At 41.4% G+C, this 121,896-nt stretch overlaps 1 protein-coding gene across 3 annotated transcripts; it reads left to right on the top strand.

Annotated features, from left to right (window-relative positions):
• Positions 1 to 23,966: 23,966 nt before the first annotated feature.
• LOC126175493 (ribosomal RNA processing protein 36 homolog) lies at positions 23,967 to 110,624 on the top strand. Of its 3 annotated transcripts, none has more exons than XM_049922318.1 (7): positions 23,967 to 24,123; positions 56,640 to 56,785; positions 57,082 to 57,190; positions 61,227 to 61,355; positions 88,042 to 88,159; positions 88,480 to 88,651; positions 108,423 to 110,623. In XM_049922318.1, exons 1-6 carry the CDS (start codon positions 24,094 to 24,096, stop codon positions 88,623 to 88,625), a joined length of 678 nt encoding a protein of 225 aa, XP_049778275.1. In that variant the 5' UTR covers positions 23,967 to 24,093; the 3' UTR covers positions 88,626 to 88,651; positions 108,423 to 110,623. The 3 variants fall into 3 exon arrangements, with proteins under 3 accessions (XP_049778275.1, XP_049778283.1, XP_049778291.1); XM_049922326.1 differs by having other exon boundaries at positions 24,009 to 24,123; positions 56,623 to 56,785; positions 108,423 to 110,624; XM_049922334.1 differs by lacking the exon at positions 23,967 to 24,123 and adding an exon at positions 45,853 to 46,070 and having other exon boundaries at positions 108,423 to 110,624.
• The last annotated feature ends 11,272 nt before the right edge of the window (positions 110,625 to 121,896 follow it).

The following is a 121,896-nucleotide window of genomic DNA, read 5'->3' as shown; positions in this document are numbered from 1 at the left end:
GAACAATGTAAAGAGCACATTTTCACATGTTGTTTCCCTGGTTCCCTTATTTTACACTTTCCTGCATTTTATGCCTTTTGTGTTAGTCCACTGAAAAGTATAAAATGGGGATTGTATAGTGTATTTCAACATCAATGTGTTCCAGGTACCTCAGTTTCATTAATTCAGTCATGTCCTGTCATTACAATGTGTGCTCATGTGAGTGTGAGTTGCATTTCCGCACGGGCACATTGTGTTGTATTAATAAAAAATAAAATATTATTTCTAAATATTATTAGATATGCATATAAAGACACATTTCTGTAGGATGTAATACGACTGCGTTATTAGAAATGTTCTGTGCTTATTTGAATTTTTCTTGGCTATCGGACTTTGCTTACATTTCAATTGAAGTTGCAGGCAGCAGACTCTGAGGACACTGGTGCTTGTCCTAATCAAGAAAGTCCTCCTTATATGGTTTTCACTTCACTTCAATAAATAAAAAGTACTTCACACTGTTGTCCAATATACTATTATTCATGTACACATATGATACATAGAACTTGTAATACTTCATATTTAAAACCACACATCTTCATTGCCCTCTACATATGAGAGAGAATGTAAAAACAAAAAACTGAACACACAATTTAATGAATGCTTTTTCGTTTGTATGCACCTTACTGCACATTCATAATTAACATCTTTGCCACCTCTTCTGGTCGATCGGTGTTTCATTTTTTGTTTTTAATTAAATATTAATTTTCTGATATCCTGGGGTCTTTCGTCATGTACCTACGCAATTCCCCCCACACTGTACATTGACACAGTATGGAGACATACAGTGTTTTTCTTTTTTTTTAGATAGGGGTTGATGCCCTTTATTGACGGCTTCTTTTTTATTTAATGGAATGGATTATCTCATGTATGTTAGAATTCTACAAGAAACTAAAAGATTATATACATAATATGATAGTCTATTACATATTTGAATTTAGTGCACTAACAGTAATGTTCAGTTTGCTTCATTCTCATTGCCGGATTTTGCGCTGGTGCCCTGGCCGATTTTGGCAACTAAGAGCTAGATGCTAACAGTCAATGTGCTAGATGCTATCGTCACACATGCATGCACTTGCTTTCTTAGTGTTGATTTCACACTGAGTATCACAGTTTCATCTGAGAGTCACATATCGAACGATTGCCGTGTCATTTGTCTTCATTCTGGGTGCAGTGGGAGTGTGGTTATTGTTCAAAATCCAAAGCTGTGGCAGAAGATCTCAATTTTTATTTCCCAGGTGTCATTATACCCATCATCCTCGCATTTTCAGTGGAGAAAACCCTGACCAACAACATCCATTGATGAGTTAAGTACCGGCTTGAACAACTATAGTTCACTTGTCGATGTGTCGAGCATCATGAGCCACAATACTCAGAAGTTATTTCATTGCACATGCATGTTCATGTCACCACACCTGACCATCCACTTGTTAAAGGACTCATATAGCCGTCCAAAACATTGTATAAATTGCTTGTCTTTAAAATTCATTTCTTCATATAGAGGTTTGTTTCCAATGAAAATTCATACAAGTATTGAGTTACAACACTATACATAACATGATAGCTTACATCTATAGCTGACATTCCATCTATTGCTTATACTATGAACATAAATTTCTTAAGTTTTAAAACATCATAAATTCTCATTAACTGGGCTCTGTTACTACAGTTTGTTTGTTAGCTTTAACTTATCTTCATTCACATCACATTTACAAATTAATTACATATACATTATCATAATACATTGCAATCATATGATACATTTATGTTCCATTTTATAGATAGGCTTTTATCAGTTGACAGTAGCCTGTTCAGTCATCTTCAGTGACTGACATAAGGGAATCATCTGCAAGTTTAAGGAGATTTTCTGCAGACATGTCTCCAAACACATTTTGTTCCTTAAATACTCCCTTTACTTTCGCCCACACAAGTTCGAATCCATTTAGATCACAGTTATAGGATGGCAAGTGTATCACTCTGTGACTTTTGCTTGTGTCCAACATGTCGACAGCACAGCATTTATCCACAGGCTTATGTAGCTGAATTAACGAGCAGAGAGCCTCCCTTCTCATGCTCGTGTTGGACTCCATGTTTTTTTTCCTCAGCCATTCAAGCATTTCCACCTTGGAATCGTAGTATGTGGGAGGTTTTTCCAGCTGCCTACTGTGATAGGGCACACTGTCTAGCACAATAACTGAGTTAGGGGGAAGATTGGGTAAAATCATTTCTTCAAACACTTTTCAAAGTTATTAGAGTTGATCTGCCCATGGTAATCTTCTTAGCTGTTTCTGGCAATGAACTTGAGCTCAGCTGCCCTTACAAAACCATTCTTAGAACCAACAGATGCTACTATTAGTCTGTTAGAAGCTCTTCTCCAAGCTGTCACACCAACCACATCTTTGCTTTGTCAACATTTGCTGCAAGTAAGATTGTTATCGAGCCAAATTTGTCTAGGTAGAAAATTTGGCTTCCTGCCTCCCTAACAGCTTTCATCTCTACAAGAAAATGAGATCTCCACTCCACAATGTCCTCATGTTTGAGTAACAATGTCCTCTTGTTTTGAGACATTTTCCACATGAAACCCATTGAATTCAAAATTGTTCTAAGCAAAATACCACACCAGTTCCACCCTGTCTTGGATCTCAGAACTGGCAACAGTTTCGTTACGCTGGGAACAACTTTCTGCATTGTATAAAAGTCTCTTATCGTGTCACGAATGACATGCTTGTCAAATTCATCCAGTTCCTCTTGAATGTTACTACGTCTCATATTAAGGAAAGAAAGGAACACCTCTTCAAAACTTTGATCACATTGTACAGTTACTATATCGAAATACAATACAGTACTTATACACAAAGTCATTGAAGTGTAATCAACGACACATGAAAAGAAAAATTAGTATCCAATAGAAGGTTCTACCAAAGGACAGTGGAACAGCAGACTACTAAATTAAACTAACCTTTTCTTTTTTGGTGCTCCTGGAGACTCGCCAGGATTAGTTTCCGTAAATTTTACCATTCTCTTCATACTAGACACACTTTGTCCTGTGTACTTAACAGCTCTCTTCCCTGCCTGTGAAAGGGGGTAGAACAATTTCTTCTGCTTTTTTCCTTCTTTTCAGCACTTTACGACATTAAGCACTATTTTACATGCTTGGCTACACAACATTTTATTCCCTTTCCAATTAGGAGTGGAAGGAGTTAATAACTCCTCAGAAGGACCAGCATCACGCATTATGAATCAATTTTATAAACAGTATTTACCCACAACATAAAACTCAACACACTGAAGGCAACACAGATTGACAACAACAATACCAGTAGGCAGTATTGCACAGCACCTATATTAGAACAAAGGTTGGCAGTCATCCAAAACAAGTGAATATCAGATCAGAGTCATACACTGTCTTTTGACTTGGGTTGATTCTGCTCCCCCTCCCCCCCACCTACAGCACCATTGCTCAACATTGTTTGTACAACTAATACCTGCTACTCTCATCGTAATTCTCTTTTTCTGCGCCGTGACATTGTACTGGTCACTGAAAGAAAAGAACTTAAAACTAACTGCATGATGTAGCTCAGTGGCCATTGGCTATTGCATCTGTCGGCAGATATTTCCATACTCAATTGAAATTCATAGACATTCGTTTATTCTGTTACCCATTATGATCATTTACCCTGCAAAGAAAATTATTTGACATTCCTCATGGTATTTAGACATAAATCCTTAGCTTACACGTCTCTTATAGTTTTTTGTAATGCTTCCTTTTGGTTGTAAATATTTTGTATACAGCTTAGTATTTAATTAAATTTATGTGTGCATATATCAGCAGGTTCCTTAGTTCTTAGACAGTAGATGTATTTGTGTAGTATTTCCCTTTACTTTGTATTTAGGTTAGGTACATATTGCATTCCTATTTTGGTTGTGTGCTTATTGTTGAGTGCGCTACAACTGAGCCATACGCTAATTTTGTTTATACTTTCACTTCACATGAAGCTGTGTATTACTTCTCATTACTGTTAATTTTTATGCCATGTGTGCAAATCAAAAGACTTACATATGGCCGGGGTGGCCGAGCGGTTCTAGGCGCTACAGTCTGGAACCGCACGACCGCTACAGTTGCAGGTTCGAATCCTGCCTCAGGCATGGGTGTGTGTGATGTCCTTAGGTTAGTTAGGTTTAACTAGTTCTAAGTTCTAGGGGACTGATGATCTCAGAAGTTAAGTCCCATAGTGCTCAGAACGATTTGAACTTACATACACCTATACACATTAATTTATCTTAAAATACACTCCAGAAGAAAAATTACACTTAGAATTATGTTCACTATGTACAATTATCTTGTGATAAAAAGAAAAGTTACCACTCTTCATCATTCTATAAAGGCTTTTATATCTTTGTGAGGGTGGAGAATCTTGTCTCTCCCTGTTATCTCATAGGCTAATATGTACATCCCAGGGTATGGCATTTTGGAAATTACATATGGCCCTGAGTAGAGTAATTGCCACTTCTTAATCAGTTCTGGATTATTCAGATAGTGAAGGGTGACGAAAATGTAATATTCATGGGTGACTGGAATTCGGTAGTAGGAAAAGGGAGCGAAGGAAACGTAGTAGGTGAATATGGATTGGGGCTAAGAAATGAAAGAGGAAGCCGCCTGGTAGAATTTTGCACAGAGCACAACTTAATCATAGCTAACACTTGGTTTAAGAATCATGAAAGAAGGTTGTATACATGGAAGAACCCTGGAGATACTAAAAGGTATCAGATAGATTATATAATGGTAAGACAGAGATTTAGGAACCAGGTTTTAAATTGTAAGACATTTCCAGGGGCAGATGTGGACTCTGACCACAAACTATGGTTATGAACTGTAGATTAAAACTGAAGAAACTGCAAAAAGGTGGGAATTTAAGGCGATGGGACCTGGATAAACTGACTAAACCAGAGGTTGTACAGAGTTTCAGGAAGATCATAACGGAACAATTGACAGGAATTGGAGAAAGAAGTACAGTAGAAGAAGAATGGGTAGCTTTGAGGGATGAAGTAGGGAAGGAGGATCAAGTAGATAAAAAGACGAGGGCTAGTAAAAATCCTTGGGTAACAGAAGAGATACTGAATTTAATTGATGAAAGGATAAAATACAAAAATGCAGTAAGTGAAGCAGGCAAAAAGGAATACAAACATCTCAAAAATGAGATTGACAGGAAATGCAAAATGGCTAAGCAGGGATGGCTAGAGGACAAATGTAAGGATGTAGAGGCTTATCTCACTGGGGGTAAGATAGATACTGCCTACAGGAAAATTATAGGGACCTTTGGAGATAAGAGAACCACTTGTATGAACATCAAGAGCTCAGATGGAAACCCAGTTCTAAGCAAAGAAGGGAAAGCAGAAAGGTGGAAGGAGTATATAGAGGGTCTGTACAAGGGCGATGTACTTGAGGACAATATTATGGAAATGGAAGAGGATGTAGATGAAGATGAAATGGGAGATACAATACTACGTGAAGAGTTTGACAGAGCACTGAAAGACCTGAGTCAAAACAAGGCCCCCGGAGTAGACAACATTCATTGGAACTACTGACGGCCTTAGGAGAGCCAGTCCTGACAAAACTGTACCATCTGGTGAGCAAGATGTATGAAACAGGCGAAATACCCTCGGAATTAAAGAAGAATATAATAATTCCAATCCCAAAGAAGGCAGGTGTTGACAGATGTGAAAATTACCGGACAATCAGTTTAATAAGCAACAGCTGCAAAATACTAACACGAGTTCTTTACAGACGAATGGAAAAACTAGTAGAAGCCGACCTCGGGGAAGATCAGTTTGGATTCTGTAGAAATACTGGAACACATGAGGCAATACTGACCTTACAACTTATCTTAGAAGAAAGATTAAGGAAAGGCAAACGTACGTTTCTAGCATTTGTAGATTTAGAGAAAGCTTTTGACAATGTTGACTGGAATACTCTCTTTTAAATTCTAAAGGTGGCAGGGGTAAAATACAGGGAGTGAAAGGCTATTTACAATTTGTACAGCAACCAGAAGGCAGTTATAAGAGTCGAGGGACATGAAAGGGAAGCAGTGGTTGGGAAAGGAGTAAGACAGGGTTGTAGCCTCTCCCCAATGTTATTCAATCTGTATATTGAGCAAGCAGTAAAGGAAACAAAAGAAAAGTTCGGAGTAGGTATTAAAATCCATGGAGAAGAAATAAAAACTTTGAGGTTCGCCGATGACATTGTAATTCTGTCAGAGACAGCAAAGGACTTGGAAGAGCAGTTGAACGGAATGGACAATGTCTTGAAAGGAGGATATAAGATGAACATCAACAAAAGCAAAATGAGGATAATGGAATGTAGTCGAATTAAGTCTGGTGATGCTGAGGGAATTAGATTAGGAAATGAGACACTTAAAGTAGTAAAGGAGTTTTGCTATTTGGGGAGCAAAATAACTGATGATGGTTGAAGTAGAGAGGATATAAAATGTAGACTGGCAATGGCAAGGAAAGCGTTTCTGAAGAAGAGAAATTTGTTAACATCGAGTATAGATTTAAGTGTCAGGAAGTCGTTTCTGAAAGTATTTGTATGGAGTGTAGCCATGTATGGAAGTGAAACATGGACGATAAATAGTTTGGACAAGAAGAGAATAGAAGCTTTCGAAATGTGGTGCTACAGAAGAATGCTGAAGATTAGATGGGTAGATCAAATAACTAATGAGTAGGTGTTGAATAGGATTGGGGAGAAGAGACGTTTGTGGCACAACTTGACCAGAAGAAGTGATCGGTTGGTAGGACATGTTCTGAGGCATCAAGGGATCACCAATTTAGTATTGGAGGGCAGCGTGGAGGGTAAAAATCGTAGAGGGAGACCAAGAGATGAATACACTAAGCAGATTCAGAAGGATGTAGGTTGCAGTAGGTACTGGGAGATGAAGAAGCTTGCACAGGATAAAATAGCATGGAGAGCTGCATCAAACTAGTCGCAGGACTGAAGACCAAAACAACAACAACAACAACAACAACAATCAGTTTGCGAAATTTTGTCGATTTAGGGTGTGTGCTTAAGAGGACCTGCTGCCCTTCAAAAAACTGCATTAACACATTTCGGTTTCTTCTTATAAATTTTCCATCTATACTTTTTACAACCTCTTTTTTAGTCAAGTTTATCCAGGTCCCATCTCCTTAAATTCCCACCTTTCTGCAGTTTCTTCAGTTTAATCTGCAGGTCATAACCAATAGATTGTGGTCAGACTCCACACCTGCCCCTGGAAATGTCATACAATTTAAAACCTGGTTCATAAATCTCTGTCTTACCATTATTTAATCTGTCTGAAACCTGTCAGTATCTCCAGGGTTCTTCCATGTATACAACCTTCTTTTATGATTCTTGAACCAAGTGTTAGCTATGATTAAGTTATGCTCTGTACAAAATTCTACCAGGCGTCTTCCTCTTTCATTTCTTAACCACAATCCATATTCACCTACTACGTTTCCTTCTCTTCCTTTTCCTACTATCGAATTTCAGTCACCCATGGCTATTACATTTTCACCTCCCTTCACTATCTGAATAATTTCTTTTATCTCATCATACATTTCTTCAATTTCTTCGTCATCTGCAGAGCTAGTTGGCATATCAACTTGTACTACTGTAGTAGGCTTGGGCTTCCTGTCTATCTTGGCCACAATAATGCAATCACTATGCTGTTTGTAGTAGCTTACCCGCACTCCTATTTTTCTATTCATTATTAAACCTACTCCTGCAGTACCCCTATTTGATTTTGTATTTATAACCCTGTATTCGCCTGACCAAAAGTTTTGTTCCTCCTGCCACCAAATTTCACTAATTCCCACTATATCTAACTTTAACCTATCCATTTCCCTTTTTAAATTTTGTTTTTCTGACATGTTCCACATCCTGGAGGACCTCCTCACTACGGATCAATTGGAATGAAAGTAAATCTAATCTAATCTAATCTATGTACATTGATATCCATCATTTGTTTCATTTATGTAATATTATGAGTGATTTCCTATAATGTGTTTATCTGTTGTCTTGTAACTTTGCAATACAGGCCTGAAGATGCCATGATTGGAATATCAAAATTGGTACAGTATTATTACATTTCATTGACCAGTGGCTGCCCTGCACTCTTGCCCCAAGATGGAGTTACACTTATTCATGGTCAGGGTTCACTGTAGACTAGGCAAATGTCACTTTTAGTCTCTGACAGATGAGGTAGGTTTGTTGTGTGTGTTGTACCACTTGTTTAAAAATTCTCTTAAATATGGAATGGAGCAGAAAGATGAATTGTACAAAGCGTATCTTGAATGTAAGAGAATCTACAAAACTAAACTTAGAATGGCAAAAAGAACAGCATACAAAAGATACATTGAAGGGGCTCCTAATAAGTGAAAAGCTGCATGGAATGTTGCTGCACAAGAGCATTGCAGGAATGATGAACATAGCATATCTCTTGACCCCGATAAAGTTAATCGCTTTTTCATGGACTCTGTAAGTGATATTAGGAACAAAATTGAAACAACAACAACAACAATGCAAGTGATCTACTTAAGCAACAAAAACCTGCAAACAATACATGTAAATGGAGGACAATCACACCCACTGAGATAACAAAGGTAGTGGCAAAGTTCTCAAACTCCAAGAACATGGACTACTCTTGGTTGTCCAATTACATAATTAAAAAAACAGTGCATATAATTAGTGAACCATTGGCCTTTCTGTGTAATGGGTGTCTAGAGTTTGGAGTCTATCCTACAACTCTAAAAATATCAAAAGTTATCCCAGTGTATAAAAAAGTGGACAAACATGATCTCAAAAATTACCGACCAGTTTCAATAGTTCCCATTTTCTCGAAAATATTTGACTCTCTTACTTATAACCAACTAGACTACTACTTTGAGTCATATAACTTACTCTCTAATAGTCAATTTGGTCTCCGCAAGGTAAGGAATACCACCACTGCTGTTCTTCCAATTGTGAATGAAGTAATAACAACCTTCAAGAATAAAAATAAAGCCTCACTTCTTTTACGTGATTTAAGTAAGGCATTTGACTGCATTTCTCATGATATCTTACTTGCTAAATTCAAATTATATGGTGTACAAGACTCTGCAATGGCAGTAATTGAATCATACCTAAACAATAGGAAGCAGTTTGCCTCTGTCAGAGACAAAGACTCACAATTGCTAGAAGTTAAGACAGGAGTCCCACAAGGTTCTGTCCTTGGGCCCATCTTTTTTATAATTGCAGTCAATGATTTACCCCATTGTATCCCCAATACTGTTATTTGTTGTGCTGATGACACAACTTTGCCTGCTCAGCATAACATATCAGTTCTGCAAGATATGATGCAAGATGACCTGGAAGCAACAATAAATTGGTTCTCATAAAATACACTGCTTTGCAATCCTAAGAAAAACCAACAGATTATACTAAGATTGTGAAAAGAGGTAGAGGTGAAAGCAGTAAAAATTCTAGGAATTCATGTACACTCTAAGTTAATGTGGGAAACATACATCAACCATACCTGCACATAATTGTCTCGAGTTACGTAGTTAATGTGGAAACTGAGAAGCCTGGTGACAAAAGAATATTTAAGAGTTATTTATTTTGGACTCTTTCAGTCACATATAGAGTATGGACTGCTGATATGGGGACACTCTCTTCACGTCACTAAAGTTCTAAAATTTCAGAAGAAAGTGATACGGGAAATGAGCAATTCTGGTAGTTCAGAGCACTGCTGGCCACTGTTCATTCAGCTGAAAAAATTAACAGTTATTAATCTTTATGTATACGCCTCAGCATTGTATGCAAAAAACCAATATAGCAGATTTTGAAATGAAGGAAAACATACACCACCATAATACCAAAGGCAAAACAAAATTAGACATACCTAGGCACAGGCTGACAAGAACAGGGAATTCCCATCTAATCAATAGTCTAAAAATATTTAATAAACTTCCATTTTTTTCTCGGTCGGCTCCCATAAGTACCTTTGGGAGCAAGCTACTAAACTGGTTACTAATCAATCCTTTTTACAATATAACAGGATTTATGAATATAAAATCAACTGGCATTAATTTTTAAGGATTTCATTATGTGATGTCACTGAATGTATTTATCTTATGTTACGGTGTATGTTATCATCTATGGGCACTATTTGCAATGCTCATTTAGCTTTAAGGTACTATTCAAGGAAAATGCTATATGATATCCATGTAAATTGCCTATTCCACCTCAGGTGGTCAATGGTGAATAAAGAATCTGAAGTTTGCAACTTCTGCTGTCAGTTTCTCTGAGCAAGTTATTGGTTATGACACGCAATAGTATTGTTGCCCTGAGGTATCCATAGAAAGTGATACAGGCAATGTGAATATAATTCACATAATCCCCTTCATCCATCTCATCTCTAAATACTGCACCTTCATAAAATAATGTGCACCCCACAATACTACCCTACAACCTTCCTGTCTCACATGCTACACCTGATTCAACTTATCATCAAGATCTTGAATGTTGCTTCAAATCCTTATTTCTTCTGTCAATGTCCATCTCCTATTATTATTTTGGTAGATTACTCATCGGTTATGGCACACTGATTACTATGCAACATACCAGAAAACACATAACCAATATCAACAGCACTCAACACTGCATTACCAAGAAGAAACTTTTTCATAAGTTACATTAGTTCTTGAGCATTTCAGCATTACCACCTTCTTACCTTAGGTTGAACTTTTAACCTTCTGTCATGTCTTGGAGTGTTTCTTTCTTGGTCAATGTGCTTTTCAGGTTGGCATACATTATAAACATGATGCTCCCTTGTTGTGCCTAAAAGCTTTGAATTTCATGTATCATCCTCCTTTATTTCATTGCTGAATGGGGTTACTCTACCATGCAGGTACTCATCCCGTCAACAGCATGGTCAGACACATATCCAAATTCACATCATTTCACAATTGGGCTCATAGATCTCTTAGTTCTAAGTTCATATTGGTATAACAATATAAATACATCATTAAATCGCTGGTTGGCTTACAAATTAATTGTATTATTATTCATGTCCTGCGAATTTCATCATTTGAGGCACCTACAGAGACCATCCACAACTGCCGTCCCCCCACCCACCCTCACCAGGCAGATTAAGAAGTAAATAATCTCATTCTTAATTGTTATTTTCTGTTAATTTGTTGCACGTTCCTTTTTTTTTTTTTTTTTTTTTTTTTTTTTTTTTTTTTTTTTTTTTTTTTTTTAGGTATTGACATCTCTGTTCGAAGTACAATGTTAACCAATGATGAAGTGCTTCATTTAACAACAAACACACTCTTCTAGAGGCTTTAAATGTTAAACAAATATTACAGTGCAATATATAAGCAAATTGCCAATGGCATTGCTGTGGTGGTAACACTAGTTCCCATAGATCACCTTAGTTAAGCACTGGAGGTCTTGGCTAGCAGTTGGATAGGTGACCGCCCAGGTCTACTGTGCTGTGTTGGCAAGCGAGGCATATTCAGCGCTTGTAAGGCCAATTGAGGTTACTTGACTGAGAAGTAGCACATCCAATTACGAACACTGACAACTGCCGGGAAAGCGGTGTGCTGAACACACACCCCTCCATATATGCATCGAGCGATGCCTTTCAATTGAGGATGATATGGTGGTCAGTTGGTACGTTTGGGCCTTCTGAGGCCTATTTGGACAGAGAGAAGGAAGAGGAATATATAAACAAATTACTACAAGGCATAATACAACAACTACTACACTCTCACAAGTAATTTACATGTTATAGGCATACTATAGTGTGATAATCAGGGTAAGCCAGAAGTTATGCAAATGCAAAGTAAAAAAATTCACATCGTTATTGACATACTGATACTTATAATTATGCACTGACAATATATATTTTCTCAAAATAGGTGCTGGAAATGACCACAATGTGCTGCAACACATGCTTCAACACATTTCTTCATTTTAAATGATATTTTTTGGGCGGTGGCTACACTTTCGTGGGATACTCCTCATGCATGTGTAAAAAAATTAATGGGAAGAGTAAGCAAACAGACAGAGGAAGTATTCAAGGAATTTCTGTATGCGAACTTAATAAATCTGAACAAATTAGACAAATCCATACATACTAGCCATGGTCTTCATTTAAATTGCACTAGGAAAACAGGTTTTTGTTTAAGAAATCTGTCATTTAGTACACTTGAGTCACAAGAGGCATAATATAGAAGCAGTTCAAGTACTTTGGACAAATAAAGAAAGATGTGATGTCGTATAAAAAGTGTGATTGGCATTTTTCAGGAAGTAGACTGTGTAACAAAAAAATGTGATGCAGAACTAAACTGTAAATACACACTAAAGATTGTACAACAAGATGTATAGTCATTGATTAATAAAAAGCTGAAGAAATAAACATACTCCTCAACAATAAATGAAAGATGTTACTTTTTGTTGATTTTGTGAATATTGGCAACAAGACGAGTATTTTTATCACTTAAAAATAATAGATTTTAAGTTTGCAAACTGCTTTTGTAGAATGGGGTAAAATGGGGAGGAACTTGTATATATGCAAAAGAAAATGTAGATTATAAGACTATAGCGTCTGTATGCAAACTAGATTGTGAAAGGGACTTTGAAATTTCTACTGTTGAATTAGTGTTCGAAAAACTATTATTTATGTGTGTATAGATCTCCTGTTAACAATATAAGCGTTTTTTTTAATATTTTATTTATTTATCTATTTTTTCAAACAACAGGACCTTGCTTTAGGTGAACTCAAGATTACTGGAAAATAGAAATGCCACGTGGCTAGGGCCTCCCGGTGAGTAGACTGTTCGCCTGGTGAAAATCTTTCGAATTGACGCCACCTCAGCAACTTGCGTGTTGATGGGGATGAAATGACGATGATATGGACAACACAACACCCTGTCCTGTCTGTGATCGTAGGAAATCTCCGACCCAGCTACCAGAGGCAGACATTATTGGGAAAACAGTTGATATACTGATTGATTTTTGTTTAGCCCCATTTGATTACATATGCAATATAAGATAGGTCAACTTAAACCTATTTTCTTGCAATATTTAACTTATTTATTACAATTTAATACATTAAAGTGGAAAACCTTACAATAATGATGCATACATTTTTCACCCATATTTTAGCTCCTGAAAATTATTTACATACTACATTACACTCATATTTACATTTTTCTCTCAGTATTCATGTTTTCAAGTTATTTATATATAATAGGTTCAATTAGTTACAGTACCTCTATAACAGGAATAGCAACATTTTTCATTCATTGATACATATACTCTTCTGCACTACAAAATTCTTTTTCCATTAAATAATCCTTTAAAAGTTTTTTGGAATGTCATTTTGCTCACAGTCATGCGAGCTCTTTGGAAGGCACTTTATGAGTTTGACACCTGAGTATCGAGGATCTTTTTCAGTAACTCCGTGTCAGTGTTGTAAACTTCTCAGCTGACCTTTATTTCTTGTTTCATATGTATGAACGTCTGCATTTCTTTCTAGTACTGCATTTCCTTTTATTAATGATATTATTGCTTTGTAAATGTATGGAAATGGAAATGTCAGTATTTTTAGACTATGGAAAACAGTTCTGAATGAGTGTCTTTGTTTCTTGTTCAAGATGGCCGAAACAGCTTTTTTTTGCAATGTAAATATTCTTTTTGTATTTTTGTTGCTGGAATTTCCCCAAACAGTAATTCCATATTGTACGTATGTCTCAAATAGAGCATGGTACACTGTACATAGGAGCTCCTTGTTGACATAATGTGCTTAATTTACAGCAAACTTCATCTACATGTCATCTATATGTTGACTCCACTGGAGCTTATTGCCAACTGTAATCCGCAAAAAAATTAATAGTGTAACTTCTTCCAGTCTTCTTTTGTCTATGAATATATCTTTCTTTTCTCTATTTGTGAACACCAGGAACATAGCCTTTTTTAGATTTAAAATTAACTCATTTTGTATAAGTCACTGTGCTCAGTTATTTATTCACATAAACGCACTTCTTTCCAGTGTGTCCAGATTTCTTTCTGCATTCATTAGTGTCATGTCATCTGCACATAATATTTCTTTATCTTTCTCACTGACATCAATATTGTTTACAAATAGGTTGAACAGAAGTGGGCCAAGGACAGATCGTTGAGGCACTCCGTACTTAATATTTCCGATTTCAGATCTGCGTCCTGTTTATGTTTCCACATACTGCTTTCTGTTGCTGATGTATGATTTTATCCACTTGACTGCATGTCCACAAATAAACCTATATATTTATTATGTTTTAATCTACACAAAAAAGAACTTACCTAAAGTAAAATGCAGGGCAAATATTTTTTCATTTTTCCAATTTGTCTGCTTGTGTCTGTGTATGTGTGGATGGATATGTGTGTGTGTGCGCGAGTGTATACCTGTCCTTTTTTCCCCCTAAGGTAAGTCTTTCCGCTCCCGGGATTGGAATGACTCCTTACCCTCTCCCTTAAAACCCATATCCTTTTGTCTTTCCTTCTCCTTCCCTCTTTCCTGACGAGGCAACCGTTGTTTGCGAAAGCTAGAATTTTGTGTGTATGTTTGTGTTTGTGTGTCTATCGACCTGCCAGCGCTTTTGTTTGGTAAGTCTCATCATCTTTCTTTTTATATATATATATATATATATATATATATATATATATATATATATATATATATATATATATATATATATATATATATATATATATATATATATATATATATATGACTTACCAAATGAAAGTGCTGGCAGGTCGACAGACACACAAACGAACACAAACATACACACAAAATTCAAGCTTTCGCAACAAACTGTTGCCTCATCAGGAAAGAGGGAAGGAGAGGGAAAGACGAAAGGATGTGGGTTTTAAGGGAGAGGGTAAGGAGTCATTCCAGTCCCGGGAGCGGAAAGACTTACCTTAGGGGGAAAAAAGGACGGGTATACACTCGCGCACACACACACATATCCATCCACACATATACAGACACAAGCAGACATATTTAAAGACAAAGAGTTTTTCCTTCGTGGAATGTTTCCTTCTATTATAACTATATATATATATATATATATATATATATATATATATCTAAAAACAAAGTAGATGTGACTTACCAAATGAAAGTGCTGGCAGGTCGACAGACACACATACGAACACAAACATACACACAAAATTCAAGCTTTCGCAACAAACTGTTGCCTCATCAGGAAAGAGTATCTCCCTTAAAACCCACATCCTTTCGTCTTTCCCTCTCCTTCCCTCTTTCCTGATGAGGCAACAGTTTGTTGCGAAAGCTTGAATTTTGTGTGTATGTTTGTGTTCGTATGTGTGTCTGTCGACCTGCCAGCACTTTCATTTGGTAAGTCACATCTACTTTGTTTTTAGATATATTTTTCCTTCGTGGAATGTTTCCTTCTATTATAACTATATATATATATATATATATATATAGACCTGCCAGCACTTTCATTTGGTAAGTCACATCATCTTTGTTTTTAGGTATTATATTATATATTATTATAATTATAATAATTATAATAATAATAATAATTATTATTATTATTATAATTATAATTATTATTATTATTATTACCATAGCTTTCAAGTTTTTCAATAAGTGTAGTACTGGTAATTGCGTAAAACGCTTTAGACAAATCCAGAAACATAGCAGACACAGAGTTTCTTTTGTCTACTGCACCTGTAACAGATTCTGTAAGGACTGAGATGGCGCTTTCTGTATATTTCCCTTTTTGGAAACCATGTTGTGCTGGGATCACAATACTGTGTTTCTCCAGGAATGTGGTCAACCTACTATGCCTGAGTATCTCTAGTATTTTTGAGAAACCAAACATTAATTTTTCTGGAAATACTCCTCCTCTAAATCACCAGTTTGCAATGTCCAAAAGAGGTTTGGTTATTTCTTCATTGACATGTTTTATTAAGTAATTTGATACTTCATCATCTCCTGCACACTTTTTCGGTTTTAATTTCTGGATTATTTTTATGAGTTCTGTTTTTGTCACAGGTTCCTGGAACATTGAGAGGGATGTTTGGCAAGTGTTTTAGCATGCTTTGACCACTGATGATTTGTTTTCCCTTTTTAATATTGTAAAATATCTATAATGTTGTTCATTGCATATTAGTAGTTTTTGTCTCATCTGCAACTATGTTGTCATCAATTCTCATTGATTTAATAAAATCGTTTTTTTTTTTACACTTTTTTGGCTATATCTTTCACTGTTTATTATATCCCATGTTGTTTTACTTTTTTTGTTTGAATTTGCTATGCCTCTGTTTACTGAAATGGCTTTTGCTTCTCTTATTAATTGCCTATACTTCTTCTGATACTGTTTATATGTCTCCGTAGTCTGTGCTTGTCTGAGTTCCTTCACTCTAGTCCAGAGTTCAATTATTTCTTTTGTAATCCATTTCTTACTGTAACCCTGCTTTTCCTAATAGGTTACTTTGGGGAAGATTCCATTAGTGTGTCAAGAAATGTATCATACTTCTCATTTGTACCTTGTACTTGTATTGTTTCCATTCTTCTTCCCTCAGCATTGTTTTGAAAATGTTAATGTTTTGTGCATTGATAAACCTGGCCTCTTTCTTATCTTGCATTTCTTTGGTTTTCGAGCTTCTATTTATGTGGATGAGAATTATTAACCCATGATGGTGAAAGATTGCGGTCTGTAGAACTTCTGCTTCACATTTACTATTTTCAGTATTTGTGATTATGTTGTCAATGATGGTCTGACTGGTCAATCACTCCTGTACGTACATCTATTATTGTTTTCATCTGCATCTACATGGATACTCCTCAAATCACATTTAAGTGCCTGGCAGAGTGTTCATCGATCCACCTTCATAATTCTCTATCATTCCAATCCCATATAGCGCACAGAAAGAATGAACACCTATATCTTTCCGTATGAGCACTGATTTACCTTATTTTATCGTGGTGATCATTCCTCCCTATGTAGGTCGGTGTCAACAAAATATTTTCGCATTCGGAGGAGGAAGTTGGTGATCGGAATTTCGTGAGAAGATTCCGTCGCAACGAAAAATGCCTTTCTTTTAATGATGTCCAGCTCAAATCCTGTATCATTTCTGTGACACTCTCTCCCATATTTCGCGATAATACAAAACATGCTGCTTTTCTTTGAACTTTTTCGATATACTCCGTCAGTCCTGTCTGGTAAGTATTCCACACGGCGCAGCAATATTCTAAAAGAGGACAGACAAGCGTTGTGTAGGCAGTCTCCTTAGTAAGTCTGTTACACTCTCTCAGTGTCCTACAAGTAAAACAGTCTTTCGTTAGCCTTGGCTCAAATGGCTCTGAGCACTATGGGACGTTAGCCTTCCTCACAACATTTTCTGTGTTCCTTCCAATTTAAGTTGTTCGTAATTGTAATACCTAGGTATTTAGTTGAATTTACGGCTTTTAGATTAGACTGATTTATCGTGTAACCGAAGTTTAACGAGTTCCATTTAGGACTCATGTGGATGACCTCACACTTTTCGTTATTTAGGATTAGCTGCCACTTTTTGCACTATTCATAATCTTTTCTAAATCGTTTTGCAGTTTGTTTTGATTTTCTGATGACTTTATTAGTCGGTAAACGACAGCGTCATCTGCAAACAACCGAAGAGTGCTGCTCAGATTGTCTCCCAAATAGTTTATATAGATAAGGAACAGCAAAGGGCCTATAACACTACCTTGGGGAACGACAGAAATTACTTCTGTTTTACTCGATGACTTTCTGTCAATTACTACAACTGTGACCTCTCTGACAGGAAATCACAAATCCAGTCACATAACTGAGACGATATTCCATAAGCACGTAATTTCACTACAAGCTGCTTGTATGGTACCGTGTCAAAAGCCTTCTGGAAATCCAGAAGTACGGAATCAATCTGAAATCCCTTGTCAATAGCACTCAACACTTCATGTGAATAAAGAGCTAGTTGTGTTTCACAGGAACGATATTTTCTAAACCCATGTTGATTGCGTGTCAGGAGGTAATTCATAATGTTCGAACACAATATATGTTTGCAGAATCCTGATGCATATCGACGTTAGCGATCTGGGCCTGTAATTTAGCGGATTACTCCTACTACCTTTCTTGAATATTGGTGTGACCTGTGAAACTTTCCAGTCTTTGGGCACGGAGCTTTCGCCGAGCGAACGGTTATATATGATTGTTAAGTATGGAGCTAATGCATCAGCATACTAATTGGAATACAGTCTGGACCGGAAGACTTGGTTTCATTAAGTGATTTAAGTTGCTTCACTACTCCGAGGATATTTACTTCTACGTTACTCAAGTTGACAGCTGTTCTCGATTCTAATTCTGGAATATTTGGTTCAAATGGCTCTGAGCACTATGCGACTTAACTTCTGAGGTCATCAGTCGCGTAGAACCTAGAACTAATTAAACCTAGCTAAACTAAGGACATCACACACATCCATGCCCGAGGCAGGATTCGCACCTGCGACCGTTCGTAACGGTCGCTCGGTTCCAAACTGTAGCGCCTAGAACAGCACGGCCACTCCGGCCGACTCTGGAATATTTACTTCGTCTTTTTTTGTGAAGGCATTTTGGAAGGCTGTGTTTAGTAACTCTGCTTTGGCAGCACTGTCTTCGACAGTACCTCCATAGTCCATTTCAGAGAAGACATTATTGATTGTTTCTTGCCACTAACATACAACTTCACATACGACCAGAATCTCTTTGGATTTTCTTCCAGGTTTCGAGACGAAGTTTCGTTGTGGAAACTGTTATAAGCATCTCGCATTGAAGTCCACGCTAAATTTCGAGCTTCTGTAAAAGACTGCCAATCTCGGGGATTTTGCGTCTGTTTAAATTTTGCATGTTTGTTTCGTTGTTTCTGCAATAGTGTTTTAAACATCTTGCGTACCAAGGAGGAACAGTTCCGTCGTTTGTTAATTTATTCGGTATAAATCTCTCAATTGCTACCGATACTATTTCTTTGAATTTAAGCCACATCTGGTCTACACTTTGGAATGAGTGGAGATCGTCTCTCAGGAAGGCGTCAAGTGAATTTTTATCTGCTTTTTTGAATAGGTATATTTTTCGAGGATTTGAGGATTACAATATTCAATCTCGCTACGACAACCCTGTGTTCACTAATCCCTGAATCGGTTTTGATACTCGTTATTAACTTTAGGATTATTTGTTGCTAAGAGGTAAGTGTGTTTTCACAACCGTTTACTATTCGTGTGGGCTCATGAACTAACTGCTCGAAATAATTTTCAGAGAATGCGTTAGCACAATTTCAGATGATATTTTATGCATACTTCCGGAATTGAACATGTATTTTCGCCAACATATCGAGGGTAAATTAAAGTCACCACCAACTATTATCGAGTGGATCGGGTACGTATTTGAAAATCAAACTCAATTTTTCTTTGAACCTTTCAGCAACTGTTTCATCTGAATTGGAAGGTCGGTAAAAAGGTCCAATTATTATTTTATTCCAGTTTCCAACAACGTCGTCTGCCCATACTAACTCACTGGAAAATTCTACTTCAATTTCGCGACAAGTTAAACTACTTCTGACAGCAACAAACACGCCACCGTCGCCGGCCGAAGTGACCGTGCGGTTAAAGGCGCTGCAGTCTGGAACCGCAAGACCGCTACGGTTGCAGGTTCGAATCCTGCCTCGGGCATGGATGTTTGTGATGTCCTTAGGTTAGTTAGGTTTAAGTAATTCTAAGTTCTAGGGGACTAATGACCTCAGCAGTTGAGTCCCTTAGTGCTCAGAGCCATTTGAACCATTTGAACGCCACCGTCAACCATGTTTAGCCTATCCTTTCGGAACACCGTTAGGTTATTCGCAAAAATTTCGGCTGAGCTTATATCCGGCTTTAGCCAGCTTTCAGTGCCTATAACGATTTAAGCATCAGTGCTTTCTATTAGCGCTTGGAGCTCTGGTACTTTCCCAACACAGGTACGACAATTTACAACTGTTATACTGATGGGTCCTGTATCTACTTTCCTCCTGTGTTCAGCCTGCACCCTTTCTGACTGAAGCCCTTCTTGTGGTTTCCCGAGGCCCTCTAACCTACAAAACCGCCCATTCCATGCCACACAGCCCCTGCTACCCGTGTAGCCGCCTGCTGCGTATAGTGGACACCTGACCTATTCAGCGCAACCTGAAATCCAACCACCCTTTGGCGCAAGTCGAGGAATTTGCAGCCTACACGGTCGCAGAACCGTCTGAACCTCTGATTCAGACCCACCACTCGGCTCTGTACTAGAGGTCCATAGTCGATCCTGTCGACTACGCTGCAAATGGTTAGCTGTGCTTTCATCTTGCAAGCGAGACTGGCAGCCTTTACCACTTCTGTTAGCCGCTCGAAACCAGAGAGAATTTCTTCTGATCCAAAGTGACACGCATCATTGTTACTGACGTTAGCTGCACCCTCTGCTCTTCATGGCATCCGGGAAGACCCTTTCCACATCTTGAATGACTCCACCCGGTATGCGCACGGAGTGCACATTAGTTTTCTTATCCTTCTTGTCAACCAAGTCCATAAGGGGCCCCATAATGTGCATAACGTGGAGCTCCCAACTACCAATAATCCCAATCCCACCCTCTGCAATTGCCCGGATCATGTAGGCAGAGAGGTTTCCTCTGAAACAGGACAGGTGACAGCATCTGGCTCAGCGACAGTATAATAATAAGAATGTCGTGTGAAGAGGGCCTCCTGTCGGGTAGACCACTCGCCTGGTGCAAGTCTTTCGATTTGACGCCACTTCGGCGACTTGCGCGTCGATGGGGATGAAATGATGATGATTAGGACAACACAATACCCAGTCCCTGAGTCGAGAAAATCTCTGACCCAGCCAGGAATTGAGCCCGGTCCCTTAGGATTGACAGTCTGTTGCGCTGACCACTTTTTTTTTTTTTTTTTTTTTTTTAAATCTCATTTTGTTCGTTTTCGTTTGTTGTATCTGCTCTGGGCGGACGTCTAAAGACACCCGTTTCAGTTCGTTGTTGATCCATTAACTCAGTTTTTTTTATTACAGAGGGCAGTTAGCCCTCTGACCGATCACGCTGAGCTACCGTGCCGGTGCCACTCAGCTACCGGGGGTGGACTCAGTGACAGTGTCAGCCACAGACAGCACCTGGAACCTGTTTGTCAGACAAACCATCTGGGAAGTCTTTCGCCGCCTGCTTCGCCCTGGGGCGACATCCCACTCGACCACAGGTGAGGGATCAGCCTCAGTGCAGGCAGTAACTGAGTTGGCCACTGGTGAGGACCGACTGGAGGACTCGGAAGTGCTGGACGTCCGTTGGATCCCCATGGCTGGTCCACAACAGTGGTGCCGATCCACTGCAGCCTCAAGCTGTGTAACCGAAACCATCACAGCCTGAAGCTGAGAGCGAAGTGTCACCAACTCGGTTGGCATCCGCACCCAGCAATCGTAGTCCCTGTCCATACTGAAGACCATGGAAAGCTAAACTATGCAGATAAACGGATTATCGGCATGTGCTGAGCAACTCTACTTTAGACCCTGACGAAAACGCAGGAACTGTGTCTAATAGTACGCAGATATTCAAAAACCTAACTACTGAAGCACACTAAATAATTCGCCCCTGATTATGAACTTGTAATATGTCACAAAATCGGTTTACCTTCTGACGCCAATGAAAACGCCAGTGGCTATTAGATATTAAATTTACACGCAGAAACTCAAGAAACTAAACTATTAAAGCATACAGATAATAAAATAAAATTCGCTCCTGGATAGGACCTTGTAAATGTCACAAAAGCGGTTACTTCCCTGTTGCTGCGTCTGTCTAGGTTGGCTACTACTGCCTGTCTTACACTGTAATAATGTCTCTATCAATTTTTGTTTTGGTTTTGATGCTGTACCCATATCTGTGTTATAGTCTTCACACATTACATCTTTCATTTTAATCTCCAGTAATGATTTTTCCAGTTTTTTCAGAAATGTTGCAATATTACCACTTGGGGACCAGTATTCACAGATAATTCTGAGATCTTCATTCATTATGCCAGTAATTTCAAAATCTTTTTCAATGCAAGCTGGAAGGTTTACATATTTACAGTATTCAGTATCATGTAGACTTCCAATTTTCATCTTGTATATAGCAACACCTCCTCCTTTATGTTTTGACTTACAGGAATAGTCAATCAAATCATAGTCTTTTATAATGAGGCTGCTAAGTTCTGGTACTGTGTGGAGATTTTAATGTTGATTTTCTGAGCCATAGCCTTGACAGAGAAAAGTTCTTAAATACTGCAGCCTAATAATAACTGTCTAAATGCTATCTCTCCAACACATGCAACAAAAACTAGTGGCACTTTCCTGGCTCAAGTATGTGTAAACATGGACGTGCATACATTAGAAATCTTTGAGACCAGTTGCAGTGACCACCTTTTGTAATTACTAACAATACCTGTAAATCTCATTTCAAACAGTATGCAAAACATGATCCATAAAAGGGGTTATAGTTAGAGAAATACTGGACACTTCAAGTATCTAAAAACTGAACAATCTTGCAGAGAAGTATATGACACCTTTATTACCAGTGATGAGGATGATGATGATGATTTTTGGTTTGTGGGCGCTCAACTGTGCGCATCAGCACCTGTACATATTTCCAATCTGTACGCAGTCCAATCTGGCCACTTTTCGTAAATGGTGATGGAATGATGAGGGCAACACAAACACCCAATCCTGGGGCAGGTAAAACCCCAACCCAGCTGGGAATCGAACACGGGACCCCATGATCCAGAGGTTGCAACACTAGCTGCTAGACCATGAGGTGCAGACGTATTGCCAATGAGAAGATGGAAACATTTTTCGACGTTTCCAAGGATAATTTTGATATAGCTTTTCCAAAAAGGAAAGTGACTCCCAGAAAGACTGACAGCTTTAAAATGTGGATTACATCAGGCATTAGAGTGTCCTGTAATAGGAAGTGGGAACTTTTTCTGCTCTCAAAAACTGACAGCAATCCAGAATTTCTTAGTTATTTAAAAAAAATACAAGTTAGTTTTGAAACGTCTAATAAAAAGGCAGAATTACATTAAATGACAAGTGAAATCATCCATGAAAACTAAGTTGATTATTTTTAAATGCTGCTTCAATTCACAGCAGTTTACCACACAATATTGATCAACAACAAACGTTATGAATTCTACTTTAGCCACTAATACACTTTATCTGTGTTTGTTCCTCAGTTCCGATAGTACACTGAGATTTTTTGTGTCACGTTTGTTATAATCTCGCTTACACAGTTCAGTACCTGGGTGTAGACTACATGACTTGACGTAACGTCCAGTACGACGCTGACGGTGACGTTCCTTGACGGCTCGTTCACGGCTAGTGTCGTAGAAGGTGATTCCGGGTGACGTGTCTTGTTAATCGGTCTACTAAGAGGAGATTATTATTTTGGACATATTTTCAGTTCTTGTGAGAACACTTACCGCAAACAGATCGTCAGGTATCACACGGAAAGAAATTAACGGCCGTCTGGGTCCAAGAGGTCGGGGAAGAAAGGAATGTTTCTCAGAAGACTTTAACACAAGAAGAATGTACAATTCCACTCACTGGAGTAAGTGAAAAGACATAAATTTTATCGAAATCTGTCGGCCCTCGGGGGTAATGTGGCAACATCGGTGGAAGGAATGGGTCAACTCATAGACCATAACGATGGTCTATGGTAGAGATGGGCTAAACTGCGATTTTCCGATATCAGTGATTTCTGTGAATGCTACTTTTGAGTATCTGTTATTCTTAACTGTGATTTGTCGCAGTAATATAGAGAACACTATCTAGTATCTATGGGTCAAGTATTCGAACATCCTTGGAAGTGTATCAAAAATATCTCTGCTGTGTTTTGTATACAATACACTCTCAAAAGAGCATGTTGAACGTTAGACTGTTGGTGACTTGTCGTAAAGTGTGTTCTGATTGTAGTTCTGCTGGGGCGAGATGGAGGAAGCAGATGAGGAAAATACAAGGGCGAGTTGCTTTATTCGTATTTCCTACATTGTGTATATATGTATAAAATCCTATCGCTTACAATCTGAAAAAAAGGCAGAATGTAGTTCACAAACAGATGATATATTAGCTGAATAAAGTTTTAATTTACGCCCAAGCACCCATATAAAAGCAGTTGTATAAATGTAACGAAACGGTCATTTTAGTGTCTCATGTAAAGATACAGAATTTGAAAGTAATCGTGAGTTTGAATTTATTTGCTCTTTAAATTACACTTTGTGCAGTTGTGTATTGGTAACATACGACCAGTCATTATGCTTATACATTATAGGATTCAGACATATAATAGTCGGCACAGTATGCACGTATATTACATGGAATGTCCGTCAACACTTTTGATGATTTACTGTACATATGGAGGTTTTGTAAGCTCTGATGATATTGCTAACGCATGATGATATTTTTCGTAGTTTTGTCAAAATTATATAGTCATGAGTTGCATGCCAGACATTTAACATCAGCGCGTTGATTACACATATACTCTTAGTTGGAGCTTCAGTATATTCGTTTTACACGCTAAATTAGTTCAATTTTGCAGGGCAAATCCTTCCCAGTGTTGATGCTTCATAGATTTGTTGACCGTTGTTGTATTGGTTCCTAAGTACTGATTTTCATTTTCATAAATGTGCAATATATATGAAAGACACCACAATTATTTACTGTTTCTTGAGTTGTGTGTGTGAATGGTCGCATTGGTTTTAGTTTTGTGGGGTCTTTGAAGGCAGTCACAAAGATTTAAAATTGTAGTCATGGGAAATACTTTGTGACAGTGGCTAGAGTGGCTGTGAAAAAATTGGACTGTGTAACAATTAGGGCTTCGTACAGTATTATTTTTGTCCTTGTTACCGTAAAAATCTAAGTGCATTTTTTAAATAAAAATTAGAAAATTCTTTTTGTTCTTTGGTGGTGGAATTTCCTCCACACTGTGGCTCTGTGTTGCTTGTATACAGTGTGTTCCAGGAGGATGGTCACTATTCAGGAGGATAATATGAACGATCATTTGATCCAAAACATTCTAGTAAACATGGGCTCGAAAATGGATACCTAAAGAGCTATGAGGATGTCATCATCTTTGATACTGTGAAACAAATCTCTTCTGCTGCAAGATATTTACTTTCCATATTTTGACAGGTGGTAGTATAAACGAAACAAGAAGAAATGTGTCTAATTTATGCACTCTAAAGTGCATAGCTCAAGGGCTATAAGCACTTTTCTATCTTTGCTGCTGTGAAACGTTTCTTCACTGAACAACTGCTCATAGTTCTTAGGTAGGCATTTTTGAGCCTATGTTTACTAGAAAATTTCTTCTTGTTTTGGTTCATACTACATAATCCAAAAGCATTCCACCTCATAATGTTAGACACGTCTTCAATGCAATCATTACTTGATTTTAAAATCTTAAAAAATAACTCAGCAAGCTAAGCTGTTTGTAAAATATTAGAACATGGAAATTAAGCATGGAAAAGTGCCTTAGACCACTACCTGATGCCTGTATATCTCTCTTTATGTTGGATCCAAGAATTTTACAACTGGTGGGTACCATCTGTATTGGATGGTGGTTTTGTGGATAACTTCTGCTACTCTTCTTGTAGACAATGTTACACATGGGTCCTTCTAACCCATGGGCACAGTTTTTTGTTTGATGGATTGAAAAGTGCTAACACAGATACAAGTTTTTTATACAGTTTGATTGGAATTCCTTCAAGATCTGGAGCTTTGTCCAAATTTAGCTGTTTCACCATGTCCCTGAGTGTCTATGTCATTTCTCTTTTCAGTTGTATGAAGAATAAAGAGGGGCAGTATTCTCGAATTTTGCATTATAAAGGAACATTTTAAAGCGAAGATTATCATTTCTACTATTGTTTTTCCACTCTTGAGAGTAGACACTTGACACAACATTTGATCCCACTGACAGCTTTTATATATGAGCAGAATTTCTTTTTCTTCTGTGAGAGATCATTCCGATAAGATGCAGCTACAGTGCCCATTGAATGTTTCACGTATTGCCCTTTTGACAGCTAAATTTGTTTGATTTTGCATCTCTCTATTTACAGTCTCTTGCTTTGTTTTACACCTATTGTGCAGAATGAATGCAGCCTTGTGGCACTGCATGCTTATAACATGCTAAGAAAAGTCCACAACTGGAACAGAGATTAATGGAGAAACATTCTAGTGATGATGTGAGCTGCAAGGAAGGAAAATCCATTGATCTAAATGACTTTGACATATGGCAGATTTGTATGGCCCAGCACCTCGACCAACTAGGCATCTTGGAAACTGTAAGGCTACATGGCTATTTGCATGCTACTATTGTGAACGTTTGTGGAAAGTGGTTAAAGGATGGTGAAACCTCAAGTAGGAAGCAAGATGTTGGAGGTCTGTGCCTCATATAATAACGTGGAGGCTTAAAAACTCTATGTGCCAGATGTGACGAAAACGTATAATTACAGTTAGCTCAGGATCATCGAGATTAGACTCTGGGTCAATGGAAACATTTCACCAGGTTGTGCGAATCATCTTTCTTGCTACACCAGGTTGGTGATCATCCATGCAAATGGCTGCATGAAATGTGTGTCGTGTCAGAGTTGCACGTCAGTGGGGGAAGTATTATGCTATGGGGGACATTTGCCTGGGCTTCCATAGGACCTGTGGTAGTGACTGAAGGCACCATGAGAGATGTGGACTACATGAACAGCTGTCCTCCTTTACATGTACATCTTTACCAGTTCACTGAAACTGAAATTTTTATTTTTGTTTTTATTGCTCTTGATTGGCTAAAAATAACAAATGCATGTAACTTCATGGTGCTTGTGTTGTTGAAAAATGAGACTGTGAAGGTCATACTGCATCACTAAGTTTTATGTTGCATTTGTCTATGTGTAACTAGCGGGCGATTGAAATGGACAGAGTTAGTGCATCTCCCACCAATTGTGCGATGTGGTCCGTCATTCGGTCTGACAACGAATTACATGGGATACATGTGTGAGAATGGTGTGGTATCAAAAATTTGTTGTGAGGCTCGCATGAAACCCCAAAGGTCTCCAAAACAAACGGTGCAGAATTATTACTGAAGGACGCATCCTCCTTCATGACAATGACCAACCACATTTTGTGAATCAAACGAAAGAGAGTTTTCAGAGTTCTACCTATGGTCCAGATTTGGCACCAATCAACTTTCATCTGTTCCCAAACATGCAGGTATGGCTGGCTAATCAGCACTTCATGACCAACAATGAACTCAAGGAAAGTGTCTACAACTGTCTGAAGCACCAGGTGGCACTCTTCTGCAGGAAGGGAAGCTGACTTCATAGTAAGAGACGTTTTCCAATTGAGTAGTGAATATTTTGAGAAGTAGTATAAGTGTGGATTGTGTATAAAAAAGAAATTAATTAGCCCATTGGAGTTTAGTTTATGAATGGCCCTCATACTTAAGTAACCATTCATTGATAACATTGTTATAAGTAGTTTTCAGAGAAGACATTTCATATTGTTTTGATGGATGTCTACCCATGCCCACCACTTGCAAGTCTAATTATGCCAGTCAAGTGTTGGATGATCAAAGTCTCCTCCTGTGATGACAGTATGATTGGGAAACTTATGTATGAGTGAGCTGAGGTTTTCTCTAAAATAATTTGTGAGTGTTAGTGCTTGGCAATAGGCTGACCCAATTTTATGTTCACCATTGCCACTGAGTCTTGCCCAGAGAATCTCGCATTTAGCTTTACCTTCCATCTCAGTGAATTTGGTTCTTTTGTCTGCACTACCTCCATTTCCCATTAGCCTGCTTAATCAATATACTGTGCACATAAGTTTACCCAAAAAAAGTCACAGTAGTCAACCAAACAATGGAAAATCCAGAAAGGAATGTAACAATATTATGAGAAGGAAAGTTGCCACTCACCATATAGCAGAAATGTCTTTCTTCCCTCCCTTGGGGAACATGTCTGGGGTGTTATTGGGAATCTTCTGCATTCTGTCGCTGACGTAAGACCAATCACCTTTGTTTTTTGCTCCCATTCCCTTTCTTTGTTTCCCTTCTCATATTCCTCCGCTTTGGTTTTTGAGGTTTCTCCTTTTCTTCATACTCCGTGTGCGCTCCTGAAGTCTGGCTCACGCATCTGTCGCATAACAGGTGACTGGGTAACATGTAATTCCCAACCCCGGGTCAACAGTTAGGGTTCGCACATACCCTCCTGGTACAGGCCAGGCCCAGGGAGGGGTGATGGCCTGAGCTGCAACCTTCCCAAATTGCCAATTGGCCCCTCTGTTAGGTGTTCAGGAGGTGTGACCTGAGGTGTGAACAATCACCTAAGGCAGGTGCACCTCATTGTGAAGAGGGCCGCCGCAGCTGGAAGGAGCGAGCCGCCGGAGATGCTGGCAGTCGTGGGGGATTTCCTCATAAAGAGTCAATCAATGTCTACAAAACATAAATGTAATGGGGCTAATGATTCAAAGAGCCTTCCCGCTGCACCACGGTTCCTCGTGGTCGCACATACTGAAGACGGACAGTCCTTTGCCACGGTAAATCTGTTTATTATTCAGAAAAGTGTTAATGCAATTCCTGGCCTGTGAAATCCTGCTCTCATTTACGGAATGGCACTTTGCTTTTGGAGACTACTTCTGATTCTCAAGCACAACAATTGCTTGCTGCCTCACTTCTCCACAGCTACACTGTTTGTATCGAGGCCCATAGACCTTTGAGTTCTTCATGTAGTGTAATCTACACCAGGCTGCTTGATGCTCTAACCGAGGCCGAAATCCAGTCTTACCTCTCTGATCGGGGTGTCGTTGCCATCCATTGTGTAATGAAAAAAGTATATTCCTCCTTAGTGCCCGCCCGCACTCTTTTGCTCACTTTTGATGGAGTGGTGGGTGCTGCCGCCCAAGATCAAAGCTGGCTATGAAATTATCACAGTCCAGCTGTACATTCCGAACCTGATGTACTGCTACCAGTGTCATTGTTTCAACCACACTAGAACGTCATGTCAACACCCAGCCAAATTTGTAACCTGTTGTAGGGATGTACATGAGGGCGATTGTCCACCTCCTTCTCCCCTCTGTATCAACTGCAATGGTGGCCATGCCGCCTCCTTTCGGGATTGTCCCGTGTATATTGATGAGTGGACTGTCCAAGATCTGGATAAAGGAAAGTGTGCCTTACCCAGTTGCTCGCAAGTTACTGGCTAGTCGCAAACCCTGTGTTCTTCCATATGCACCTATAGTTCCGTTCTTGTTACATCTTGCTTCATGAAGGACCTGGTCACACAGATATGTGACCTCAAATTCAGCTCTAAGGTTGTGAAACCACCCAGTGTCAAGGTAGCATCGCCGTCCCCTGTCCAGCTGTGCAACAGACCATCAAATTCTCGCCTCAAGAAGTGAAGCCACCAGCTACACAACCGGTAGGCCGGAAAGGACAGAAAGAGTACTACTGTGTAGACTTTCTCTGTCTCTCCAGCCTAACAACACCCGAGTCTTCCTCTAACCTGATAGCCTCGAAGAAGTCCACCAAAGTCAAACGGTCTTCTCCTTCGCCTACTCGAAGATCCTCTTCGACGGTGTCGCCACGTCATATCCTTGCCCAGCTGGCCCCCGTGTCACCAGTGCATGCAACCAACCATTTTTCTGCATTGGACTCTGCACACCAACAGCAGAAGAAAGCCGATACTTCTGTGGATTTCATGGAGCAGGATCCTCCTGCCTTTGTGCCCTGCAGCAGCAAGTCTTTGCAGGCTGGCGCTCGTCAGCCACAGAGATTACTCCTCTTCATTTTTTCCCCATCATGACTCTCGACCAGTGGAATGTTTGCAGCCTTCTATCCAATAAGGAGTATTTACGGCTGGTTTTAGAATCACAGGGTCCACTTTTACTCTGCCTTCAGGAAACAAAATTGCGTCCTCATGACTGCCTTGAGCTCTTGCATTTCTTCCCGGTCTCTTTTGACCTTTCACTGTTCCCTCGCCGCCACCCCCCACCCTCCTCCACTCTACCCCCACCCTACCCCCACCCATCTCATGGGGGAGTCATGTTGCCCATACAGGATGACGTTCACAGTCAACCCATCTCCCTGACTACCCATCCTCAAGCTGTTGCAGTTTGCCTTTTCCCTCGCTTAATGTTTTCCCTTTGTACCATTTACACCCCTCAGTCATTCGATGTCACAAGGGTAAACTTTGTTCAGCTTATTGGGCAGCAACCTCCCCCATTTTTGCTACTCGGTGACTTTAATGCGCATCATCCCCTTTGGGGTTCTCCCAGGACCTTTCAGAGAGTTGTCCTCTTGGCTGACCTTCTTAACCAACTTAACCTGTTTTGCCTTAATTCTGGAGCACCCAATTTCCTTTCCGACTACTCGCATACCTATTCCCATTTGAACCTGTCCTTGTGCACTGCCCAGCTTGCCTATCATATTGAGTGTCCGTTCTTTCTGACACCTACTCATGGGACCATTTTCTGCGTGCTATCCATTTTCTGACTCGTACCACATCTGTGTGCACGCCCAATGGCAGCTTTACTCCTACCTGGCAACCTTCACAGAACACGATTTCTCCATTTGTGATGACCAGGTGGAAGATCTCACAAACATTATCCTTACTGCCGCAGAATGTTCTTCCATTCCTCACACTTCCTCTTTACCATGAAGTGTCCCATTCCTGTGGTGCAATAAGGCATGCCGTGACACAATTCACACACGGAGATGTGCTCTCTGCGTTTATAATGGCTATCCTGCAATGGCAAACTGCATTCATTATAAACAGATGCATGCAAAGCGTCCTTTGGCACACCAAAGAGCCAGCTGGATTTCATTCACTAGTTCATTTAACAGTTCCACCTCTTCCCATGCCATATGGGCCAACCTCCTATGACTCTCTGGGACCAAGATCCATTCCCAATTTCTGGCCTGACGATGTTATTGTGGACCCTATTGGTATCTCCAACACCTTGGGCCACCATTTTGCATAAGTTTTGAGCTCATCTCACTATCACCCTGCCTTCCTCCATCAGAAACGAGTGGAGAAGGGACGGGTGATATCTTTCTCTTCTCCAAATCGTGAGTGCTTCAATGCCGCATTTACTATGAGGAAGCTAGATCATGCTCTGAGTTCATTCCGATCCTCCGCCCCAGGGCCAGATGCCATCCGCATTCAGATGTTGCAGCACCTTCCTCTTGCGGGCAGGCACTTTCTTATTACCACGTATAACTGCATATGGCCAGAGGGCACATTTCCCGGATGCTGGCATGAAGCCACCGTCATAACCACACCTAAGCCTGGTAAGGACAAAAACCTTCCTTCTAGCTACTGCCCCATCTCTCTTACCAGCTGCGTTTTCAAGGTGACAGGATGTATGATTCATGTCCGGCTGGTATGATGGCCTGAGTCTCGCACTTTACTGATACAGCTCAGCGTTCTGCAATTGACCATCTTGTTACTTTGTTCACCCATATCCTGACTGGTTTTCTGTGGAAATTCTAGACTGTGGCCGTGTTCTTCAATTTGGAGGAGGCCTATGACACCTGCTGTATAACTGGTATCCGCCGTACCCTTTACTCCTGGGGCTTCTATGGCCACCTGCCCTGTTTCCTTCAGGCATTTTTAAAAGATCAAGTTTTCAAAGTGCATGTGGATTTGGCCTTGTTGGACATCTTTTTTATGAATTTCTGGTGACGGTTTTTCCCACCATCTTTACATCTTGGGTCTGTAGCCCTTCCGTTCGTTGAAAATACGAAATTCCTGGGGCTCATGTTCAATAGGAAATACTCTTGGTCCTCCCATGTGTCTTGCCTAGCAGCCTGCTGTGCGTGGTTCCTCAATGTCCTACGTGTCCTCGGCAGTACTTCCTGGGGCCTGGGGTGCTGATCGAACCACCCTCCTCCATTTTTACCGGTCCCATGTCCATTCAAAACTTGACTATGGGTGCTTTGTTTATGCGTCTGCACGCCATCCCTCTTACGCCACTTCAACGCTATCCACCATCATGGCATCCATTTTTGTATGGGTGCCTTTTACAATAGCCTCGTTGAGAGTCTGTATACTGAAGTTGCTGAACTACCACTGTGCTACTACTGTGACTTTCTCCTCAGCAGGTATGTATGCCATTTGTCTGCCATGTGTGGCCACACATCCTATGCCTCCTTCTCTGATGATGATGCCTTTGACTGTCAGTACGGGGTGCGTCCCTCTTCTGTGTTACCTCCTGGAGTCTGCTTTTGGCACTTGCTACGGTGGCTTAACTTCACACTACCTGCAACATTGCCGGTGGGTGTGAACCCTTCACCACCTTGGCTTTGTGAAGCGGCCCATGTTAACCTTGGCCTTCATTTGCTTCCTAAGGACACTACTCCAGCCTTGCTCTATCGCCTTCAGTTTTACGACCTTCGCATGGAACTTCACGATAGTATCTTTGTGCACACTGATGGCTCTTGGACTGACCATGGGGATGGGTGTGCCTTTGTCATTGAAACCCATGTCTTTCAATATCGGCTTCCGGCACACTGCTCATTATTTACAGTCGAGCTCTTCGCCTTGTATCAGGTCATGGAATACATCCGGCGACACAGCCTTTTCAGTTGTGTCTTCTGCTCAGATCTTCAAAGTCTATGTACGCTGTACGCTGCCCATCCCTTAGTGCAGCGGGTCCAGGAAAACTTTCACTTGCTCGCTCTTGCTGGAGCCAGTGTGGTGTTTCTGTGGGTTCCTGGTCATGTCGATCTGCCTGGAAATGAGGCTGCTGACACTGCTGCCAAGGCTGCAGTTCTCGTACCTCAGCCTGCGAGTACCTATATTCCCTCCGATAATCTCTGTGTTGCCGTCTGTCAGAAGATGGTGTCCCTTTGGCATGGCCAATGGTCCTTCCTTCATAGGAATAAGCTCCAACTTATTAAGCCTCTCCCAGCAGCTTGGACGACCACCTCTTGGCCCTCCTGCCAGGAGGAGGTCATTTTAACTAGGCTGCATATTGGGCACGTCCTTTTTAGCCATTTTCATTTGTTAAGTGGTGCTACCCCACTAATTTGTACACAAGTTTTAACTGTCCGCAACTTCCTGATGGAATGCCCATTTTTTAACCGTTTACGCTCCCACTTGGGCTTGCCATTTGATTTATTGGCCGTTTTAACAAATGACATGCGGGCTGTGGACTGCTTTTTACTTTTTATCCACCAAAGCAGTACGACAAAGGCCATTTAATGTTTAGTTTTGGAACTCCGTTTCTGTATGGTGCTTTTTGAGCCCTTTTTCCATGTGCCTGTTTTTAGCTGTCTGCTATATGTCAGTTGGGGCTGACATAGTCATTTTTTTGACTCCTCTCTGTTTTCATGTTCTGTAGCTTTGACTTGGACATGCATGACTCCAGTTGTTTTTTGCACCCATAAACCAAAACAAAACCAAACACACACACACACACACACACACACACACACACACACACACACACACACACACACACACACACTTATGCAAATGCAACTCACATACATGACTGTAGTCTCAGGCAACTGAAACCACTCTGCGAGCAGCACCAGTGCATGATGGGAGTGGCGACTGGGCAGTGGTAAAGGGGCTGGGGTGGAGAGGGGGAGCCACAGTATGGTGGGGATGGTGGACAGTGAAGTGCTGCAGGTTAAGCGGTGGGCAGGGGAGATGTGTGGATGGGAGGGGGGGGGGGGGTAATGGAAAAGGGTTGAAATAGAGAAAAATAAAGAGATTGGATGTGGTGGTGGAATGACAGCTGTGTAGTGCTGGAATGGGAACAGGGAAGGGGCTGGATGCGTGAGAACAGCAACTAACGAAGGTTGAGGCTGGGAGGTTTATGAGAACATAGGATGTGTTGCAGGGAAAGTTCCCACCTGTGCAGTTCAGAAAAGCTGTTGTTGGTGAGAAGGATCCATATGGCACAGGCTGTGAAGCAGTCCTTGAAATGGTCCACTTGTTTCTTGGCCATAGTTTGTTGGTGGCCATTCATGTAGACAGACAGCTTTTTGGTTGTCATGCATACATAGAATGCAGCACAGTGGTTGCAGCTAGGTTTGTAGACCACATGACTGGTTTCACAGGTAGTCCTGACTTTGATGGGATAGGTGATGTTAGTGTTTGCACTGGAGTAGGTGGTGTGGGAGGATTTATGGGACAGGTCTTGCATCTAGGTATATTGCAGGGGTATGACCCATGAGGTAAGGGACTGGGAGCAGGGGTTGTGTAAGGATGGACAAGTGTATTATGTAGGTTTGGTGGACAGCGGAATAACACTATGGGAGGGGTGGGAAGGATAGTGGGCAGGACATTTCTCATTTGAGGGCACGATGAGAGGTAATTGAAACCTTGGAGAAGATTGCAATTCAGTTGCTCAAGTTCCGTGTGGTACTGAGTAATGAGGGGAATGCTCCTCTGTTGCTGGACATTGGGACTTTGGGAGGTGGTGGTAGACTGGAAAGATAGGGCACTGGAGACTTGTTTTTGTATGAGATTGGGATGATAATTACAGTCAGTTAATGCTTCAGTGAAACCCTCGGTATATTTTGAGAGGGATTGCTCGTCACTGCAGATGCGATGACCACAGGTGGCTAGGGACTGCTTGGTATGGAATGTGTGGCAGCTGTCGAAGTGGAGGTATGCTGGTGGTTAGGTGGTTTGATATGGACAGAGGTACTGGTGTAGCCATCTTCAATATGGAGGTCAACATCTAGGAAGGTGGCTTGTTGGGTTGAGTAGGACCAGGTGAAGCAAATGGGGGAGAAGTTGTTGAGGTTCTGGAGGAATGTGGATGGGGTATCATCACCTTCGATCTAGATAGGAAATATGTCAAAAGTGAATCTGAACCAGGTGAGGGGTTTAGGATTCTGGGTTTTTAGGAAGGATTCCTCTAGATGGCCCATGAATAGTGTGGCATAGAATGATGCCATGTGGGTGCCCATAGCTGTACCCCGGATTTGTTTGTAGGTTAGCCTTCAAAGGAGAAGTAATTGTGGGTGAGGATATAGATGGTCATGGCGAGTAGGAAGGAGGTTGTTGACTTGGAATCTATCGGGTGTTGGAAAAGGTAGTGTTCAATAGTGGTAAGGCCATGGACATTAGGAATGTTAGTGTGCAGGCAGGTGGCATCAAGAGTGACGAGCAGGGCACTGCGTGGTAAAGGGACAGGAACTGTGGAGAGTTAGTGGAGGAAATTGTTGGTATCTTTTGTATAGGTGGGTAGGTTTTGGGTAATAGGTTTAAGGTGCTTGTCTACAAGAGCATAGTGTCTTTCAGTGGGAGCACAGTAACTGGCTACAATGGAGCATCTTGGATGGTTATTCCCCTGCGGGTCCGGGTATTAGAATAGGCCTGAAGTATTCCTGCCTGTCGTAAGAGGCGACTAAAAAAAGTCTCACACATTTTGGCCTTATGTGATGTTCCCCTGTAGGGTTTGCCCTCCATTCTTCAAAATTTTCCCCGAAGAACGAACCAATTGGGGAAGGGCACCTTACATGGTGCATTGTGTCTAGCCTGCATTGACATCTGTAATATACTTTCTCGTTGTCGCATTGCTGTCCCGCCCATTCTCTGTCTCTTGGGCAAGGACACCTTCCTGGGAGCGTTTTCCACCAAGCACTATGCAGTGTTGCTTTCTGCGTCGACGGTGACCATGGGCTTCTTTGCACCTGATATCCAGCACGGCAGCCAGTCCGTTGTGGTGGGGCCGCCATGTACCCTGTTGGTTGTAGCCCCCTGACCACACAGGGATCGCTCTGCTGATGCCTGCGCTGTTAACTCCCCACATATGCTGAGGAGTAGATGCCCATCACCCTGGGACATCGGGACTCCCAGCAATGGCCATCCTGCCATGTGGCCTTTGCTGCGGCAGGGTGGCACCCATGGGGAGGGTCCCTGGTCGAAGTGGGTGACATCAGGGTGGATGACACACGATGAAGCGTAGTCCATCATCACTTGCTGGTGGTGAAAAACCAGCAGTCTCTAAGCATTCACGAATTCAATTCAATGCAAGAAGTACAACCCCAAATCGTTCGCCTCCCTGGCCACACCATGGGAGGAACGTCAGGCTAAGGATAGTGGCAGATCTTATTCGCCCCGGTACCTTGTATGGTCAAGAGCTGATGGGGAATCTTTCATGACAACAAGGCCTCAGTTTTTTGTTGAGCATTTAGAGGACATGTTTGGGAAGCTGGAGGGCTTGTCCAAAATGGGATCTGGATCAGTCTTGATCAAAACAGCATCCTCTGACCAGTCATGGGCGTTGCTCACTAGTGACAAGCTGGGGGACGTTTCTGTAACCATCACGCCCCATAAGAGCTTAAATACGGTCCAGGGTATCATATTTCACAGGGACCTTCTTTTGCAGTCTGACGATCTTGTGTCATGCACTTCTGTCAGGATTGTGCCGTTCATCCGGACCCAGAACTTTACCTTCATGATGAGCCACTCAGTGTAGTGGAGACATATCAATTCTTAGGACTGGTTTTGACGTTCGATTGACTTGGCTTCCCCATCTTCGTCAGCTTAAGCAGAAGTGCTGGCAGCACCTAAGTGCCCTCCATTGCCTGAGCAAAACCAATTTGGGTGCAGATTGATCTGTGCTGCTGTGCCCCTACAGAGCCCTTGTCCAATCCAGAATTGGCTATGGGAGTGTGGTTTCTGGTTTGTCAGTACCCTCAGCATTGCATTTACTTAGCCCTGTGCATCACTGTGGGGTTCAACTAGTGACAGGAGCTTTTAGGACGAGTCCGGTGACCAGTGAACTGGTGGAGGCTTGGGTCCCTCCATTGCAGGTCAGACGTGCACAACTGCTTGCCAGTTACGTTGCACACATTAGTATTTCTCCTGAGCATTCAAATCACTGTCTCCTTTTCCCACCCACGGCAGTTCGTCTCCCGTATCGGCGACACAGGTCAGGGCTAAAGATTGTGGCTCGCATGTGGTCCCTTCTCTCTGAAATGGAGTCCTTCCCTTTACCACCTCTACTTGTGGTCCGATCATGTACGCCTTCATGGTGTACGCCTCGGCTGCAGCTTTGTCTGGACATTTCATGTGGCCCTAAGGACTCCGTTAACCCTGCATCTCTCCGCTGCCACTTCCTCTCGATTCTACACGTGTTCCAGGGCTCTGAAGTGGTTTACACCGAAGGCTCAATAACTGGTGGTCATGTATGATTTCCATATGTTCATGGAGGACGTATTGAACAGCACCCCTTGCCAGCGGGCTGCAGTGTTTTCACTGCAGAGCTGGCGGCCATATCTCGTGCTCTTGAGCACATCTGCTCGTGCCCTGGCGCTTCATTTCTGCTGTGTACTGACTCATTGAGCAACCTACAAGCTATCGACCAGTGCTACCCTCGCCATCCTCTGCTAGTGTCCATCCAGGAGTCCATCCTTGCCCTAGAACGGTCCCGTGATACAGTGGTGTTTGTCTGGACCTCTGGACATGTCGGAATACCAGGCAATGAACTTGCCGACAGGCTGGTCAAACAGGCGACAGGGAAACCACTTCTGGAGATGGGCATCTCCGAAGCTGACCTGTGTTCTGTCTTACACCATGGGTGTTTCAGGCTTTGGGAGACGGAATGGAATAACAGTAGGCACAACAACCTACGTATCATTAAGGAGACGACGAATGTGTGGAAGTCTTCCATGTGGTCCTCTCGCAGGGAATCAGTTGTCCTCTGCCGGCTCCGCATTGGTGATACGTGGCTAACGCGTGGTCACCTACTCTGTCGCGATGACCCACCTCTGTGTCGCTGTGACTCCCGAACGACAGTCGTTCACCTCTTGCTGGACTGCCCAATTATAGCCACTCTTTGGTGGAGTTTTAACTTTCCCAGCTCCCTACCTTCGGTGTTGGGCGACGATGCCTCAGCAGCAGCTTTAATTTTAAGTTTTATCCGTGAGAGTGGGTTTTATAGTTCTGTGTAGGTTTTAGCACATGTCCTTTGTCCCTCTGTGTCCTCCACCCTAATACTTTTAGGGTGGAAGTTTTAATGTGTTGCAGAGTGGCTGGCTTCTCTGTTTTATTCTTGTGGTCGGCCAGCCACTGTAATCTGCTTTCTTGTATTACTCTCTTCTGTTTCTAACATCTCTTTTGTGTCTCTGTCCAACCTTGGGTGGCTATATTTATGGACTTTAGAGTATAGTGATGCAAAAGAAAATAGTAACAAAAGAGTACAGCACTGGGTTAGGACTGAAGAAAAGCTGTCGGACAAAAATCAAACAATGGAAAATTGTAATGGACCTAGATGCAAGACTTGTCCCATACATCCTCCCACCTCCACCACCTACTCCATTCCGGTCACTAACATCACCTATCCCATCAACGGCAGGGCTACCTGTGAAACCAGTCATGTGATCTACAAGCTAAGCTCCAACTACTGTGCTGCATTCTCTGTAGGCATGACAACCAACAAGATGTCTGTACACAGGAATGGCTGCTGACAAACTGTGACCAAGAAACAAGCGGACCACCCTGTAGCTGAACATGCTACTAAATGGGATATCCTTCATTTCAATGACTGCTTCACAGTGTGTGCCATATGGATCCTTTCCACCAACACTAGCTTTACTGAATTGTGCCGGTGGGAACTTTCCCTGCAATTCATCTTATGTCCTACATTCCCGTAACCCTCCTGGCCTCAACCTTCGTTAGTCTCTGTCCTCACCCATACAACCACTTCCCTGTTCCCATTCCAGCCCTACACAGCCATTGTTCCACCGCCACACCCAGTTTTTTAATTTTCTCTAATTATACCCTTTTCTTTTCCACTACTCACTCCCCCCCCCTGCTCCCAACAACACTTCTGCAGGTCCGCAGGTAGAATAGGCCTGAGGTATTCCTGCCTGTTGTAAGAGGTGACTAAAAGGAGTCTCACACCTTTCAGCCTTTATGTGATGGTCCCCTGTAGACCTCCATTTTTCAAAATTTTCTCGAAGAGTGAGCCAGTTGGGGAAAGGTGCCTTAGATGGTGCATCACGTCCGTCATGTATTGAGATGTTAAGCCCACTTTCTCGTCGTGGTATTGCAGTCCTGCTCATCCTCCATCTCTTGAGCGAGGACGCCTTCCTGGGTGCATTTTCCTCCAATCACTATTCAGTGTCTTTTTCTCCGCCTACGAGGACCGTGGAATTCTTTGTGCCTCATATCCAGCACGGTAGCTAGTCTGGTGTGGTGGGGCCGCCATGTACCCTGTTGGTTGTAGCCCCCTGACCACCCAGGGATCGCTTTGCTGAGCCTGCGCCGTTAACTCCCCAGGTATGTCAAGGAGTATATGCCCGTCACCCTGGGGCATTAGGACTGCTGGCAGTGGCCATCCTGCCAGGTGGTCTGTGCTGCGGCTGGGTTGTGCCCATGGGGAGAGCCCCTGGTCGGAGTAAGTGGCATCAGGGCGGATGGTGCTAGATGAAGCGTATCACGTCATCACTTGCTGGTGATCAAATGCCAGCAGTCTCTAAGCGTTTCAAGTCTCAATTCAATGCCAGGAAGTATGATCCTAAATCGTACCCCTCCCTGGCCACAACATGGGAGGAATGCCAGGCTAAGGATGACAACGAACCTTATTCGCACTGGTACCTCATATGTACGAGAGCTGATGGGGACTACTTTGTCTTGATGAAGCCTCATTTTTTGTAGAGCATTTAGAAGACAAGTTTGGGGAGGTGGAGGGCTTGTTCAAAATGTGTTCGGGGTCAGTGTTGTTAAAAGTGGCATCCTCTGCCCAGTCACGGGCATTACTCACTTGTAACAAGCTGGGGGATGTTTCCGTTATCATCAATCCTAATAAGAGCTTAAATATGGTCCGGGGTATTATATTCCACAGAGACCTTATTTTGCAATCTGACGACAAGCTGCGCACCAACTTAGAGCGACTAGGAGTTCATTTCATCTGGTGCGTCCATGGGGGTCCAAAGGATAATCAGGTTGCCACCGGTGCCTTCATCTTGGCCTAGGAGGGTGACACATTACCCGAGAAGGTCAAGGTGATGGTCTACCGCTGTGATGTCAAGCCATATATCCCTCCCCCAATGTGGTGCTTTAACTGCTGGAAGTTTGACCATATGTCTTCCCACTGTACTTCCAGCATCACATGTCAAGATTATGGACATCCATCCCATCACAGTACTCCATGTGCCCCGCCTCCCATCTGTGTCAGTTGTGGAGAGCATCATTCCCTTTGCCCACCAGATTGCAGGATTTTACAGCGAGAAAGGAAAATCATGGAATACAAGACCCTGGCCCGACTGACCACACTGAGGCTAAGAGGAAATTTGTGTGCCTACAACCTGTGGCTATGATCACCTCTTATGCTGCCGCTATTAGAACAGTCGTCGCCCCACCAGTTCCGCAAGTTCCAGTTGGCTCTCAGAGCTGGATGACTACTCTCCTGCCCCCTTGATGGTGAGATTTAGTTTCCTCCCTGTTGCCCCCACATCACCTACCTCATGAGCACTGCCCCCGCCCCCCCCCCCCCCCACCTCCCCCAACCATCAGGGATGCCAGTCCCCACTTTTCAGCCAGATAAGCGTAAGTTTTCTTGGGCTCGTATGGCTAGGAAGAGGACGATCCACTCAGTGTAGTGGAGACATACTGATTCTTAGGACTGGTTTTTGATGCCCAATTGACTTGGCTACCTCACCTTCTTCAGCTTGAGTGGGAGTGCTGGCATCACCTCAATGCTCTCCACTGCCTTAGCAACACCAACTGGGGTGCAGATCGCTCTACGCTGCTGCAGCTCTACAGAGCCCATCTTGACTATGGGAGTTGGGTTTACGGTTCGGCGGCACCCTAAGCGTTGCGTTTCCTCGACCCAGTGCAGCATTGTGGCATTCGCCTAGTGAAGGGAGCTTTTAGAACGAGTCTGGTAACCAATGTCCTGGTGGAGGCCGGAATCCCTCCATTGTGGACTCAACGTTCGCAACTGCTTGCCAGTTATGTTGCACACATTTGTAGTTCTCCTGTGCATCCGAATTACAGTCTCCTTTTCCCAGCTGTGGCAGTTCATCTCCCACATCGGTGGCCCAGGTCCGGGCTGACAATTGCGGTTCGCATGCGATGCATTCTCTCCAAACTGGAGTCCTTCCCATTACCACCTCTACTTGAGGTCCATTCACGACAACCTCCATGGTGTACACCTTGACCAAAGCTTTGGCAGGACCTTTTGCATGGCTCTAAGGACTCCATTGACCCCGCCGCTCTCTGCTGTCACTTCCTCTCGTTTCTTGACGTGTTCCGGGGCTCTGAAATTGCTTACACCGACTGTTTGATGGCTGATGGTAATGTTGGCTTCACATGTCCCCACTGAGGCCATATTGAACAGCATTCCTTGCCCGCTGGCTGCAGTGTATTCACTGCAGAGCTTGTGGCCATATCTCGTGCACTTCAGTACATCTGTTCCTGTTCTGGTGAGTCGTTTATTCTCTGTTCTGACTCCCTGAGCAGCTTACAAGTTATCGGCCAGTGGTACCCTCTCCATTCTTTGGTAGTGAACATCCAGGAGTCCATCTCTGCCCTGGAACGGTCCAGTTGTTCAGTGGTGTTTGTGTGGACACCAGGATACGTTGGAATCCCAGGCAACGAACTTGCTGACAGGCTGGCCCAACAGGCTAGGCAGAAACCGCTCCTGAAACTGACCTGCGTTCCGTCTTACTCTGCAAGGTTTTTTGGCTTTGGGAGACGGAGTGGCATGAGAGTATGTACAACTAATTGCATGTCATTAAGGATACTGTGAATATGTGGAAGTCTTCTCTGCGTACTTCTCACTCGGAATCAGTTAATCAGTTGTCCTTTGTCAACTCTGCATTGGCCATATGTGGCTCACACGTGGTTACCTCCTCCGTCGCGAGGACCCACCTTTGTGTCGCTGTGGCTCCCAAATGACAGTTGTCCACCTCTTGCTGCACTGACCACTTTTAGCCGCTCTGTGACGGACTTTTAACTTTCCCAGCACCCTATCTTCAGTGTTGGGCAACAGTGGCTCAACAGCAGCTTTAGTTTTATATTTTATTTGTGAGGGTGGGTTTTATAATTTGATATGAGTTTTAACGCATGTCCTTTGTCCCTCTGTGTCTTCTACCCTAGGTCTTTTAGGATGGAGGTTTTAATGTGTTGCATAGTGGCTGGCTTCTCCTTTCTTATTCTTGTGGTCAGCCAGCCATGTTAATCCGATTTCTTGTTTTTAATCAACTCTCTGTTTCTTGTGTGTCTCTGTGGTTTTCTTGTCCTGTTTTGTCCATTGTAGTGTTTGTCGTCCTTCTGTTGTTCTTCTGGTTCTTTCTTTCTCCTGTTATTGTGCAGTACGTCTTCTTTGTTTTCTTCTTTCCCATGGGTAATTGTTCTCCTGGGAACAAGGGACCGATGTCCTCATAGTTTAGTCCCTCCTCCCCTCCCCCCTCCCTTTTAAACCAACCAACCAACCAACCAACTCCCCCCCCCCTCCCACCCCACCTCTCCCCTGCCCTACACCTAGCCTGCAACACTTCACTGTCCACCATACTGTCCCTCCCACTCCCCACCACAGCCTCCTCCTTACCCCCACCCTGTTGTCACTCCCATCATGCACTGGTGCTGCTGTTGGCAGTGTGGTTTCAGTTGTCTGAGACTGCAGTCGATTTTGTGTGTGTGTGTGTGTGTGTGTGTGTGTGTGTGTGTGTGTGTGTGTGTGTGTATCTATTGTTGGTGAAGGCCATTGGCCGAAAGCTTTAAGAGTTAAAGTCTTTTTGTTGTGCCTCTCTGTGACTCAGTGTTTCCACTATATGGTGAGTAACAACTTTCCTTATCATAATATTGTCACATTGTTCATACTTCATTATGAATGTTTCAGCATTTGATGACAAGGATTTTAATAGTCTCATCTGGGTTGGGGGGCTTCTTTTAGGTTCTACACTAATACTCTTGGTATCCTTGAGGTATAATTATCTAGACAGGATGGAGAGTCCCCTAATCTAAATACACTACTTGTTCACCCCATAAACCCTTAGCTACCTGGGGAGTAGCGCCTGATATGTAGTTAACCCCTGCCCCGTTTTGGGGGAACCCACACTTCTCAACACTATGGAATAAGCCTGAGAAGTCACAGCAAAAGAACCTTCAAAGCCTTCATTCAAATCTTCCACTTGATTCAGAACTAGAGGTCTATAATGACTTCTAGGGACAATGTTGCAGATTATGACCTTTATTGAAATTCAATGAGCAAGGGAGTCTTTCAGCCTCTCTGCCAGTCATGGGAATGATCCATTGTAACTTGCTATCTGTCACCGTACCTAATAACGTCACAGGAAGTACTACGTCTGGCCTTGTTTCATCAAAAAATATGACAATATGTTCTCTTGTTTGTTTGTTATTGAAACCTGCGTGCGTTGATATTTTCAGCTCTACAGCTATATCATTTTCCATGTACTATATCATTGATATGCTTTTAAGTGTTGTTCTCAGTTAAACATCTGTGAACTTTTATATTAAATGAAGAAATATTGCTTCCAAAGCCTTTTCTACTAATGGTTGTGGTTTTATGAACCTTTTGTTTGTAACATTTAATGCACTTTCATCATAGACCTAACAAGCTTCGAACTTTTCTTCTTCGCTTATAGCCCAGTCTGCTTCTCCAGTTAAAGGTTTAAATGTGCCTTGGTAAAACCATTGATACATGCAGTGTAAAAAAAAAAAGTAAAAGACACACTTCATGACTTGACTTCATACAAACAATTATAATCTTAAACATACGTCTCTTTCTTCTGTTCTTTGCTTCTTTAAACTTTATTCCTTTATTTGTCAGAACTAAATGAAAGAAATTGGCTACTTATAGTACTAGGCCTACATGTTCACTTTATGCAGAGTTATGGCACAGTGATTGATGGGAGTAGCTGTTTCAGATCACTCAGTCAGTGCTAACAGCTTTCTCAGCACACCTAACCTGGTCAGTCATAGTTAGCAAATGGCGAAGTGTTCAGTGCATCTACAAGCTCATAAACAAAAGCTGACGTAACACAGAGTTAGATCGCAGAAACATTTTATGTAATTGAATTTGAAATATTTTAAATTTGTAGTTGCCCAATAAAGATAATCTTCTCACACATTATTGGAAGCTAAGGTTGGTAGTGACCGGGAACAAGTGAATATTGGTCAGAAGTCATACACCTTCAATTGAAAGAGCTAGTCCCATCAGCCACTGTGCTACAGCTGTAGTCTTTCATAAAATGAACTAATGTCAGAGGATACCTAATATTTTAGACTACTTGCAAAGAGTTTTAACCAAAGGAAAGTCTAACTTTAATACGGAGCCCGTAAGCCTTAAAATTGTCTACTACGTCAGCACACTTATTTTACTTGCACACAGTATCTCCTTTTCATTTCGGACTGTTAGTGTATTCATTGCAAAAAAATCCCAGTACCTTCTCAGATTTTTTTTTTTTCTGAGGTAGAAAAGTCTGGTACTGGATCCTGCTTATGAATCCTTGTGTGAACTATTTGATTTAAATGTGTTGCAGGTTTATTGCCCATTTTAAACTTTATTTTTGTTTTCATCCCTTTGTTTCACTTTCTTGCATTTAAAGGAGAACTACTAAATTTATACAGTACCTTCGTTTCTGCGAAAATGTTGTTTACAGCTACTGTTACCTTTTTTTTAGGATTTGCAAGAAGAATGCTCAAGTCGCTAAGGCTACAAAGTGTACTCAGTGGCAAGAAACAACATTTTTCAAAACAGAGGTACATACTCATTCCGTGTCAAGATGTAATATGAATATCAATTCTGTCAAAAGCTACTAACATGGAGTTGTCATTAAATGAAAGTAATGGAAAACATATGCAAATGAAGATAAAGTACAATACAAGCAATAAAACTGCAAAGCATTTAAATTGAATGATTCACACACAGATTTGTCAACAGGAATTAGTATACACGAGTCCACAGAACACCATGCAACAAAGCTAAATTCTGTTTGATATGGAAACAAAAACAAATATGATTCTGTTTGATTTGAAACAAAACAAATATGGAATCATTTACCCAGTTTTACCTACTGCTTGATATATATTTACAATACAATATATATTTACAATACAATTCAAAGAGTGCAATACACTTTCTTGATAAAGAAAACAATGTGATGAGACCAGCTTTTGCTTACTACAAACTGAAAGGATTGATAAACTTGCAGTGGTCCAAGTGACCTGGCAGCAAACTATAGTAGTGTTACGGGAAGTCCCTATATAAGTTTCACGCCCTGGGCCAGAGTGCCAAGCTGTTGTTGAGGTTGTGTGTCTACTGAAGTGGTATGTTTATGAGATATTAAGCAGAATAATGAAAACCATGTGTGTCTGTTGGTGATATTGGGTTCAAAGTTTGTTGGTGCACGGTCATCAGAATAATGGTCATATAATATAATTTATTGTTGCTGCCGGACGGCTAACAGCGATGCGTGCATTGGAAAGTGTGGATACGTGTGTACTTATAATGTGAATAAGGACAAGTTTCTGTTTAATAAGTAGTGTTTCAATAGAATTGCTTTGAGTGAAGAAATGTTTATTTCTTACTGACGATAGGCATATTGTATGACATTATAGATGAGTGTTTGGTATTTGCTAGTCTCCTTTACCAATGAAGACTTACAGGCGGCTGCTATGTTCAGACAATCTCCAGTGAAGAATTATGCAGAGGAGGATAAACTGAGAGAACCGTTAAAATTAAAAACTGATTTTGAGAGAACTAGAGGTACATACCGACAATAGGCGGGACAGTACCCATTGCCAACGGGAGGGGCAGTGCGATGGACCAAGCAACCAGAATGGAATTGAATTTTCAAACTGCAAATCGAACAAATATAGTACATTCGCAAATGCGAAACAGTGGAAGAAACTAAACATAAGGGATCAGCCTTCTAAGTCACAGAGCACACCACACTACATGACAGTAGCAGCACAAGATGATGAACAGTAAGTTTGCAGTAAACAGATTATTCAAAGTTAACTATGTAGAACTGTACTTTACGTGTTTGGCCAAATTGTTAAACTTGCTTTATTAAAAAATTATTCATCACAGCTGAAACTGGAGATAATGTTAAATTCAGTGGACATCTTGTTAAGGCCATGAGAAGGGCAACAAAAGGAGGAAATGTGATTAGTGGCTTGAGTTATCCTTCTGTTCCTCCCCTCCTCTTTGTGTTGCACCTCCACTTTTTTCTAGCAGTGTGTTGTTTTCCATCAGTGCCACCTCCTTTTTCTCCTATATCCATAATAAAGGGTGAAATGTGTACAGTGGAGGCTTTAGTACTAACAAATCTGTGTGCGCATTGCATATTACCAGCAGACTGTATGACAGAATGTCAAGTAGTGGTTGATTTTAGTCAAAACACTATGAAGATTTATTAGGGGCAAAAAAGAACAAATGATTATACGTAAATAGAAGGCATTTATGAGGATGTACTGCACTATGATAGCAGAAGACTGTGGGGAGCAGGCACAAATGGGTCATGTAAAATGCAGCAGTGTGGAACAGAATCTAGAAGAGGAAGAAAGCACCATTGAAGGAATGAAAATTACCCATGATTACCATGCAGTGAATGGTACTAAAACCAAAGAAACTGGCTCAAAAAAGCATAAAAGAAAAGTGAAGAGAGGAAAGATGCAGCAAGGAAAAGAGGAGTAGATGACCATGAGATCAGCATTGAGTAGGCTTGTGGGATCACTGGATTTGAATCTGTGCACACATGGGGCATATCACGAGCAGCTGGCACCAGCGCAAGATGTTCACCTCCGATTGGTTCTGTCACAGTGACAGCTGTTTACTAGCAGGTGCACCTATTGTATCATAATGGATGGGGGGGGGGACGCCATGAATCCATAACGATATTGAGAGACCCTATTAAAAGCACAAAAGGAGATAAAAAGGGGGGATGCTGATGAGAGGAGTGTGCTTGTTGCACAACAATGCTCAGACAGGATTAGACACCAAGGCATTCTTCGACTCATTTGGTTGGGATGTTTTGAACCATGCCCCCCTCTCCGCCACTCATATTCCCCCTGACTTGGTGCCTACAGATTATCATCTTTTCACCTCCCTGAAGGCACACATGAGTGAATTAAATTGTCAGTAGACGAGCAGGTGCAGAAGGAGGTTCGGAGGTGGGGGAAGGAGCTGATGGAAGAGTTCTTTGAGAGGGTATAAAGAAGCTTGTGCCACAGCTCACCACATTCACTGAACCGGATGGCAGTTTTGTTGAAAAATAGTTGACAAGCGTGTCAACAATATCTTCTTCTTCTTCTTCTTCTTCTTCCTCTTCCTCCTCCTCCCCTTTTCCCAAGTACACTTTTCCTAAAAAAATACATAAAAATCTAGTATACTTACTTTCTGAACATGCCTCGTACTTCCAACAAATAACATACAGTGCCAGTCAGGATGTCGCATTCCAATGCAAATGGGAATTACCAGTGAGTGTGTGGTTGAACTTTGGGTTTAATAACATCGGAGTGCCACAGCCCCTCTCTTTTCTTTCCGCTCCTGGGCAGCATCCACTATCTTTGGCTTGTAATACAGTGACAGGTCAGAGAATGTGCACTACATGTTTCAACATTTAGATGTGGAATCCAAAACCTACCTCCTTATTGCTTTTAATAGAATCTACTAACACCCTAATTCCAGGTGGAGTGCATTCCTGATTCCTCCCCAAAAGATTGGAAAGGACCATGTCAACTCAAGTACCGTATTTACTCGAATCTAAGCCGCACTCGAATCTAAGCCGCACCTGAAAAATGAGACTCGAAATCAAGGAAAAAAAAAATTCCCGAATCTAAGCCGCGCCTGAAATTTGACTCGAAATTCAAGGAGAGAGAAAAGTTTTAGGCCACACCTCCAAATCGAAACAAAGTTGGTCCATTGTAATATGAGACACAATTTAGGTCGAATGAATGACAATACAGCTACAGTAGTTTGGTTCGAATCGTAAGCTTAGCAGTTAAGCTTCACCACATAGCCATTGCTATGCGTCAGGTGCTCCGTCCGTATTTATACGGGTATCCTTCCTTTTTCACGTGCTTTGTCTGGTTTGAATCGATTGCCTATTTTGCTTTGATCTGATAAGTGCCGTTTTCTTTGTTATAGGTGTTTGCGTCACTCTTAAGCTGAAAATGCATTACTGCACTGTGTCATGCATTGTTTGTCGTATTCTGATAGTGCGTGTTTACGGCCTGTTGCGGCTCGCGGCATGGCTTGCTTTTGTGCGCGCTACCGCCGCGTACAATTAAAACAAAAAAGACAGGAATCGTCTCATTAGCGAAACAATGGCAAGAGACTGCTATTTGTTGTTACTTACACTGCTGCTTTCTTTGATAATGATCAACAAGAATCAAATAATAGACTGCGTATGATAGAACATGTTCTGAACGAGAGTTAGGCGAAAATTTTTCTCCGTTTGAAAATCTTTGCGGCCGCTTCTTTATTACATCAAATTCTGCACAGAAATTAGTCATCTTAGATTTAAAAATCTAGTCACTTGCCGTGCTTCATTTCAGACTGTATCATTATTAGGCATAAGAATAATACGAATATAAACATGACACGATACGTATATTCTTCCGCGTTTGCTGTTGTCTCACTCTAGTTTCGTAGTTTATTAGGCAGACAGGATTTGAATGAGATAGCAGCAAACACGAAAGAATACATGGCAAAATGTTTATATTCGTATTATTCTTATGGTCAAGAGAATACTGTATGTGATTCAAATTTCATCAGGTTCCTATTAGCAACCATCTCTTCTCACAGATAGGAAAAAATTCAGAATGTGGAGTTGGCCATATTGACAAACATCCCAAACAGTCTTGCCAGTCAGATTTTCGTAGTACACTGAAATTGTGCTACATTCGAAGATGAACAATACGGAATTTGTATTTACTTTGTTGGATAATGTATGAAAATGCAGTGGTCGAAACTCGCGGCGGAGAAAAAAAAACTCGTCTTCCACTTTTTTTTTAAATTTATTTACTGACGCAGAGGTTTTGGCGCCAGTATTTATCTTTGTGCCTACAAAGCATGCCTGTGTCGCGCTACATATATTCGACGGCAGAAGTTAGTTGTGGCGGCACGTACCAACATTTTTCGTAACTTCCGCTTGCTTTGCACTCGATTCTAAGCCGCAGGCGGTTTTTTGGATTACGAAAACCGGAAGAAAAGTGCGGCTTAGATTCGAGTAAATACGGTAGTTATTAGAGTGTAAAAGATGTCAGTTACATAGGAAAGACATTGGAACAAATAATTAACAGCCACTTAGGACAGACACTTGATTCAGAAACTTATTGGCTTCCTACTTTGTGGTTTCCATAGATAATGCTCCACACTTGATAATCTAATACTACTGGAGGCAGCAATACAAAAAACTTTTTTTTTTTTTTTGCATAGGCAACGCTTGACAGGAATGTTTTTTGATTATAATAAATCTTATGATATGACATGATATAGGCCTCTATACAATATCATCAAACAGCTACATGGATGGGGCTTCCAGGGTATTCTTCCCAGTATAATGCAAACCATCAGAGGGTATTATAGGTGTAGAATTGCAACACACTCTCAGACTGGCATACACAGGGAGAATCTTAAGCGTTACCCTTTTTGCAGTAGCCATTAATGGTATAGTGTGTAATGTGAGGAGCCCAGTCCAATGGTCTCTTTCTGTGGATGATTTTTCGATCTTTCATTTGTCTTCTAGTCTTGAGGTAGCTGCTCAGTACTGCAACCAACATTAAGAAGGCTAATATTATGGGCTAGAACTGCAGATTTCAAAATTACCTCCGATGAATGTGTGTACATTACGTTTAATTGTGTATATCATGAGCTAAGCTCAAATATAATGCTTGAACAGTATTGCCGTTTTAAATTTTATCCAGGTTTCCTTACAATAAACAAGTGTTCTGAATCTTCTCCTGATCGCATTTAAACATTTTTCTTCTTACTGCCCTATGTCTTGAGTTATAGCGAGAGAGCATCAAAGTTCTGGCTCATCAGCTGGTTTCAGAGGCCAGTATCATGCAGGTTACAAAGCAATGAAGTTTAGATGCTTTACTGTTTGATGCAGAGGGCTTACCTCTTCTGAAGGTAACAGTAGTGCACTTAACAGTTAAATCTCCATTGACAGCATTTTGTCAAAGCAAAATCCCCCCCCCCCCCCCCCTGCATATTGTAAGAGGTGACTAAAAGGATTCTCATACTTTTCGTCCCTATAAGTTCAGGTCCCAATTTACGGTTTGACCTGTCACTTTCCAAATTGTACAGTAGTCGGGCCATATGGGGAAGGACGCCTTACGTGGTGCAGGAGTTATCCATAGTGTCCTTATATTCAATCTCCAGAACCTCTTGTCACGGCTTCGCAACTCCACCTGCAATTCAACTATTTGGGCACTTTCCAGGGTATGTCATCTTCTTTCGTTCTCTCCTGTCCTCTTTCGCCCCCATGACAATATTGGATTACTCTGCACTCAATATCCAGCACGGTAGCCAGTCCGTTGTGGTGGGGCCATCATGTACCCATTTGGTGATAGCCCCCTGACAACACAGGGATTGCACTGCTGATGGCTGAGCTGTAAACTCCCCACATATGCCAAGGAGTAGATCCCTGTCTTCCTGGGGCATCAGGACTCCCAGCAACGGCCATCATGCCAGGTGGCCTTTGCTGTGGCTGGGTGGCACCCATGGGAAGAGCCCCTGATCGGAGTGGTTGGCATCAGGGTGGATGACCCGCAATGAAGCGGACTAAATCATCTCTTGCTGGTGACCGTAAGGTGCTATCAATCTCTAAGAAGGGCAAGATTGAATAGAATGCTGACAGATATGACCCTAAATTGTTTCCCTCCCTCGCTACACCACGGGAGGAACGTAGGGCTATCGAAAGAAGAGAGCCATATTCGCCTCGGTATGTAGTCTGTAGCAGAATGGATGGGGACTCCTTTCTACCTATGAAGCCTCAATTTTTTGTTGAACATTTTGAAGACAAGTTTGGGAAAGTGACAGCACTGTCAAAGATGAGAAGCGGTGCAGTCTTGATTCAGACAGCATCCCCAGCCCAATCCTGGGCATTACTCGCTTGTGACCGGCTGGGTGATATTTCTGTTTCCGTCACTCCCCATAAAAGCCTCAATATGGTCCAGGGGATTATTTTCGATCACGACCTCCTCTTGCAATCGGATGATGATCTCCGTGCCAATCGAGGATGGCTGGGTGTTCATTTCATCTGGCATCTTTACAGGGGACCCAAAGTCAATGGGTTGCTACCGGTGTCTTCATCGTGGCCTTTGAGGGTGATTTATTGGCTGAAAAGGTCAAGGTGATGGTTTACTGCTGTGATGTTAAACCGCACGTCCCTCCCCCATGCGGTGCTGGAAATTCAGGCACATGTCTCTCCACTGCATTTCCAGCGCCATGTCGTGACTGTGGGCGTCCTCTGCATCCAGATACTCCATGTACATCTCCTCCCACTTGTATCAGCTGTGGAGAGCAGCACTCCCCCTGCTCGCCAGACTGCATAGTACTCCAAAAGGAACAGAAAATCATGGAGTACAAGACTTTGGACTGTTTAATGTACCAAGAGGCTAAATGTAAATTTGAACGATTACACTCCATTCGGTTGACGTCCACATATGCTGCAGCTACATTACCGTCGCTGTCACAAGTACCAGTCGTACCACGTTCTGTGCCACGAACAGTGGGTCCTCCGGGCCTCCAGAATAAATCTGCTCCCTTGGTGGTGGCAGGAAAATCTACTTCAGGAGCGAGGCCCCCCCAAATGCAGGAGACATTGGTCCTCTTCCCCCAAGCCGGGGAAACAACGGCCTCCTCCGGCTCCTCTCGTGCCGAAAGTGTCCCTCGGGATCCTCTTTCCCAAGCTCTCCACTAATGCCACAGCAGACACTCGCCAGTGGCTAACGGAGCCAAAAGCTGCTGGACGAAGGGCTTCACGGTCTTCCTCTGTGCCTGAAGCTACTTCGGCGAAGTCCTCCCGTCGAGCCCCTAAAGAGAAGCGAGAGGGCAAGCAAACAAAGAAGACTGCTGAGAAAAAGGACCCTCCGGTGGCCTCAACACCACCACTCCCTACCAGTTCTGCACCTGAAGATGAGGTAGAGATCTTAGTGTCCCCTGAGGACCGGGATCTCACTGATGCCTCATCCACAATAGGAATGGATACAAATACTCAATCGGTGGCAGCAGGTGACCCTGAGGTGTAGCCTGCCTCCTTCTGTGCTTCATGCCTTCCCAGCCTCACAATAACACCAACCTCCAATGGAATTGCTGTGGTTTTTTCCACCACCTGGCTGATCTATGGCAACTGTTAAGCTCTTTACACCTGCTTTCTGCATTGCGCTCCAGGAACCTTGGTTCCTGGTAATGTGGACCCTTGCCCTCCGTGGCTGTGGGGGATACTACAACAACTGTAGCAACTATAATAACATGTCAGGTGGAGTTTGTGTCTATGTCCTGAACTCAGTATGCAGTGAACCTATGCCCCTTCAAACCCCTCTAGAAGCTGCAGCTGTCAGGATAAGGTCGACGCAGGAAATAACTGTCTGCAACGTGTATCTTCTTCCAGATAGTGCGGTACCCCTGAACGCATTGGCTGCACTGATTCATCAACTCCCTAAACCTTTCCTAGTTTTGGGAGATTTCAATGCCCATAACCCCTTGTGGGGTGGCACCATGCTTACTGTCCAAGGTAGAGATGTCTAAACTTTCCTGTCTCAATTCGACCTCTGCGTCTCAAATACTGGGGCTCCCACCCATTTCAGTGTGCCTCGTGGCACTTGCTCGGCCATTGATTTATCCCTCTACAGTCCAGGACTTCTCCCATCGATCTACTGGAGAACCCATAATGACTTGTGTGGTAGTGACCACTTTTACATTATCCTTTCACTCCCGCAGCGCCATTCCCCTGGACATCTACCAAGATGGGCTTTAAACAAGGCAGACTGGTAGCTTTCACCTCTGCTGTCACCGTTGAATCTCCCCCACATGGTACCTTAGATCTGGTAGTTGAGCAGGTCACTAGAACGATAGTTTCTGCGGTGGAAAACACGATCACTTGTTCTTTAGGGTGCCCCAGCGAAAGTCAGTACCTTGATGATCACCGGAAGAGGCCATTAAAGAGTGTCGGCGAATTCTACTGCGACATAAGCGGCACCCTAGAGCACCTAATAGCTTTTAAATGGGTCCATGTCCACGTTAACCATCTTATAAAAAGACTGAAAAGGGAGCGTTGGGAGAGGTACGTCTCGACCATGGGGTGCCCTACACCACCTTCCCAAGTTTGGACGAACATCAGATGTGTTTGTGGGTACCAGACCCCGGCAGGTGTCACTGGCATTAACATCAATGGTGTGTTATCTACTGATGCTAACGCAATTGTCAAGCACTTTGCTGAGCACTATGCTTGAGCCTCCACATTGGATAATTAGCCCCCAGCATTTTGAAACCTCAAACAGCAGATGGAAAGGAAAGCCTTCTCGTTCACTAAACATCACAGTGAACCCTATAATGCTTCATTTACAGAGTGGGAGTTCCTCAGCATCCTTGCACATTGCCCCGATACAGCTCCTGGATCAGATCAGATCCACAGTCAGATGGTCAAACATCTCTCGTCTGACTACAAGCGACATCTCCTTGTCATCTTCACCTGGATCTGGTGCGATGGCATCTTTGCATTGCAATGGCGGAGAGCAACATCATTCCAATGCTCAAACCTGGCAGATACGCGCTTGATGTGGATAGCTATTGGCCCATCAGCCTCACCAACATTCTTTGTAAGCTGTTATAACGTATGGTAAGTCGGTGGCTGTGTTGGGTCCTGGAGTTATGTGGCCTACTGGCTCCATGCCAGGGCAGTTTCCGCCAGGGTCGCTCTTCCACTGACAATCTAGTTTCTCTCAAGTCTGCCATCCGAACAGCCTTTACCAGACACCAACACATGGTTGCCATCTTTCTTGATTTATGATAAGCTTAGAACATGAACTGGTGACATCATATCTTTGCCACATTATATGAGCGAGCTCTCCGGGGCCTCCTCCCGATATTTATCAAAAAATTCCTGTCACTTCGTACTTTTGATGTCCAAGTTAGGTGCCTCCCAGAGTTCCCCCCATATCCAGGAGAATGGGGTCCCGCAGGGCTCTGTATTGAGTGTATCTCTATTTTTAGTGGCCATTAACAGTCTAGCAGCAGCTGTCTGTCCGTCTGCCTGTATGCAGACAACTTCTGCATTTTGTATTGCTCCTCCAGTACTGGTGTTGGTGAGCGGCACCTACAGTGAGCCATCCACAAGGCACAGTCATGGGCTCTAGCCCACAGCCTCGTTTTCTGCCGTGAAGTCATGTGTCATGCACTTCTGTCAGTATCATACTGTTCATCCGGAACCAGAACTTTACCTTAATGACGATCCATTCACTGTAGTGGAGACATATTGATTCTTAGGAATGGTTTTCGATGCCTGATTGACTTGGCTTCCTCATCTTCGTCAGCGTAAGCGGAAGTGCTGGCAGCACTTCAATGGCCTCCGCTGCCTGAGCAACACCAACTGGGGTGCAGATCGCTCTACATTGCCGTTCAATCCCAACTTAACTATGGGAGTCTGGTTTATGGGTCATTGGCGCCCTCAGTGTTGCATTTACTCGACCCAGTGCACCACTGTGATGTTAGATTGGCAATGGGAGCTTTTAGGATGAGTCCGGTGACCAGCACCCTGGTTGAGGCCGAGTCCGTCCATTGAAGGTTAGGCGTGCAAAACTGCTCACCAGTTACATTGCACCAATTCGTAGTTCTCCTGAGCACATTTAATTACTGTATCCTTTTCACACCCACGGTGGTTCATCTCACGCATCGGAGGCCCAGGTCAGGGCTTAAGATTGCAGTTCGCGTCTGATCTCTTCTGTCTGAAGTGGAGTCCTTACCACCTATACTTAAGGACCATTCATGTACACCTCCATGGTGTACACCTTGTTCGAAGCTTCGCCTGGACCTTTCACATGGTCCTAAGGACTCAGTTAAACCCGCAGCACTCCGCTGTCACTTCATCTCTCTTCTTGACATGTACCGGGACCATGAAGTGCTTTACACCAATGGCTAGATGGCTGATGGTAACACTGTCTTTGCATATGTCCATGGAGGACATATTGATAGCACTCCTTGCCAGATGGCTGCAGTGTTTGCACTGCAGAGCTAGCAGCCATTTCTTGTGCTATTGAGCACATCCGTTCATGCCCTGGTGTGTCATTTCTTCTCTGTACTGACTCCTTGAGCAGCCTACAAGCTATTGACCAGTGCTATCCCCGCCAACCTTAGGTACCGACCATTCAAGAGTCCATCTATGCCCTGGAATGGTCCAGTTGTTCCATAATGTTTGTGTGGACCCTAGGCCATGTCGGAATCCCAGGAAATGAACTTGGTGACAGGCTGGCCAAACAGGCTACATGGAAACTGCTTCTGGAAATCGGCAACCCCATAATTGACCTTGATCATTATTACGCCGCAAGATTTTTCAGCTTTTGGTAACAGAAGGGCATAATCTCAGTATGCACAACTAACAACATTAAGGAGACTACAAACGTATATAAGTCCTCCATGTGGGCCTCTTGAAGGGATTCTGTGGTTCTCTGCCAGCTCTGCATTGGCCATACATGGTTAACACATGGCTACCTCCTCCGTAGCGAGGACCCACCTTTGTATCACTGTGGCTCACATATGACTGTCATCCACATCTTGCTGAACTGCTCACTTTTAGCCCCTGTGCTTTTAACCTTCCTAGCACCCTACCTGCGGTGTTGGGTGACATTGCGTCAACAGTAGATTTAGTTTTACTCTTTATTCGTAGGGGGGGGGGGGTTTTATCATACCATCTAAGGGTGGGCTTTTAATCTTCTCTCCGAGGCCGCCACCCTCCCTCCATTTGAACTCTGTCACACTTCCTTTGCATTTGTTTGTCATGGTGGTCATCTTTTCCTTACATGTTTTCACCTCGTCTTGTCTTTTTTGGGTGGACATTCAATGTGTTGCAGAGTGGCTGGCTCATCCTCTTTTATTATTGTCATCAGCCACCCCAGACCATCTGGTATATTGTTTTAATACTTTCTTCTATTTTTCTTTGTGGTGTATGTTTTCCCCGTTTTTTGTTCGTTCCATTCATTTTCTTTTTAGATGTGGTTCCCCATTCCTTTTTCCCCTTTAACTTTCTCAAATGTACTTTGGGTGTTTTTGTACCTTGAGCCTTGCTTGCATCAGAAAAAAGGGACTGATGACCCTGTAGTTTGGTCCCTTTAACCCTCAAACCAACCAAACAACCAATCAGAGCAACATCGTCATCAAAGCATAAATCACCACCACCACCACCACCACCACAATGTCTTCAAATTAACTTATTTTAGGTTTTGAAAGTTTGAATATAGAATGATATTGATTTCTGTATGTCAGTTTCTTACTCTGTCATATGTCACTATGTTGACTGTTAATATGTAACAGAGATACTACTTGTATAGCTGGCCATCAGAGAGGAACTTGCAACTATGAGTTTTGAAGAAATCCTAAAACTGAAGGAAGAGCTAGGAGCTAAAGTGTACAGTGAAGCTGTGTTTGGTGCCAAACGTGTCCCTAAAACTGACTTCAAAAGAGCTAATAAAAACAGGTGAGTAGAAAGGTTAGTTGTAAGATGAAAAATATGAAAGATGAGATTTATGATATGGATGTATGATAGCCATTTATATTTGTATGTGACTATACAGTTGTCGGTATGTTTTGTAGTGATTAGTATATTTTTTTATTTTCTTTATTTTACTTTCTCTCACTGTAACGCCTGAAAGTGATGTTACATAATGTCACATTTTTATTTTTTTATTTCGTTTGATGTTCAGAACAAATTAAATAATACACTTATTATTTACTCTGCTGTGAACAAGATAATTACATTTTTTCTGTCTGCAGGCCACGTGAAATGTCATCCAAGATACCAGTTCACAATACAAAAAAGTTGAGAAATAATGTGGGAAGGGATCCCAGGTTTGATCCACTTTGTGGTACTTTTAATGATGAGGTTAGAATATGCTGCCTTATGCAATGAAATTAGTATATTTGTATCTAAAATGCAAATCTGGCAATAGTTTTACTGAAAGTCCTGTAGAACAAGAGTAAGAAACCACTAATCACTTAATTTAATCTACAAAATTAGACAGAGAAAATTTGAGTGCATGCCAGTAAAGAATGATAAATTTTTTCCCCCTCATGTGTGGTACACACAATGTTTCATTGGAAGAGCTGTCAGAGCTCGTGCACTGATAATGATGAACAATGTTTTGTGTCAGTTCTGCTTGAACATAGAACATCCATGAAAAATTTCCAGTTGTCCTGTTTTTTGTGAAGTCCTCTTTCTAAGTTTTCTTACCCTCTTTTATTTTTCTTCTTCAGTGACGTATTTTTGGTCCTTCACACTTCCTCCTTCAAACTACAATCCACCCCAGCATGACCTCAACAACATTATTTTTACTGAAAGTCCCAACTACACCAACTTTTTTATTTTTATTACTTTTTTATTTTTATTACTTTTTTATTTTTATTACTTTTTTATTTTTATTACTTTTTTATTTTTATTACTTTTTTATTTTTATTACTTTTTTATTTTTATTACTTTTTTATTTTTATTACTTTTTTATTTTTATTACTTTTTTATTTTTAGTACTTTTTTATTTTTAGTACTTTTTTTATTTTTAGTACTTTTTTTATTTTTATTACTTTTTTTATTTTTATTACTTTTTTTATTTTTATTACTTTTTTTATTTTTAGTACTTTTTTTATTTTTAGTACTTTTTTTATTTTTAGTACTTTTTTTATTTTTAGTACTTTTTTTATTTTTAGTACTTTTTTTATTTTTAGTACTTTTTTTTATTTTTAGTACTTTTTTTTATTTTTAGTACTTTTTTTTATTTTTAGTACTTTTTTTATTTTTAGTACTTTTTTTTATTTTTAGTACTTTTTTTTATTTTTAGTACTTTTTTTTATTTTTAGTACTTTTTTTATTTTTAGTACTTTTTTTTATTTTTAGTACTTTTTTTTATTTTTAGTACTTTTTTTATTAGTACTTTTTTTATTTTTAGTACTTTGTTATTTTTACCACTTTATTTTTACCACTAAACAATTTTTCTTACTTTATTTTTATTACTAAATCTTCAATAGCTGTACATTTGAAATCAGACCTGGGCATGAAGGATATCTATATTTGTTATCATTAATGTTTCACTTTCATAGTGAAGAGATTTAACATTGCTATTGAATATTTTGATCATAGATTTTGTGAAAATATTACCATTTAAAAAATTCTCTAGCCATATTCAGTACTCAAATTTTAACACCTGCCTCCCCATTTGTTTTTGTGACTGAACTCTTGAACTAGAAATGTATTTTTAACTACATTTCTAGTAACACAGAGGTTATGTTTTAAGCTGATGTTAACTCTCATCTCCTTAGTTTAATTGATGATGCTTAGTCCCACAGCTTCTGCTGTATCTTTTAACTAACATGAGTAAGCGAGAAAATGAAACACTTTTCTTCTGTAATCCAGAGCTATTCTTAAGGGCTATATTTTTAGCTTTTCCTCATGGACAATATGATGATCATGTCACCATTACATTCATAGCTAATGATAGTTAACTGGGTTGGAATCTTGTTTTTATTTAGCCCTTCACATAATGTCTTTTTTCAAGATTCAGATGGCTGTAGTCTCTGAATTCCAGATGTAAACTTTCCTATTTACATACTCATGTTTGTAAGTTAACGGATCTCATGTTTCTGTGAACAACAAATGGCATTGTGATAATGAGTGGATAAAAAGTGCTCTGGCAACAGTGACACATGCCATAGGGATACAGACACAAGGTATAAAGATGCAGAAAACATCGTTTTAAAGATATTAAATATGACTAGATCATTGGCCAGCCACAGACAAGTGTGAGCTAGTCATTTATAGCACTTATCCTGAGTGATGTTTGTGTGCTGATGCCATACAGAAAATCAATATGAATGCCCTCCCAATTCAGTAAGTTTACTAAAGGCCTTCGTATTCTGTAGATTAGTATTTCCTGAATGGCTCGTGACAATGCCTTCCATCACTGGACAAGTGCTCTCTGGAGGTGAGCAGTGATCCTTAGGGATTGTGTTATGACTACAATCATTTGTCCGGGAGCATGCTATGCGTGTTAAATATTGTCTGTCAGATGAAACCTGAGTTCATATCCACTATGAAGAAAGCATATTATCCCAATGTTCTTAGAGCCCATTCATGTTTGGCAAGACAACACGCCAACTGTGATATATGATATCTCTTTCTGAGAAGATTGCATCTGAGCATGTTGCCAAGAATACAGATCAACCTCTCAAATCCAACAATATGGTCTTACAGGAGGTGTATAGAGTATCTAGTCAGAGTAGATGCTGTGTTGGTATTGTGTTTTTGGATAATGATCAACATGGATGTAGTCCGTGCTCAAATTTTCTAATGCCACTGTTGAATGTTCTCTCTTCCTGGAAACTCCTCCATAGCCATGAAATTATACTATGGGCAACATTCAGCTCCCAGCAAAACTCACACTTGTGGCCGGCCAGTGATCTACCCATATTTAATGTCTTTGAAATGTATTCCCTGTGTCATCCTGTTTCCCTGCAACTCAAATACTATATGCCAAATGCACACAACACTCAGTCAGAACCACTACACCCAAAACCACTGCAAACACTGACTGTTTGGAGGCGTATAAACTGTCTCCTCCTTGGGTGCATATATCTCACTTGTTTCCATGTTGTCCCACCACAGTTTAGCCTGTAAGCTACAACAAGAAAATACAAGATGAAAATAGCATGCAGTCGGGATGACACCGTTCAGCAGAAGCAACTCATTTGCAGAAAAACTGTGCTCGTACATTGCTGTAGTTTTCTTTTATGATGGGCATTCAATAAGTAATGCAATACATTTTTTCCTTAGGGCTGATTGCTTTTATTCAGGATTCCAGTACACCATATTATTCCCCACTGTAGGCTACAACACACTATTTTTATCGTAATCTTCATTCAGTGTGGCGGCCTTACACCACTACACTTGGAAGGACTGTATGCCTGCATTGTACCACGCCACTGGTTGATGTGGGAACCAACATCTTCCTGCATCAATAACCTTCCCATAATCTATATACTGCTTCCCATGGAGTGCATCTTCCATTGGGCCAAACTGATGGAAGCTGGAAGGTACGAGATCGGGGCTGTAGGGCAGAGGAGGAAGAGAATTCGAATAAAGTTCTGTGAGCTCCCCTTGGGTGTGCAGACTAGGCAGCAGTATCAACAGAGATGTCCAATTGTGCAGCTAGGTGTTTTATTGCAATCCATCGAACACCTCAAATATGTGTGTGTGTGTGTGTGTGTGTGTGTGTGTGTGTGTGTGTGTGTGTGTGTGTGTGTGTGTGTGTGTGTGTGTTCATTCAGACTTTGCAGGAGTCACAGCTGTGTGTGAGTGGCCAGCAGTCAGGAGATCTGACCTTGTTGCTATGATAAGTGCCTCGCCCTGTCACTCACCACATTTTTGTTCACTGCTAGGTCTTTATAGACGATCTGCAGGTGGGGTGGCTATGAATGTTTGTGAGCTCTGGTGTTCCACCAAAAGAAACTCAAATGATGATGCTCTGTTTGGAATGCACCTCCAATACGAATACTGTCTTGAAGACTGTGTATAGTACCGCCATCTGTCGGAACATCAGGAAACTGTGTGGGCTGAAGCGGAAATATCTGATGAACATCTGTAACAAATTCCGCATTTTTTCAACTAAAATTGACTGAGAAAAAAATATGTTGCAATGCTTATTCAATGCCCCTCGTAACACTGTTTTTATTGTTTGTCAGTTTTCAGTTGTCATTTTCTATTTCTTAATTATTCTCCTTTTTAGCAACTATATTTTTATGTTAGTTGTTATCAAATGAATTGAATTGCATTTGTTATAAGCATTAGTTTTCTGATACAATTGGTAAATTACATATAAATTTAAATTCTATGTATTTGTCATCAAAACAGCATTTATGTTTTAATGTTACAGACTTTTAAAAATGCATATTCATTTGTTAATGAAATTCGTGACAAAGAGAAAGAACAACTTAAAAATGAGCTAGAAAAGGAGACAAATACTGCCAAGAAGGAGAAGATCAAGTACATTTTACAAAGAATGGTTTGTGCTTATAAAACTACTTCTTAACTTTAACAGTTAAATAGGTTTAGAATTACTGACTTGCCTGGTCTCATACAGTATATCTTTCTCGACTACACAGTGTGAAAAAAGTAACTCTTCTACTCAGTATGGACCAACATTGTGTTGAGTATGTGTAACCAGTATCAGTGTTCCTGAGTGGGGCTCAATGTGAGATACTTGCATATTGTAGGCAGCTGTTACAATTTGCAATACCGACTCTCAACATTCTTAAGTTTGGATTGTTGCAGCTAATGACTTGCTTTTTAGGATATCTTACCATTTTTGGTGCAAGTGACACATGATTTTTCTTTCTCACTTTACAACCACGCTCTTGTTTTATATCCCTCAACTGAACCACTCCCAAAATTTGAACTCCATTTGAATATTCTTACAGTACTCTGAGGATAGCCTATCTTCATTCATCAAGTACAAAGTAAAAACTGAATTCCTGCACTGGAACTTTCCAAATAGCACCAAAAGCTTCACAAAATTTCACAAAACTAATAAAATGCAAGAAACGTGGAGAATATCTCAGTATGGTTGAAATGCATACACACAGTGAATATCAGCGACGATGCTGTATTGTGGTATTGTGGAGAGCATGATAGAAACAATTAGAATTTTTAAAGCAATAATAGGTGGCTACAATTTTGGAAGCTACAGAAATATTGTAAAGGAAATAAATAGTGAGTCAGAGGAAACATTTAACAAATGATACTCCATCCTAAGCTAGGCTTACCTACCTAAATATAAATTCTTGTTTTCCGAAACCTATAAATTGCTACAAATGCTACAACACAGTCAGACTGTTAAGACATTGTGGAAAACACAGTTTGATTGCACATGAAACTAATAAATATGCAGGGTGGTTATAATTAAAGTTAAACTAAAACGCTATAGAAATAACACCACTGGCCAGAATGACGTCAAATTGCAATGCAATATTATCGGAGCGGGGAGGGGGCAGGGGGGGGGGGGGGGGGGGAAATGTATGGCAGAAGAAAAGAAATGGTGTGAAAATTGATCAATAGATGACCCTGTATGTGTCAGGATATGTAAATGAAAATGCATTTCATGCACTTTACCCATTGAAGTTGGTATAAACGTGCCAGGTACATGGCTTTTCTTCCTTTAGCATCCACAACGTTCACCATGACTGTCTCAATGCAGGATCACGCTCTGCTTGTAAAGCTGTATTACAAGACTGATGACTGTGCACATGTCACTCGACAGAAATTCCGGACACTGATTTGAAGAAAGGTGTTGGTCCGATTACTGCCGTGGGTCTGGAATAAATGATTTGGAAATTTGAAAAGACTGGTTCTTTTGGTGTGCCACATGGTAGAGGGAGGAAACGAATTGATTCAACATCAGTGGAAGTATTGGCCACAGCAATGCAGGAGGAGACAAGTGGCGGTGTGCAAACGTGTAGTGCACGAAGAATTGCCCGAATATTGGACATACCCGTGAACACGGTGTGTAAAATCCTACAAAACATCCTTATTTGCTATCCATTCAAAATTACCCATGTGCGCAAGTTGCTTCCTGTTGACCTGCCAGCAAGAGAGACCTTTCCTTTAGAATTTCTTGCTTGCATGGAAATGCACAATGATTGGCTGTGGGAGATTTTATGGACAGACGAAGCCCACTTCCATCTGACAGGATATGTCAATACACAGAATTGTCAAATATGGGCAATAGAAAAACCATACGCAAATCAACCAGTACCTCTTTTTCCTGAGAAGTTTACTGTGTGGTGCAGGTTTACGGCATCATTTATCATGGGGCCACATTTTATTTAATTAATTTATTTATTTATTTACTTATTTATTTACTTTTTTGAAGAGGCAGGTGCTTCCGGATCTGTTACCTGTACCGTCATTGGTAAGTGCTATGAGTGTCTTTTGCGCAACCGCGTCATTCCAGCTCTCCAACAGTGTGGATGGGATCATTTTTATGCAAGATGGCGCACCTCTGCACAATACAAATCCAGTTAAGCAGCTGCTGAAATCCCATTTTGGAAATGCTAGAATTATCAGCCACCATTTCCCTACAGCCTGGCCGTCTCGATTACCTGATCTTAATCCGTGTGACTTCTGATTGTGGGGCTATCTGAAAGATGTTGTGTTCAGTGTTCAAATTGCAAAGTTAGCTGCGTTCAAGGCATGCATTGTGCAACACATTCTGAACATGACCTCAGAAACACGCTGATCAGTTGTTTCTAGGTTCCAACTTGTTGCAGAAAACGGTGGACAGCATATTGAACATGTTTTGCACCAGTCACAGAAATCAATAATCCGATTGATGATTTTTATGTAAGTTTTGGCCTCAGGACAATTAAAAACCAATGTGAGTGATGCTTTTTATGCAGTTTTTGGCCTCAGGACAGTTAAAAACCGATTTCTCTCATCTATGATCTTACCATGGTGGATGGGCTTATGTAATGGACAGTATCACACCTGTACACCCATGCACACTGAGTAGTACAGTTTGTTTAACATCTAACATACATATTTGGCATTGTTGTGTGTAATTCATTTGTCATTTGTAGTCGGCTACGATTAAATTATCATGCTTACAGTGCCATCTATTGTTACATTTTGTAACTATTTCTTTTTCTGTTGCCATACATTTTCTTTCTTCTCCGATAATGTTCCGTTGCAGTTTGATGTCATTCTGACCAGTGGTTTTATTTGCACAGCATTTTGAAAGTTTAACTTAATTATAATCGCCCGGTATACTTTGACAAAGTATCAATTGCGTCAGCAACCATCCAATCCAGAATAGAGACCGCATACTTTCTCTTGACAAACAGAAACTTCAGGAGCTTCGGTATCCATTTGAATTTTACACAGTGAGGACAGTAGTGTACTTAAGGTTATTCTGATGTTGATGATTGTTACATTATTATCTTCAGTTGTAAAAAGAAATTTCTAATAGAGCTCAGTTTTATTCTATAAAGACTTATGGAATTAGAAAATTGACCAAACATAGCTTCAAGTCCCTTTACTTAAAGTAACAGCACTGGACACGGCAAGACTGGAGACACACACACACACACACACACACACACACACACACACACACACACACACACACACAAAGTAAAGCAGTCTACGTAGAATGAATATGTGAGTATGTGTGATAAATTACAGTTCTTGGCACAAAGGAACCCTAACACTTGATTTTGTAGGAAACCTCCTTGTGGCCTGCATTTAGCATTTATGATGTCCTTAGAGACTGGCTGTTATTGGATAACACTATATCTTGGTAGTCTTTATGCCTTTTGTGCACTCTCCCCAACACTGCCCACATGCAGTACATTGCTTTTTGTAGTAACTGTATCGTTCAGGATAACCATATGTTCTCTTCTCTCATATCAGAATTATTGCTGAATTATAAGTTTGTGTCCAATCTGATAATATAGTTGGCTCAATCCCGCATCCAGCCATCCTGATTTAGGTTTTCCATGATTTCCCTAAATCACTTCAGGCAAATGCTGGAATGGTTCCTCTGAAAGGGCACAGCTGACTTCCTTCTCCATCCTTCCCTAACTTGATGGGACCGATGACTTCACTGTTTGGTCCCTTCCCCCAAAACAACCAACCAACCTGTGAAATTTTTGGGGAATATTTAATTGTTAATCAAAAGGGTAGGTTAATGGAAAATGGAGGTATTGTATTTATCTTAGTAGACAGGAAACTCAAATCCATTGAGATACAGAAACTGCATGAGTTCATTTGGGCAAGATTCAGTATCAGGGGTGGCCATAATCTTAGAATTTGATTCTTCTGTCAACTGGTAGACTCACCCCCAGATGTAACCAAAAAGTTTGGAGAATACCTTAGTTCACTAGGATGCAATTTCCCCAATTATACTGCAATCATCAGGGGAGACTTCAACATTCAACAATCATTTGGGATAGTTAAGAACAACTCATGACAGGAATCACCATTCATGGTATACAGTCTATACAGGCACTGTAAATAAACTCCTAAATAAACGGAGACTGCTGTGTAATAAGTGTAAAACAAAGCTTCAGACTGTAGATACAAAAATGCTCAATTAGATATGTTAGGCTGTCAGGATGACAATGCATGCATCTTTCAGTGATTACTACCAAAATATTCCTCACATAACCTGAAGAAATTTTGGTTATGCGTAAAGCCTATTAGTGGTACCAACTTAGTCTCCAGACACTAATAAAGGAGACAGTCATGGAAATTGGAGATAGCTAAACAAAAGCAGAAATGCTGAACTCAATTTTCAAATGTTGCTTTACGAAGTGAAATTCAGTTTAATTCTGGTACCACAGCAAATATGAGTGAATAGATATTGGTGTCAGTAGCCTCGAGAAATAGCTGAAACTGATAAAACTGAACAAAGCTTCAGGGCCTGTTGGAACCCCGTATCAAATTTATACTGAATTTTCGGCCCCTTTTACCCATAGTATATTTTAGGTTCATAGAACAAAATACAGTGCCCAGTGGTTAGAAGAAAGCACTGTTCACATCTACCTTTAAGAAGAGGAGCACACAAAACTATCATCTGTTATTCTCCATATCCATTTGTTATAGAATCGCAGAACATATTCCGAGCTCAAATGTAATCAGGCATCTCAAACAGAATTATCTTGTATGTCACAATCAGCTTGGATTTTGGAAACATTGATCATGTGAAACCACAGTCATAGTTCTTGACTTCTGAAAACCATTTGGCTCAATACAACACTTCTGCTTATTTTTGAAAGTAGGGTTGTGTGGGATATTAAGCAATTTTTCTTATTATGGTGGATGCAGCTGGTTATCTTGAATGGAGAATCAACAAAAATTGTAGAAGTAATATCAGGTGGGCCCAGGGAAGTGTATTGAGACCCATGCTATTGAGACCCTTGCTTTTCATATTGTATATTAATGATCTTGCAGACAATATTTATAGTAATCTCAGGCTTTTATTAGACAATGCTATTATCTATAATGAAATTCTATGTGGAAAAAGGTGTGTATGTATTTAGTCTGATCTTGATAAGATTTCAAAGTGCACCAAATGTTCAGACATGTAAAATTTTGCTCTTCACAAAATGGAAAAAAAAAAAAAAAAAAAATGCAGTACCCTGTGACTACAATACAATATCGGTGAGTCACAACTGGAATTGGTCAACCCGTAAAGATGAATGTTTGTAACAAAAACAATATGGAGGACTATAAAAAGAATTACAACATAGGCTCAGTTTTAGGTCAAGCAGGTGTCAGGCTTTTGTTCATTTGTAGAATACTAGGGAAATTTAATCAGACTGCAAAGGAGATTGCTCACAAAACTCATTTTAAACTGAAGTGTTATCAAATTAACAATAGAAGAGTATGTCATGTAGCTGCTGAATTCTTGATGTAAGTCCAATAAATATATTAGCATGTAGGGAAAGTACTGTAAAGGCTTCCTGGCTTAATGCAAGGTTACCAGGAATTGTAGTAATGAACTGTGTAGGTGAAAATGAAAGTCTTCAGGCAGTAGTGAGGGACATTACCCAAACAGTGGTAAAATATTTCTTTGGATTTGTGTATATCTTGTTTCGAGCTAGCTTCAATTTTGCAGCTGTCTCAAGTGTAGTGTTGTAGGGCCCTGCTTTATAGGTTATGTGAGCACTACTCTGGAAGCAGCTGCTTGTATACCAGAAAATGGTCCCCCAGTGGGTCCAGGGATTAGAATAGGCCCGAGGTATCTCTGCCAGTTGTAAGAGGCGACTAAAAAAGAGTCTCACATGTTTCGGCCTTTATGTGATGGTCCCCTGTAGGGTTTGACATCCATTTTTTAAAATTTTCTTGAAGATTGAGCCAGCTGGGGAAGGGCGCCTTAGATGGTGCATTGTGTCCATTGTGCATTGAGGTCTTTAGCCCACTTTCTCGTCGTCGCATTGCAGTCCTGCCAATTCTCCATCCTCTGTGCAGTATCGCTTTCTGCACTGTTGACGATAATGGACTTCTTAATTTGTTTGCACCTGATATCCAGCTCAGTAGCCAGTCCACTGTGGTGGGCCGCCATTTACCCTGTTGGTTGTAGCCCCCCGACCACCCAGGAATCGCTCTGCTGATGACTGCGCTGTTAACTCCCCATGTATGCCAAGGAGTAGATGCCCGTCACCCTGGGGCATCGGGACTGCCGGCAATGGCCATCCTGCTAGGTGGCCTTTGCTGCGGCTGGGTGGTGCCCGTGGGGAGGGCCCATGGTAGGAGTGGGTGGTATCAGGACGGATGAAGCACAATATAGCGTACCACATCATCACTTGCTGGTGATAACACACCTGCAGTCTCTAAGCATTCCAAGTCTCAGTACAATGCAAGGAAGTACAACCCTAAACCATTCCCCTCCCTGGCCACTCCATGATAGGAATTCCAGGCTAAGGATGGCAGTGAACCTTATTCGCTCTGGTACCTCGTATGTATGAAGCTGATGGGGACTCCATTGTTTCAATGAAGCCTCTGTTTTTTGTAGAGCATTGATAATCAAGTTTGGGGAGGTGGAGGACGTGTCCAAAATGTGTTCGGGGTCGTGTTCGGGGTCGGTCTTGATAAAAACGGCATCCTCTGCCCAGTCACAGGCATTACTCGCTTGTGATGCACTGGGGGATGTTTCCGTTACCATCACGCTTCATAAGAGCTTAAGTATGGTCCAGGGTATTATATTCCACAGCGACCTGCTTTTGCAGTCTGATGACGAGGTGTGGGCCAACTTAGTGCCGAAGTGTTCATTTCACCCGGCGTGTCCATAGTGGTCCAAGGGATAATCAGGTTGCCAACGGTGCCTTCATCTTGGCCTTCGAGGGTGACACATCGCCCGAGAAGGCCAAGGTGATGGTCTACCAGTGTGATGTCAAATCATATATCCCTTCCCCGATGAGGTGCTTTAAGTGCTGGAAGTTTGGCCATATGTCATCCAACTGTACTTCCAGCATCACATGTCGAGATTGTGGATGTCCTTCACATCACAATACTTCATGTGCCCCGTCTCCCATCTGTGTCAACTGCGGAGAGCATCATTCCCCTTGCTCGCCAGACTGCGGGATTTTACAGCAAGAAAGATGGAATATAAGACCCTGGAATGACTGACCTACACTGAGGCTAAGAGGAAATTTGTGTGCCGCCATCCTGTGGCTATGACCACCTCTTACACCTCCGCTATGAGAGCAGTTGTAGCCCCATCAGATCAACAAATTCCAGTTGGCTCTCAGAGCCGGTAGACTACATCTGCACCCTTGATGGTGGGGTACACTTCAATCCCTGTTGCTCCCACACCACCTACCTCGTGAGCACCCCCCCCCCCCCCCCCAATCCCCTCCTCCTCCCAACTCTCGGGGACACTGGTCCACACTTCTGAGCCCGAGAAGCATAAAGGTCTTCTTTGGCTCCTCTAAGTAGGAAGGTTTCTGCTAGTGGGAAAGATGACATGCCAGTGGCTGAAGTGCCTAAAAGCAGCTGGTCATAGGACTTCAGGATCATCCGCAGTCCCTGACTCTGAATCAGTGAAGCCCTCCCATCCAGAGAAACCCAAGGAGCAGAGAGAGAAATCCAAAAAGAAGACCCCCAAGACCAAGGGAATTGTGGTGGCACCCACACTACCGCTACCTACAAGCTCTGCGTCTGACGATGGGGTGGAGATTCTGGTGTCTGCTGAGGACATAGTTCTCGCCGGACCCTCAGACACAATGGATATAGACTGCTCAGGCAATAAGATGGTGGCAGCAGGTGACCCTGGGGCGTAAATTGCCGCATTGAATGTTCCGTGCCTTCCCAGACTCACGATCACATTATACTCCAGTGAAATTGTGGTGGTTTTTTCCACCACCTGGCTGAGCTACGGCAGTTGTTAAGCTTTATACCTGCTTTCTGTGTTGGCTTCCAGGAAACCTGGTTCCTGGCAATGCAGACCCATGCCCTTCACTGCTACAGGGAATATTACAATAACGTAGCGAATATAATAAGAGTGTCAGGTGGAGTTTGGGTCTATGTCATGAACTTAGTATGTAGTGAGCCTGTGCCCCTGCAAATCCCTCTTGAAGCTGTGGCTGTCAGGACACTGACGTTGCAAGAAATAACTGTCTGCAACTTATATCTTCCTCCACATGGTGCAGTACCCCTGAACGCATTGGCTGCACTGATTGCTCAACTTCCTAAACGTTACCTACTTTTGGGAGATTTTACGCTTATAACCCCTTGTAGGGTGGCATCGTGCTTACTGGCCGAGGCAGAGATGTCGAAACTTTACTGTCTTAGTTCGACCTCTGTCTCTTTAACTACTGGGGCTGCCACACATTTCAGTGTGGCTCATGGTAGCTACTCGACCATTGATTTATCACTTTGCAGCCCAGAACTTCCCCCATCTATCTACTGGAGAGCATGTGCCAACCTGTGTGGTAGTGACCGCTTCCCCCCATCTTCCTGTCACTCCCCAGGCGTCATGCCCACGGACACCTACCCAGATGGGCTTTCAACAAGGCAGACTGGGAAACCTTCATCTCCGCTGTCACTGTTGAATTTCCCACACATAGTGCCATCGATGTTGTGGTTGAGCAGGTAACTACAACAATCATTTCTGCAGAAGAAAATGCAATCCATCATTCTTTGGGGTGCTCTCGGCGAAAGTCGGTTCCTTGGTGGTCACCGGAACTTGTTGAGGCAATTAGAGATTGTTGGCAAGCTCTACAGCGACATAAGCAGCACCCTTCCCTATAGCACCTAATAGCCTTTAAATGGCTCCGTGCCCGCATTTGTATCAAAAGGCGGAAACAGGAGTGTTGGGAGAGGTATATCTCGACCATTGACTGCCATACATCTGGATGAATATCAGACTTGTTTTTGGGTACCAGACCCCAAGAGGTATCCCTGGCGTTACCATCGATGGCGTGTTATCTACCGATGCAAACACGATTTGCCGAGCAATTTGCTGAGCCCTATGCTCCAGCCTTTGCATCGGAGAATTATATCTTCCCCCCCCCCCCCCCCCCACACACACACACACACACACACACACCCCACCCCACCTTCCTAGCACCCTACCTTCGGTGTTGGGCAACAATGCCTCAACTGCAGCTTTAGTTCTAAATTTTATTCGTAAGGATGGGTTTTATCATTTGATCTAAGTTTTAGCGCGTGTCTTTTGTCCCTATGTGTCCTCCACCCTAGCACTTTTAGGGTGGAGGTTTTAATGTGTCGCAGAGTGGCTGGCTTCTCCTTGTTATTCTTGTGGTTGGCAGCCACTGTAATCTGATTTCTTATTTTACTCTCTTGTAACTGTTTCTTGCGTCTCTGTTGTTTTCTTGTCTTCTTTTGTTCCTTTTAGTGTTTGTTACCTTTCCTTCATTCTTGTGGTTTTTCCTTTCTTTCCATTTGGTGTTGTACGTCTCATTTGTTTTATTCTCCGCCTTGTGGCATTGTTTTATTCAGAACAAGGGTCAGATGACCAAGCAGTTTGGTCTCTTCCCCCCTCTTTGTAACCAACCAACCAACAAATCAGAAAATGGGTGGTGTGCATGTGAAGTGAAGTTTTTCTTAGCTTCTCTGTATACTGACTGAGCTGTTAGGTGTAACATACTATGGTGCCAGAAGTGGGTCATCTGTAGTTGTTGTGGAAGAGAATACAGGTTGTATGAGGTCAGAAAAAGAAAAAGTAAGCCTAATATTCATTGTCTATAACAGTGTATGTGATAAGATTCCAGTATAACTCCCATTTATTAATGGTAATAACTCTCCCCAAACACTGGAAACAGAGTGTTTTTTGAAGCCAGAAATAAATACCACTGAAATATTAAACTCTGAATGGAATATATACTATAATAATAGACTGGGCATCAGTAGCAGAGCCATTTTTGTTGCCATAAATAGTGAATTGGCAAGCAAAGCAATCTCATTGAAAATAAGCAACATGTTTCTGTTAATTATCCACATGTCAACTTTCTTTTTCTGCTACTGCTGCTGAGACTGAAGAAATCTTCTGAGTGATTTGTCTTTGTAATAATCTCTGCTTTTCATTTCCTTTATAACATATATAAAATTATTAAAAATATGAGTAAAATGATACATTGCTACACGAAACTCCAGGTAGGGTTATCAACAATGTAGGAAAAGACAGATTGCTTCTTACCGTAAAGAAGACACATGAAGGTGCAGACAGGCAAAATTAAAAGACAGTGACGTAAAGCTTTCGGCCACAGCCTTCATCAGTAAAAAAGAAAACACACACACACACACACACACACACACACACACACACACACACACCTGCCAACTCCATTTCAGATGGAGATGCTGGAGTTGGCGGTTGTGTGTGCATGAGGTGTGCTTGCTTGTGTGTGTGTGTTTGTGTGTGTGTGTGTGTGTGTGTGTGTGTGTGTTTGTCTGTTTCCAGTGCTGAAGGCTGTGACCAAAAGCTTTATTCAAGTGTCTTTGAATTGAGCCTGTTTTCAACTTGATGTGTCTTCTTTATGGTAAGTAGCAATCTGTTTTTTCCTAGGTTGTTGATAATGCTACCTGGAGTTTCCATAGTGTAGCAATCTATCATTTTACTTATATTTGTAATAATTTTATATGTTATAAAGGAAATGAAAGGCAGAGAATATTACACAGACAAAGCAGTCAGAAGATTTCTTTGTGTGTGTGTGTGTGTGTGTGTGTGTGTGTGTGTGTGTGTGTGTTTTCGTTTTTTGTCTAACAGTGTTTTCTTTGTGCCTGCCTGCAACTCAGTATTATCTTTATGATGAGTAGCAATCTATCCTATTCCTCATATTGTTGATATTCCAACCTGGAATTTCCATTGTTTGATATAAAATCATTAATTGGTCACTGAGTTGGTGTAATCGTCAATAATGATTTGTAACACCACCAGTTTCACTGGCATATGTGATACAAAGACGTGTGCATGCCTCTCTTTGCATCTGCTCTGTTTAACAGCTACCAGAAGAAAACAAAGTAGGCCTGACTTTCTTAACTTATTTTCGGAAAAGTGAAAATGAGACAGTGGCAGAGATGAAATTGCTCAAATGAAAACCTAATCGATAATGATTACTTAGTTGAAAAAAGTACAAAGAAAACCACATCTAAAAGCACAAAGATAAACACAAATAGTTATGTTGAAGCCAGGGAAGAAATGATACATTATGTACAAATATCAAAGTGGTGAAATGCTTCAGAGAAAACATGGAAAACATGTCACATAAATTCTCTGATTGTAATTTAGTTATAGGAGATGTCTATTGCAGAGATGGCTATCGAGTGACACATACGCTTATTAAAATGTAGGGACAAAGAATCCTACTTCATCATGCTAAATGTATTTCCTGAAAATTATCTTGAGCAATTGATGAGACAACCAACCTGTGAAGGAACCATATTGGATCTATTGTTCTCAACCATGACTGGAGAAAGAAATCTTCAATCATTGATGAGCAATGATAAATAAGTTCAATAATCTATTCATTAGAAACTACCCAAGCAGTAAGCAGCAAACATTCAACTCTGGAGAGGAGAACCTGGACATTCTCTAGTGCATATCATAGGTCATATGTTAGAGGAGCTTGTGCCTTTGAAGAGAGTAAGTGATGGACATATCATATTGTAGTTCAAGAAGAGTATCAGAAAGTTACTACAAAATATGACAGTTGTACAGCAGAGACAAATAAAACTAAATCTTTGCTATCTTACAGAAATCAGGGAACATCATTGTATAATCATGAATTTGATGTATCGGAAAGCGCCAATTAAATGAAGAATAAGGAAACTTAAGTCAGAAATGTTGAATGAAATCAAAATAAAGGTTTTACCTTCAGAGTCATTTAAAATACCCAACCAAGTTTTGGTCCTACATGAAATAAGTAAATGGAACAAAGTTGTACCTGCAGATTCATTTAAAATACTTAACTAAGTTTTGATCCTACATAATATAAAATAAGTAAATGGAACAAAACATCTGTCTGCATGCTTGTCGATCATGATGGCAGCACAATGGAAGATAGTATGACAACTGTAGAAATAAATTAACATTAAACTGAAATCAACTCAGATTGTTTGATAGAGGAAATGCTAGATGGTATGTCTGTCAGTTTCCGTATTTGATAAGCAGAAGAAACAGCCCCACGTCTAGCAAGTGTTAACAACAGTTTACGGTAGGTGTCTGAAAAAACAAAGCATGGTTTGTGACTAAAAAGGCACAGGTCATTCCGATATAAGAATGATTTCAGAACTATAGACCTACCTAGCTGATGTCACATGTTGTAAAATTATGGAATATATTTTACACTTCCGTGTGGTAACGTTTCTGATGATAGAATAACTATTCTGTGGGAGTTATCATGGTTTCTGGAAGCACAAATCATGTACAATCCAACTTTTTCTGTTAGTTCATGCAGTAGGGGGCAGTCATCGATGACAGAACACAGATTCATGCTTTGTTGCTTGACTTTCAGAAATGTTGTAATATAATTGTTCTTTGTTACCTCATAAACAAAATATGTACATACAGAATATTCAGACAGATACCCAGTTCGATTGAAGACATCCTATCAAACAGAACTCTGTACTTCATAATAGGAAAGCATCATAAAAAGCAAAAGTGGCATTTGGGTATTTCAATGTACATTGATAGGATTATTACTGTTCTTAATGTATATAAATGACCTTGCAGATAATATCCGTAGCTCTCTGGGGTTGGTTGCACATGACAAATTTGTGTTTAGGGAGGTGAAATACGTAGGAAACTATTATGAAATGCAGTGAGAATTGAAAATGATCAGAAAGTAGTCATGTCATATACAAGCTCTGTTGCAATTTCTATGCTAGCGTGACCACTAACCAATTGTCCACTTGAATGAGCTGAGCACTCTGGCTGAGCACGACATGCTGGATTCAATGGCTGCTTCACAACCTGTGGATCCTCACCCCTTTCCCCAACACCAGCTTGTCTGAACTACATAGGATAGCAGTTTTCCTTGTAACACATTGTTTGTTCTCATAATCCTCTGTCATGTGTCTCAATCCACTCCCCCAAGTCTTTGTCATTGTGCACTGCAAGAACTCACCATTGCCCTTGTGTCATATTGCTATCCCGTACACCTGCTGCCTCTGCCCTCTTGCATTGTTATTCTGTATAGCTGCTATCTCCCACTGAGGCATCAAGCCACCCTTCCCCAACCCTACCTCCCACTCCCTGCCTCCTTTGTTCCCAATACAACCTCTTATCCCAGGCAACCCACAGAACTGCTGTCCTAGTATTGTGTATTCAGCTGGCACAATGTAACTTTACAAGTTTTGTGTGTGTGTGTGTGTGTGTGTGTGTGTGTGTGTGTGTGTGTGTGTGTGTGTGTGTGTGTACTCTAGTAGCACTGTAGATTGTTTAAAGATTTGCCTGGAAGCAAACAGGTTTTCAGTCTTGTTTATGTGCCTTTTGATGACTCAACATGTCCATTATTTGATTTGCTGCATTGTCACATTTATTCCTGAATGGTTGCACATAAATTGACAAAAAGACCCAATATTGTTTGGCTGTGTGATGGTGATCACTAGCAAAAATTAGATATCCAAGAAAATCTCTCTGGAGTAATTGGAGATATGATGACCACATAAGTATACATGTGGAGCCAGATGACTTATTGGAAAAATCATAAGGTGGTGTAATTCGCACAGCATGGAGGTCAGTTTGAAAACCCCCTTTCAACAAAGTGGACATGACTCTTTATCGCGTAGGATAAACAGAGAAGATTGAGAACATTTAAAGAAGTGCTGTGTGCTTCACCGGGGGTTTGCTTAGTCAATGTTAAGGTATCACAGAAATTCTCTACAGATTTCATTCAAAAAGACTATAAGCCAGGCATGTGGATATCAGAGACATGTACCTAGAAAATTCTGAGAGCCCACATTCTAAAACAAGTGAATAAATAATTAATATCACCAACAGACATCTTTCTAACAATTACAGTGGTAAACTTAAAGGAGAAATTCATGCTGTCACACATCTGTACTAACAGTTTTTCCTCGTACATACGTGAAGAGTGGGATTGTAAAGAAAATGAATCCATTGTAATATGTACCTTCAAGTGGCTCTGTGGAGTACAGATGTACATAAAGATGACATTGTTGTTATATATTTTACTTTCTGGTATTGATGCTAGTCTTTTTATGTTTATTCTATAGGGTGTCCCGGGAGGAATGGAATATGCAGGGATATGATTGGAACAATCATTTGAAATGAAAAACTTCATGTGGGTATATGCCCTATACGGAATGGTTTCTGAGATGTTGTTGTTGTGGTCTTCAGTCCTGAGACTGGTTTGACTTCAGCTCTCCATGCTACCCTATCCTGTGCAACGTTCTCCATCTCCCAATACTTATTGCAACCCACATCCTTCTGAATCTGCTTAGTGTATTCATCTCTTGGTCTCCCTCTACGATTTTTACCCTCCACGCTGCCCTCCAATGCTAAATTTGTGATCCCTTGAGGCTTCAGAACATGTCCTACTAACCGGTCCCTTCTTTTTGTCAAGTTGTGCCACATACTCCTCTTCTCCCCAATTCTATTCAGTACTTCGTCATTAGTTATGTGATCTACCCATCTAATCTTCAGCATTCTTCTGTAGCACCACATTTCGAAAGCTTCTATTCTCTTCTTGTCCAAACTAGTTATCGTCCATGTTCCACTTCCATACATGGCTACACTCCATACAAATACTTTCAGAAACGACTTCCTGACACTTAAATCTATACTCAATGTTAACAAATTTCTCTTCTTCAGAAACGCTTTCCTTGCCATTGCCAGTCTACATTTTATATCTTGTCTACTTCGACCATCATCAGTTAATTTGCTTCCCAAATAGCAAAACTCCTTTACTACTTCAAGTGTCTCATTTCCTAATCTAATTCCATCAGCATCACCCGACTTCATTCGACTACATTCCATTATCCTCGTTTTGCTTTTGTTGATGTTCATCTTATATCCTCCTTTCAAGACACTGTCCATTCCGTTCAACTGCTCTTCCAAGTCCTTTGCTGTCTCTGACAGAATTACAATGTCATCGGCGAACCTCAAAATTTTTATTTCTTCTCCATGGATTTTAATACCTACTCCAAATTTTTCTTTTGTTTCCTTTACTGCTTGCTCAATATACAGATTGAATAACATCGGGGAGAGGCTACAACCCTGTCTCACTCCCTTCCCAACCACTGCTTCCCTTTCACGCCCCTCGACTCTTATAGCTGCCATCTGGTTTCTGTACAAATTGTAAATAGCCTTTTGCTCCCTGTATTTTACCCCTGCCACCTTTAGAATTTGAAAGAGGGTATTCCAGTCAACATTGTCAAAAGCTTTCTCTAAGTCTGCAAATGCTGGAAATGTAGGTTTGCCTTTCCTTAATCTTTCTTCTAAGATAAGTCGTAAGGTCAGTATTGCCTCATGTGTTCAAATATTTCTACGGAATCCAAACTGATCTTCCCCGAGGTCAGCTTCTACCAGTTTTTCCATTTGTCTGTAAAGAATTCGAGTTAATATTTTGCAGCTGTGACTTATTAAACTGATGGTTCTGTAATTTTCACATCTATCAACACCTGCTTTCTTTGGGATTGGAATTATTATATTCTTCTTGAAGTCTGAGGGTATTTCGCCTGTCTCATACATCTTGCTCACCAGAGCGTAGAGTTTTGTCAGGACTGGCTCTCCCAAGGCTGTCAGTAGTTCTAATGGAATGCTGTCTACTCCCGGTGCCTTGTTTCGACTCAGATCTTTCAGTGCTCTGTCAACCTCTTCACGCAGTATTGTATCTCCCATTTCATCTTCATCTTCATCCTCTTCCATTTCCATAATATTGTCCTCAAGTGCATCGCCCTTGTATAGACCCTCTATATACTCCTTCCACCTTTCTGCTTTCCCTTCTTTGCTTAGAACTGGGTTTCCATCTGAGCTCTTGATATTCATACAAGTAGTTCTCTTTTCTCCAAAGGTCTCTTTAATTTTCCTGTATGCAGTATCTATCTTATCCCTAGTGAGATAAGCCTCTACATCCTTACATTTGTCCTCTAGCCATCCTTGCTTAGCCATTTTGCACTTCCTGTCGATCTCATTTTTGAGACGTCTGTATTCCTTTTTGCCTGCTTCATGTACTGCATTTTTATATTTTCTCCTTTCGTCAATTAAGTTCAATATTTCTTCTGTTACCCAAGGAGTTCTACGAGCCCTCGTCTTTTTACCTACTTGATCCTCTGCTGCCTTCACTACTTCATCCCTCAGAGCTACCCATTCTTCTTCTAATGTACTTCTTTCTCCCATTCCTGTCAGTTGTTACCTTATTCTCTCCCTGAAACTCTGTACAACCTCTCTGGTTTAGTCAGTTTATCCAGGTCCCATCTCCATAAATTCCCACCTTTTTGCAGTTTCTTCAATTTTAATCTACAGTTCATAACCAATAGATTGTGGTCAGAGTCCACATGTGCCCCTGGAAATGTCTTACAACTTAAAACCTGGTTCCTAAATCTCTGTCTTACCATTATATAATCTATCTGATACCTTCTAGTATCTCCAGGATTCTTCCATGTATACAACCTTCTTTCATGATTCTTGAACCAAGTGTTAGCTATGATTAAGTTATGCCCTGTGCAAAACTCTACCAGGTGGCTTCCTCTTTCATTTCTTAGCCCCAATCCATATTCACCTACTATGTTTCCTTCTCTCCCTTTTCCTACTCTCGAATTCCAGTCACCCATGACTATTAAATTTTCGTCTCCCTTCACTACCTGAATAATTTCTTTTATCTCATCATACATTTCTTCAATTTCTTCATCATCTGCAGAGCTAGTTGGCATATAAACTTGTTCTACTGTAGTAGGCGTGGGCTTCATGTCTATCTTGTCCACAGTAATGCGTTCACTATGCTGTTTGTAGTAGCTTACCCGCACTCCTATTTTTTTATTCATTATTAAACCTACTCCTGCATTACCCCTATTTGATTTTGTGTTTATAACCCTGTACTCACCTGACCAAAAGTTTTGTTCCTCCTGCCACCAAACTTCACTAATTCCCACTATATCTAACTTTAACCTATCCATTTCCCTTTTTAAATTTTCTAATCTACCTGCCTGGTTAAGGGATCTGACATTCCGTGCTCCGATCCGTAGATCGCCAGTTTTCTTTTTCCTGATAACGACGTCCTCTTGAGTAGTCCCCACCCGGAGATGCGAATGGGGGACTATTTTACCTCCGGAATATTTTACCCAAGAGGACGCCATCATCTTTTATCCATACAGTAAAGTTGCATGCCCTCGGGAAAAATTATGGCCGTAGTTTCCCCTTGCTTTCAGCCCTTCGCAGTACCAGCACAGCAAGGCCGTTTTTGTTAATGTTGCAAGGACAGGTCAGTCCATCATCCAGACTGTTGCCCCTGCAACTACTGAAAAGGCTGCTGCCCCTCTTCAGGAACCACACGTTTGCCTGGCCTCTCAACAGATACCCCTCCGTTGTGGTTGCACCTACTGTACGGCCATCTGTATCGCTGAGGCACACAAGCCTCCCCACCAACGGCAAGGTCCATGGTTCATGGGGAAGGGTTTCTGAGATAGAATGCATTTAATGCACAATGCTATTTATTTTCTGTATTATTCAATATAGTGTCAGGTTTACAGATGTACACTTGTAAAACAATTAGTGATCATTTCACAAAGTATCAATTAAAAAATCTGTATATTTAACACATTCATCTCTAAGCATCTCCTACATGTTATGTTACAGTAGTTGTACAGTTCACAGTAAGTGTTCAAGTATCCCACTATCAACTTTAGTGTGTTTCTGGACTTGTGGGAGAATGTTTTGTGTTGCTTGTCTCAGTGCCTCTGCACATTCCCTAATGAGGTCAACAGCAACCATGATGCAACCAAGCAGTTCATCTCACGTATTCACCTTTCATTTGTACACCTCAGATTTCATCCAACACCATAAACAAAAATCTGATGGTCTAGTGACCTTACACCATTGTAGTTAATTGTACTACCATCACCAATCCACCTATTAGGGTTGTATGGTTGAGATGTCCCTCACTTGTTTGGGAAAGTGTGGAAGGGCTCTGTCATGGTGGAAGAACACTGCAGTCCAAGTGGCCAAAGGAACATCATCAAATTGTCCAACAAATACATTTTCCAAAAAGCGCAAATAATTCTGTCCCATTATTTGCTCTTCTAAAATGACTAGACCTATCTATCGACATGACCAAACATTGATCAAAAAACTAATGTGGAAATTGGTTTCCACTGTGGCATGTGGATTTTCCTCCGACCGTTGAGGATTATTGCATGTGTTGTTAATTCAGTTCCCTGTAAACTTAGCTTCATCAGTGAATGGTAGTAATGAAGCAAATTATGATTGTCATTTATTCAGTGACAAAGTTAGTCATGTGGCATTGTCACCAATGTGAAGATTGTACATACACTGTATGTGAAATGCCTGCAAGTTTTCTGCATGTAATGTTCACCATACGTGTCATGGGACATCAATACACGCAGAAAGTTGCCTTGTGCTGGTAGTTGGACTACACTGTGCTATTTCAACAATGTGTTGCTGTTCCTGTACAGTTTGTTGAACTACATGTTCAGAGGGAAATGGTAACATGTAAAAATACCTGTTTCACACAATGTGCTGGAAATTAGGGAACATCAGTGTATAATCAAGAATTTGATGTATCGGAAAGCGCCAATGGTATTCTTTGACAGCAGCAGAAGTGCCACCATCGCAGAAACCATATACACTGTGTCTCCTTCATTAGTGAAGATGGGTGGCATTTCAACCAGTGCATGTACTAGCACAGTTAACCAGTGCTTCTCTCTGATACACTCTCATTCCCTCTCACTACGTCACTCACAACACCCCATGGACTACTGCACATTCAGTGCGCTAGTTTAATAGCAGAAAGATCCTGAGAGAAGAGGTTGAAAGCTGTGAGGTAGGTTGAGTGTGAATAAAATGTCAGAGGTTGTATGTGTAAGACACGCAAATGCACACCACTAGAGAAAGAGAGAGGAAAAAAAAAGAAAAATTTAAATGTGTTCTGGGAACTATTCTGAATAGGGAATATATACATATGAATTTTTTTGCTTCAAATGAGCATTCCTGTTGTATCCTTCAATATTGTCCATTTTGCCTGGGACACCCTGTTTACTTGTCTATATTTCATTATTTATTTCTTATAATATGATTATTACTATCATCTTTATTGGGAGTACTGCACGTCTCTCATTTGCCTGTCCTGCTTTATAATTTCCTTCTGTAACACTTTAAAAATCCATTCTATTGATGGGAATGAACATGTGAAGTATAATTACTTTTGGACTTTCCTCGTAAAGATGCCTTTTCTTTAATTTTTTCAGGGCACTGTGATCTTACAATAGTTCCCTCTAGTTAGCACACCACCTTACTTCTGTCTTTTCTGTTTCATTATCTTCACAACCCTTCTGCCTGCCTGATCAGTGGCCTGGGTTTTTCCCTCGTCATTTCTCCTGTATGTTTTCTTTTTCTTATAACTATTTCTTACGCAGTGCCTCAATGCTCTTTGGAATAAAACATCAGGAACATGCAGTGTTGTTTCTCATGTAGGGTCATTTAGTACCTCCTTGAGGTGTCAGATGCAATGTGAAATTCCCCTTGCACATTCTAAAGACATCTCATCTCTGTAAAGTGACTTTGCCGGCCGGGGTGGCCGAGTAGTTCTAGGCGCTACAGTCTGGAACCGCACGACAGCTACGCTCGCAGTTCGAATCCTGCCTCTGGCATGGATGTGTGTGATGTCCTTAGGTTAGTTAGGTTTAAGTAGTTCTAAGTTCTAGGGGACTGATGACCTCAGATGTTAAGTCCCATAGTGCTCAGAGCCATCTGTAAAGTGACTTCAGTTTGCCTGTATCCCATACTTCCAAGACCTAGTCTTCCAGTTGCCACCAGCAGTGGAGGGTGAAGACAATGCCAGTCTCTTTTGTTGGCATAGTGTCAGAAAAATTTGAAAAAGAAAAAAAAAAGTAAACCTAAGATCCTGAGAAAAAAACCAACAGGCATTACGTCAGCAAGTGACCAAGAAAGTGGCAACAGTTTATCAGGCATTAACTTTCATGGCACTAGAAGGAGCCTCATTAGGCCAAAATGTAGGGGCAAACAGAGCTTTGAACGTAGCCAACAAATAATTGAGGATGTTGGGGTGAGAGAAAGAGGTGATTGTAGGAGGGGAAGTCAAGGTAGGCCACAGACTGTTCTCTCCCCTCCTCACCTTTTTTCCATAAAAGAAAGGGGTCATGTAAAGATCTTTTCTCATGTACATTATACTCAAGGTTTTTCATTATCGATTCCGTTACCTGAATTTGTCTCTTGCTACAACACCCTCTTTGCTTCCTCCTGTTGCCCTTCACCTACAACACATTAATTTATTTCTGTTTCTGGGGAGCAAATTGAAATACTTTCCTTCCTCATACAGTTGCTTTATGTGCAGGTAAATTAAATTTTTGTGTAAAAATCACTGTTAGTAAAATGTAAGAAGTAAAAATGAAAAAAAAAGTCTACTTATCAAGCATTAGCACAATGGAGACATAGCAAATCTATGTGAATCTTCAGGTTTTGGCAGCGCAAAGACTGTTCCATTAAGTTTCGGGTGTGCAGCCGCAAGAATTCTCCTTCTTCTTCTTCTTCTAATATATCAGCTGTATAATGTTCAGCCATCTTCAGAGTGAGCCGCAAGACTCAATCCAGTGCACTGGAGCGGCAGTCTTGCAGCTCACTCTGAAGATGGCTAAACGTTATACGGCCGAAATATTAGAAGAAGAAGAAGAAGAAGAAGAAGAAAACACACACACACACACACACACACACACACACACACACACACACACACACACACATTATATATATGGAGGGCGGGGAGTAGTCTTTGACTGAGATCATGAAGATATCATCACTAGAACTAGTGTCCAGTGGTGGCAGCAAGATGGTAGACATGGATGATGTGACATTGTGACATCAACTGTGACAAGGAAGAATCTGTAGGTGATGGTTTAGGAATTATTGTGGGTTAGTGGAGGAGATGGTTGATGACCTTGACATAGAAAGTTAAGTAGGGAGCAATGTGTTGGTTGTATTGGTTAACTAGGATGTAAATCCTGTCTATCGGATCACTACAACCAGCTACAATGGGGCATCCAGGTGGTTAGGGTTGAGAATTTTTGAAAGCATATGGAAGATGAGTTGTTACAGAGAAAAAGAATATTGATTTGATAAAGTGTTTATTGTATGAGCCAAGGAATGAGAGCATGAATTGGAAGTCAATCTAGACTTTCTCAATAGGATCCTTAAAGTTAGGCTTGTAGGTTGTAGAGCGATGTTTCAGTGATGGTTGGCTGAGATCTTCTGCCAAGTATGAGGATCATTCCAAAAGTAAATCCTCCAATTTTTATTCATGGAAACTACTGGAGATACATAAATCACAACAGCACAGCTAAATAGAGCAATATTACAGCTACAACTGTCATTTTTCCACATAGTCACCATAATTCATTATGCCTTTTGCCAACAATGAATGCTGTGCTTGCAAAAATCGGAACTAGCTGAGGCTAACCATTCCCTTACAGCTTTGACAACAGCATTTGAGTCTTGAAAATGTTCACTGCATAGTCCATCTTTCATAGACCCAAAGAGATGGAAGTCTGAAGGTGCTAAATCAGGACTGTACGTTGGATGTGGTAAAACATTCCAGCTGAATTTTGCAGTGAGTTGCATGGTCACAAAATTGGTATGGGGCCTGGTGTTAACATGTTACAGGTGAAAGTTGATCTTCTTCTCCGGCCTTACCGTGGAAATTCCAGCTTTCAGCTTATTCAGTGTCTTCTTATTGCATGCTGAATTGACTGTTTCTCCAGGCTGCAGGACATCCAAAAGAACCACACCCTGTCTATCCCAGAAGACTGTGCACATCACTTTGCCTGCCGACAGTTGTGTTTTTAGTTTTGAGTTTCCTCTTTTGACAGAGAATTTGCATGTCGCTATTCCCTGGACTGTCTTTTGGATTTTGGCTCATAGTGGTGACGCTGTGTCCTATCTCCAGTGATGATGCTATTCTAAAAATTGTCACCTCTAGCTTTGTAGTAATCCAGCACATCGTGACAAATTTCCATTCAGTGAGCTTTTTATCCTCCTGCAAGCAACCACAGGACCCATCTCACACAGACTTTGTGATAACCAAGATGTTCCAACATTGTTTCCAAGGTTGACATTCAGCTTTCTGTGGTAGTTATCCGCCAATCAGCATGGATTAGTTGATCAAGATGCTCTTCACAGCGAGGGATGACAGCTGTGCAGAGTCGACCATGTCATGGCTTGTACACATCCTTTTCACCACCTTGAAAGTACCATACCCATCGCCTCACATTGCTCTGGTCTGTTGTATCACCTCCATGTACCTTAAGCAAGCATCAGTGGATTTCAATAGACACAGTTTCTTCAGCAGTGAGGAATTCAGTCACACATCACTGTTTTATACATGCATCCCTATTAGACTCTGTTTTGGAATACTCCTCTGCTGGCGCCAAATACTGCAGAACAGCAGAACCACCTGTAAATGAAAGAGGAAGGTTGGATTACATCACAGCAATGCTGCAGTGTTTACCTGCAAAGAGTATGATCAGATTAAGACCTGTTTTAAGACTGTGGTTGGTTGCTGTGTTCTCCAACAAGAGGATTGTATCTGTAGGAAAGGAAACATTGGTTTTGTGTCTGCACTTGTCAGATTTTTATTTCATTGGAGTATAGGTACAGGCGAAGTACAGACACACATTCAAGAATGTAGATGAACAGATGATTCCAGGTTAATGTGTACAAAGAAGTAAATTGTTTTGTAAAACTATCAGAATCAAGTACAGGAAGCAAGGACTAAAAAGTTCTAAATGGCACTACTGTGCATATAGAATCGGTTGGCATCTGAGAGATGTCAGTCCAACATTTCACTGTGTTATCTATTTAAAATTAATGAGAAAGCAGTGTTGCGAAAGGCTAATGGGGAAAGGCAAGAGGGTGTCTCATGATGCACATATCTTACAATGGGATCACAGATTTACTTCAAACTTCATACATCTTTAGTGGGCCATTAAAGCAACATAATGTGCTGGTAGTAAGGTGCACTACTCTGACTATTCTAGAAAAATCACAAGAGAAGTTGTACGAATCTGTTGTGTGACTGATGATGTATCTATGCATAGGTGCCAGATGCTAGAGTTCATGGTGATTAAGTGGTTAGTGTTCGAGGTAGTAACACGAATGTGTATGAAGCAACACTTACACTCCCACTAAAACTTAATTTTTAAACTGTTTCTTTTATCACTGGCCATATTATTTAATTTATATGACTTTTGAGAGGTAATACAATTTTAACACAACCATGTGTATTTGTGAATTTCATGTTGTTTGTGGATTTCATCTTATTTGACTACTTAACTTTTTAAAATTAAATTTAATTATTAGAACAAACATATTTATAACTATCAAAGAGTAAATGAAGAAATGCATAGAGTTCTCTTAAAAATGCCGGCCGCGGTGGTCTAGCGGTTCTAGGCGCTCAGTCCGGAGCTGCGCGACTGATACGGTCGCAGGTTCGAATCCTGCCTCGGGCATGGATGCGTGTGATGTCCTTAGGTTAGTTAGGTTTAAGTAGTTCTAAGTTCTAGGGGACTGATGACCTAAGATGTTAAGTCCCATAGTGCTCAGAGCCATTTGAACCATTTTTTTTTTTTTTTTTTTTTTTCTCTGTCTTGAAAATGTATGCCTGTCGTGATTTACAAAATCTTTTATACATGCTGTCTGGTAAGTTACATGGAACTACTCGTACTTTGCAAACGCTTCAAGATGCAGACACAGAGGCAGACCCCATTTGGCAGTTATTGTGCGTAGTGGTGAGATGTTGCTAATGTAGCAAGAATGGATAGTGTAGGTGAAAATGTTTTGAATATTAAACAATTTACACTTGTACAGGGTTATTACAAATGATTGAAGCAATTTCACAGCTCTACAATAACTTTATTATTTGAGATATTTTCACAATGCTTTGCACACACATACAAAAACCATGACATGAATTGCTGATCATGATCTCCACCACAACCGATCCATTGGTTTTCCAATCTCCTGTTTAAGAAATGGAAGTGCAGTGGAGCACCATCCTGTTGAAAGATGAAGTCGGCGCTGTCGGTTTCCAGTTGTGGCATGAGCCACGGGTGAAACTTGCCCGTACGCGTTCAACCGTTTCTTCGCTCACTGCAGGCCGACCCGTTGATTTCCCCTTACATAGGCATCCAGAAGCATTAAACTGCGCATACCATTGCCGAATGGAGTTAGCAGTTGGTGGATCTTTGTTCAACTTCGTCCTGAAGTGTCGTTGCACTGTTATGACTGACTGATGTGAGTGCATTTCAAGCACGACTTACGCTTTCTCGGCTCCTGTCGCCATTTTGTCTCACTGCACTCTCGAACGCTCTGGCGGCAGAAACCTGAAGTGCGGCTTCAGCCGAACAAAACTTTATGAGTTTTTCTACGTATCTGTAGTGTGTTGTGACCATATGTCAATTAATGGAGCTACAGTGAATTTATGAAATCGCTTCAATCATTTGTAATAGCCCTGTACTACTAAAAGGAAGGTTTGAATGGAATTCGAACCATCGCCTCGTGCACGCTTGTTTTACGAAGCTCGAATGTTAACCACTTGACCACCATGAACTCTAACGTCTGGCACCCACAAACAGGTACATCAGTTACATGACAAACACATAAAAGTTCTGTTGCAGGTTTCTCAGAATTGCCAGAGTAGAGCACCTTACTCTTGCAGGTTATGTTGTCTTAATGGCCTACTAAAGGTGCAAAAAGTGTGAAGTAAATCTGTGAGCCCAACGTTGTGGCTTCCTCTTGTTAATGTGTGCTTGTATTCCAAAGAAGTTAAGAAGACAGTAGACCAGATAGCTTTTTGATGTGGTGTTTGACTAGTAGTAGAGTGAAAGTGTTCAACTGGCTTGTGGAGTGTAGGAAACTTGGATTGCGTAATGGTCATTTGTTATGGCAGGAGCAAATGTTGTTGAGAGTTGCTTTTGCTATGGATGTTTGTTTCTGTTGAACTAGATTTTTATGAGTGATAGGGAATGATGAAATCTGAGTTGGGTGGTCTTTCTGGAAGGGCAGGAATTTTTATGGTCCAGCCATTTGAGTGGAGTTCATGGGATAAGCTATATTTAAAGAACAGTCTGTGGGATGAAATTTTTGCCAAAGAAATGAACACTTTCTTTAGTTAAGATAGTGAAGCAGGGATGTATTATGAATTGGGTGTAGTTATGGGGAAAGAGATGGTACCTCTGGAAAACATTGTTGGAAGTAAACAAGGAAGAAAGGGCAACAATGAGGCAAAAATGATGATTATTGCCCAAGCCCATGGCCCTGCTGCCATTGATCAGTATCTCTATCAATCAGACTATAGAATCACACACAGCTATAAACCCTTTGAGGAGAATATATACAAACACATTGTTTCCTGGGCACTTTATACGCCAACCTCCTCATTATCCAACATATATCGGTACTAGAAAAATTTGGCCATGACCTCCACTAGTGCTTCATCAGGAATCTGAAATTAGGAAATATCCATGCACACTTCTTTCCCCTGTCACAAAATGCTAGTCTGTAGCTACCCGACTTACTTGTGGCACTCACGTTTCCAACTCCTTGCCACATGGATCATATCTGTGATAAAGACCCAGGTATAGTCCATGTCCCGTGGATCCACCCAGCACATGCTCTTACAGTCCTGCCACAGGTACACACTTTCTTATCGTAGACACTGAATCCAGTGAAAGTAGCAGTGTGATACACCTATTCAGCTGCACACCTCCCACTTGTAGCTTTTTTCCTCCACTCCTCCTCTTAGGTGCTATACACGTGTCATGTACAAACTAATTCTGTGCATATGTGGGTATCAGTGTGCTCTGAAGAAGAACTCAAGTTCGTAAGCTGGTTTACTATCTTGCAGTTAATTTTTATATGCCTATCTACTGCTCAGCACTTGTACGTGTTACTTAATGGTTATGTTTATTCATTCTATAATTTCTAGTCAATATGATGGGGGCATCTAGAGGAGATGTTCAGCTGCGGACAGACACAACAGAAAGACTGCTACGCATTTGAGCTTTCGACCACAAGGCTTTCTTCTAAAGCAGAAAACACACACACATTCACAGAAGCACAACTCACACATACTTGACCATTGTCTCTGACCGCTGAGGCCAAAAGCTCAAATGCATAGCAGTCTTTTTCTTGTGCTTGCCTTTAACTTAACATCTCCTCTTTATGGTGAGTAGCAGTCTATCCTTTCCATAACATTGTTATTATTCTGTCCTAGATTTTCCATTGCTTAATGGTCGAAAATATAAATTTTAATACATTTCTTCAAATACTATAGTCATTAATTTAAGATACGCCTATATGTAATGTGATATGTTGTGGTGATATTGTAGGGCCTCTGTAACTGTGACTTGACGTGCTTATTTTACAGTGCTCATTGCAGCACGTTGTAACACACTGCTCAGAGATAGAGATTTCCTTCTCAAGAGTGTGCCTTTACATCTCTGGCAATCAAATTTTTCAGGAAAATCAAGATAGAGAAGAGCAACGACACAAAGAGAAGTTGGAAAAACTTAAATTGGAACGACAAGAACAGATTGAAATGCTGAAGCAGGGTAAAAAACCATGGTTTAAAAAGAAATGTGAGTTTATTTTATTTTTTAACCTAAAAATTATTCTGTGGTAGTTTGTGCTCAAAAGAAGAGCTACTTAATTTTCACTCTGAATTACTTGTTAGGTATATTTTTCCAAATCAAGTAGATTTGCTGACAAAGCTGTAAGTTTTTAATTATTGTAATACAAACAAATAGCATAATGAAAGTTCATCTATTGGTTTCCCTGTACTAAGATTTAATATCCTTATTGTCCTTACCATCCTACTATTTCCAGCCTCTTGCCAGTAATATGTTGAAAATAAGGTATATGTTTGTTTTTCAAATATGGACTGCATTTTTTCTGGCAGCTGAAAGAAGAGTACTCCAGTTAGTAGACCAGTATGAAGAACTGAAGAAAAAAGGCAAGTTGCAGAAACATATTGAGAAACAGAGAAAGAAGTCGGCTCATGTTGCACGAAAGAAACTTCCAGACCTCAGTAACACTTCACATTGAAATTCTTAAGCATTACCTGCCAGCAGGTAAGGATTTTCCCAACTGATTTTTGGTTTTTTTCATTTATTCACTATTTCTAAGTGAGCTCACTGTGAAATACAATTAAAAACCATAATTAAAGCTATTAAATAAATAAATAAGTTAACTTTATTACATTCTTTTGGAATATGATTACTGGTTTCCCATGTCTGTAAAACTGGGCATTATTACTTTTCTCTTTATTGTAGTGTAATAGCAAATTTTTCTATTTTCAGATATGGTTGTTTTGTTTTTGTTTTACATGTTTCTGCAATATGGTGAACATTTTGTGTTTTTCGAAACACACTTTTGGAGAATGTTACTGATTCTGATTGGTGCATATAATTACACAAACAACTTATTTCTTGAGCATCATTGACTATGGCTGTTCACATGATGTAATTCTATTCTTTTGTCCTATTTCCTGTAGTTCAACTTATTCATAGTTTTTTTACCACATGTTCAGGTTTACTCCACTTGTTACTTGGTTGAGGTGATATATTTGACCTCTGTTGACTGTGTTTGATACTCTTTCTGTAGTCTTAAGTAAGCTAATGAAATATATTTTTAATGTAGATATTTTAGTTCATTTGTGATTTAGATCTCTTTAAACAGTTCAGTTTATCAAAATGTCTCTGTTAAAATCCATTACAAATTTCTGCTTATCCTTTGTTTTTGGGGTGAGCAGAGGAGTGTGTGTGTGTGTGTGTGGGGGGGATCACCAGTCTTCTAAAAGGTTTGATGCAGCCCTCCATGAATTCCTCTCCTGTGCCAACCTCTTCATCTCAGATTAGCACTTTCCTGCAATTCCTTCAATTATTTGTTGAATATAATCTAATCGGCCTGTACAGTTTTCGTCAACAGCTCCCTCAAGCACCATGGAAATTATTCTTTAATGTCTTAATACATGTCCTGTCATCCTGTTCCTATTTCTGGCCAATGTCTTCCACTCACTTCTCTCCTCACCAGTTCAGTGGAAAACCACCACATTATGTATTGATTACCTCATTTGCAACAGCCTTTTATAGCACCCACACATTACACACTTCAGGTCTCTTCTTTCCAGGTATTCTTACAACCCACAATTCACTTATATACAATGTTGTGCACCAAATGTGCATTTTCGGAATTTTTTCCTCAAATTAAGGTCAATATTTCTTTTTACCAGAAATACTCTCTTTGGCTGTGCTAATGTGCTTTTCATCTCCTCCTCACTTCATCTGTCATGTTATTTTGCTTCCAAGGGTAGGACAATTCCTTCATAGTGTCTCTTTGTGGTCTCCAATTTTGATGGTCAAGTTTCCACTAATCTGGTTTTTGCTCCTACTCATTATTTCATCTTCCTTCCTTTACTCTTTACATGTTCTGTGCTCAGTACACTGTTCATTCCATTCAACAGATCTCGAAATGCTTCCGCATTTTCATTGAGGATAGCAATTTCATCTGTGAATGAATTATTGGTGATTGTTCAACTTGAGTTTTAATGTCACTCCTGAAACTTTTTTATTTTCTTAGGGACATGCAAATCCCCAAGGTGGTGTCCAATTGAAAGGCTTGAACCAAGCCATTAAACCATATGACATTATTACTATTATATTATTATTTCTATAATTGCTTTTTCTGTGTAGAGGTGAACAGTAGGGGTTAAAGATTACATACCCATCTTACAAAATTTCGTTCTTGCTTTTAAATTCTTGTTTCTTGCCTCTTGATTCTTGTACACATTGTGTAGTACCAATATTTTCCTATAGCATTCACTGCTTTTCCCGAGAACTTTGAACATCTTGCACATTTATATATTGTTGAACACTTTTTATAGGTTGACAGTGCGGCGGGGAGGGTCGTTCATCTGCGTTCTCCCTCCCTGTATTATCGAACATCCACCTACCTTGATATTCCTTCCTTCCAATGTCCCTACACTCTGTAGTTGCAGATACGTGCTAGGCAGTGTAAAGCAGCGTTGATGAATCCACTACCTAATACCTGCCACAAAGAGGCCATGTAACTCGAGTTGAAAGTCAGTTCCTAAAAGTTCATATTTAAAAAATCGGGCGTTCGGAGGATGCAGTCTACTTGCAAAAAGCATTTAAAATTTAGATTGAATCTGCTTTTTATTCATACAGAAACACATGAAATGGCTATCAAGTCCTTATTTAATGTGGTAAACTTTATCCTTGAAAATTCACTGTCAGTACAACACATTTTCACTCGCAAGCAGCCAGAATTTTTGCAAGCCTGACCCGACTAATTTTCATGATCTAACAGTCACAGATCCACCAATCTTTGCGAGTTAAACATTTGGTCGTTTCAGTGATCTTCATAGTAAGAAGTGCTCAACAAAGTATTCCATACAGAGCATGAAATATGCCACATGGAATTGTTACTATGACCAGAAAGTTCACACTCTCATAAATCTCCAACTATGTAATGTAGAAACACCAAACTTTCATTAAAATGTTTGGAACTCCAGCCGCTTCAGTCACAACATGTTCTAACTGAAATGAACTCACTAGTTCATTATGTTAGACTATTTTTACAGAGCTATCTAACATGGTGTTAGCCGTAGACCTATTAGCAAGCGGCTCTCTCGAGCTCCTCTACTCTCTGCCCATCTCACTATATTTGCATGGGACCTGCTTAGTTCTGCTATGAAATCTTCACGGGTTATCAGTCGAGTGGCGTTGTCTTCTAGTTGCAACATTTCAATGGATTGCGTGTCCATCATCTTAAGGCAAAATGTCGGGATGCTGTTTGTTGCGCGTCTTTGTAGCCACTGGACCGCTCTCAGATTCTGGTCGCCGACCAATCACGTGCCAGCGGAATCGCCCTGGGTGCTTGGCGCCACTGGTGGTGGGGGGGACGCGCATGCAGGCATCGATTCCCACTGTCTGTTCATATCGGTGCCGGCCACGGTCCCCTTCGGACCGGGGTGTTCTTGCCGAATTTTCCTAATTGCAGGATCCCAAGCTGTACACTGAGATGGTAACCACTGTCTTGATTAATTAAATTTATTTGCAGACGAATCTCTACAGCTTCTTTTTATCACTGTATCCCAAAATCCACTGGCACCACGTAACTTCTTTGTTTCTTCTAATTCAAAGGTATGGGTTTCATTGATGCTGTGCTCCATCACCGCGGACTTGTCAACCTGTCCAAGACGCACGTTTCTTATATGTTCTGTACAGTGCTGTGTAATGCAGCGTTGCATCTGCCCTATGCATTCCACATTCACATCCAGTTCTATAAACACCCGGTGTCATTAGTCCTAGTGACTCTTTGGTCGATCCACGAATATCCTTGATTTTCTTTGCTGCGTGAAAGACGATCTTAACTTGGTGCTTCTTAAGGATTCTTGCAATCTTCGCCGTTGGTGGTCCCGCATACGGCAGGAACGCACAACCTGTTGTGTCGTCCTCTTCTGTTCTCTCTCGTCCTCTCTTCTTATTGTCCCTCAAAGCTCTTCCTATTAGTTGCTCGCTGTAGCTGTTTCTTCTGAAGGTTTCCTTTAGATGTTGTAATTCACTCGGTAAGCTCTTCTTGTTGCAAATGTACCTCGCCCTGTGTACTAAGGTGTTAAGTACAGAGCTGCGTTGCGCTGGATGGTGACAGCTCCTAGCGTTGAGATATATGTCCGTATGTGTTTCCTTCCTATATACCGAATGTCCCAGCGTGCCTCCTGCGTTTCTAGTAACCAGGGTGTACAGGAAAGGGTAGGCTTCCGTTTTTCTCTACCTCCATGGTAAATTTGATGATGTGTTCATGTATACTGTTGAGGTGTAGTCCAAATATCTGTAAAATGCTTTCGGTTTCAGTGGAGCCGTGTCCAATGCTACCTCCTCGAAGTATTCCATGTATAAGTTAGCCATGCTTGGTGCTAAGGGGGAACCCATAGCAACTCCATCTATTTGCTCGTAGAATTTCCCACCACATTTGAAGTAGGTGATGGTTAGTACACGTTGAAAGATTTTGACTGTGTCCTCATTGAAGTGTCCCTCAAGCAGTGCTAGAGAATCTTCCAGTGGCATCCGTGTGAATAATGACGTCACATCGAAGCTGACTAACAGATCTTCTCCATCCAAGCACATTTCTTGCAGTACCTTGATGAATTCCGCCAAGTTTCTCACATGCTGGCGACAGTTCCCTACAAGTGGTTTCAACAGCTGTGCCAGATGTTTGGCAATGCCGTATGTCGACGTGTTTATCGTGTTTAAAATCGGACGTAATGGAACCTCCTCCTTGTGAATTTTTGGTAGGCTGTATAGATGTGGTGGTGCTGGTGCCCTCGGGTACAGTCTTCTGATAGTGTTCTTTTCTAGTTCTGAGTTACTGAGCAACTCGATGGTCTTGTGTGCCACTGAGGGAGTGTTCATTGCAGTTGACACAAATATTGTCTCTATTGAGGCTCAAATTGAGTGTGAGAATGAAGTTGTTTGGTCACGTATAACAGTCTAGGTGGAAGCAAGGTAATTGTTGGATGTTTTACCAGGCACCCAATTCCATTGTGACAGTTCTAAAGAAAGTCTACAGTCAGTAACACACAAATACCCAGACCATGCGTTATAGTTAAAGGTGACTTTAACCTACTGTGTATAGACTGTGGTGTCTATGGATGTATTGCAGCAGGTTTGTTTTCACTGCTGTTTACTATTGGAGTCACCTCTTGAACGAACTGCCTGAGAAACCATTTAGCACAATTTTGGATGATGTTTTATGCGTACATCTGGATTTAAGGATGTATTTTAGCCAACAGATTGATGGTAATTTGAAGTCGCCATCAACTATAATCATATGAGTCGGGTACATGTTTGAAATTAGTCAAGTTTTCTACAAACCTTTAAGCAGTTGTATCATCTGAGTTGGAAGGTTGGTAAAAGGGTCCAATTATTTTATTCTGGTTGCCAGGAATGACCTCTACCCATACTAACTCACAGGAAGTATCTACTTCAAATTTTGCTACAAAATAAACACTTCTAAGGCTAAGCGCAAATTGAGACGCGTATAGCACGTGAGACGTGACACGAAACATCAGCATGACACGCACGTTCCGCACATGTCGCGCAGGTTGAACGCATATTGAGACGCGTACAAGTATTTGCACACCCCGGTTGACGACGCTCTGTGCTGCTGACGGAAACGAAGCACGTGCACACAGTAATCTTTCTCAAATGATTTTATAGAAACGACCCAGTAAAAATATTTCATTTTTATCTTGCTTGTAGCATTAAATGTCAGCTTCGTGGCGAAGTGCCCATCATCTCACTAATGGTCATACTTATTGTGGTATACACATTTTAGTAAGACGCTATGCAAAATTCGAAAAGTTTGCAATGAAAAATAGGGGTTGCTATTATTTTGCATATGGTGCATATTACATCATATGTTGCTGCATATGAAATTTAGCTAACATGTTGAATTTTTGTTTAGACTTGGGAGGTGGTCTCCATCTGCCTCTGATTTGAGAAAATGGATTCTATGTAGCGTGCTCACTTCTGGTCCCACGTCTGCGAGAATGAAATACTCACAACATCTCTCATATCTCCTAAACCGCTCGAGACATCAAAACGAAAGTTTGGCAGATGATAGCTCACAAGGAGAACAGTATTTTGCCAGTTTGTAAACACACGGAACTTTCTTATCTGTGGTGATATATCAGTACTTATACTTCCCTCTGTATTTTTTTACACCAGTGACTGCAATTTTTTAAGAGTTTTCGACAGCTTTTGAAACAAGAGTTTCCTGCTATCAAAATAAACATGAAATTTCTTCTCGTATGTTACTGCAAACCGACACTATGTGGTTTTTTGTAAGCTATTGAGCTCTGTGATTGCCAGTTACTTGTTTAATGGGGCACTCTGTTTCAGATTTATGTCGCAATAGCTGCTGTGAGATGAGTTTGTACAAATTACACTGTGTATTGACAAAGGCAGTACAATTAAACCTGTCAACAGCAGAAATGTGACCATTACTCATAAATGGTGAAGCTTCTTCAAATGAGAAAAGGTTAACAACTCACACAAAAATAAATTGCCAATTCTGTTGGAATTTTGGTTGAATCCCCATACTCCATCGTGTTTTTAACACTGAGCGACTGGAATGGAAACTTACCAAAGAGATTTTATTCCTTCTCTTGATCTGAGCAATATTAAAATAATGATGAGCATTCCTTCAGGTGGAATGATAGGCACATGCCAGATGCTGGGTTACTTACTTGCCAAACTGACACTGCGTGATCGCGAATAAAATAGTTGTTACTGAGAAAAATAAACAATTGATCTGTCGCACAACACAGTGGTCAGTGTATTGTCAGCAGCAGAGGATAATACACATGGACAAGAATGCAGAAGCTAGCCACGTGTGCTGTGTGAGCTAGAGTTCGAAAAACATTGTCATGAAAGTAGATCTTCCTTTGTCAGCAGTACATTTCAACAAATTAAATATATCTAATCACCACACTCTTTTAGGATATTCCTACTTTCATAATAATATGGGCCTTTTTTTCATTTGTGTTGCCCGTTGTATAATTAGTTTATTACTGCTGATTATGTGCATGCAGCAAGTGAAATTCTTTTTCTCATCATGGCAACCCAATTAAAACATTGTTACTTGTGACTGCTTTTCGACTGTTTCTAGCTTGCAGTGTAAATGTGATGTCCACATATACATAGTATAATGTCTCTTGTTACATCCATATCCGAGTAACGATGGTGAAACTTATGTACTTCACTTCTTGGACGCTTTTTACCAGAATTAAAGGGGTAATATCTGTGGAAATTACTCTTTTTCGACTTTTTGCAACAGATTGTAGAGATACGTCAGCATAACAGGTAGCAATTAGATAACCTTGTTTTACTTACCTGCCTTGCTTCTAAATCATGTGATTTTCAATATTCCTTACTTCCTTATTCACTACTCTCACGATTAATCCTCTGTCCCTTCTTACAATCTGAAAACATTGTGGAGGCAGAAAACTGAATGTGTGTTGTTCTTGACAAAAGAAGAAACAAAACAAAATAACTACAGATATTTGTAACTGAAAACTATTATGTACTAATGAAAGTAGATGGAGCGCTTAAACAGTGAAAAACGAAACACTACTCAGTGATAATAAAATTCAATATACCATAAGGCCGTATTTTTCGGATGGGCAATACTTTCGCTGCCCATATGCACCATGCCGAAGTGAGCATATGGCAGGACTGCCTTCCTGCTCCCCACCTCACCCTTCCCGCCGTGCTTGGGTGGCACATGGCGCGAGGAACTGTGCCGCAACCATAACGCTGCGCAACCCGGCGCAGGCGCGTGTTGTGCCCCAGTGCTGTCCCAATTTGCGCGGTCCCATTTGAACCTGTGAAGTTAAAAAAAACACGCGCTGTGTTGCGTCGCGCCACACGTGTTTCAAGTTGCACCTAACCTAACAGCAACAAACATGCCACCACCAACTTTATTTAGCCTATCCTTTCTGACCACTGTTAGGTCCTTTGCAAAAATTTTAGTCAGCCTATAACGATTTGAGTGTCAGTGTTTCCTATTAGCACTTAGAGCTCTGATATTTCCAACACAGCCATGACAGTTTATTATTGTTATACTGAAAGTTCCTAGATCTAAATTCTTCCTGTGTTCAACCTTTGAGGCTGAAGCCCTTTTTGTGCTTCCCGAAGACCCTCTAAAATAGAAACAGACGAAAAACAGCAGGACAAAATAGTGATAGATTTGGAAAGCCAGTGGCAACAACTTCGGGCTGTACTCATGCTAGTGAAATGCCTGTGTACTTGTGCTGCACATATAAGACATGTAAATCTGGTTGAAAGTAACTAACTGAATATTTCATTGGATAGATAAAAAAATCTGCTCACCAAGTGGCGGCAGAACACACACATTAAACTGTTGTGATTGGCTTTCAGAGACAGTGTTTCCTTCTTCAGGCAGTCTTTCCTTCTCTTCCTGTATGGTAAGTCTCCCCTGACCTGCAATTCTGGGTGACTTTCACAAAATATACCCCTTTTCCTAGACCTCTCCAATCCTTTTCCTTCGCCCTTCTTCCAACCCCTTCAACCCTTCTGTGTGAAGGAGGAGCCACTGGCTCTGAAAACTTGCCAGCCACAACAGTCTTTTATGTGTGTGTGTTCTGCTGCCACTTGGTGAGTAGGTTTTTTATCCATCCAATAAAATAATTTTATCAATAATTGATTGTTTCCATTATTATAACTGATTATTTCAGTGTATTAAACTAATAGGTTTTTTGTCTTGTCTCTTTTCTCCCAGTATAAGGTTCAAATCTATGTGAAAATAATACACAATTTGTGAGTTTACCTGCAAATTAATACGTTGTGTGTTTTTATGGCATTTAACCCATGCCATTCTTGTTTCTGAATTGCCTGATTATCTGGAGTTCTTACAGCCTCAAGTAATCCAGCTACATGAAGTTCCACTGTGTATCATAATGCAAGCAGGATAAAGAATGATGTGCACTGTAGTTTGCTTGGCACTCAACACCATAGATTTTGTGGGTTTGGAGATGGAGAATCATAATGTTGACCTAGAGGGGGTGTAACTAGGGCCAAGTTGGAAAGTATGTAACTTATCAACAAGAATAATTACTGGAAACAAGTGAAGATATTTGGCAAGGAATTCATTAACATTTTCCAAATGGTAAAGCTCATAAGCACCTGCTTGTGAACTGCTGTTTATTACAAGGGTTGAATGAAAAGTAATGCCTCCACCTTCGTTAATTGGGTTTGGATGGGAATATTTTAATAAACCAAATGCACAAATAATCCTTAGAATGTGATCTTTAACTACCAATATTCGCTTTTCCACTTAATCAGCAGCCAATTGGATACATTTGTGCCAAAGATGAACAAGTTTTCTGAAATAGTCATGGATGAAGTAGACACACTGTTTCCACAACCATGGTCTTACAGTTCTTTCAGCATCTTCATCAGAAGCATAATGATGTCCCCACAGATCATCTTTCATTATCGGGAACAGATGGAAGTCAGACAATGCTAAATCTGGCCTGTATGGAGGATGCCATATGGTGGTGAGATTCAGTCCCTGAAGTTCTGCTGTGGTGATACATGAATTGTGTAGTTTGGCATTGTCATGCTGCGGGAAAATATTTCCCTTTTCCTTCCGGACCCTGTTAGCCGTCATTTCAGAATTTATAGTGTTATGATGTAATGCTCTGAATTTATTGTTGTTCCACGATCAAGGAAATTAACATTGATAACACCATCTGCGTCCCAGAACACTTACCTTTCTGGTTATTTGGTACCTTCACTTGTGTTCTTCACAGAGTGATTTGGCACAGCAGAGAAAAAGTTGTCTTATTTCTATTTGAGGCAGTTCTTCATTTAAATCTCACACAATCCATCCTCACTTAGGTGTTTTATAACCACACAAATGCCTAGGTTTTCCTTATGCAGGCAGCAACCACGAACTGTAATCTTATCCATCCCATATTGTCATCTCTAATGATCTAAGTGTCAGTAAGGCATCTTTGCTATCTTCTTTTCTTTGATTTGGTTTCTTTTTCACTATTTGGCCCTTTGTGTTATCTGAGCTTGTAACTCCATTTATTTCATTTTTTATCTGATATTAGGACCGTTCTCTGTGCTGTGGCATATCTCTTGTCTTGTGTGTCACTCCTAATTTTTCAGGTTTTCAGTTTTCATCTATTCCTATCATTACTGTGTAAATTACAGTTTCCTTTAATTATGCTGGACAATGAATTAGTACTCAACCTCACCACTGGAGGTCTGTTTTCTATAATTTGTTTTTATCTTCTTTGTAAGGAATCTCTGATACTGCTTGCTAGTAGGTCTGTTTTCAAATGTCCATCTGGGCCCAAGGCTTGGCATTGTGCATTAGAATTATTATTATTATTGTCTTTCCAATTACACAGCCTATGGGAGTTGAAAATGCTGAAGTGATAAATGTTCCAGAGAATGCCAGGAGGGTATCAGAAAATGAGCATCCACTGGAGTACATGGCCAATCCCATGGATCTTGCCAACAAGATATCAGTGTAGATGAACTCTCAGTAGCAAACATATCTGCTTGCAGCACACAAAACGGAAATTACCTGATAAGACATTAAAATATCATGTAGAAGAATGGAATCGTCAGCCTGGCTGGACAACAAAAAGTTTGTCTTACAACAATCGCACTGAGAAAACCACAAAAATCCATGAATTCAGATTCTAGCATCCTCTCTCATTAAGCCCCCCCCCCCCCCCTCTCTCTCTCTCTCTCTCTCTCTCTCTCTCTCTCTCTCTCTCTCTCTCTCTCTCTCTCCAAATAAAATGTCATTTTTTGTTATACTTCCATTGCACACACTAATTTGTCGACTGACCATTTATGTATCCATTGGAATTTTATTTATATATTCCACAAGTATCCAGACAGGGAAGATATGTGGCAGTTAAATTGGGCTTTGCAAGCCTGCTTTGCATTTGTTGCTGTTGTTGTGGTCTTCAGTCCTGAGACTGGTTTGATGCAGCTCTCCATGCTACTCTATCCTGTGCAAGCTTCTTCATCTCGCAGTAACTACTGCAACCTACATCTTTCTGAATCTGCTTAGTGTATTCATCTCTTGGTCTCCCTCTACGATTTTTACCCTCCACACTGCCCTCCAGTACTAAATTGGTGATCCCTTGATGCCTTAGAACATGTCCTACCAACCGATCCCTTCTTCTAGTCAAGTTGTGCCACAAATTTCTCTTCTCCCCAATCCTATTCAATACCTCCTCATTACTTATGTGATCTACCCATCTAATCTTCAGCATTCTCCTGTAGCACCATATTTTGAAAGCTTCTATTCTCTTCTTGTCCAAACTATTCATTGTCCATGTTTCACTTCCATACATAGCTACACTCCATACAAATACTTTCAGAAACGACTTCCTGACATTTAAATCTATACTTGATGTTAACAAATTTCTCTTCTTCAGAAACGCTTTCCCTGACATTGCCAGTCTACATTTTATATCCTCTCTACTTCGACTATCATCAGTTATTTTGCTCCCCAAATAGGAAAACTCCTTTACTACTTTAAGTGTCTCATTTCCTAATCTAATTCCCTCAGCATCACCAGACTTAATTCGACTACATTCCTTTATCCTCGTTTTGCTTTTGTTGATGTTCATCTTATATCCTCCTTTCAAGACACTATCCATTCCGTTCAACTGCTCTTCCAGGTCCTTTGCTGTCTCTGACAGAATTACAATGTCATCGGCGAACCTCAAAGTTTTTATTTCTTCTCCATGGATTTTAATACCTACTCTGAACTTTTCTTTTGTTTCCTTTATTGCTTGCTCAATATACAGATTGAATAACATCGGGGACAGGCTACAACCCTGTCTCACTCCCTTCCCAACCACTGCTTCCCTTTTGTGTCCCTCGACTCGTATAACTGCCATCTGGTTTCTGTACAAATTGTAAATAGCCTTTCGCTCCCTGTATTTTACCCATGCCACCTTCAGAATTTGAAAGAGAGTATTCCAATCAACATTGTCAAAAGCTTTCTCTAAGTCGACAAATGCTAGAAACGTAGGTTTGCCTTTCCTTAATCTAGCTTCTAAGATAAGTCATAGGGGCAGTATTGCCTGATGTGTTCCAATATTTCTACGGAATCCCCTAGGTCGGCTTCTACTACTTATTCCATTCGTCTGTAAAGAATTCGTGTTAAGTATTTTGCAGCCATGACTTATTAAACTGATAGTTCAGTAATTTTCACATCTGTCAACACCTGCTTTTTTTTGGGATTGGAATTATTATATTCGTCTTGAAGTTTGAGGGTATTTCGCCTGTCTCATATATCTTGCTCACCAGATGGTAGAGTTTTGTCAGAACTGGCTCTCCCAAGGCTGTCAGTAGTTCTAATGGAATGCTGTCTACTCCCGGTGCCTTGTTTCGACTCAGATCTTTCAGTGCTCTGTCAACCTCTTCACGCAGTATTGTACCTCCCATTTCATCTTCATCTACATCCTCGTCCATTACCATAATATTGTCGTCAAGTACATTGCCCTTGTAAAGACACTCTATGTACTCCTCCTACCTTTCTGCTTTCCATTTTTTGCTTAGAACTGGGTTTCCATCTGAGCTCTTGATATTCATACAAGTGGTTCTCTTTTCTCCAAAGGTCTCTTTAATTTTCCTGTAGGCAGTATCTATCTTACCCCTAGTGAGATAAGCCTCTACATCCTTACATTTATCCTCTAGCCATCCCTGCTTAGCCATATTGCACTTCCTGTCAATCTCATTTTTGAGATGTCTATATTCCTTTTTGCCTGCTTCATTTACTGCATTTTTATATTTTCTCCTTTTGTCAATTAAGTTCAATATTTCTTCTGTTACCCAAGGAGTTCTACGAGCCCTCGTCTTTTTACCTACTTGATCCTCTGCTGCCTTCACTACTTCATCCCTCAGAGCTACCCATTCTTCTTCTACTGTACTTCTTTCTCCCATTCCTGTCAATTGTTCCCTTATTCTCTCTCTGAAACTCTGTACAACCTCTGGTTTAGTCAGTTTATCCAGGTCCCATCTCCATAAATTCCCACCTTTTTGCAGTTTCTTCAGTTTTAATCTACAGTTCATAACCAATAGATTGTGGTCAGAGTCCACGTGTGCCCCTGGAAATGTCTTACAATTTAAAACCTGGTTCCTAAATCTCTGTCTTACCATTATATAATCTATCTTATACCTTTTAGTATCTCCAGGGTTCTTCCATGTATACAACCTTCTTTCATGATTCTTGAACCAAGTATTAGCTATGATTAAGTTGTGCGCTGATGCAAATTCTACCAGGCGGCTTCCTCTTTAATTTCTTAGCCCCAATCCATATTCACCTACTACGTTTCCTTCTCTCCCTTTTCCTACAACTGAATTCCAGTCACCCATGACTATTAAATTTTCATCTTCCTTCACTATCTGAATAATTTCTTTTATTTTGTCATACATTTCTTCAATTTCTTCGTCATCTGCAGAGCTAGGTGTGCACTTCTCTTTTGGTGAGGAAGGCTGTGGCGACAAAGAAGTGCTACCTTCCCATACACCAACATCCCTCATTCCCATGGTCTTACTGCTATTGAACACTACCTTTCTCAATGTCCTTCAGACTCTATCCCACAACTATTTCTCCTTTCAAGGGAAGGAACACAAACAAATCCAAGGCACAGTACCACCCCAGACTGGAACAACTGAACTACATCCTTCACCTGGGCTTTGATTACCTATCATCATACCCTGAAATGAGGAACATCCTACCCAAGCTCAGTCTCACCCTTCCTAAAGTGGTGTTCCACCACCCACCCAACCTCCACAACATCCTAGTCCATCCCTATGCCACTCGCAATCCCAGCCCCTTGCCCCCATCCCCCACCCCTTCCTCTGGGGGCTCACCGTTCTTTGCCAGGTTCATGCTTGGCTACCACAGGGGCCCAGCCTTTGCAGCATTGATTCCCTTCTGTGCTGCTTGTCTATCCTGTTACTATTGTTTTCCCTCTCCCGTGGGGATCATGTCTGGGATGTATTTGGGAAAGTGTTTGGCATTTCCAGTAGCCAGAAGCAGAACACTCTCTCCACTGTTTCTCGTTCCTTTTTTCCTTTCTTCGTTTGCTGTCTCCTATCCTTCCTCTGCTTTGGTGTTTGAGGCTCCTATTTTTCTGCTTCCTCCCTGTGTGCTCCTGAAGGCTGCCCCCAAGCATCTGATGCATAACAGGTGACTGGGTAACACGTAATTCCAAGCCCCAGGTCAACAGGTAGGGTTCGCATGTGGCCCCTATTACAGCCCAGGCCCAGAGAGGGGTGATTGCCTGAGCTGCTACCTTCTCAAATTGCGGATTGGTTCCTCTGTCAGTTGTTCAGGAGGTGTGAACAATCACCTAAGGTGGGTAAGGCCCACATGGCAGGGGGGGGGGGGGGGGGCAGTTGGGAGATGTTGGCAGTCATGGGGGATTTTTATCACAATGATCCAATCATCATCTTCACAGTCCACGTCTACCAAACGTAAATGGAGTGAAGCTTCTGATTCAAAGACCCTCACAGTTGCACTGTGGTTCCTCATGGTTTCACATACTGAAGACGGACAGTCCTTTTCTACAGTATATCCATTTCTTATTCAGAAAGGTGTTATTTACTCAATGTCAATTTGCTTTTGGAGACTACTTGTGATTCTCAAGCCCAACAACTGTTTGCTGCTTCTCCTGTTCATGTCAAGACCCAGAGCACTCCGGGTTCTTCCTGTGGTGTTATTTATACTAGGCTGCTCTATGGTCTGACTGAGGCAGAAAACCATACATACATCCCTAATCAGGGTGTCATGGCCATCCGTCAGGTGATGAAAAAGATAGATGCCTCCTTAGTGCCCAAACACACTCTTTTTCTCACCTTTGATAAAATGTTGTTTCTGTCCAAGATCAAAGTAGGCTGTGAGGTTATCACAGTCAGACTGTTCATTCCTGTCCTTCTGCACTGCCCAACATGCCCATCGTCTCGATTGGTCCATTCTTTCCGACACATACTCAAGCGACCATTTCCCATGGGCTATCTATTTACTGACTCAAACCCCACCTATATGCTCACTCAAATGGCAGCTTACTAAGGCCGACTGGAGGCAACCTTCGACAAACATCATTTCCTCCCTTATGATGACCAGGTAGAATATCTTATAAACGTTATCGTTACTGCTGCAGAACGTTCCATTCCTCGCACTTCCTCTTTACCACACCATGTCCCGGACCCTTGGCGCACTGAGGCGTGTCACGACACAATTCACGCACAGAGACATGCTCTCTGCACTTAACTGCTATCCTATGATGACAAACTTCATTCATTATAAATAGTTGTGTGCACACTGTCATCGCACTCTTCGAGATAGTAAAAAAGCTAGCTGGATTTCATTAAATAGTTCTTTTAACAGTTCCACTCTCTCTTCTGCAGAGTAAGCCAACCTCCGATGGCTCTTTGGGACCAAGATCCATTCCCCAGTTTCCAGCGCAGTGGTTAGCACACTGGACTCGCATTCGGGAGGACGACGGTTCAATCCCGTCTCCGGCCATCCTGATTTAGGTTTTCCGTGATTTCCCTAAATCGCTTCAGGCAAATGCCGGGATGGTTCCTTTGAAAGGGCACGGCCGGTTTCCTTCCCCATCCTTTCCTCACCCGAGCTTGCGCTCCGTCTCTAATGACCTCGTTGTCGATGGGACGTTAAACACTAATCTCCTCCTCCCTCCTCCCAGTTTCCAGCCTGACAGTAGCAGACGATATCATAGGTATTATCTCCAACATCTTGGGACATCGTTTTGCGGAGATTTCGAGCTCCTCCCACTATCACCCTGCCTTCCTCCATCGGAAAGGAGCACAGGAGGCTCGGGCAATATCCTCCTCTTCTCAGAATTGTGAGTGCTGCAATGCCTCTTTAATATGAGGGAGCTAGATCATGCTCTCACTTCATCCTGATCCTCCATTCCAGGGCCAGACGATGTTCACATTCAGATTTTGCAGCACCTTCCTCTTGTGGGCAAACACTTTCTGCTTCATACTTACAACTGCATCTGGGCAGAGAGCATGTTTGCCAGAGGCTGGCATGAACCCACTGTCATACCCATACCTTAGCCCAGTAAGGACAAACATCTTCCTTGTATCTACTGCCCTATGTCTCTCACCAGCTGTATTTGCAATGTGATGGAAAGTATGATTTATGCCCGACTGGTATGGTGGCTCGAGTCTCGCAATTTACTAATTGCTGCACCGTGTGGATTTCGAGCGCGCTGTTCTGCAGTAGACCATCTTTTCACTTTGTCCGCCCATGTTATGAATGATTTTCTGTGGAAATCCCAGACTGTGGCTGTGTTTTTTCTATTTAGAGAAAGCCTACGACACCTCCTGGAAGACTGGTATCCTCCATACTCTCTACACGTGATGCTTCTGTGATCGCCTTTCCCATTTCCTTCAAGAATTTTTAAAAGGCAAGTTTTCAAGGTATGTGTGGGTTCTACCTTGTTGGACACCATTATCCAGGAAAACGGTGTGCCTCTGTTTCATTCTGAGCGTTGTCCGCTTTGCCATCGCCGTTGACCCTATAATGGCCTGTCTGCTGACAAGCATCTTCGGCCCCCTTTTTGTTGATGATTTTGCTATCTACTGCAGTTCTCCACGGACTTGTCTCATTGAGCGGCGTCTTCAGGGATGTCTCGATCGACAATGGCTTTCGTTTTTCCACTGACAAAACTGTTTGTATGAATTTTTGGTGAAGCAATTGACTTTTTCCTCCGTCTTTATATGTTAGGCCTGTTGCTTTTCCATTCATTGAAACTATGAAATTCCTGGGGCTCATGCTCCCTAGGAAACTTTCTTGGTTCTCCCACATGTCTTACCGGGCAGCCCACTATATGTGGTCCCTCAGTGTCCTACATGTCCTCAGTGGTACTTCCTGGGGAGCAGATCGAACCACCGTCCTCCATTTGTACCAGTCCGTAGTCCGTCTGAAAGTAGACTGTGTGTGTTTCGTTCATACATCTGCACGTCTGTCCCTCTTGCGCTGTCTCAATACTATCCACCATCATGGCATCCATTTGCCACTAGCACCTTTTATACTAGCCCAGTTGAGAATTTGTATGCAGAAGCTGTCAAACTACTGCTGTCCTACTGCTGTGACTTTCTCGTCAGCAGAAATGCGTGCTATTAGTCTACCATGCACGGCCACCCATCCTGTGCCGCCTCCTTCGAAGACTCCTTTTGTCGTCAGTATGGGGCGTGTCCCTCTTCTCTGTTACCTCCTGGAGTTTGCTTTCGGCTTTTGCTCTGGCAGCTTAACTTCACGCTATCTGCCACTTTCCCGGTGGGTGTGAACCCTTCACCACCTTGGCTTCGTGTGGCAGCCCGTTTTCACCTTGGCCTTCATTCATTTCCTAAGGACACTACTGCAGCCTTGGTCTATCACCTTCAGTTTCACGACCTTCACACGGAACTTCACAGTACTATCTTTTTGTACATTGGTGGCCCTCAGACTGACCGTGGTGTTGGGTATGCCTTCGTCACGGGCACCCACGTGTCTCTGTATTGGCTTCTGGAACATTGCTCAGTAATTACAGCAGAGCTCTTCGCCCTCTATCAAGGCACGCAGTATATCCTTTGACACAGGCTTTTAAATTGCGTCATCTGTACGCTGTACATCATCTGTCCCTTAGTGCAACAGGTCCAGGTAAGCTGTCACGTGCTCGCTCTTGATGTAGCCACTGTGATGTTTATGTGGGTTCCTGGTAATATCAGTCTGACAGGAAACGTGATTGCTGGCACTGTTGCCAAGGCTGCATTTATCGTTCCTCAGCCCGATAGTTCTTACAATCCCTCAGATGATTTATTTGTTGCTGTCTGGCAGCAGGTGGTGTCACTTTGGCATCTCGATTGGTCCTCCCTTCATGGGGAGAAGCTCCAGGTTATTAAGCCTCTCCCAGCGACTTGGACGACCTCCTCTCGGTCATCAGACAGTGAGGAGATCATTTTAGCTAGGATGCTTATTGGGCACTGTCTTTTCAGCCATTGCCATTTGTTAAGTGGTGGTCCCCCACCACTTTGTGCTTATTGCACTCAGCCTTTGACGGTTCACCATTTCCTGGCACAATGCCCTTTTTTAAACAACTTACATTCTTGTTTTGTGTTCGCTGTCTGAGTTATTGACTGTTTCAGCAGACGACCCTGGGTTGTCAACTGTGTTTTACTTTTTATCCATCATAGCAATGTGGCGAAGGCCATTTAATTTTTAGGTCAGGACATCCATGTCCCTATGGCATATTTTATAGACCTTTCTCCACGTCCCTGTTTTTAGCTGTCTTCTCTTCCATCGATTGGGACTAACGTGTAGTCATTTTTAACTCCTCTCTTTGTCTTCGTGTTCTATAGTTATGACATGGAAGCATATGACCCTGTTTGTTTTTGCCCTCTAAAACAAATAAAATAGACCACCCTCTGCCACAAGGACCATATTCTTGGAGAAGACCCAGATGCAAGACGTGCCCAATCCATCCACCCAGCACTTCCTATTCCAATCTTGTCATAGGTCGATCCTACCCCATCAGTGGCTGGGCCACCTGTGAAGGCAGCCATGTCCTTTACCAGCTTTGTTGCAATCATTGCACAGCTTTTTATGTTGGCATGACTGCCAACCAGCTGTCCAGCATGTACGGCCTCTGCCAAACTATGGCCAAAAGCAAAGCAGGCCACCCTGTGGTACGACATGCAGCATAAACGTAACATGCTTGAGTTCATTGGGTGCTTCACTACGCAAGCCGCCTGGATTCTATCCTCTACCGCCAGCATTTCTGAACTGCACAGACAGGAGTTATAGTTATAATGAATTCTCCACAACTTTAATTATCCTAGTCTCAACCTAGAGTAATATACTGTCCCCACACCCTCCAGTCAATGGTCGTGACCCTCTGTCAATGCACCACCCAATCTTTTCCCTGCTCCTCTCCTTTTTCTTTCCTTTTCTCCCCACTTCCCTGACCCACAACCTCCTGCCTTCTGATGCTCTCCTGGTTGCTGCTTGCATCCCACTCAATACACTACGTGATCAAAAGTATCCGGGCACCCCCAAAAACATAAGTTTTCCATATTAGGTGCATTGTGGTGTCACCTACTGCCAGGTGCTCCATATCAGTGACCTCAGTAGTCATTAGACATTGTGAGAGAGCAGAATGGGCACTCTACGGAACTCGAACTTCAAACTTGGTCAAGTGATTGGGTGTCACTTGTGTCATATGTATGTATGCGAGATTTCCACACTCCTAAACATCCCAAGGTCCGTTGTTTCTGATGTGATAATTAAGTGGAAACATGGAAGGACACGTACAGCACCAAAGTGTACAGGCCGACCTTATCTGTTGATTGACAGAGACCGCCTACATTTGAAGAGGGTCGTAATGTGTAATAGACAGACATCTATCCAGACCATCACACAGGAATTTCAAACTGCATCAGGATCCACTGCAAGTACTATGACAGTTAGGCAGGATGTGAGAAAATTTGGATTTCATGGTGGAGCGGCTGCTCATAAGCCAGACATCACGCCAGTAAATGCCAAACAACACCTCTCTTGGTATAAGGAGTATAAACATTGGACAATTGAACAGTGGAAAAACGTTGTGTGGAGTGAAGAATTACGGTGCACAATGTGGCAATCTGATGGCAGTGTGTGGGTATGGCAAATGTCATCTGAAAGCGTGTGTAGTGCCAACAGGAAAATTCGGAGGCTTTAATGTTATGGTGTGGTCCTGTTTTTCGTGGAAGGGGCTTGTGCCCCTTGTTGTTTTAAGCACCTTCTTGCTTTTCACTGTTGAAGAGCAATTTCGGGATGGCAATTATATCTATCAACATGATTGAGCATCTGTTTATAATGCACAGTCTGTGGCGGAGTGGTTACACGACAATAACATCCCTGTAATGGACTGGCCTGCACAGAGTCCTGACTGGAATCCTGTAGAACACCTTTGGGATGTTTTGGAATGCCGACTTCTTGCCAGGCCTCATCTATCTTGCCCTATACTGTTGATATTCCTAACTGGGGATTCCATTGTTTGAAGATGAGGAGTCTGTAATACAAATAGTGTGAAAATAAGTAGTAGTTTTGTGGTTGTAATTATGTACTACTTTATTACTTTAAAAATTTTTAATTTCATTAGTGCTACATAATTATTTTATATAGGAAAAAGTATCTCACATCATTATTAAAAAGCCTTTTTCCTCCACTTTATTCAGATTATACTTTTCTTTGTTTCAGATCCCGGATATTTGTTTTGTAAACAAACTGCGGCATTGTCCTCCATTTTAAGTATAAGTTTGTAAATTTTTATGAAACACTCTGTTGTTTAAGAAATATTGTAGCAGCTGAGTCAACATATGTGAATCAAAGTAGTATCATATTTTTGTAATTTCAGAGATTGGGTCATCAGCAAAAATATGTAAAGGGCATGGCATAATACATCAAAACTGCCATACTCATATCCTGATTGGTACAGTTTGTATAACTAAATATTATTAATTAATTGAAAAGAATTCACTACATGAATTTTCAAAGTAGTATATGAATTCATGCTAATAAAGGTCGATACATATAAAATCATAATCTTGTCAATATTTGCATGATTTTAAGGAGGCAAATTTAGTGGATACTATACACAAGGGAGGAATTCTGTAAATACACTCCTGGAAAATGAAAAAAGAACACCACGAATCCGTCGACCCAGCAAATGGAAATTTTATTGACACACACTTGGGGACATATACATCATACGATCACAAAGACAGAGCCATACCCACGTGAGAAAAGTCAACAGAGTGCACGCAATGTCGGTGCTAATACTGTGTATACCCTCCTTTTGCAGGAATGCAGGCCGCAGTTCTCCCATGAAGGTGATCATAGAGGTGACGACTGTAGTCTTGAGGAATGGCCTGCCATGCAGTGTCCACCTGGTGCCTCAGCTGGGCCAGATTCTGTGCCAGTCGTGCAGACCGCGCAAGATGACGTTTCATCCGCTCCCAAACATGCTCAGTGGGGGAAAGATCTGGGGATCATGTTGGCCAGGGCAGTGTGGGTACACCTTGAAGAGCACATTGGGTTGCATGGGAGACATGTGGACGTGCATTATCGTGTGGGAAAAGCATGTCGCCTTGTTGGTGCATGAACTGTAGCAAGACTGGTTGAATAATGGTTTCAATGTACAGTTCACTGTTCAATATTCCTTCTACTATCACCAGTGGAGAACGGTCAGTGTAGGCTATGGCTCCCCACACCATGATTCCAGATATTGGCCCTGTGTGCCTCTGTTGTATACACTCCAGATTTTGGCACTCCCCTGGACGACGCCACACACACGTTAGACTTTCATTGGCACCAAGGCAGAAGCGACTCTCATCACTGAAGATGACATGTCTCCATTTATCATTCCGTTAATGCCTATCGTGATACCAGTGGAGGTGGGCTGAGCGATGTTGGGGCATGAGCGGAAGATGCTGTAACGGCATGTGGGATCGTAGCCCTGCTTCACAGAGCCGGTTGTGAATGGTTCTTGGTGATACCCCCTTGAGCAACAGTGTCCCTAATTTGTTGTGAAATGATGGTGCTGTCGTGTACAGCACTTCATAAGATGCGACGGTCATGGTGCACATCTGTGTGTCGCCGCTGTCCGGACCCAGGTCGACGGGTAATATGCATTTTCTGCTGACCACTGGTGACAAACTCGATGCACTGTGGAGATCTCTCGCCCCCCATGCTGCGCAATTTTGCGGTATGTCCATCCGCCCTACCGCAGGCCCACTATATGCCCTCATTCAAACTCCATTAGTTGCATAAACAGTTCAAGGTACATGCTGTTGCAGCATGCTGACAATGTTGAAGACACACAAGGAGGCTCATATACCACGGCAAACTGGCTGCCATTGGCTCTGACGGTGAACAACTGCTGAGCAGCTTGCAACATTCCACAGCTGATAATGCAGTTCCTGGTGTGTCTGCAATGTGGCGCATTTGGTCATCATGTGCACTGCCCTCTCATAGTGTCCCGTGCAAGTATAACAGGTCTTATTCACTTGCATCAATCTGTTGCTTTTTCATTTTCCAGGAGTGCATAAATGCAATGTACGCTTGAAAAATAGTATTAATCACATGTATAATGCACAAAGATAACATAAAATATGTGTACTGACATGTTATATAACATATGTACTTGCCTGTACATAATTTGTATTGATAAATCTGTTTTAAGTATGTGTAAAAAGCTTTATTAATAATGTTCCTCACAGATACTTGTTAAGGATGTTGACAAATGTTTATAAAGCGTGATACCTGAAACAGTCATGTATCCTTACTATCAATAGAGTGCTTTGCAAATTTTATTCGAGTTGTTATATTGTATGCAATTGTTATGCATTATATACCTAAAAATACAGGATTAAGTTACTAAGAAAGTGACACACACACACACACACACACACACACACACACACACACACACACACACACACACACACAACATTCTTGTTGTCATGAAGAAGAAGAAGAAGAAGAAGAAGAAGAAGAAGAAGAAGAAGATGATAGGAGATTGGGAAAATCAAGCATGGATGTTAGACACAATAGCTGGCAAATACGAAATCACTATTAGATGTGGCTACAGATTCTTATGGTGTCCATATAGGTACTTTGTATAGGGATAATAGAAGGCATGTATTGATGTCATTACCCTCTGTTGCCTCCAGTTTATTCATAATGTTCTTGGCAGACACACGACCTCTACTTATAAGGACAAATAAGAATCCTTCACATTATTTTCTTTGGCAAATTTGGAGTGCATTAATGTATTAATTATGTTCATTACATTTATTTCATTGTATATGTTCAACAACTGGATTCAAATGTACTCTCCAGCAATTATGTCAATTTGCATGTTCAGCTCTGCACACTTCAGGATTTAGTGTGCTTTTTTAATGTTCTGCGTGTAAGAGAGCAAGGTGATAAGTTCTTGCTTGGTCTGACACAAAGGTGAAATGGTACTGACAACCGTTCTTTTAATTCTGCACAACCATGGTAGCTATTTACACTGATTTGAATTTTTATTTGTAGGATTAAAAAGGTTGCTGAATTCGTATCAGCAAACCAATACATGTTGTTCTTTCAACATTTCTTTGTAGATGACGATATGCTGCAAGCATAAAGTAATCTTTGGTGTGACATAGCTTGATAATGGCTGAGGGGGTGAGATTACTACTCATTAATAATGAAATAAAGTCTTTATTTAAAATTTTAAAAAAAGACTGCCATGTGCAAGAAAATGTCTCCTTTCAAAAAGATGGAGGTGTTTTAATCTACCAAATGGTTGTGCCCAGTGTTTTCTGGGATGATATGCTTTGACAGTGGATGTATGACATAAAGTACAAATTGTGGGAACATCTGCCCTATTCATCAGACATGGCACCTTCTGACTTTCACAAGTACCCTTACCTGAAACATGTTTGAATACAGCAATGGGGTTATGTCAGCTTAAAACATTTATTCGCAGATAAATACAAAGTTAGTGATGGACAATGTGAGGACCAAGTTTCTAATATTTTTTGTCTTTCTCAAGAACAGACATTGAGTATACCACATCCAAGAAGAACACTTCTTGAAATCCCGTTACAGAGCACCTGGCATTGTCAATACTCAAGACCAGAAGAGTTGGCAGATGCACTTATAAAGAGTTCTCTGTTCTGAGATTTATGTTTCGTTTGGCTCCTGCTACATCATGGACTTCAAGCAATGGCTTACGCAAACTTAATTTTTGCAGTGAAAGATGCATAAAGAAAGGAAAGAAAACCCACATTTACTGAGCTTTCTTACAAGAAGGGTTTAAATACAATTAGCAGATCATGCATACTTTATGTTTGTACGATCACAGGTCTGTAGAATTTCACTATGAATTGAACCATTAGTTTTTGTAAAACACTTGTGTTTAACTTAAGAGTATGACATTGTTTGAAAAATGTTTGGATTAAAATATTGAATACAATTTGTAAAAATATGTAAGTGCATTGCTCAACAATGGAAAATCCAGCCAGAGACTGCAGTCTGTGTGTGTGTGTGTGTGTGTGTGTGTGTTGTGTGTGTGTGTGTGTGTTTTCCATGCCCGACTAAGGCCTTGTTGGCCAAAATTCTGATAGTCTTACTGTCTTCTTGTTGTGTCTATCTTTGACTCAGTATCTCCGCTACATGGTGAGTAGCAACTATCCTTTCCATAATTTAATTGCATTGTGGTAGGTATAATAAGATCACTACAAGTAAACCCAGATAAAACAGGAAATTCAAATTTACACTAATTGTAATTGAATCATCTGTAAGTAACTTAACAATTGAAGTCAATTTGTAGCCATTCACCTACTTTGTTTCATCATTTGTTGATTGCCCTCGGTGTCAACGTACTGCCTGAAAAATGGGATGTGGAAGTCAAACACGGACTACTTTAAATGATGTAGCCGTTAGATGCACAGTTATGTTTCACAGTCTTTCACTTTCACTTTTTACAACCCCATGTTGTTGTTGTTGTGGTCTTCAGTCCTGAGAGACTGGTTTGATGCAGCTCTCCATGCTGCTCTATCCTGTGCTGGCTTCTTCATCTCCCAGTACCTACTGCAACCTACATCCTTCTGAATCTGCTTGGTGTATTCATCTCTTGGTCTCCCTCTACAATTTTTACCCTCTACGCTGCTGTCCAATACTAAATTGGTGATCCCTCGATGTGTCAGATCATGTCCTACCAACTGATCCCATCTTCTAGTCAAGTTGTGCCACAAGTTCCTCTTCTCCCCGATTCTATTCAATACCTCCTCATTATTAGGTGATCTACCCATCTAATCTTTAGCATTCTTCTCTAGCACCACATTTCAAAAGCTTCTATTCTCTTCTTGTCCAAACTATTTAATGTCCACGTTTCACTTCCATACATGGCTACACTCCATGCAAATACTTTCAGAAACAGCTTCCTGACATTTAAATCTATACTCGATGTTAACAAATTTCTCTTCTTCAGAAACGCTTTCCCTGACATTGCCAGTCCACATTTTATATCCTCTCTACATCGACTATCATCAGTTATTTTGCTCCCCAAATAGCAAAACTCCTTTACTACTTCAAGTGTCTCATTTCCTAATCTAATACCCTCAGCATCACCAGACTTAATTTGACTACATTCCATTATCTTCATTTTGCTTTTGTTGATGTTCATCTTATATCCTCCTTTCAAGACACTATCCATTCCGTTTAACTGCTCTTCCAGGTCCTTTGCTGTCTCTGACAGAATTACAATGTCATCGGCGAACCTCAAAGTTTTTATTTCTTCTCCATGGATTTTAATACCTACTCCGAATTTTTCTTTTGTTTCCTTCACTGCTTGCTCAATATACAGATTGAATAACATCGGGGAGAGGCTACAACCCTGTCTCACTCCCTTCTCAACCACTGCTTCCCTTTTGTGTCCCTCGACTCGTATAACTGCCATCTGGTTTCTGTACAAATTGTAAATAGCCTTTCTCTGCCTATGTTTTATCCCTGCCACCTTCAGAATCTGAAAGAGAGTATTCCAGTCAACATTGTCAAAAGCTTTCTCTAAGTCTACAAATGCTAGAAACGTAGGTTTGCCTTTCCTCAATCTAGCTTCTAAGATAAGTCGTAGGGTCAGTATTGCCTGATGTGTTCCAATATTTCTACGGAATCCCAACTGATCTTCCCCTAGGTCGGCTTCTACTAGTTTTTCCATTCGTCTGTAAAGAATTCGCGTTAGTATTTTGCAGCCGTGACTTATTAAACTGATAGTTCGGTAATTTTCACACCTGTCAACACCTGCTTTCTTTGGGATTGGAATTATTATATTCTTCTTGAAGTCTGAGGGTATTTCGCCTGTCTCATACATCTTGCTCACCAGATGGTAGAGTTTTGTCAGGACTGGCTCTCCCTAGGCCGTCAGTAGTTCTAATGGAATGTTGTCTACTCCTGGGGACTCAGATCTTTCAGTGCTCTGTCAAACTCTTCACGCAGTATCATATCTCCCATTTCATCTTCATCTACATCCTCTTCCATTTCCATAATATTGTCCTCAAGTACATCGCCCTTGTATAGACCCTCTATATACTCCTTCCACCTTTCTGCTTTCCCTTCTTTGCTTAGAACTGGGTTTCCATCTGAGCTCTTGATGTTCATACAAGTGGTTCTCTTATCTCCAAAGGTATCTTTAATTTTCCTGTAGGCAGTATGTATCTTACCCCTAGTGAGATAAGCCTCTACATCCTTACATTTATCCTCTAGCCATCCCTGCTTAGCCATTTTGCCACCCCACCATGAATCCTCTGCAAAACTGCTGCCTGGGCATACTTCCAAACCTGAGGGCGTGTCCTTGGACGATGACAGGTCCACCGGGTCGGCGAGTGAGGATGGCAGGGGTGAGGCCACATCAGCAATTCGCTTCTCCTGGGCTGCCCTGGTGGCACCAGCAGGTGGTTTCGAAAAAAAGCTTCATGCTCTCGTGAGGCCGTGAATTTGGGGAAAGAAAAGCAGCAGATTCACGGGGCAAATGACACCTGTAAGTTTGGTTCTGGTTTAGTGGTGGAACTGCAAATCATTGGGGCCTGCAATCGAGTACATAAAAGAGCCAATGCGTTCCTGGATCACACCTCTTTCCCAGCACCCACGGTTGCCGTAAACCCTGAAAAGAACAAGATCATGGGCGCAAAGCGATACTTGAGACCATAACTGGCATTAGATGCTGTGGTGGATGTAGCAAGTGTAGCAGCGTCCGATGGCAGCAGCTATGCAGAAGTCCTGCTGGTGATGGTCCGTCTCATGGATGAAAGCCATAATAGATGAGAAAGAGTTGCAGCACATGTTCCTGTGTGTGGATGGTACAAAGATTGACCATCTGTTATTTAAAAGTGCATATCCGAAACATTCTGCTTATCCGCTGGACTGGGGTCAAACGGAGCACTTGTTAGTGTCATTTCATGCACAAAACCGTTCAGTCATGTGAAGTGAACAGTGGTTTGTTGTCTGACGCAAGTACTTCTGGTAAACCTTCTATGCAAAATATGGAGGACAATGCTTGAATGGTGCTACATGATTTAGAAGCCATAGATACCGCAAATGGGAACTTGGTAGAAGATTCTATCTCTATTGGCCAACAAGTGTTCCAAAATGGCTCTGTGCGTGTGCACTTATTGCCATGGGGAATGAGTGTTAGGCCAGGCTGAGAATGTGGTGGAGCAGACTGGTTTTCCACGCATGCGTGACGCTGTGACATCATCTGTTCAATATGGATGTCCATACCCTGCCAAGTCCAGTGCCATTGCGCTAACTGTCTAGTGCGAACAATCCCCCAATATCCTTGATGGAGCAATCGGAACACATCCTTTTGCAACCCTTTGGGGATAAACACACGATTGTCCACTGTAATTTTGGACTAGAATGCCACCCTGCTGAACTGAAAGGTTATGCCGACATGCAAAATATTGGCGCACGACTGAGTTCTGGATACTGTTCAATGAACAAGGCCAAGATGTGTGAATGTAATGCAACAAAATCTTGATCTAGATGTGATACCGTGGGCTGTGCAATTTTTCTGTAGTGCAAGGGAAAAGATTCCAGCAATTCGGACTCGTGCATCGATTTGGCAACAAGATGCAGCAGATGGATCAAAATCAGAGTCTGGGCAAATTGGGAGGCGAGATAGTGTATCTGCAGTGCCATGCTTTGTCATAGGTCTGTACACTATTTTATACTCATTCTGCTAAAGCAACAAAACCAAATGTTACAATTTTTGAGCAGTGCTTGTAGGTACCGGCTTTGATGGATGAAACAAGGACTGCAAAGGCTTGTGATCTGTCACTAAATAAACTTACGACCAAACAGATATTAATGGAATTCTATCACACCATACACAATAGTGAGAGCTCCTTTTTCAATTTGTGAATAATTGCACTGAGTTTGTGTTAACAACTTAGAGGCGAAAGCAATAGATCTGTCTCGTGCACCAATTCTGTGCAGGAGCACAGTGCCGATTCTGTAGGAAGAAGCATTGACTTGCAAAACTACTGGCTTGGCAGGGTCAAAATGTACTAATCATCTGTCATGGAACAAGGCAGTTTTGAGTTTCTGAAACGCGTTGACACTCTTTGGTCCACATGAAAGGCACACTTTTCCAACGAAAGTGATGTTATGGAACTGTGATCTGAGTGGCATTCAGTGTGAACCGAAGTAGTATGTCATCTTGCCTAGTACTGACTGCAGTTCAGACCCATTGCGAGGAACAGGCAGGTCATGAATTGCAAGCAAACGAGATTGGAGGGGATGCACACCTTGACTGTTAACAACACAATCTAAGCATTGTAGTTCAGTTTGAAAAAAGTCACACTTTTAGAGACGACACTTGAGTCCTGCTTCTGACAACACTCGAAACAGATTATGCAAATTAGCAATGTGTTCTTCTGGTGTATGACCTGAAATGACAATAAGGTAGTTTGAACAAAATGGCCCTTTTGCAGTCAGCTGTTCCAAGTAACATTGAAAAATGATGGGTGTGGAAGAACTGCCAAAGGGCAAACACAAATACTTGAACAGTCACTTTCTGTGATTCTTCACCCAATGGAGTTTGTAAGTAGGCATCACGCAAATCTATCTTAGTAACATCCTGCACCAAGCCTGTCCATGAGTTCCTCAGGGTGTGGTGATTGATTAATGTCAACTACTGTTTGTGGGTTGAGTGTAGACTTGAAGTCAACACAAATTCGAATGTGACCCAAAGGCTTAGGCAACAATGTGAGAGGACTTGCCTGTTGACTAGCTTGAATGGGAGCAATTACACCATTATCTTGCAATTCTTTCAATTCACTGGCTACTTTGTCACAGGGTGGGCCCCGGAAAAACTTAGGCTGTGCATTGTCTTTCAATGTAACATGTGCTACAAAGGGAACCTTCCACTCTGCACCCTGGAATAAGGATTACAACCCAGACTTGGTATTTGTGTCCAAAGACCAGCTAAATCAACCACTTACCGCCACTCGTACTCTTCTGTCTACTTCCCAGACTGCCAACACTGCCCTGTTATGACAGAAATTAGTTTAAAAATTCTCCTTGTAAACTCAATGCCTCTACCCAGATGGAATTTTCAATTAGCTAACTGGGATGGATTCTCAAAAGATGTTGAGTCCAACTAAGCTGCAGAGAACTAACAGACAACAGCAAACAACTACGATGAATTTGTTAGACTAGTTATCAAAGCTGCTAAGTCAAACGTTCCTAGGGGTTACAGAAAGGAATATGTGCCTGGCTGGAACCAAGAAAGTGAGGCTTTATATCAAGAACACCAAAGTTCTAGAAATCAAACAGTGGGCTCACAGCTATTCCACTCTTTAAACAAGAACAGATGAGAGAAATGGGAAGCAACACTAAAACAAATAAACTTTGCCAAGTCAAGCAGGAAAGCATGGAGAGTCTTGAATGGGCTAACTGGCAAGCAACACCTACCACCTGGAGAACCTCTGCTGACTGCCTGCGTTTAACTGGCATCAGTCTTGTGTATTCTGCTGCTGAGTACTGTGACCCTGTCTGGTTGGAAAGTGTACATGTGAAGAAGGTAGACACAAAACTTAACGACACAATGCGCTGTATTACTGGTTCCATCAAATCAACCCCATGCCACTGGTTACCTGTACTGAGTCACATCCCTCCACCTCACTGGAGGTGGAAACAAGCTCTACTGAGAGAGGTCAAGAAAATCTCTGCATCACCCTTTCTACCACTGCACCTGGAATTCAGTCATCCATCACAGCAATGATTGCGATCAAGAAGACCAGTAAGTGTTACTGCAGGACAACTCATCGTGGATGGTTTTGATCTAAATGAAAGCTGGATGCATGAATGGTCAACAAAAACATTGGGAACAAGAGCCCATCACCTTGATCCCACAAAGAAGCCAAAAGGTTTTGACCTACCGAGGAACCTCTGGTGTCGCCTCAACAGGTTAAGGACTGGTCATGGTTGTTGTAGCTACTTCAGGTACAAATGCGGCTGGACCAGTTCACCAATGTGTGAACATAATCAAGAAGAGCAGACAATTGAACATTTAGTCTAATGCTTTCCACTTCATTCATACCCTGGAATTCCCGATGACTTGTTCACTCTCACACCCAACTTAATTAATTGGTTGAAAAACACGGACCTTAAGGTTTAATCTTGTCTTATATCATATGTACATTGAATAAAATCACTTGCCTTGTATCAACTGTATATTGTCTAAAATCACCATACGATTAAATAAATAAATTAGCTTTTTCCATTCCTTCTGAAAATAGTTCAGGAAATTCTTTAAGCAAGCTAACTAAACTGTCTCTTGGTTCAAAAGCAGATACTGAAAGTACATTGTCTTGGATGCTAAGTCCAAGATCACTGTCTCCGGATTTCAACGCAGTAAAGTTCACTGCCCTAGTGTGAGATTTATAAGAGGCAGGCAAACTACTGTCCAAGCACTGGAATTTACTGTCCGCTGTAAGGGTTGAGGTGCTTGCTAGATTTAGAAAGGCATGATAAGCCTAACTGTTCGTACATGGCACAATTAAGCAATACATAATGAGACAAATAGTTTGTTAGAATGTCATTGCACAGCAGTAGGGAGACGGAGGTGCAACCATAATCATACTTTTGTCAGACTCTTTTGTTGTTGTTGTTGTTGTTGTTGTTGTGGTCTTCAGTCCTGAGACTGGTTTGTTGCAACTCTCCATGCTACTCTATCCCGTGCAAGCTTCTTCATCTCCCAGTACCTACTGCAGCTTATATCCTTCTGAATCTGCTTGATGTATTCATCTCTTGGTCTCCCTCTACAATTTTTACCCTCCACGCTGCCCTCCAATACTAAATTGGTGATCCCTCGATGTGTCAGATCATGTCCTACCAACTGATCCCTTCTTCTAGTCAAGTTGTGCCACAAGCTCCTCTTCTCCCCAATTCTATTCAATACCTCCTCATTATTAGGTGATCTACCCATCTAATCTTTAGCATTCTTCTGTAGCACCACATTTCGAAAGCTTCTAGTCTCTTCTTGTCTAAACTATTTATCATCCACGTTTCACTTCCATACATGGCTACACTCCATACAAATACTTTCAGAAATGACTTCCGGACCTTTAATCTATACTCGATGTTAACAAATTTCTCTTCTTCAGAAACGCTTTCCTTGCCATTCCCAGTCTACATTTTATATCCTCTCTACTTCGACCATCATCAGTTATTTTGCTCCCCAAATAGCAAAACTCCTTTACTACTTCAAGTGTCTCATTTCCAAATCTAATTCCCTCAGCATCACCCAACTTAATTCGACTACATTCCATTATCCTTGTTTTGCTTTTGTTGATGTTCATCTTATATCTTCCCTTCAAGACACTCCATTCCGATCAGCTGCTCTTCCAAGTCCTTTGCTGCCTCTGACAGAACTACAGTGTCATCGGCAAACCTCAAAGTTTTTATTTCTTCTCCGTGGATTTTAATACCTACTCCGAACTTTTCTTTTGTTTCCTTTATTGCTTGCTCAATATACAGATTGAATAACATCGGGGACAGGCTATAACCCTGTCTCACTCCCTTCCCAACCACTGCTTCCCTTTTGTGTCCCTCGACTCTTATAACTGCCATCTGGTTTCTGTACAAATTGTAAATAGCCTTTCGCTCCCTGTATTTTACCCCTGCCACCTTCAGAATTTGAAAGAGAGTATTCCAATCAACATTGTCAAAAGCTTTCTCTAAGTCTACAAATGCTAGAAACATAGGTTTGCCTTTCTTAATCTTTCTTCTAAGATAAGTCGTAGGGTCAGTATTGCCTCACGTGTTCCAACATTTCTACGGAATCCAAACTGATCTTCCCCGAGGTCGGCTTATACCAGTTTTTCCATTCGTCTGTAAAGAATTTGCCTTAGTATTTTGCAGCCGTGGCTTATTAAACTGATAGTATGGTAATTCAGAATGAGATTTTCCCTCTGCAGTGGAGTGTGTGCTGATATGAAACTTCCTGGCAGATTAAAACTGTGTTTGTCAGGACTGACTCTCCCAAGGCTGTCAGTAGTTCCAATGGAATGTTGTCTACTCCCGGGGTGTTGTTTCGACTCAGGTCTTTCAGTGCTCTGTCAAACTCTTCACGCAGTATTGTATCTCCCATTTCATCTTCATCTACATCCTCTTCCATTTCCATAATATTGTATAGACCCTCTATATACTCCTTCCACGTTTCTGCTTTCCCTTCTTTGCTTAGAACTAGGTTTCCATCAAAGCTCTTGTGTCTTTTGTGGGTTTTGAAAATGCAGCGTTCACTTTATGTGCACGAGTCTGTTTTTTATGAGAGTGGCCAAATTTGGCTTTTTTTGCTGTTGCAAATAAACTGCTTGGACATGGCCTTTCTTTTCCATATGTGGACCACATTGTGTTATGTGGTGGGCTGTCCTGTCTTTTATCGCAAGAAAAACATCTTGGGCAAGACTTCACTAAATTCACAGGCCTTTTTACATATCTACAAGGCTGTCAGCGTGACTGTGTACGTGCACATTGTTGTGGCTTCTTGAGACACTCATGAACAACATATTGGGGTGTGGTCAAACTTATTGGCACCCAAATCATATTGCTGTAAGATTTGCAATACTTGTGGAAGTGATGGATCAGAGTACTGTATTCTATTATCTGGGATATTGGATGTTATTGCATCACATATCATTACATCACTGTAAAAGTTGCCACAGCTACACTTAAATTTACACTTCCTAGTCAGGCCCATTAATTCTGTGTAACGCTGGTGGTCGGTTCTGGCTTTTTGTGCAAGCGAAAGAACTGATACATAGCTGCAGCTGCTTGAACTTGCTAGTCATAATGTTGAGTTAATGCAGCGATAACTTGGTCACAGACAAGTTCGTCGGGAGATGCGGTTGGGAATAGTTTTCATGTTATCCTCAACACTGGGGACCCCACAATTGAAAGGAAGTATTGTAACTTTACAGTACCATGAACACAATGATCTTGACAAAGTGCTTGAAAGTGAGCCAGGTTTTCAGTCAATTCCTCCTCTGTTTCCTTAAATTGCCAGAACATTGGTATATTGGTTAGGGGCACTTGGGCTGGGTGATTGGTCGGTTGTGGTTGTGCAGCTGATACAGCTTGTGCAGCCAGTAGTTGTTGTATCATCGCAGCGATTTGTTGGTTTTGAAACTGAAGAACTTGTGTTAAACTCATCACATTGGCCATCTACAGCTGTGATGTGTGGCCAGGGGGTGGAGGGGGAAGGGAATTCATGGTTTACACAAATGTGTTATATCAAAAAGCAAGCAAAGCATCTGAAAAGAGAAATTTGACTAGTTCTGCGGCTCCCCTCCTGGAATACATGCAAGAACACGACAACAAATTAGCAAATAGAAGCAGCTGAACATGTCACCCTATGATGTTCCACTTGGATCGTTACATTTAACTTAACTTTCTATTGCCTGGAGACAATTCGTCACGTTAACAAAAACACTGACTGACAAAACAACTCAACAACTGACTTTTCTGCAGCATCGCTGTTTGCTTTATATAGAATTTTAACAATAAACTTCAAACTAACACATTATTAAATTTGTAAAATTTTGATGTTACAATTAAAATTTACAAAATGTAAAGAAACTGATGTTACGGCTGAATAAGGTATAAAATACAATATTAATTGACA

This window comes from Schistocerca cancellata, chromosome 1 (assembly GCF_023864275.1).
Source record: "Schistocerca cancellata isolate TAMUIC-IGC-003103 chromosome 1, iqSchCanc2.1, whole genome shotgun sequence".
Classification (NCBI taxonomy): Eukaryota; Metazoa; Arthropoda; class Insecta; order Orthoptera; family Acrididae; genus Schistocerca; species Schistocerca cancellata.
The sequence above is the reverse complement of the archived record's forward strand: the minus strand, read 5'-3'. Positions and strand labels throughout refer to the sequence as shown.

Bases quoted from the DNA above. Each gene is read 5' to 3' on its own strand.
- LOC126175493 (XM_049922318.1), top strand. From the start codon at position 24,094: ATGGAGGAAGCAGATGAGGAAAATACAAGG. The intron at 24,124-56,639 runs GCGAGTTGCTTT...CTACTTGTATAG, and splicing joins CAGATGAGGAAAATACAAGG to CTGGCCATCAGAGAGGAACT. The intron at 88,160-88,479 runs GTGAGTTTATTT...TTTTTCTGGCAG, and splicing joins ACCATGGTTTAAAAAGAAAT to CTGAAAGAAGAGTACTCCAG.